Raw genomic sequence first — 140,690 nt, 5'->3', positions numbered from 1 at the left:
AATTGCCGGAAATATCGATAACAATGCCCTGGCATTTATTCGTGAATCGTGCATGAGAGCGTTATTTGCATGAATCGACTGATAGACTTGGTATTTTATTTTCGCGTGATTTATCGCGGTCAATCGACGAAACCAAATCGTCCTACAGAGACGGAAAAGTAAATGGAAAACTAAAAGAAAAATGGACGGGGCGGGATATATATACTCGATGAGAGAAGGGGGTCGCCATTCGGCGGGAGCCTCGATTACTTCGCGATGGTGCAATCAACGCCGAGTGATCTTTATTTTCGGTAGCGCCCTGACGAAAGCCGACCGACCCGAACCGGGATAAATTCAACCGGTCAGGTACTACAATTTCCTCGCAAACGAGACAATGCCGGCCGCGATGCTTCGTTACAACAGGGTGCGATTGTCATGCCATCAAAGTGGACAGTTTACAGATGGATTGGAAGGCTCCCACTGTGTGGAGGTTCCCTCGCGCCCGTCAACGGTATGTGCATATGCAGGGACGCACTTCTCTCTCTCTCTCTCTCTCTCTCTCTCTCTCTCTCTCTCTCTCTCTGTTTCTGTCTATCTATCTCTTTCTGTATCTCTTTCTCTGTCTCTCTCGTCATCGTTGTCGATATCTGCATAGCGCGGACGGTGGACTCTTAAAGGTGATATACTGTAAACTATATGCGTTAAAATGTCTCATATTATACAATTTAGTATTAATCTTAATTATAATATGTAAACGTAATGATATATAATTATATTTCTAATCGTTTTTATATATGTATTTCGTTAATATGATATAATAAAAAAAGAGCGGCTTTATAATAAATTATATTAATACTAATCAGAGATGAAAACATGATAATAAGTGATGTGTATGTAATCTTGACACAATAACATATATGACATATTAATAATGTATTCTAAAAATTGATAAAATATTTTAAATGTATTAGAAAAATATTTTTTTTTTTATATCTAAAGCTTGTAACACAATCCCGCAAAATATATAATTATATTTTAAAAATAATTTTTCTCTTTATCGATTTAAAATTTCTAAGTCCTTGTCATAATTATGTACGGCAATTTGAGTTTATAATTTTTAGAAATTTGCAGCAAACGTTGTGAAAAGGGTCACATCGCGCTACTGTATCCGGCAAACCGTATACTTCAATTCCTGATTTCCTGCGCGCATACATATGGAAAAATCTAAAGCAATCTCGCGCGCGTTTAATATCTAGCAACATTTTTACACAACTCATTCTACAGCAGCGCGTAACGCGTGTAAATCCGCGCGTGTTATAAAGTGCGATCCTGCACGTATAACGCGAGTTACGCGCAAATCGGGAGCAGGGCACGGTCCGGCTGTTGTAACCGCACGAGCTCTCCTCGTACACTCGTATTCTCTTCCTATCTCTCTCGCTTGTATGCGCTATTACTCAGGTGTAATTGCGTTTTGGGCCCCCGTGCGCGTTTACACACGCGCGTAAAAAAAAAAAAAAAAAAAAAAAAAACGAAAAGGGACGCTAGAATGAGTGACGCGCGATTCGGTCCCGCGCAGCACGATGCAATACTGCAACCGGCAGGCATTTGCCAGTCCCTTCTTCCCCCTCTCGCTGTCCACCCTCGATTCAATTCAATGCCACTCAATCAGTCAATGTAACGCGCATGCCGCCGCATACCGGCGCGTTTCGTCAGTGAAACGCCCGCCATTCCCGGCCGGTTAAGTGTCCCACGTGTAACCGGAGCGTCCATCAAGGATTCGCGCGCGCGAATATGGCACGTCGGTGAGCCGCTTTTATACACGGATTTCATTTTTCAGTTACACTTTGTCGCTTATTCATGGACGAGTCCGCGTGGCGCCGATCTCGTTTTGAAAACCGTTGTCCATCGACGTGATTCAACGCCGCATTCGACTATCACATCTACAACCGTTACCATTGATCTCGGAGATGGCTTTATCGACTCTGTAATTTTTCAGTTTGAACATTTTTCAAAAATTACAAGCCGTCACTATCTGAATAGCGCGACTGCGAGTACTAGGTGTAAAAGAATATATTTCATTTCGCTAAAAAAATCACAAACATTTTTAAAACCATAAAAAGAAATATATATATATATATATATATAAAAGATTCGTTTACGTGCGTATAAATTATAATATTGTTCTAAAAATACGTTTATTCCGTCGCGCCCTTATATGATATATTGATCGATAAAAATTTGCAATTTACACGCTTATGTTGTTAAATTACGCACAACGATGTTGTTAAATATTACAACTACACGCGCTCAAATGTACGTACATGTTAAAACGCATTTTTTAAAACTGCGAAACTGAGGAGCCGCGTGTTTATTTAGCATACTTTGTAATGTAATTCTTTCGCCCGTAATATTCTTGGGCAACACTTTATGTAATATTTTCGTTTCCCCTTAATTCTTCGTGACGTGTAACCAACACCACGTTGGTTCCATATTGCAAAAAACTGCGAGAGTACTTGCAGCTCTTGTAAACGATGAAATTTTAATTTTTAATTTTGCAGGGTGTCAGAGCGGGAGATGTATTCGTTGCGTTTGCGCTCGACTTAAATTACGTGACGAGCGGCATCGTTGAAAAAGTCGGGAATACATTCGCGAAAATAATACGCGGTCATAAAAGCAAATATCGCGAGGGAGAAGTTTATTGTCTACAGCACACCTGTGACGTTAATTACACTGCATTTCTTACACGTGGTGATAAAATGCGTAAATTATGCGACATGCCAAATAATGTACAGAATAATTATTATGAAATATTATCACTTATTATCATAATCAGTTTCAATAATCTATTATATTTCAACTTTTAAAAACTATATAATATTTTAATTTTAAATTTAATTTTATATTAGTTTTTGTATTTAATTAAGTAATTTGCCAACTTAATCAAAACTTAATCAAAATAATTTCTATGCCCTCAAAATCCAAAAGCTAAAGATAACAGTATGTATGTAAATATAATATCTTTTATATTCGCTCCATTTAAGTTTTAAGACTGTAAAAATCGAGAAAAAAAGTCACACAGTTGATCGCGTCACGCGCAATTGCACCGGATAAATTTCCAAGACATTGCATCGATCCTTTCGAAATCTTCAATGAGTATAAGATTGTTTCGAGAGTTTTAATTATTCGCGGGACCAGTAAGTACCCTCAAGACGAATTTTATAATGAGATGCCATTTAAATCGCTCATCAACTCTAGCGATTATCTTCCATCCCGGCGCGTCTCATCGCGCGACGATCACGATGCACCGACGCCCTTTGTTTTCGTCGCGGCAAAAAGACGCCGCGTCGTTACATTGGCAAGGACGAACGTCGGGATCACGACCCGTGGCGGATTCATAATCCCCGCGAATGACTTAACTAAACGCACCCGTAGACCAGGAATGGACCGTGTCGAATCACGGTTCCCCGTTCTCTCTTCCTCGCGGCCGATCATTGTCTCTCTCTCTCTCTCTCTCTCTCTCTCTCTCTCTCTCTCTCTCTTTTGCCGTCGCTTTTCCCAGGGAGAGAAGTTATTCTCCCATCTATATTCTCCGCAGTGCAATCTATGTTGGCCCCGTCGTGCGGTCCGCGCATCTATATACCTCATAAACCACTCGAAATGTCCCTCGACGGACGCCATCGAGGACACCGCGATCTACCACGCCAGTGGTATACAACTTGCTTTCGAAAAATAAAATAAAGCAATGCAATGAGAAATAGTTTTAATTTAATTTATTTTAACTAAAACAAGAAGTGTAAAAAATTAAATATCAAATAAATTTAATATCGTAAACGACTATACACATTCCAATATGTCAGATACGATAATTAAAAATATATCAATTATTTTATACGTATTTTATACGATAGCATTATAATCAAGGACCAAATTTCAATCCCGTAAAATTTAATCATCATTATTAAAATTTAATTTCATCAAATTGACTTGTATAAAAAAATATGTATAAGACTCTTTTTACTTATATTATTTTCGAATTTGCAGCAATACCCTTCTATTTGGAGAAGCGAGTGGAAACTAAAAGTTCCTTAGCCAGAATACATGCCATCTCCATTAGCTAATCACTATTATATGAATTCGGCGTATCTGTGGTCCGCGAGTTGGTCAGCACTGTTGAACGTGCACGGGACTATCGACGGAATAGAAAGAGGGAACGTCGAGGCGGAACGTCGAAAGTTTACATACGAATGCCTGATTTCGTGCATACGCCCCCGCGACAAGAGAGACGGAGGCACTGAATGCGCGCACGACTGAATGTGACGTGCTATCGCGCCACTTGCCATGCTAATTATCCCTGCCAATTACGCGAATAGCAAAAGGGGATGAGGGAGAACCCGTCTAATGGCGCCGACATCCCCAAATCCTTCTGACAAGCGTCGATCTTGTTTCTGATTGCGGCAGCACAAAGACATCGCGCCCCGAAGAGATAGCAATTTACCACAGAATTTCAAGTGTCAACAATCTGGCGTAGAATATATCGTGCTACGACGCTCTTCGACACCAGCAGTCGCATATTATAGTCAAATGTAAAACGACATTAGTACGACAAAGAAAAAAATACATATATATATATATATATATAACAGCAAACATATATTCTAATAGAGTGTAATATTAAATATAATATAATTAGAAGACTCTTCAAAAGACTAAATAAAATATTTGACAAAAAAGTCTGCACATACAAAAATAATCTGTTATTTGCATTCTCGAAGTGACGATCGCGTGACTAAGTTTTTTTCGGCTCTTCAACTGCCGAGGCCTTTCTTCGCACAGTCGTGTTCTCTCAGACAAAATGATAATTTGACGCAATATGTGACGCGCGGTGATCGAAAGATCTTTTTAAATCGCTCTACCAGGTGTTGTGGATTTTTTACGGCTCGTACATTAACGATGACAGTATAGACGTACTCAACGTTACGTGTGTGAAATATATGTGTGGCCAATACGACCGCGTTATCTTTTTTTTTTTTTCTTTTTCTTTCTTTGCACGTAACGTATCGCTCGGTGCTTACCATTACTCACGAGGCGACAAAGAGAAAGAGATAACGGTGGCAAGAGGTGAAAGGGGCCTTTCCGCCGCACAAGACCTAATTGTGGTCGGTGTCACGACAAATATCGCTACTCTCACCCCTGCTCATCGTGCGTCACGATGGCGTCGCGCTAGTTTACCGATACTTCCTATGCTAATTGCGTCCAATTAGCATAGCGATGACATAACGCCGCAGAGCGCACTGTGAATTTCGGGGTTCGTCCGTTTCCTCGTAAATTCGTCGATAGCTCCCTTTCTCCTTCCCCCGGCAGAAGCTGCGATACGCATGCGACGCACGACGACTCGACACACACGTTTGCACGACATTGTTACATTCTCCTTGTTCTGGCGTGTGCACGTCCGAATGTAAATCGCACGCTCGCGCCACGTCAACCAGAACCGTTCGGACATGAGATTAACATAAAAGGTAGAGTCAATATCGTAAACAATCTTTGTTACAATAGACTGAGCAGTGCCAGCGATAAATTCATCGATATAGGACCAGGGAGGGATGAGAAGTAGGAAGGGAGAGAAAGAGAGATCAAAGAGAAACAACCGCAACAGAGAGACTGATTGGCCGTGTGGCGGAAAGAAAAATTACATCACAGAGAAAAGTGACAGAAAGAAAGAGAGAAAGAGAGAAAGAGATGCGACTTTTCGTCGATATCATAAACTACCGTTCGGGGGTTGCAACTTCCCTCCGAGCGACAGTGACACGACGCGACGGGTTTGGCCAGCTCGTAAATTCGTCGATATGCAAAGCAGCTTCTCTCTCTCTCTCTCTCTCTTCCATCGCTTTCTCTCCACCGCCTCTTTCTCGGTTCGTCTCTTTTTTCCTCTCTTTTTTAGGCCATGTTCGATAGCAAATAAATTCGCGGGCGAGTTTTTGGGAGGGTTGATTCTTTTTCCCCGGGTCAAAGATCACGCGACTGCGATCGTGGATCGTCCGCGTAGTTTCTCTAACGTTTTCTCTCGCAGGTAGAAACACATATCGTAGCGGCACGATCGTTCATTTGCATGGGAATGGTGAGAATGGCACACAAAGGTATAACTATAGAAAGAAATCTTGTCTGGAAAATATGGAACACCTTTTGTACGCCTTTTTGTTGGACACATTGCATCTCTCAAATTTATTGCTCGTAGTATTTATTTGTTCTTTCAACAATGATACAACAATGTACAAATATATTTTTTCCTAGTTGATGTTTTCTTTTTTTACGTTCAAGTTATTAAAATATTCATTGTCGCCTTTCATTTGCTATGTTTGTGTATATAAAATCTTTATTTAATATATCACGACAAAAATTTGTTGACTGAATTTTAAACTTGACACTTTGATATATAAAATAAGAAAGAGTAAAATTAAAACTACTTTTTCAAGAAATATATACTAAAAATTGACATGTGATAAATTACACAATGATATTAAACAAGCGAAATTATGCATTTTACTCTTAACACTATAGGATTCTCCCCTCAATAACATGCTAAAATATATGCTGTATTGATAATGAGCTAAGCTAGCCTCAGCGATGAAGAGATAGAATCTTAAATAAACTCGATTATACCTAAAGAGAAATCTTGAAATACATAGCGCATAAATACCTTGACGATCTCATCCATTTTATATCACGCGGTTTGCAACGCCTGTATTTATCATGCACTTCAATATTGTTGTACCACGAGATTGCGCGTGCATTAACTCGAGAGGATAAATAAATAACGCGGAAGCGGGAATGAAACGTTGGCGCGCGCATAGACAACTTGTCTCGCCTTTCTAAAAAACAATTCTATCTCACGTATCGTCAGACAGTGAAACTACTTTATCGTATATTCATCGTGTATCATCTCCGCGTTTCAAGGTTCTTAAGCGCAATTGCCGCAAGTTTATTAATTTAGCCGCAGAAATCGCAAACAATAAGAATGTCCTCATACAGTTGTGTTTAAAAAATAATTTCTGCATGCAATTTACGCGATTGAAGTAAATAATAATACATATAAACATATGTATAAAAATGTTAAGCATATGTAGAAAATGTGGAAAATGCAATGAATAGTATTCTAGGATTAAATTTTGCACAAAAGAAGTTAAATGTGTACGAATAAAGAAAAAAGAAAGATTTTTAAGAATCAAATGAAAAATTGTAAGAATCGAATAAATAATATTTCTACCAGAAAATTTGTGTTTATTGATAAGCAATCGCGTAATGTTGATTATTGAACGAAAACAGTTTTAAAAGATCCGGAACAACCAAACAAAATTCCAAGTAAACATGTGACTTGCAGCTGTGGAAAAGATTGTGCTAACGGGTGTCCAAATTAAATTAGCTTTTAATAGAATATATATTTAAAAATGTTTATAAATATAAAAATTAAGTAAAAAAAATATTTGTCTAATGTATAATTTTACCTCTGTGAATTAATTCAAAACTTCCTCGCGATTATATTAAAGCTTTAGAAAGAATTCTTGTTTTATTTATTTAGTGCTAATATAACTCCAGATATTATTTGTTTAAAATAAAAGATCGCCAATAATTTAATGCCCGATGAGAATGATCATGATTAGCGTTCGTTCTTCCAGATTACGGAGTATAGCTCGAGGTTCTTTAGTACGTATACAAAGGTTGACTTTAAATATCCCTCTCGTTAACGATTCGCGAGAAGCCCATTCTATAAAGCATACGCTCTCTTCTTTCAGCCCCTAAAGGCGGCATATCGGTTTTCCGGCGCGACGAATAATCGCCTCGAGGAGCGCATTTGTATTTCGCCTTTACGCCGTGATTATGGTCGAGTTAAAGTTTAAACTGGGATATCGTTTAGAATAATGCAGGATAAAATCGCACTGAACGATCACCCGGTAGCGCGGTAGACGTTGAACGGAAAACAAGAAGGGACAAAGAGACGGGGATGCAAAGACCTCGCGATATTACGCCAACTTTACGATGCAGAACTTAGTTTGCATATCAATGGGATACACATTCGCCTTCCACAATCCGGGAAGCATTTTTCGAAAAAGCAGTACGACGACCGCGACGTCGCCGCCGCGGAAATTGGGACGCTCTCTCGTCTCCCGGGAGTCCAACTTTCACGTATGTGTACTTTATTGATAACGCTTATCGCGTCTCACTCTTCGCCCCGCGAATCGACGGAATAAAGTTTCGTACGAGTGCTGCGGGAAGGTGGCCGCCGTTTTCTTCGTGTACCGGCAGATTTTATCGCACATAGTGCTCCGAAATGGCATACTTGAAATTTCCGTCGAGAAAAGAATCGATATCGCGTATGCGGACAAAAAATATTACACATTAAGAAATATATACAATGTATTATGAAATTAATTAGATTTATTAGATATGACATATTAATGAATAATATAATATAATTACAAGGAAAAATCATTTTTTTTTAAACAATTGTAATGTAATTGATGCACAAATCTATTTACTTTCTGCTCTAATAATTTAAGCCGTTTTACAACAATATCTTTTATCATTTACTGTATGCATGTTCTAAAAAGTTTTTTGTCACCACGGAATAATACATTTCTCGCGAATATAAGAGACTTTATAAAATATTCTTTAAAGAAAAAACATGTCACAGCAAAAAATGTAGATACGACATAAATCTATAAGTTTAGAAAATACGACAGGTTCGATAATGAAAAGTTTGCCCATTTTCCCCGTACCAAGATAAACTTTACCGAAAGAGAGCGACATCGAGTGGCACTCTCATATACAGAATTCCCCTTTTCGCGACGATAGAATATTTTATTTAATGAAGATCTAATATAAATATCGAAGATTAATCGAGGCGTAATGCGCTCGTTCCTGGATGATAAACTACCCGGTCGGACCGATAACAGCGGAGTCACTGTCCATCAATATTACGCGCATATTTCCCTCTCGAAGTCGAACTCACTTTATCCCGACGAGAAAAGTGAGTTATCCACTTTTCCTCGTCTTCGGGCATCTCGTTCCCCACTTGAAGAAGAAAATCCCTTCTAAATATAATTATGTCGAGTGACCTCGTTATCGTGCCGCCTCCCATCTTTCAAAAGTCGTTATAAACCCTCATAAATTATAACTAAGTTCCCACACCGTCGGAGATCTCTGTCAAATCGTGCTTCTGTTGTACATTTTCCGATGTGGTTGAAAATTTCGTATTTGAAATTATGATAATGAGATTCGAGATGACTCACGTTGCGCTCCATGCCTTTAAGTAAATATGCAATGTTTATTACATATGACAAAGTTAGCATATTGTTTTTCTTAATATAACTTTTAATTGCTAAAACTAAATATCCTTGATTGACAATTTAATATTAAATTTTTATTATAAAATAAAATCAACTTTGAAATTAAATCCTTTTCATGTCTATATATTGTTCATTTTTTACATTTATTTTACAACTTAATCGAAATCTTTTTAATTTCCTTTTATAATTAAATCTTTTACAATCGCGATTTTAAGTTTGCAACCATAAATTGAATTATGAAATTCTATATAAATAATGCCATTGACACTTATCGTAAATAGACATAATGTCCATGCTCTTGGAAAATCTTTCATTTAATGTGAAATTTCCTCTCCTCCCAGTTAAGTCGTCCGTCATGCATCAACGGAATTCCGGAAAAGCGACGAATATGGAGCGGTCGAAAGCATCAGGGAGGAGAGGGTGGAAGAGAATAAAGCTCCATGGTTCATAAACAATTCCATATGGTCTTGAGCGTTCGCCGAGCGGCACTTACGACCACCGCGATCGCGCTTCTTCCCAGTTTCCTCGATATCGTCTCTACTTTACTTTCACCATTTCCGGGCCTCGCCTCGTAGCGTTTATGCCTCCGTACCTACCATCGGGTTATGCCTTCGGGATTGTTATATACGCCCGCCAACGATTACGCCACCCTCCACTCGGCTTGGACTCGAAAAGCGAGGGGTAAAGACGTATACAAAGAAAACGAGAGAAAGAGAGAAAAAAATAGAGAGCTCCATAACCGTAACGCGGCCCAGAAGGTCGAGCTTCAGTTTGGACGAGTACAAATCTTCCGTAATGACAGATAGATGCCAAAGCGACCCTTCGTCCAACCATCATGCTAGCTACCGCGAGAAAATGTCAAGGGGTTGGAGAGAAGCGTTGCGAAAGAATTCCATCCCTTGCACCCAAGTTCTCGTGTAGATAGATAGGCGCATCGAAAGCTTTTCACCGTTGCCAACGACAGTGCTTTATAATCGGGGTGTATCAGTAGTTTTTTTTTTCTCTCGAGAATATGTATTTTTTAAATAATAGACATAAAAGCGTGAAGTACATATTTGTTCAAAAAGAATTAATTTTCGATTTTTATAACACATTAAGATTAATTTTAAAACTAAAATATGGATCTTTTGTAATTTTTTAGTAATTTTTTGTAACTTTATATTTACAAATTGCTCTGGACATTGCAGTTTAATAACTGTCTATAAAAGATTTCAATCTGCACAGCGATAGAATAAAATAACAGCGGATAAATATCGACCATGAAAAAGGATTGTACTGACTAATGCAAACAACATCCCAGCGGTGCAACTAATAGCGGGTCACTATATGGAATATTGACACAAATTCTCGGCTTTTTATAAATCATTAAAAACGTGAAGGGCTTGAAATAATAAAACAACCCGAAGTGTTACGAAACTCACGCGTACGTTGCTATGTGCCATCAAGTACAAATCGCGTCGGGACGCAGAGGTGATTTTACAGCTGAGTTTTTTTTTCCCTCCGGGCAGATTGACCATTTGACCATTAATTCCAATCACACAGGCCGGTGACTTTTAATTACCAATGAAATTTCCAGAGTATTGCCTGATGAGGAAAAAATTACCGCTCCACGCTGGCGCGGACCCTCCCTTCGGGGATCAATTTTTTTTCCTTTCTCTCTCTCTCTCTCTCTCTCTCTCTCTCTCTCTCTCTCTCTCTCTCTCTTTCTCTCTTTCTTGTCCATTACTCTGCTTTTTTCGAACGTTTTCGTCCCCGAGGGTGATCGAGAACTAAATAGCCCGTTGTCGTCGTCATGTAGACGAGACATCGCGCTCTTACCGATCCGGAACCGCGCAGGATGCTGGGCATTCGGCCCGGAAATGAGCAAAAGCGAAAAAACATGTTTGATCGCCAAGCCAAAAAGTGTTGTTAGGACCTTGTGTCGGATGAGCAATTGAATAAAGTGGAGGCGTCAATATGTGACGACACTCGGATACGACGAGGGCGAGAAAGACGAGTCGGCGACAGTCCCTTCGTGTCGTCCAATAGATAATCGATCGAATTGATTGCCGGTACTCCGTTTGTATTCCTCGCAAAAGCTTTTCAAAATGTTACAAAGAAATTTGTATCATTGGTACTGTTAATAATGATTACAATGTAAATGCCTGTTCAAAAATGTTATCATAAGTTTAACATATAGACGAGATACTAAATTCCTCTACTATATGATAAACAAATATGATTATTTATAATATATCGTCTAACTTTATTTTTGTAAATTATTTCAGAGAGAGAAAGAGAGAGTTTTATGTTTATAATATTTTAATTATATTATAGTATATTAAGTGCATATTTATTATAACACAAAGGTCAGTTTAGATCATAACCATAATAATTTTGCAAAAAAAAAAAAACGATGCCAGTTTCCGGTATCATTACTTTTGAAAATACGATGGCACGTACATATATGAGAAAGGCTGTATTCCCTACAATACGAAAGAGCACGAGAACCGTTGAATTCAAGGTTCATTATAATTACGTCGGACTTAATCGGAATGTAGCAAAACCCGTCCTCGTCATCGTTCTGCTAAGAATATGCTAAGCAGAAACTAACATATGGTAATAGTTGCGCGGTCTGTTTTATAGTCAGCATAAGTTTCATCTAACCAACACGTGTCATTTGTTTCTTCCGCAAATGTCTAGGAAAATATCGTTCTTTATCTCATGAATTATTTTAAGCGAATAATATAGAATATACTTGAATATTTCACGATCAAGTTAAATATACCTAAAGAGATTGCTGTAAGCAATTGAACGTTTATGATAATGTCTTTATTAAATCTTAATTAAATTTATTTTATAATTATGCTGCACAAATTATATATAAAATATATATATATATATATATATATATTTGAAAGTTATATATTCTAAACGTGTAATATCAGAGTAATATATACATATAAAATACTCTAGACTTGGATACTCGTCAAAAGTAAATCTTCAAACACAATCGCGATAAAATTCGGCCTTCGCGTTATAGTCGCCCCATTGGGACGTGCCGACGGAAGCGGTTGGGTCCTCGACGTTATTTCAATAAAGCAAATGGAATAGACTACACGAAGGTGGTATATTTCCCCATAGAAAATGGAAAAGAGCAGACGGGAGGAAAAGAGAAAAAGAAAGAGAGACAGAGAGAGAGAAAGAAAGAGAAAGGGGGAGAGGTACGCAGAGACTGCGGCGCGAGCTATGATGGAGCCGTCAGTACATCGTGATCCACGCATCATCAACATTGACGACCTCCGTCCGCTTTTTGGCCCCGATGGAGCCCCTCTTCTCCAGAGCCATTGCGCCAGTTTACGAGCCTTCAGGGTGATCTCCTACCTTTCTCTCTCTCTCTCTCCCTCTTTCTTTCTCTCTTTCTCCGTTTTCCGCTTTCCATGCATCGTTGTTGATAGCTGCCGATCGCGCGACGATGTTCGTCGACAAAACGCGTTTTCGGTAACCCGTGACGTCATCGTCTAATTCACCCTTCACGCCTTGTTACGCCGTGGTAACGTACCGTTTTACGATTTCGTCGCGCGCCGCCTACAAATTGACAATTGTTAATTAGCATTCTCGTGGAAGAAAGGAATAAGGGCGCTCGTTCTATTCCCTGGGGTAGGGGGGGGGTGGAAAGGGTAGTCTCGTTTTCTCTGAAGATTTACGCGACACAACTGATACGTTCTCGCTTCCGTACATCCGCTTTATTCGACCTGCATTCATCGACGTACATGCATTCATGTGACACACACATGTGACACACAAATGTGTACCGACGTCTAGTATTATTTGTATTATTGTTACTTGTTTGTTTATTGTTATTGAATCTGTATTTGAATTATACCTACGCGCGAACTAGTATTAATAATATCTCTGCATGTCTAATATATTTTATATATATATATATATGAATGCATTGAGAGATTGTTAATTATTACATATAAAATGTTTTGTGTAGTTAGATATTAAAAAAATTAGATCAACAAAGAAATTTTGATTATATCAAACATATAATTATGAAAATAATGTACATACAGAAATTATAGTCTCAATTCTATGTATAAATAAAATTTAGACTTAAGTAAATTTTACTGTAGATTTTTTATGTTTTAAGCTCATTTTAAACGAATTCGGAACAGAATTATATCCATAATTTTGTATCGTCAAACATAATATAAAAAATAATATAACACTTAAATATATAAAATACATATCAGAATATACGTTAAAACGGAACGTAAAATAATAAATTTCTATTTTGAATTGTTTGTAAGTTATAGATCATCCAAAATAAGTTTTAATATAGCTATAAAACTCTAACAGGTTAAAGCATGAAACAATAACATGTTTGGTTCCGCTCAAAATTAATTATTGATATATAAGTAACAACAAATATGCACAAATTAATGCAAATATTACATAAAAGTTCGATTGCGTTTGAGAGACACGCTGACATCATTAAAGCATAAATACACCATGCGGGTCGTTCGTAAATTAATAATTCATCGACAATTAGCCCTTCGCAGGTGGTCAGAAGTAAATGCAAGACAGCATATGTTTGTCCTGATGAATCATAAAGAAATTAACATAACTAACCCGCCACAAGATCATTAGCATATTCGTGTTGATAGGCTAGTACACTAGGATCTTGCATGTTTTTTTACCGCTCGTCCTATAATCTTAACAGTAGGTACTCCATATATGTACTTATCACAAAACAAAATATCTTTTTCTTATCATACATCTCGCGCCTTCTGGCATACAATTTTTAAATGTATATATGTATATTTTAAACATATATTTTATCTATGTTATAAAATAAAGATTATTTTATTAATTTAATCTGATGTGCCGAATATGAAAAGATACATTAAAAAAGAATATAAAGCAAAATTATTTTTATTTTACTATCAAACCTGAAGAAGAATATCTCAATGAATGAACAAAAATTAAATTAAACTAATATAAGTATACGTAGCAAGAAAAACACATTATCGAATCAAACTTTTTCGTTATACTTGTTAAAAAATATTTTACACACTTGAATGAAATATAAAAAACAGAAATGTAAAAAAACGTTACGTTATCTTTTTAAATACAACCATTGCCGATTTTGTTTTTTCTTTTTAATGCCTATTTTATAGCCAGTCATTCTGAGCTTTTTCAAACAAACCTTGGTTGTCGTGATTGCGAATCAAACACTTTTCGGCCAATCGCGAGCAGCCGCGTCGCGTCGATATTTCGTCAAAGTAGTAAATCGACGATATCCCGTCGAATCGAGCCGGAAAATATTTAATTACTAAATCTGGACTAGCGGCACGTCGCGTCGGGTTCCTCCCACGCTCGTACATCCCGCAGGGCATATTCACTCTCCAACAAGCTTCAATCACCCTCCGCACATCGTACCCCCATTTCAGTTTAATATTTATAGAACGTATGCAGATATCATAATAAGGTAAATCGTTTGCGATTGTGCGTGAGGGTGCATATGAGTGTACGAATTACTTCATTATGATATACCGCGAATGAAGTTTAGCGAAATAATATAGAAACGTTCCCTTTTATGATTGAAGCTTTTAATGTTTGTAACACAGTTATATTCGGCTAATAAAAAATATATATTTTTTACAAAAATATTAACTAAAATTATTACGTGCATTTCAAACTTATTGTTCGCAATCTTAGCAGCTTCTTGTCGAAAACTATTAGACGGTTCATTAAGAAATAAATCACAAATTTAATCAATGGACAATCTTATAAATCAGACCTTTTCTTATTAGATGATCCGTATTATATCAAATACCAAATCGTCATATAGCTGCATAAAATAGTTGCGCGCGATAGAAACAATAATGACGACTGCAGTCTGTATCGATCGAACGTGCGTTTTAGAGCTGCGTCGTCGTAGAGAGTGGTTCATGCGTAATTAATGAAACCAATAAAGCCGTTCGCACCCGCGGAAATTCGTTAAATTTAATTGGACGCGAGTAATCCTACGGTCGAACGAGGAGCCACATGAAGAAGAGGGAGAGGGTGAGCAGTTTGTGGGTGGTGATGTGGAGAGAAAGACCAGGTGGGTTCTAAACACAAGAGAGAAACATCCGAGATGCGATATCGACTCTATTGATGGAGCATTGGAATTCGAGAATCGTTAAAAGCGGCAGGAATCAATGCGACGGTCTAGAAAATAAAATGTCGAAAGAAACGGGAACGTTTCCACGAAAGTCACAAAAGGATTTTCATCGACCAGCAAGCAATTTTACCACGCAAAAAATCTCTTCCTATTTTTTTTATTTTTTTTTTTTAATATTTTCAAACAATTTTATTTTAAATTTATAACGACGGCTATAATTTTATGAATTCTAATATCAATATTTGCGTTAATGTCTTTATGTTATATTCTTCTCGCATATAGTTTTAAATAAATTTTAATTTTAATAATAATTATAATAAAATAGTAATCTAAATATTTTAAAGGGGATATGATTTCATTTTCATTTTGTTTTGTGGTCAAATGCATCATCTTACAGCCATCTGTTAGAACGACGAGGAACTCGTTTACGAGGAATTCTGCCAAACTCGGAAATTCGCGACGATATTAGGAATATCAATAATAATCATGTATTTCAGAATCACGATAATAACTACTCTTTAACTCGACGCATGAATATTGATAAATGTCAATACGTGACATCCAGAAGAAACCAAGCAGTCGCATGATTTTAATGGCGATTTTAATCCGCGCACAGTTTTTGATTCAGCGTTCACGGAATTCACGGAACGAAGCAAGCGAATTTAAGAGCAACACCGCGTGCTATCGCGATCGAGGATGCAATATATCGCCATTAATCCGGCTGACAAGTAACAACGTTTCACGCCACGTCGCATTACAAGAGCCGCTCCGCGTTACGCTACTGTGTTACGCTTTCCGGCAGCCTCGTTACGTTGTTGAGAGAATTCGGTCGACACTGAAATATCGCATTTCCAACTAAATCTGGCCGAATCTAATTTTACGGGACCCATGTGCATTAGCGGATTAATGCACTCCATTCCTGGTGGACCAAGTGATGAGCTGTATTTGCATGACATTATACTTGCGCGTACCCTTGCCTCATTCTCCCTCCCCCTCCGCTTCTCCCCGCCCCCTCACTCTCCGGTCCCATCGTCGTTTCTCGTTCCGCCCCTTCAATCCTGTCTCTAATTATACGTGTAGCACCACTATCGGTCCTTGCACAGGTGATAATCATATTACTATCCTATCAACGTTATTGCCATTCCTGAACGCATACCACGATCGCACTATTTGAAGTGCTTGGACTAGAGCGGATCGATCGGCCGTCAAGAGGGTCCTGGAAGGTGTCCTCTCGCAGTTCATTCGAGGGAGGACAAGACCAAGGAGGAGATTAGACAATGGCTTTGTATTTGTCAATTGATAATTAGTGGAGAATCAAATGAAATTGTGTACATAAATATTTAAAAAATTATGTCTAATATATATTCTATTCTCTCTGCACGGTGAAGAAAATCTCACGTTATATAAAACACATTGTTGAATTTATTTTTAATATACATTTAACTTGAAAAACTTTTTACCATAGATAAGAATTATATTTATTTTTATTATCGAGATAATTTTTATTATCATAAACTGTTACTTTTCTTGGTTTTTTTTATATTCCTTTCTATATTCCTACTATTGCGAATCTCCATCGTTACTACCACAGGATACAAATACGTCTCAGACAGAGCGCAAACAAAACTTGAATAAATAACGATCGGAACGGGCAACGAACTTTCAACGAAGTTGCCGAAAGTAGAACGGGGAGCTATCAGGCAATCCAGTAAGCAACGCAGAAATGCAGCAAACGTACTACAAGTTCGAATAATCTTGTTCGTTTTCAAACAGAAAATAAATTTACGTGAGAAAATATAAAAAAGACGCATTATATAAGTTCCGGAGATCTGTAAGAAAAGCATTAATGCTTCGCAAGAATCAAATTTATATATATAAAAAAGTGTTAAATTAATATATTATATTATAATAAAAATATTTCTTTTTAATTTTATTCGATATATTTAAAAAATAATTCTTTTTGGTCTTTAAGTCTTTAATTTATTTATAAAAAATTACCAAATATTAAAAGATATAATCAGTTAAAATAAAATTAATTTTATCAAATATATTTTTTTTCCCTGTTTGTAAATTCTCCTAAATAATGTCCTTTACAATCTAATTAGTAAGCTCTACGAATTATTATTCCAAAAAAGAATTTTTTAATTTTCATAAAAGAAATTATCATAAATTTATCAGAAAATTTGTCATTTCAAAAAAGAGATGAGCTCAAAGGGACACTCTTTGTTATAAAATATTATATACACTTCCGTTATCAAATGTGTTACACACCGCCTCACTGTATCAAGTCACATTGCTGTCGCCGGCGGCAATTTTAAGAACGCGTGCAGAAAGAATAATTTTCAGCATCAGCAATTAGAGAGCGCGAGTACAAAAGAAATCATCGTACTCTGTAATTTTTTATACAAACATCCAGCACCTCGACGACGCCTGTATTCACGCGTTCCTTCCTACGCACGAGCATATACGCACGCGATATGCAAATCCGCAGATAATGCACATCGGAGCTGATCGCAGTCGTTCGTAATTTGCGCAACCCGTGCATTTTTCTAATGAGATTTTTTTTATAATTAAAGGATAAGGTCGCGAGCGGGTGTACGTATCTTAATACGCTTCTTTATCAGGGCAATTCTTATCAATTTAATTCAATGAAGCCTACGCGTGCATTACGAGAACCTCTCTAAATGAGCTTTTATTCCCTGTCATTACTTCATTATTAAAGGTGATAGTATCATGATATCTATTAATCCTTGAGTCAGCATATTATTATATAATTGTTTCATCAACAAACTTTCCCTATAGTCTTCTTTTCAATGTTTCGATCTCTTTCAAAGATAAATCAGATGATTTTTGCAGAGTGAGCGTAATGACCGCATTTATCGATATTAGAATTTATACTGGCCATCAAAATTATCGCATATGTAAATTTATACAAAATTTTGCATGATTTCAAATAAGCATAACTCCGTCAAAAATGGTCATATTTGAAAATTTTTTTTTTATTTTAAAGCTTAAAGTCTCTACTTTGAAAAGTATTTGTCAGATTTTAAATTTCTCCTTTCCCCTTTCCGCCGTCCTTTCAAAAGTGAGGACGTGTTTTGTTTCCAAAAAATTACATAGTTTGACGCACTCCACGGGGTGGAATAAATTTTTTTCGCCAATATCATGACAACCATCGTAAGATTTTCCTTTGCAAATTAAAAAAAAATTGAGGTTGATACGATTTTTTTTCGCGGAGTTATGGCGTTTCAAAGTTACCCATGCATTTTTTATCAATACCAATGATTTTTTGAAATTTGGTCAATTCCAAATGAGAAACAATTTCATTTTAATCCAGCTTAACATTTGTCGAAGTTAATGGGATAATTACGAAATTTAAAGAGACCACCAGCCAATCTCCAAGAATTGAAAGCAACGCTATAACAAATATGGCATGAAATTCCTCAAGCCACAATTAGAGGTTGCATTAATATGCGTGTACAAGAAGTAATTCGAAAACGAGGCAGGAATACGCATTTTTAAGCGCGAACATTTCCACACCTCTCTTGCTCAAATACACACACACACATACACACACACGCGCGCGCGTGCGCGCGCAAACACACACACATGATGCGCAAAGTCCGACCAGCAACCTCCTCGTGCGCATCGGGTAATGCTAATGCTGGCGGTAATTGACCAAAAATACATGGGTAACTTTGAAACGCCATAACTCCGCGAAAAAAATCGTATCAACCTCAATTTTTTTTTAATTTGCAAAGGAAAGTCTAAATTTTACGATAGTTGTCATGATATTGGCGAAAAAAATTTATTCCACCCCGTGGAGTGCGTCAAACTATGTAATTTTTTGGAAACGAAACACGTCCTCACTTTTGAAAGAGCGGCGGAAAGGGGAAAGGAGAAATTTAAAATCTGACAAATGCTTTTCAAAGTAGAGACTTTAAGCTTTAAAATAAAAAAACATTTTTCAAATACGACCATTTTTGATGGAGTTATGCTTATTTGAAATCATGCAAAATTTTGCATAGATTTACATATGCGATAATTTTGATCGCCAGTGTATTTAACCGAGTATGATTTACGTTTTTTCAAGTTGTTGAAAAACATTGCGATTGAATATTTATATTACGATGAATCATAATGAATTGAAAACTGATGGTCTAACAAAACTACAATTTAATCTATGTATTTATACGATTAAAATTATAGATAATGCATAATAAATAAAACTGAGAAGTAAAATATCGGAATCTTGAATATTATTAAATCATATGTAAAAAATGCAGTGTTACTTAAAAAAATATTAATATAATTTAAAGAGAATATCTATTTTTTATTATTCATTTGAATAATAAAAAATATCTGATAATTTTTTATTAATAGTTCATTAACAATAAATTTTTTATAATCTTTAATTTTAAGAAAAAATAATTTGGAACATATTACTCTTCTGTGAAAGTATCATAAAAATTACTTAAAATGTATCTTTAACTTATTTTGAAACAAAAGCATTATTAATAAAATATCCAGATATTATATAAGTAACCCAATAAACACTAGATATTCCTGAAATATTTATAAAATATTCCTAAAATCCAAAATTAACATCCCAAGAATATTTCAAAACATTCCGAAATATTTAAAGAATGTACAGAGAATATTCAAATAAGCACTAAAGTCTGATTTTTTATTATTTTGTATACTGTTTTATTGTATTTTTTATTTTATTTTTTATGTTCCATACATATATCAAAATTTACACTCATTATTCCTTATTACACATACAGGTAATGTTTATAGAATATTCTCAATATTTCCCAATTATTTGAACGTTCTATGAACATTTCTTTACTATTCCAGGATATACAGAACTTTTTGGAATACAAATGGATTTTTTCAAGAATATCTAATATTTATTGAGAATGTATACCGGGTGTCCCGGAACACCCTTAACAACGCTCGTGAGCAGGTAGGGCACAGTAAACTGAGCAAAAAAGTCTTATACCATTTTGCGATTTTCACAATAATTATTAAAATATTAATTAAAAACGCTTAGCGAACAATATTATACATATCTACAAGATGTCCGGTAATAATCGCTCCAACTCTCTAGGGCAGATAGAGCAGGTCAAACTGAACATAAAAGTCTTGTATCATTTTGCGATTTTCGCAATAATTATTAAAATATTAATTATAAACGCTCAGCGTATAAGCGCGCGCCGCATATAGCGCTCAGCATACTCTGAGCGTTTTTAATTAATAGTTCAATAATTATTGCGCTAATTGCAAAATGATACAGGACTTTTATATTCAGTTTGACCTGCTCTATCTGCCCTAGAGAGTTGGGGCGATTATTACCGGACATCTTGTAGATATGTATAATATTGTTCTCTAAGCGTTTATAATTAATATTTTAATAATTATTGCGAAAATCGCAAAATGGTATAAGACTTTTTTGCTCAGTTTACTGTGCCCTACCTGCTCACGAGCGTTGTTAAGAGTGTTCCGGGACACCCTGTATAATCTGTAGCATCCCTATTGCGCACATGTTCGATCGGACACATCACACCATAACCGATGCCTAGGGTAACCAAGACAATTGACCAATCAAAAAACCTCATTTTCAACCAGCTAATTGTGTCCGATCGGTACTCACCCGTATAATCTTTTTGCTTTACATCTCGATTAAAAAAACAATGTTGCACAAGTTGCAGGAAATTTCATTTAATCTAATTTTTTATTGCAAATTGCGTAGAGTTGTTTATATAACGTAGATATTTTTGATATAACTCACCATATTTTCCAAGACTGTGACTAGAAAATTGTAGCCGCCTGCTTTCCATCTGAGAGAGAGAGAGAGAGAGAGAGAGAGAAAGAGAGAGAGAGAGAGAGAGAGAGAGAGAGAGAGAGAGAGAAAGAGAGAGAGAGAGAGAGAGAGACAATCCATAAATTTAGTATTTCAGATATTTCAATAAATGAGATATTTCACCTAAAATAAAAATTAAATTAAATGAAATTTCCTGCTATTTGTGGAATATTGTTCTTTTAATCGACAAGTAAATCAAAAAAATTATACACCTACATTTTTCACATATGCAATTTTACATTGAACCTCGTCTACAATGAATCGTTGGTCGTTGGGCATAAGAAATTAATCAATCTAATTCGATTAGTCTTCTCTCAATTTAACTGTGATTGTTTGATTTCTTGCGGCTAAGGCTGAAATCACATGGTGCGGAACAGAAGTACGGAACAGAGAGTGCGCCATAAAAATATAGAAGTCTGTGGATTGATCCTCAAACATATACATATATATATATATATATATATATATATTTTTTTTTACTATGGATATTTATAGCGTGGATATTGATATGGATTTTGTACAAGATACTGATGATAGTCTAATAAGTGTAAATGAAGATCCAATTACAGATCCTTTATTTATTAGCGATTGTGAGGAACGAGACACTGACACGATACATATGGAATCAAAATCACAATCTTCAATAGAACCAGAAAAATCAACTTTTATTGACAATGAACAAATTAGTAATATGAATAAATCATCTGAGAAACATAAGTTGAATACAAAAGAGAAACATCTTTTAGAAGAATTGAAAAATATAAAAGCTAAGGAAGAATTGCCAGTATCTCTCAAAAAGGTTAATTAATATATTTTGAGTATTATGAATGATTTATTTATCTTATCATATAATTGTTTTGTATATACAGAAATTGAAGGCATTACATATAAAACTAATACATAAAGTACCTCCGCAACATAAAGTAGAACGTACCGGATCTCATGCACCAACGAGACAAGAAAAAAAATTATTTGAGAAATATGGACCGCTTCGAAAAGGATTATATTCACCTAAAGAGGATAAAATTATTAAAAAAAACTGGGAAACATTTTGTCAGGTATATAGTTATCTGCTATACTTTGAATATATCATATGTATAGTGTATAATATGATTTAATGTATTACCTAATATGTTATAACATATGTATTTAGCTTCATGAATGGGACACAAGCATGACTGAACCATTTTTTAATTGGAGACACAATGGAAAATATTATATAGCTGATGTGAAAGAAAGACAAAAATTTGTACAATTTTTATCAAATGGAGTACCTTGGCGAACTTTATACAGCGTTTATTCTAGATTTAAAGTATTATATTGTAAAAAAATCACTCAGGCTCGGTACGATACAAATTTTAACAAATTTTGGACTTGAATTTTTATACATATTCTATAATCATTTTTCTGTTTCAGATATACTTCAAAAGAAGATAAAAAAATTTTAATGTATATACAGAATGAACATTTTGCTAAACGTGACACTAAATATATTGAATTAGCAAAGTTATTAAATCGAACAAGTCGATCAATTTTTAAACGATATCAATATCTCAAAAATATTGAAGATAATTCAGAAATAAGATGTAGGTATTTTGTGATATATCACTGAATATTATATTTAGAATTCTGTCTCTCTTTCTCTCTAGGTGTTCACACATTGTCAAATTTGTTTAATTTAATTACAGCATTATCAAATATTAAATGGACATTGCCACTAATCGAAAAGTTTATAAAAACTTTACTTAATGTAACATTAAGTGAAGATATAAGAGAATTAAAAGGTGCTATAATTCCAAAGTGTGTGTGGCAGAAAATGAAAAAAAAACTAAATATACATGAAAACATTTTGAGAACATTTTGGCAAAATCAATTGCATCTACAATTATTTAGTCCAGGTCCTATCTATTTAAATGATATTAAGATACAACTAATTGAATAGTAAGTACCTCATTAAATTGTATATCCATTATAGCATACAAATTGATTTCAACATATAAACACTATTGAATTGCTATAAGTATGTACAATTCACTATTGCAGTATGTATCAAAAAGGAATAGCGAATTCTCGTGAAATTATATGGTCCAATGTCGCACACTCTTTTGATGGAGCACCTGCAGTATTTCTTTGTAGACTCTTTTTTTACCTAATTCAAGAATGTAATTTGGACAATATGAAAAATTTTGCTGGTAACAAAATAATATTTGAAGCATATTTCTAAAAATATTTCTAATAATTATGAATGAATCATATTATATAAAAATATTGCATTTGCAGATATTGTAGGATACCTATATCATACTAAGATCTCCGAAATTAAAAAGGCCCCTACAGATAAGTTCCTACCTAGACTTATATATAAAAATAAAAAAATGTATTTACTAAACGAAGAAGATAATAATGTAACTAAAAGTAATAATATTTAAAAAATGACTATAATAATAATCCCAATATTTTACTTAATTTATGTTAATTACCTTAACTTACCTTACTTCTCAAATATAGTTCATAAAAAATGTAAAACTATTACTTTAAATGTATTTTAAATATTTCACAAGGAAAAAAATGAAAAGATAAGCATTTTGCACAAAGAACTATTTATTAAAAAAGAAAAAGAATTAATACAGTGTGAATATTTTCTTCTGCAGTAACCATTTTAAAGTTTAATTTTTTTTCTTTAGACAAGTTCACACTTTATTTTTCTTTGACTCCTTTTCAAGTGCTTTCTCCTTTGCCTTTTGATATAAAGGCACAAGTTTGCCTTCTTTAGCAAGAATTTTTAACAGTTCCATAATAAGTGGTAAATAATTATGTTTCCTTCTAATATTCTCTATTTGGTATCTTTTCGACTTTCTTATTTCTTCCTCAATTAGTGTTTGCAAACGTTCTAGTTCTGCAGGATCACAGACATTGGCTTTCTGTCTTTCATATAAAGTTTTTCTATCTGTTACTATAGCCATCAAATTGAAATGGATTTCGCCTTCATTATATCTGTATTAATAACATTTGTATTTTTATTTATACTATACAGCTGATAAGCAATTTACATGACAATTTGTATAGATAAAATTATTGAAGTAGTTATACATTTTATAACTTACTTGTTTATCCGTTTTTGAATTATAGGCTTTGCAGCTTGTACCCATTGTTCTCCTACTGGACATGGGCCTAAATCGATTGGACCTTCTTTTAATCCATCTAATTCGTACAAACGACCATCAATCGGAACGTAACTCACAAAATGAAATACATCGTCGTCTTTAGATGCTTGTTTTGAGTCGTATTCAAATAAGGTTTGTCTAAAATTTGAGTTTACATATAGAACCATTCATGATATTAATAACTGTTGAACAACTAGCTACGTACCTAGAAAAGGAATTATGTATTTCTCTTATAGCATCGGAATTACTGAGAGCAAGTCCACGTATATTTGCATCAAAACTTTGACAGAAATCTTTAAATTCCTGTAAATTTGGTCCTAAAGATATGTCTGGGTGTTTACAATTTAATAAAACACTCAGTATTGCTTGTGTTGCACAGGCATTGTTTATTACCTATAAAAAATAATTATTTTAAAAGATATATTTTTAAAATCTAATTCCTTTGGGAGCAAATAATCCATATAAACTAATAAAATTTCCTTATAATATAAATTCAATCAAATAATCATGATCACATACATACCTGTTTTGCAAAATATATTTTGTCCAATCTATTATCAGTTACAATATTTCCTGATAATTCATCATCTTGTACCCATTTGAATAAAAATATTAAACCATGAATAGGCCTAAAAATTATTAACATTTAATATAGTATATATAAAAAATAAAGTATAAATTAATTAAAGTAAGAATATATATATAAAGAAAAACTATGCTATATAAAAGTAATCTATACAAAAGAAAAGAAGATAAAAAATATAATTTTTTTAAAATTATTAATATATATGTAATTATCAACATATTAATTTTATCTATTATGTACATTTTATATTTTGTACATTTGAAATAAATATACAATCTTGCTAATAAAGAAAAACAGGAGAATAAAAAAGAAAGAAAGAGAGCAAATATGGAAAGTATAATTACACAAATATAATTATACTATTCATTAATATAGTTATTTTAAAAATATCTAATCTTTTACACATGTGGCTATCTTTTAAGATAATGTAATAAAAATTATAATACTTATATTATGCAAAATAAACTTACTTCAAATCATCAAATTGCTCATCATCCAAACTCCATAATTCTTCCACTTGTGCTCCTTTAACACCTGAAAAGTTATATATCATTTACAGTTATGCTAATGTGAGTTGATTTTAGAACCTCCAAAATAAAAAGAGATTTCAAGATTTATTGAAAAAAAAGTATTACAAATATTTGTTATTCATGAGTGTAACCTCGATAAGCGCAGTTTTCAATTATGCTATCATAAAAACGATGCATAGAGATTCTATTATGAGATTAGATCAATTTTATTACAATATATTCTAAAATAATTGGAAATGTTCTTGCCAAAGTCTTTAATCAATTCCGTAAAAACACCAGGATCACTCTCAATGAGACACCAAGTTCCTGCAGAGTCCGCCATATTTTATGAACTGTCACACATTCAGACAAAATAAATATAAGTGTATAAGAAATTTTAATCGATTACTGCGCCACTCGGTGGCAAATCTTGTATAACTTCATAAATTATAGCAGAGATAAGCTAAAAGAACCTTAAATAATTCTGTAAAAAATAATAACATATATGTATAATATATACATATATATATATATATTTTATATATATATATATATATATATATATATATACATATACATAAAATAATTTTAATAATTTCTGTAATAGTAAATATATCTATCATTATTCATAATATAATATGTATTAAAATGGAAAAAGATTACATGCAGCTAAATTAATATGTTAGGAAATATAATAATAAACTCAGTATTTTTCGTACTTTTCAGATCCATGATTAAGTCGTAAGAAATGAACCAATCATATTCATTATTCTTCTCTAAAGTCAATTGTAATTGGTTAATTTCTTAAGTTAAGGTTTAAGGCTTACTACATCTATTGTAGACCCGGCCTTATGGATCTAGCCAGTAATTCCGCTTACTCTAAAATGGATGTAGATGGCGCTAGCGTATTACAAAAAATCGTTGTATGAAAACCGACAAAGTAACCAGACTTTTCTTTGATTATACATATGTATTCCATCTGATATTGTGGAATTATTTGATTGACCATTTATAAAACTAAAAAAACAAAATATCTTATCCTGATTGATCAATCAAACACTTCAAAACTTTCCTAACGTCAAACAGAACGCACCTCTAATGGATCTGATGAAAAATCTCATTGGCTGCGTTCAGCAGAGAAAGCAAATCACTAAGCGCTTACTGATTTGCCTTCTCTGCTGAACGCAGCCATTAATAAAAATTCAAATTTAAAGAAATACAATCAAGAAAAGTTATTAGAAAAGAATAAAACTAAAAAATATTTACAATCAATACTAGAAGAAATAGAATGAGATAAGAGACCAAGAAAAGAACAAGATTTTTTTAAAATTTATTTTTGATATTTCTATAGTTTTTAAATTATATATATGTATTAGTACGGATATTCAACCAAAGGCATCAAAGACAAATTTTCTATTCTAAAATATGATGATTCTAATAACACATAAAATGACAATTTTCACATTTAAAAAATTAAGTAACTGTATTCTTTAGATTTCAAAATCTTCCTCAGCAGCTGGCAGTATTACAGTCGTTACACCTAAAGGTTTTGGATTTAATTTCTTGCACAGTAATATCTTAATTTTTCCCGATATTTGACCTTTTAAATTTGCGCTAACGGTTAAAGGTATAGGTAGAGCACTCGGTAGCAAAGGCAAATCTATCACACGAGGATTCACATCAGTATCTTCGGGTCTGCAGAGAATATATAATTCTGTATAGGATAAACTTTCAGAGATATTTGTCACTAGAATGCGAACCATGTAATTGGGACCTAAACCGAGAACATTTGCCTCCAATGTGATAGGATTCGGTCCTGCTACTTGATTTTCGCTTAAATTTTCAGATGCTCGTTTAGCAGTTGTTAAACGTAAACGAAGAAAGCCTTGCTGAAATGTATTATGAATTTTCTTCGCCTCGGCTCTCTCCCTTATCGTCTGATCGACGAATAATCGTGTTTTTTTCGGTATTGAGAACTTTGATGTATTGCATGATGACGAACTCGACATTGAATTGTTCACGTTGAAATCAGCAGTGCGCTTTAGGATCTTCATACATAAGCCACCGCCGACAGTGATCATAGCTATTGTTCGTTCTTCTTGTCCCATTCGTCCATACTACATTTGTAAAGGAAATTTACTTATATTTATACATATCAAAGCATACACTTATGTAAATTTATCATCAATTTTGTTTTAATAAAATATATTTTTATATAAAAAGTACCTTAAGAGCAGATACAGGCTCCATAATCTTCACCGTATCCACATGATGTTTTCCGTCATAAATGCGCACTCCATAGCCTGCTGTACTTACAGCTAATAAAGATAGTCCACTTTGTGGTACTGGTAAGCTTACTAAATCTAATATTATGCCAGGAATACTGATGTACCATAATTTAATCCCCTGTATGAAAAATTTGTATATATTTAATTTATATATAATAATTTATTATATATTTAAAACAGTTTAGCACACATTGGATGTTGTAATATCCTTTAAATAGTAATATGTTATTGTTAATCAAGTAGACAAACTTCTATTTGAGAAAGCAGGTATTCAAATATACCCTTTTTGAAAATCCTATTAAAGTGCCATCCATAACAGCTACTGCCGCACCTTCAGAAGCAAGAATGGAAATAGCTACTGCTGGCGCTGGCAATGTTTCCCAAAGTTTCACAGGGCTTCCTCTCCTAATCGCTCCTATTTTTCCATCTCTTCCAATGATCACTATGCGTCCATCGCCAGTCCATAAACCACAACTGGCAAATGCTACTGGTGGCCACTCCAATTGATGTTTATCCATAACTGAAAAAGCTCTGTGTGACAATTAAATAATATCCATAATAAAGATAAACGATATTCATAAAGTATAATAATATTTCACGCACGCACATTTAGTTTTAATTATGTAAGAAAAATACCTGGGATCCAAAATGAGAACTTCGCCAATTTCGGTTCCTAATATTAGACAACTACTAGCAAGATCGTTCCACGAATCTCTCCGGATGATTGCAATCGCTGTTAGGGTATTGGCTTTGACAAGTGGAACTCTTCTATACTGCTCCGCGAAGCTTAATCGTAAATTACTGTCCATAGACAGAAATTTTAATGTGCGAGATGAAAGAAAAGACGCTCCGAGTTCTTTTAACAATAACTCCAAATCGTCCGCGAGCGTAAGCACATTTAATTCCTCGTCCAATCCGCATTTATGCCAAATCTACATCAAATTATTGAGATATTATTCATGACAAAAAATACATAAAATTTATCTATAAACTAAGAAATAACTTTATATAATTATCTATTGCCTAGACCTCTCGTTCCTTTGGATGAGCATCAATATGTGGCAGACAATATTTGAAAAAGGGTCTCATATTTTTGAAAATATAAACACTGGCCCCAGCTCCTACAGCTACTACAGATGAGCGAAGTTCTCCATTTTCTGTATAAAAACCAACCACACCACAAGGTGGATCTATCATATTATATTCAGTTACTTGATCACCTCCTTTATACACTCGTATCTAGAAAAAAATAATACATTAGAAGTTATAAAAAGATATATTATAGAAGAAAACTCAAGAAAGAGATATAATTTAAATGTTTACTATTTTAACATTATTTAATTACATTTTATTTTCAAAATTTGTGAGATCATGTTAAATATAAAATAATCTACTGTAATTTGCAAGAAAATATGGCTACTTTCTCACTCATTCATTTTGTCTTTAGTAGTATTTAAATATATAAATTAATATATATATATATATATATATATATAATAAATTTTCCATATAAACTTTATTATATAAATGCATATATACTTTTGTCAAGTCATTTCCTACTGGTCCTAGATCAGCACAAATGAGCCTAGCGTCTCCATCACCGCTTACATCCAACATATCAAGTCCACCTGGCAAAGCAAATAAATCAGCACTTGGTTCCCAAAGTGCTTCCAGCCATCGACTTGTACCAAGTCCTCCGAGAGATTTGTGGTCTGCCCTAAAAAAATATATATATATTTAAAAAATAAAAATAAAATACAATAAGCAAAAATAATATAAAATTATATTAGATTTTTTAAAATTTAATATGCAATCAAATAAATTGAATTTTAATGTTAAATTTAATATTTTATAATTAAATTTTTTAAATAATAAATTTTAATATATTGTTCTGGTGTGTAGCCCTTTTTTTAAGACATAAAAATTGACTGAAATATATTCAAAATAAAAAAAGTATTTTCTTTACCTTAAACCATGCATGAGGGACAACAAATGTTGTAACTCTTCTAATTCTTAAATTATAAATCCAGTATAAAAAATCGTGAACTTATTTAAAGTTTATTTATCAAACTACATATTTCAGCTTTCTCATTTATGTGTGACATAAATGAGAATATCTAATATTATATCAATATACATAAACACATCTAGAATTGATTAATATAAGATCTTTTATCTTTACATGTTTCATGTGCTTTGCCAATTTTATAAAATTGGCAATTTTACAATTTTTTAAATTAGCATTTTATCACATTCTCTGGTCAAAAGCAGATGTACATGTAGGTGAGTATGATACAAATATTGGAAACCATAATCACATAATACAAAATGCCACATGTTTTGTATATCTGTTGCCATAGCAATATATATACTCGACACCCAGCACAATTTCGTATTATTTATAACTTATATCACAGATATTTGTGATTTATATATAGTTCCTCTAAAATTGCGTTCGAAAAGCTACTCATCAAAGTATCTAAAACAAGAAATTTTTGCTCTTTTTTTATTTTTCTCTTTTAGTCAAACATAATTCTGAATAGATTTTCGAACGCGAGAACATATGAGAGAAAAAGGCGGGAAAATTAAACATATATAATAGATAAATATATGAAAATTATTTCAGCATGCATACTATTATGTGATATTATAGTTATAATGATCATAATTGTTGATCAACACATACATACATAAATATATATATAATTTAATTACTTAATCATTTGATAAGCACATATATATATATATACAGAGAATCAAATTTTATTATATCTGATTTTAAATTCCATCACACATACAACATATGTATTTACACTTCTTTTAATGCGTTATCTGTTAAAATATATACAGAGTATTAATATAACATCATATACAATTTTATGTTCTTGTATTACTTTATACATTTTAGAAATATATTCGCAATACATAATTGTGCGTAACTTATATTCAAGAAAATTCCTAAGATAAAAATAATTTCTCTGTATCAAAAAAGTTATATCGAATTCTTTATAATATAATAAAACAGTATTACAAAAAAAGTATAAAATATATGTATACATATGTATACAAATGTACTTATCTTACTACTATTCTAATATAAATTATGTGACAAATAATTGGTAAATACCTAAAATAAATCATTTACATTTACATTTGTTGCATTGTTAATTATCATATAATACTGATAATGTTCATAAGTATATTCGATAAAAGAGACGTTGACTATCATCGAGATTCAAAATTCATACAATATTATTTGACACACATTAGACTTATGTCCATATACATTATATAATACGACATTCTTACAAATTATAGCTAAAACTTATATAGTATAAAAGAGATGTTAATATACTTATTAATTTAAGTTAACATTTAATTTCATAGTAAATAAATAATATACGTACATATATTTTTATTATTAATATATATAGGAAGCTTTATATATATTATAAAAATGTATATATACGTATATATGTACGTGTGTTGCATACATGCATCTATGTGCATTGTACATATATGTAGATGAATGATAAACCATATGTGCTGAATGACCTTAAAGCTATTTGAACACAGCCAACAGTCACATTAATTATATATCACACCTACATACAAGATAACATAGATGGATAGTTGTTTTACACACAATCTGAAAAAGTACACGATTTGTTAAGATGAAAAATTGATATTCCTAGAGAGAATGGCATAATTTAGATTTAAATAACGATAATAATTATATTTCAACGAAGTAATGTCGATAACGGAGACGGTGGTGATGGAGGTCTTCCCGCAAGAGTTTCCAATTCACTGCAATGGAATTGACATACAGAACTGGAGGTACTTAAGGTCGATTCTGACAGCATACCACGTCCTTTATAAGCTTTTCTCGCTCGATTGGCATCCTTGTCGGCTTCAACTACGCTATCATCCTCGTATTTATGAAAACAGATCAAATACCCTTTTAATCTGTAATTTAAGAGATTACTATTAATTATTATAATTTATATACTGTGGCACGTGCTCTTTCCCATTATTAGAATCTTGAAATGCATTTATCTACAGATACAAAATTAAATATATACAAATTTATCACCTTGAATATTCAAACTGAGCGAAGTGTGAAGACGGTCCTATAACCGCTAACATCGAACACAGGAATAGTGTGGCGTATATCCAACTTATACCCATTATGAGTAATAAAAACCCACCAATTTGTCTATAGGCCAACACATAAGAAGGTAACATTAAAGCGCCCGCAGCTCCGCTTGTAATCGCCGCCATAAGAGTTGGACCACCCATCTGTTGTAACGCCGCTTTTACTTTGTCTATTTTTCTCTCAGAAATACATGCTCTATAACTCACAGCATAATGTAAACTGAAGTCTACGGCGAGACCTATAATAAAGCGTGTCCATATGTATTCAATCAATTTTAGGAATATTTTACATTACAACTTAATTAAGCTTCTTTTATCGTTCTTTACCTATTGCTGTAGATATTGCAACGCTCTCCAAAACATTGAGTTTCCAACCAACAAGAATAAGTATAGCGACCGTTACTATTATCGCAGCACCAATAGTTACAATGGCATACAGGCTGATGAGAGGGTTTAAAGTAACCAACGCTAATACTATGAGAGCTAAAGTTAATGACATTCCGATTGCCCATATAGTACCTTCGTACAAAGTGCGTTGCAGTTCATAAAATTCTAAACTACTAATAAACCATCCTCCTCGCATTCCTCTAGGCGCACTTCGTAATTGATCTTGCATCCAACTCTCAACCTAATTCAAATTTAAAGATTAAAATTTACTATCTGTATTATGGTTCATATATAAATGATAATGGTCGATAAATAGTATAACTTACCTCATGAAAAAATTTATCCATGTTCGCAAACGAAAGACTATATACATAAGTACTGTCATATTCGACAACAAGCGCTTTAATTTTAGGCGTTACTTTAAGCAATAGTGTATTGTTCAATCCTTCCGCGGACAATAATGGATCTTTCTCAAATTTTAGACCTGCAGAAACCGCACCATTCTGAATCCATAAATGAGACGTGCGATGTATTTCAGTACTAGCTTCAGCCGCACACTGTCTGAGTACATTGGGTTTATAAGGGAATTTACTGCTTTCGCAGCACGGCATGTATTCGATATGTGGGTCAATTGGATCTATACAACGCCTCTGCATCCACGGACGTAACGATTCAATAAAACAGTTTGATAACAAAGGTCCCATAGTACTATGATAGAACGGTTGACTCCGTAAATTTCTGCAAAATCGTGCAAGCCATAATTGCGACTTTGGATTAGAAATATCAAAGTTTGTATCATACTCTAGTGTTCCTTTTTTGCTGGGGTTAAGATAATCGCCATTGTCGACCGGTTTTATGCCCCATACAAATCTTAATGGTAAAACTTCAGCGTCACTACCAATCTGTATCAATCAAATATATATGTCATATATATACATTTCACATATAGAAATCTAAACTTTAAATAAATGTAAATATATAGGTACCATTTCGTATCGTTCAAACCAAAATCTTTGCGAATATATTAAATCATATCGCTCAAATGGATGTGTATTATGAAACAACTGAAGGTCAATATAATCCGGCAGTTGCAAACCAGGATGATGGAAGACGATAATGCAACATGCTATTGCCATAGTCCCCAAACTTAGTAACCACAACCATCGTAAACGAATCACAATTCCAGTAAGAAAGGAAGTAAACCTTATTGTTACTTTGTCTCCCAAGGATCGTAGGGGACGAATGATCTTCCTGGTAATAAAATTGACAGGTGATAAAGTAGCTAATTTACAATGCTCTGCCACAACCACACATGCTGGTAACCATGTGATCATTAAGAAGAAGTTAGCAATAACCGTCACGCCTGCAAATAAACTAAATAATACACAAAATTATTAATATATACACAAAAGATATATATAAAGTTTAAGAACGTATTAAAGATATACGAAAAAAATTCTATTTATGTATAATAAAGTTAGTACCTGAAGCAATTGATTGCAGTCACATTACTAACAATTGATGCAAAAAAAGCTACTGCTGTAGTGAGAGATGTTACAAACATCGATGGAAAAGCATGTTTCATTGTTGCTTGTACTAAATGTACTAATCCATCATTGGAAAGCTTTTGTTGCTTTCCAGATTCCCATATTTTACAATATATAAATGCATCATCAGCTCCAATACCTGTAACAATTTTATTATATTTAAAATATCTATAGATAAATGTCATAATTACATAAAATTTACTAAAAAAATAATGTATACATATATTTTAATATAAAAGTACTAACCTACAGCAACAACAATGGCCAATAGATTCATAAAGGGAAAGAATTGAATACGTAAAACTAGAGTGTACACTGCATACGAGATGCCAAGACTAAATAGCACTGCGAAAATTGTTGTTATGGTCAACAATATAGAGCCAGTGTATGCCCAAATACAAAAAGTAACAAAGATAAAACCAACGAGTACCAAACTTGAATCAGATACTAATAGTCGGTCAAACAACGTATCTTTTAGGCCAAGTTGCATGCCTTGAACACGAAAGTTTCCATACATTAAATCATCGTTCTCTATCGCTTTATAAAAATCTAGAGTTGCAGAGCTTGCTGCAATTGGGAGAAATAACATGGCAGATTGCAATGTCAAATTTTGTTTACTTTTCGGATCCATATTCTGTAACAATTTAATAGCAAATATTAAGTATATAATATAAAGAAGTATAATCATTCATATTATAAAACTTACTATAAAGTAAGACATATTCTTACCGGACTCGGAATAAAATTAACGTCCAAAAGATAGTGCAGCAAATGATAAGCTGCATTTCTCACATAACATTCAGTTGGCACATGTTTTTGGCAATTGAAATCTTCTGCGCAATTAGGCAATAACTTATGATTATGGTAATAATAAACGCACTGTTGCAAAAGTGTTTTCACTCTACTCAGATCATTTTCTGTAACTCCCAAGCAAGAACTGCGATTAGATAAAAGTGCTACATAGTTAGCTGGCGACCAGCTTCTGCAACATTTATGACTATACTCTTCTTGTATTTGACAGAGAGATGAAAAATGAGCATTTGCACGAAGTACACCGTCAATATGACATTGAGCTAATACGCCTTCCATTGACCATAAATTCTTCTCTTCAGAATCAACAGCAATTACAACACGAGCATATGAAGAAGTTGGTAAATTACAGAAAAAATTATCATTATCAAGATGATTCTGATTTTTTAAATCCACAACATCTTCATCATGCTTCTCTTTCATTTCTAATAATTCCTCCCATTTATCTTTATCCTCACTGCTTGTTTCTTTCAAGCTTGTGTCGTTTAGTAGGTTTTGACAGAGATGTTTCTTTCCTTTCCGTTTATTTTTACCTTTTGGCTTTTTTCGGAGAATACCTTGAGTAGGTAAACTATAATTTTGGGTATGCGTGTTAGACTGAAAAATCAAATTAAGGATTTAATACATGTATATTTTGCTCATTATTTCATCTTTATAGTAATATATATTTATAAATAAAGCTACTTCTGATTGGATAAATATACAATTAGAAACAAGTGAGAAAATAAGCATATAGAATACTGTACTATACATACTTGATTGAGTTGGCGTATGTATTGACGATATTCGAAAGGGTTGTCAGTTAGTTCACCTCTTGGTTTTGTAGCTTCCGTTAAATGATGCCAAGCTGTGAGTCTTTGTGCTAAAATTGTACCTCTTCCTTCAAAACCCTTGAAATATAAATGTTTCATTATCAATTATGGGTCTTTCTCAGATTTAAACCAACAGATTTATATTTATACATACCATTTGAGGATCTGAGAAATCTGGAAGTTTTTCAGTTGTAAGAGGAATAATTAGACACATCGATGAAAATGCAAAAACCAATATCAAAATGATATATGGGTGATGAGCAATTAGACGAGGGTACCAGAATGTTTCCATTTCTATATATTCTTACTTCTTTGTGTTTTATATGTTCATTTTAAGTACATATGTATGAAATGAATGAAGAAAATCACAGATATAATTAATATAACAGTTATAAGTAGTTAACTAGTCATTTATATATTTGCAACAACATTGTATGTGAAACACTTTTTTATAATGAACAAATTTCTTGTATCACATAATCATTCTGGTCATTCATTTCATTTTATTCAACACTTTAGCGAATATTTTCAACGTTCTTGGTAGAATGCTCTTATTATTTCCAGAATGCTCAACTTCTGTTATTTCCAGAATTCTCACTTATTTATCACAGCCTACGCTTTGTATATAGTTTCGAAGATATCTAAATGAGAGATATCAGTATTTAACGAGTCGGAGATACATGGGGAAACGATCGTATATGAACGCAACAAATTTCAGCTAACTTGTTTGAATCCCTCAATATATTTCTTATAAATAATATTTCTCTTTTTATTTTCATATTTTTTGATTCACTCACATTAAACACATCGTACTTTTAATCTCTTATTAATTTCTCGCGATAAGTAATTACGTTATGCGTCTACTTCAAATAATAGCACGTGTTTACATTACAATGATAAATGGTACGATCCGAGTGAATCGTGAATGTGTAGATATATGACGTGAAGCCCGCATCAGACTACGCATTGAAGATTCAGATTGAAATTTGACCAATCAGGACAAAGCAATTTTAGTTCCTTTTATTCTGATTTGTCAAATTCTAATCTTTCAGTGCGTAGTCCGATACGAGCTTAAGGAAATAACTGAAAGAATATAAGATGTTATTCCAGACAAGGAGGAATCTGATTGGCTACACCATTTGTTGTCCATCTTTTCGAGCAAAACGCCACACACACACACACACACGGTATATATATATATATATATATATATATATATATGTATGGACTATTATGAGAAAGTGCGAGAAAGTGGAATATTAAATAGATATGTACATAAAGTGCGATATAGTGCATATCTTTCATTGAGCATTGAGCATTGAGTGTAACAACGTAGCGTTCGTCTTGTCTTATCTGTCAAAAGTGACAAGTCGGCAACCGGATCGGAATCGCGACACCGATCAGACGTAGTTTCTACGTAAAATCTGTGCGACGCGATGGCTCACTGGTTTCATCGTAACGTGTTAAAAGCAACAACAAACCAAAAATTCGAGTTGAAAGTCTCGAATCCTACAGACGCCACCAGAAAGCTCTGCAGGTTAGAGATTTTAGAAACGAAATCATGTATTGCGTAGACTGCTGATAATGAATATAATCCGATAATTATATTACTTCTCAAGACAATACATAATTATTAGAGCATACTTTGACACCTGTGTTGTAATATGAGATATTAGAGTTTTACATTTTTTTTCTAATATTACTAAAAATTTTTCTTTTTTATTTAAAAATTATATATATATATATATATTTTTTTTTTTTTTATTAAAAAGTATTTACGCATATTTTCAGTGACTTGAAGCTGTCAAGAGCTAGACTTTTAGATTTGATCAGAAATGCAAACAATACCAGCGATACAATAGAACCTGCATTTCTTAGTTATCTGAGTTTCTTATATGGCTTTTTGTGGGAAGTTAAACCATCCGAGGAAGAAGCACAACATGTTGGCAGACCTAATCCTAGCAAACTCAGAAATGTTCTTGTATTTAAGTGGACTCAAACATTACTTGGTGGAGGCACATTGTAATTAATTATAAAAATTATATTAATTATAAGAATACTGAAATAAGATGATTTCTAAATGATTTCAAGATTATTTCTAATTAAAAATTATAATTTTTTGCTTTATTAAAGCTCCAGTGCTGATTCTGTTTATGAAGCAGCCAATATGAGCATTAATATAGGTCTCTGGTTCATGAAGCATGCAGCTATGATTGCAGCAAAAGATGAGTAAGTTTGAATTAAATGAGATCTTAAAATAATTAATATTATGTAATATTTATATAATAATATATATATAGTATAAAAATAAGGAAAAAATAATTATCTATTAATTATAATATTTAGCATTACAATGAATGAAGCTAAAGAAGTACATAGCATGTTAAGACGAGCTGCTGGAATATTTACCTTTGTACAGACGGAGTTTTTGCCACAATTGGCTAATCCACCTCCATTGGGAAGTGATTTAGATCCACGTGTGTTAAATGCATATGTTAATCAGTGTACAGCAGAAGCACAAGAAGGTTGTACTACATAACTATGTGACTTTAACAAATTTACTTAATTGTGCTTATATCATTTTTTTTCATTATATAGTGACAGTGGCTAGAGCAATAGAACTCAAACACAATTCTAGTTTGATAACAGCTTTAGCCAATGAGACCAGTAAATTATTTCTGGATGCTGCTAACACTCTTCGTCCATTCAAGCCAGAAATATCTGCCCAATGGATAAAATATTTGGAGCTAAAAGCAGCATTTTATCAGTCTTATGTAAGCTTAAAAATTTGTAAAAAAATTGATTATTTAAACATTATAAATGTAAATAAAAAGATTTATTATTTATTATTATTATTCATAAACAAATATCCATAAATCTATGTTTCTAGGCTTATAACTATTGTGGTGAAAATTTATTAGCAATGGATAAATGCGGCGAAGCGATACGAGCGATGCAAGAAAGCGATTCATGTTTGAAGAAAGCGAAAGCGCTATGTCAAGAATACGGGAAAACGCACGGACCTGCGCCTCGCGTTAAACCGGATCAACATGCTGTATTTAAACGTCTTGCACCTATAGTGAAACTCACTCTCGATAAATGTAACCGAGAAAACGGTTTAATGTAATTATCTCATTTAATCATAACGCGTATTATTATTATTATTATTTCATCGAGATATTACGTATCATATTTTAATGTATTAATTAAACAAAATTTATTAATCGAGAAATTTAAATAATACCAGATATCATCATACAGTACCAGGAGAAGTTCCAACTTTAGATACAAAAGCTACTTACGGCTTAGTCAGCCCAATCGACTTCCAGATGCCGTCACCGAACTCCATTTGGAATTTAGGTACATACAACGTATTAGTCGGAGTAAAAGCAGCAAAAGTAGAAAAAGAGCAGACTTTGCCACCAGTTAAAGAAGAGGCAATTCATCAAAGCAGTAAGGAGCCGAAAAATGAAAGCGGTTGTATTCTACAATAAGAATCTTCCTGCAATGATATGATTTGTAAATGCTTTTTTCTTGTCACAGTGATATTAATTTTAATTGCGATAGACATGTGTGGACGCAATGTACAAGTTAAATGACATAAATATGTGTGTCACACACAAGTACAAATTTTGTTGTGAAACAAAAAAGCATTAATTGTTAGATAAAGGTAAAAGTACAAGAGATATTTATTTATTATGCAAAAATGTTTAATTTAATATATAGCTTGTAGTAAGTAGGTGAGCTACTACAAAAACTGTATCAGTATACATATACATATATCTACATCATTCTGCACATGTCTAAAACTTTCAAAGCAATTTTTATATTCATATAACATGAAATAACATGTGTGATGCAATCCATATGTAATTTGCTTTTAACGTTGCAATATAATTAAGTATATAATTGTATGTACAAGTGACTTCTTGCTAAAAACAAAGAATTGTCATGAACATTATTTTAATCGTTATGTGAACTAGTCAATGCTTTAGCGAAGGAGATATTTTTAATAAGTGCAATAATGAGAAAAAATGTTTGCAATTAATATGCATGTAATGCGTATTATCAATCTAATATAACATAAATATCCTTTCTACATATTTTTTTATATAAGCTATAGGTTTAAAGATATAACAAAATGTTCAATTTAGATTAAAGAAAGAGATATATGTATACAAAAATGTATTTCAAAAACATGTTAAACTAATGCAAAGCATTAGTTATTACTAAATTATAGCGATCTTTGTTAGTATTTATTATTTATGATATATTCAGCAGTTATATAAGTATGACCAGTATTGTCTATCAAAAGTAAAAATTTGCAAGTTAATGTATTTTATATTGGCTTTTAAAAAGTATATTTACATGATATATAATAAAGAAATTTTAATTGTTATATAATTTAAGTAAAAAATTTTTGTATGCAATATATATTATTAAGATCTCTACGTGTATTCTTTATAATACTCTAAAAATAAAGGACACATTAAATTACAGCCTAAAAAAATCATATTTAAAGATATTTTTCCACATATACACATATCTATATATATATAAGGAAAACTATAATTTACTTGTATGTATCTACATAACTTATACATTAAAAATGTACGAAATAAAAACACTATGTTATTAAATAAAAAAATATTTGGGTGTGTTTAGGGTATCATAATATCTAACTTATTAATTTTTAAATGTCATTTTGAAGAATTATCAGAAATTTTAATTATGATTATATCAGGTAACGAATTTATTCAGCTGCTCCAAAATTGTCTCGCAACTTGACAAGTTTTCTGTCCGATAATTAATTATATATTTCGATATAAAAGCTCAGATACACTTGTACTCAAATAGTGTGTTTTCAATAGTTCCACGTTCCACCACTCCTACTGTGCACTCTAACCTACCCTAATCTGTACCCCGACCATGGCATTCGATCGGATCGCGATACGGATGGGACGCGCGAGGTTGTTCTTGTTATAAAGTCAACGATGACGTGCGGTTACGTTGTAATAACAACAATGAAATAGCAAATGTCGTCGAAAATAAGGTAGAAGTGAATACATCTCGAGAATGATGTTGATATCATTGATTGACAGCTACGCGATTAAATTCGTTAAGATGGTGCAGACATTACGTATGTAACGAAATATACCTGTGACGAAAACAGCGTTTTGAAAACATTCATCACGGTGTTTGATCTCCTCTTCATTTAGAGATCGAAGGTAAGAAACAAAAAACTTACACCTCTTATTGTTATTGTTTATCGCGACTCATCGAATAATATGAATGTCACCTGCAATAACATTGAGTCGTACGTACATACGTGTTATTTTCTTTGCTTTGTATTGTCTGATGACAATGAACTTGATCTGATGACACATTGTCAATAAAGCAAATCTACTGCTCACATTGCTCTTTTATTAATCAATAGGAAGATATTATATGCAAAAAACATTTCAGAAAACACAAATATATCTCTTGCAAAATATATTTCAATTATAATTTAATTTATATACATAAATAATCTGATTTTTTTCCTTCATTTTCATTCATTGCATTTATATAAGTATGGAAGTATTACTTAATGTAATGTTATATTTCCTTCCATTTTATATATTAGATGATAAATACACTTAAAAATCTTAAATTTTATAAATTTTTAAGTTTATATATACTAATTCAAAATTCTTATTTATTTTTAAATCTAGCAGGAAAAAAATGGAAGAAAAATGCAGTAATACAGGTTTGATAGAGGAGGGGGAGCTTGAAGATTCTGAAAATATAATAATTAATGAAGTGGATGGTTTACCAAATTTACATCCAAATTACGAACAATTAGAACTAGAATTTGAAAGAGAAAGCCACGATACAGACATCAGATCAATCGATGAATTAGTTCATGATGAAGACTTACCAACTTCTGTAATTGTTACTAACGTTGATCCTCGAGTTTTTAAAAATGACGATCTAAAGGTAATAAAATAGTCTTGCATGAAACATAATTAATGACAAACCTATTCTGTTATATTGTGATATTATTCTATTCTTATAGCCAGCCATAGAAAATCTCTTCAAACAATTTGGAGATGATGCTACATTTCAATACTTTAGATCCTTCAGAAGAATGAGGGTAAATTATAATTCTCCCAATGCTGCAGCAAATGCAAGATTACATTTGCATCAGACACATTTTGGAGAAACTGATATTAATTGTTATTTTGCACAACCAGTGACGCCTATAGGTTTGTAATTAGTGTGAAATTTTCTATTGTATACTTAAGCGTTTTTTACAATGATAAATAAAAAAGTACTTTTTATTAAAAATCTTAATTTCTAGATATGGAGGATCAACATCTTCAACCACCTGCTCTTACTAAACAGTTCCTCATATCTCCTCCTGCTTCTCCACCAGTTGGTTGGCAACCACGTGAAGAAGGAGAGCCACTCGTTAATCACGATTTATTAGCTGCTATAGCCAATTTATCTGCAGGTTACTATTATCGCTTATTATCTCGAGTTTATCTTTTATGTAGAAATAAAAAAGATAATGTGATATTATATTATCTAAATCTCTCTGAGAAATTTCTAGTATACAAGAATAATGAATATTACAGGTGGAACTCATGAGATACATCCAGGAGGATCAGGACAGCCGGGCATAGTCGTACATGTTTGTGAGAGTGCGAATTCGGGAAAGAATGCGCCTCGCATTCAACACACACGATGTCCGGAACACTAATTTTCCCTTCTCCCGGTTTTTGATTTATCATACATTGATAAGGTCTTATAACCCACAGAGTAACTAGGCTCGAGCTGAAAGAAGAGCACATCTAGTGAGCGATTTTAAATTAAAAAGTATTATTATCTCAAGGTTATAATTCACACATCCGATTGTGTGGCTAGTATCCAAATGATGAAAAAAAGTGATGCATTGTAAAAAGATTGATAGTTTGCAGACAACGATGAAGTCTGGTACATAATATTTACCAAGCTTCCTATGGGTAGCAGTGATCTATAAATATCAATTCTCTATAAATATCCATTGTTATATAATCAAGAAATAGAGTTTAAAATTGTGTTTGTACATTTGTGAATTGCTTACATTTCTTATTTCTTATAATATATGTGCGACGAGTTGAAAAAATTCCAACAATTTGGCCTATATTGTTTCTACATTATTTCCTTAACCAATAATTGTGTCAATAATTGATATTATATCGTACATATCGTGAAAAATTACGTCCGATGTGATAAAATTAAAAGTCGATGAATCAAAGACGGAAATTGTTGAAGATATATTCAAAAATTTTGCAATTCTACCTCTCATTGTCGGTGTGTTATTTCTATTCTTAAATAGCACATAATGTAAAACACAGTATTGTTGTAAATCCATAAAAGATACTATAGTCTTAGAATAATCAATTGACACAGAGAATCAAAAAGGAGTGTTTAATGGCTCTATTTTATTATTTATTCTAATATTTTTCTTTTTTTTTTTTTTTTTTTTTTTTTTGAAAATACTTTTAAGATTATTTTTTTTGGTGATTTTTTAATTGAGTCTTGCGTGCATGCGAGAAAAAATCTATGGAAGTATATGACATTAATATGTATGTGATATTTGTGTGTATACGAATGTATTGTTCTAAAAATATCGTGTGGTTCTTCGTTCTGTGTGTTTTCTGTAGAAAAAGCTAGCTCACATTAGCTTGAACATCTTAAATCTATATCTATGATCTCTTGTCAATGAAGTTTATAAAATCACCTATTGTTATCACTTTGCTCTTTAAGGATTAAGTTAGTAAAACAAAAAAAAAATAGGATAGGCATCGATACCGTGTGTGATCATATCAGCGTTATACTGATTTACACAACGGCAGTGGTGATTGTGTATATGTACATATACTGTTCTGCATGTGTGTGAAACAATTATAATTCCTGTTATTGCAAGATTTGTGACCTAAAAATAATTGTTGAATATTTATAAATACTTTATAGTAACACTTACTTTTATATAGTGTGTAGTATCATTCGTATCCTCCTGGCGATGAAAAATATTGTAAAACCGTTTTACTGCATCATTTAATTTTAATCTTTCTTTATCGAATAATTGAAAATCTATATAAATAACTAATACATAAATAATTATTATATACCGGAGGAAATAATGTACAAATGATTTGTATTAAAAAAGAAAATATAAATATGAATTATTTTATGTTAAAATTCTGACATATATATATATATATATATATATAGTCTGATGTAAGTGCTACTTGTTACCACGTGGAATTTATTGCATAGTAATGATAATAGGTAAAAATAGAAATTCAATGAGATTCGATAAGAACGTATTGTATACAGTTATGAAATGTTCTGTCGTTTAATTCATTGAGATTTTATACCATTACACTCGTCTTTCACTCTTATTGAAGTTATATAAAAGCTTTATACATATAACCGTCGTTATTATTTGCTTAAGTAACTATTCTGACGATTATTTCGACAATTTGAACCATCGTAACTACGGTCCAGATGTAGAAATCATATAAATACATATATTTCTATCATCGCTAAAATCAAATTTGGTGTTGCGAGGTACGTGCTTATGCATTAAAGTATTAAAGTATTGTTATAGGCCATTGGATAACATTCGTCGGGCTTTTAATGTGTATCCTGAAAATGAGAATTATGAATATCTTTGAACGCCGTCCGCAAATTATAAATTCTAGTAATAAATCAAAAATATGTTGTGCCATGTAGAGAATATTCCAGACCAATTCTTTCGCAATAATCCATATCTCAGTGGTGAGTAAATCCATATATAAAACATTATAGTATGCATATATTTAATTAAATATATATATGCGGATTTTTATTTATGATTGAATTTTATTTTTATTTATAATTGAGTTTTATGCAATGTGTATATGTACACACACATACACACACAATATGTGTGCACTGTCGTCCAAATATGTGCATGGATCTAATTGATGTTTTAGTGCCAAATTGTTTCTTATATTAATATTGTAACAAAAATTCTTTTTTTTTTTAATAAGTTTAACACAACAAAATTTTTTAAAACGTTATAACGATATTTTGAGAATGCTTTTTTAGTAAAATATAAATATAAATAGTGGGAATAGTGGTAGCACGCGATCCTGACAATTTTTTCTTTAAATTTAATCCAATTCTAATTAGATTAATACAGATCCACTATATTAATCTAATACAATGTCCAAAAAAATAAACGATAAATGTTAGTTTTATCATGATACGATATTTTACATCTTTCTTATTATTATTGCGACATTTTTCAGTTTTATTACATATTTCACTTATTCATGTATAATAATCGGCAAATGCTGGCAATATAAATTGCCTCGTCGGCATCTTATTTGAAAATCTAATCAAATATCGCCTTTTCCTCCTTTTCAAACTGTATTACAAGAAAACAGATGAAACATAATCGCGCGGACTCGAACGTATATCCCTCGCATATATTGAAAAAACTAAATTTTTTTTATAAAAATATAATATTAACCATAGTTCGCGAACAATCTTGTATGTATATATAATTCCGTGTTATGCCATGTACACAAATGTATTAATGTCATCATCGTGCCTACGAATATACTTGTGTTCAATGAGCCATTCAATTTGTTCCTTTATCATCTTTTTACTCGGTAAAAACATATTTTTCAATATATCCACTAGTTCGGTCTGTAGTTGCGCGTTAGTAATCTTCTTGCGCATTTTTAAGATCTTGATAATAGCTTCCTGTGAAGTCAAATATAAGAAGATAAAAATTATTCATATAATCTTTGAATAAACTTCGAATAAATGTCATTCAATATTTTTCTAGGTATTATGTTGTGCTATTTCATTTAAAAATGATATATCATGTACCTGTACTCGTAATATTCTGAGTTGTACAATAGATTGGTTGTCCTCTTCTCTGCTACGCTCTGTTGATAATTGAAGACGTCCTATCAAGTTTATTTTTCCCCGCTTTTGCATCTTGCCATTTTTTCTAATGTCAAAAATAATTATACATAATAATATTTGTAAACATAATTTGTATCATTTTGAAAATAAATCTACATTATTGCCCATACAGACATACACAAATACTAAATTCCAAAATATAATCAATGAAATGTAATATATATTTTATAAAAACGAATTAAAGTAAAATACAATTAATATAGCATTGTGCAATATTTTTTGTTAATATAAAAAATAGATACGAACACAATAGCGAATTCTTGATTGACCCAAAATCTTGTATCATTCGCAAAATCTTTTGGAGTGGCGGCATGCGGTTCCACCAAAAGAAGTTGTCGTTTTAACTTTGGGAAGGCACACAAAGACCATAGAGTTCGTCTAAGTTCGGGATCTGGAAGCTCAGTAGCTAATCGGAGATTCTCGTACGTGACCTTTTCGTTGGGTCGTTGATTCCAGGCGAACAACACTGCCATTTGAAAGGTCGTTACGTCTATATCGAAACGTCCAACTTTATTTGCAAAGGTTATCTGGAACATTAACATGTCATGATATACGCATTAAGAAATGAAAATGTCTTGAAATATTGCTCGAATAAAAGTAGAATTTTATTAATATTTGCAGGATACCGTTCCGTTCGACATGTGGTGATGCCATTGCAACTTCCTTCCACTATGCTTCTTTTTATAAAATTCTTCAACCTCCGGAATATAATCTTCCAACTGAAGCGGTAAACTCACAGTAACACGTTCACTGCCTCTAGCCCATGCACCCGCATTAAGAATCTATAAGAATAAAATATATATACATATGTATATATTTGTGTGTGTTTGTGTATGTATGTGTGTATGAAAAAAGCATATAGTTACCTTAATATTTATGCTATCTGCAATGGCGGCTCGACATTGTTCCTTAAATTGCTGATTCAGATCCTGAGATACTTTAATATCTTGAAACATACGAGCTAACTTATTAACGAAGTCTGCAGGCATACCGACTTCACGAAGCATATCTACCATATTCTCTTCTTTTTCCGAGTCTGTGGTCGTATCTAATATTAATCGTCTAGTTAAATGCGCTTTATGATAACGCATAAACACATCCTTGTTTTGAACGTATTTTAACACTAACAGCTAAAATAAAATACAATATAACATAAATTTCAGCAAAAATATTTGATTTTTAATTTATGATATTAATGAATACAATTGTGTCTCATTGTATATATATTTACTGACCACATCCTTCAATTTACTTTCAATTTCGTCGGTGGTCAGTTTCTTACTGAGAGGTGTTTTTCTAAGAAGCATATCACAGAAATTCGCGAGGAGTTCTGGACACTTCGATTCAGCTAATCCATTGTTGTTAGTAATAGGTCTACTATTTAAAACAGATGCGCCACCGATTCCAGAACCCTGTCGAGTAGGTAATTCTAATTTAAATACTGAGGCGTCATTGACAACGAGCTTATAAGCTTTATCTCGTGCTGTAAGAAACCGTGGATCATCATCGAATGCCTGTTTAACCAGCGTGGAAAATCTATGGAAAAGATCTAACAGTCTTTCCACGTATTTTTCAGAATCTTGAGTAATAACGTCTACAGCTGCCATCATGTCGGTAAGACCTGCACTCGCGATATGTTCTTCTAAATTTCTCAACATAGGACTTACGCCATCTGACACTCTATCCATTAATTTTAACATAAGGCGAAGCTCTGCAATTATTATATCTTGTTAACTAATCGTTGGTAAAAAAAAATGGCATGTATTACTATAAAATTAATCGCAAACCAACAAAATTGCAAATTGCAAACAGTGATACTCACTGTCAGTTTGATTATGTTGTATCATTCGCGGACACTCTGCGAGTATGGCTGGTTTAAAAGTAGCAACTAATACTTTTACGCAACAATCCGTTAACCGTTGCATACTCGCGGTATTCGGTTCCAAGTATTTTTGAGCACGCAATTCCTCTTCTCTCAATTTTGATTCGGCGTAACGCATATAAGTCTCTACACCATGCATAGACAAATGTTCCGGTGCTTTTACCCAATAAAACGCTTCAGTGGCTTGTATGTATGCAGCTTCAAAATTTTCCCTATATATTTGAAGCTTATCGGTAGGATTTGAACACAAGTTTACTGAAATATTAAAATGTTATATATTATTAGAGAAAATTTTTTTTTACTATATAACCATATAAATTTATAATGCATATTATTTCATAACAATTACCATAAGATTCTCTGACACCGATAACAAGTTGAGAATCAAACGCTTCGCCATTTCTTTCGGCTCGTACTAATCTCATGGCTGCTTCTTGAAGTTTTTGTTTTATGTCATTGAATATACTTTGGTTCCAACTATCCAACATTAGCTACAAGAAAAAAGCACAAAAGATGAACAAAAAAATAATATGTAAAATATAAAAAATATGTAATATATAATATTTTATACATATTTCATAAAACCTTTACCTTTCTAACTATATCATCAGGTTGGTTCCTTTTTTGTGTGCTGGAACTAGTTTTTCCCGCGAGATACGGTTCTAATTGTCTAAATGGTGTTGGTAAATAGTTACATTGTGTAAAAAACTTTCTCCACTCAACTATATATGCTTTCAACAATGCTTGTTCTTCTTGATGTGCTAAAACTCTCTGTGCAAAGTTATAATATATATTTTGTTTTAGTCTGACAAATGAAACAAGTGTGCTAAAACTATAACCTTAACATAAAATAGTTTTAGCATAAACTAATTAGTTGTTTTCTGTTTTTCTGACCTGTTGAGCTTGTTGTATAAAATCCATTATATCATCTTTTAGGGCATCACGTAATTTGGGAGGTCCTTTGTCGTCCCATAAGCATACTTGAACAGCATAAAATAAATCCTGCCATTCTCCTTGTGTTACTGGTTCTTGCTTAAGTAATTTCAATATAATCGGTCGCATTTGTGGCCATTTTTCTTCAAATTGTGCTTTATCCTAAATATTAAATATATCATTTCTTGTTAAATACATTGAAAAAAAAAAGGGACTAACAAACAAAAAGTAAATAACTCAGATATTTTAATATCTTGATAAAATTAGTCGAAATGTAAGGGAAAAAAAAAAGTTAAAATATAAATGTGTAAAATAAAAATAATGTTCGAGTTAATATTCAATAAAAATTCGATTAAGCATTTAATTACGATAACATAAAATGAACGCGATAAGACAACATAAATGTATATTTTTTGAACGTTAATGTCAAATAAATTTTAACATTGGTGCTGCATTTTGCGACATAATTGTCTGTTATTGCGTAGTATGTGAGATAAAATAACATCAATTTTTGCGGTCGAAATCCTATTTCGACGAGATAAAAGGATTTACCATGCTTTTCTAGTAGTAATTTGTTTATTCACTGTTCACTAACCTTCAACATCGCCGCCATCGTAAATTTTTGACGCACACGTCCAGTAGAATTTTCGGAGCACTACGCCAATGAGCAGGTAAAGCGATCGCGTGCCCGCACAGGTCGATTCAGATCACTTGAAAATGGACCACATCATGCGAGATATTCGCAAAATGTTGTAATTATTTCTTCTTAGTAAAGAGTAGTGATAAAGATTCTTGAGTATCTCTAGCTGAAAATAAATTCGCATCTGTATATGACGATTGCGCAAAGTCCCTTTTATGCGAAAAGCACGTGCTACACAATTCCCTATGAGACGTCTTGAACATCTCAATTGGACAATTTTACAAGAGTAAACATGGCGAAAGGTTTTTAAACGTATATTTTGAAGCTGTTTAATCTTTTTCGAAATGTACGATTGAAATATATATTAAATTTACATCTTTGTAGGATTATATTTAAATATAAATTTTCTTTGTGCAGATAAAATAAATATATAAATATATATTCGTCTTATAGAGGAGAAAAACATATAAGTCTTATCCTATATTTCATTTTTATTAATATATAATGCTAAAGATAAAAATAATCAAAAGCCTTCAACAATGAAACTGTAGATATCTAATTTGTGTATTTGCAAGATTTCACAATATTGTAATTTTTTTTTTTTTACAAACACATTTACAGACCAAGTATCTAACAGAATAGTTTATAAAGCATAGAAATTGTTTATCAAAATGATATAATAAATAAACACAGAGGGTAATTTAAAAATGTATACAACTGAAGAGATATGAGTTATTGACTTTGATTCTTCATTTATGAAATGCCTTAATATATAAATATCGAAAAATAATTATTTATTACATTTAAACCTCAATTGGATTCACAACAATTGCCTTTCTTTTAGTTTCCTTGTTGTTATTATCTTCTCCTTGTTGCTGCAAATCATCTTGACCTCTGATTCTGATATTATGCTTCTCCTTAAATTCATTTATCTCAATTCCTTTCTTTGTTACCTGATCGTTTAAAGCATCTATCACTTTTATCAACTGAAAATACATTTAAATTTATTATCATATGTATATAAAAATTATATCCTCTTTCAAGAAGAATCCAAAGAACACTAATATCAATATGTGATAATAAGTTATACTTGTTCTTTATTTGTCACCAGAGCAGGCATAACATCTTCCACCGTACGTTCGCACAAAACTCCGCCAATCATCCGGTAGCACTTTCTCTTGGGATCTATGTTCTTTAATGTATCGATAACAATTCTGAAATATCAGTTTTATATATACATATATATATATTAGTTGGATGGATGACGATTTATCAGCACAAAAAATTATCGATTGTCCCAAGATTGTTCGATTGAGTTTCACGAAATTGAAAATTTGCGACAAATTCTTTCTTAAATTTTTTTCGCGTTAAATAATATAATTATTAAAGGGGCAAACTGCAAGTGTACAGGTTAGCTCGACTCATACTTGTGCTCGTTCAATTCCATTTCCATTTCGGACAGTTTATTTGCCAACATTCTCTGCTCATTTCGGAGCGTTTGAAACTCTACAAGTATCTCCTCGGTGGATTTCTCTTTTTTCGACGATGTTTTCGCCGATTTTTTCTCACTGGCCATATTAGGAATTATAATCACAATTCTACGATGACGATATCGAAGTATCGGGCAACGGCGAGAACAGTCAACACGAGTCAACAATTGGAAACGGCCATGAACGCAGCCAAAGTGCAGAAAGTCATGTTAGAAAATATTGAAATAGAAGAGAAATGCTCTCGTCGCGTTCGATAATTTACTCTAGTAGACTCTGATTTGTCAGGACAAAGGAACATTTTCTTTTGATTGGTCAATTAAACGCCATTCTATTGCGACGAGTATATTTTCGAACGCAACCTAGAAGAGGTTAGGTTAGGTTTTTGCAATTCGTAGTTATTCGCAACCGCCTCTCTAGTACTTGCATAATTTTGGTCCGCGGAGAGGCTCGCGCAGACCTTGCGAGCCATCATAAGCCATTTTGATGCATCATTGTTGCAGCAGCTGTGGAGGGTATTGCTCATCGTATATTGCCACGAAATGTCAATCTTCGTGGTTGTGTAATTTGCGTAGTGTACGGTGTCGCGCGAGCGCGAATTGCGCGTCGAGCGACGCGGGGAAAGTGGTGGTCACGGATCGTGACCGTAATCGCGATCGGATTCGGGTCGACGGTATTTCGCAAGGGGACAAAGAGCCCGTGTGAGAGCCTCGCGGAGAGCCTTTTATTAACCTTGACCTGCTCTCGTTGACAGTAGTGAGTATCGTTCGCGGGATAAAAATAATCCTGTCGTGCCGAAAAATCCCCAACCCTCGCCGGACATTATCGTACAAAACCCCCTCGTCGCTTTCACAAACTAGGTATATCTCGCATACATATACGTATGAGCGAGATACTTAGCAGCGCAATACGGAGTGACATGGGTGTATTTGTTGTTACTGTACCTTTAATTTTGGATTTCAGAGTCACGCACTTTGTACATATATATATATATATATATATATATATATATATATATAACTATACATATATATATATATATATATATATATATATATATATATATATATATATATATATAGGTACACATATATATATATGCATATATATAGATGTTAAATTCTGGCGAATATTCTTATGTGTAACGAAATATTTAAAAATTTATACACCATATTTAAATTTATTCTGAGATACATGTGAATTTACACTGAATGACTGCTTTCAGGTTGTGAATTATTAAAAATGATGATGCTACATGATACTGCAATAAATATTTTTTGGGAATGATTATGATTAATGGTGTCTGTAAAATCTCAGATGCAGAAAAAATTCTAATGATGCTTTATAGTGATAAGACACTGGATGAGTTAATTGGATATAAAGACACTTATTAAAATGTACATTTGTCTGGATTATATCTGCAGTTATATTTAATGTGTATATCCTTCCTTTGGTTAGTATATTTATACACATATATATATATATACTATTTTTTATATGTAAAAACAAAATAAACTTATTTTTTTTTTGTAAATAATAATTTCTTTTACACTTTCAGTACACATTGCGCTTGCAGTTTAAATGAGACAAGATGAATTATGAAAATATAGAAGGTCAGCCATCGGTGGGCATTGAAGACATGGATCTTACTTTGATGCAACCTTTATTCCCAGATACAAATGCATCATGCGTAGATGTATGGACAGAGAAAATGAACAAAGGGGTACTGACAAGTATCAATTTTAGAGAATATTGGCGAGTCTGGGTGCCAAAAATATATAGTCCTGAACGTAATGCAAATTGTTTGGAATGGACTATCGACGACGAGACGGCGCGGAGACTGCTTCTCAAGCCTCTGGAAGAATTTATGTGTGGCGGTGATCCACAAACAATTTTAAAAGAGCTCAGTAAGATGGACAATCCACCGTCTATATGTGGCAGAATGTTTAAAATAGGTGAACCGACCTATAGTTGCAGACAATGTGGTATGGACTCGACTTGCGTCCTATGTGTAGACTGTTTTAAACAATCTGCTCATCGAAATCACAAATACAAGATGGGTACATCCGGTGGTGGCGGATGCTGTGACTGCGGCGATACGGAAGCTTGGAAAAACGAGCCGTTTTGCAATATACATTTAGCTGGAACACAATCGAAGGATTCGCGTGGCAACAAATTGCCTGGTGACATAGCAGAGAGAGCGGTGACGGTGTTTGAAGCAGTGTTGGAATATTGTTATGAACTGTTGACACTAAGATATACTGTTGCGCTACCGTCGAATCTCTGCATCAGAGACACGGCACTTTACTCGCTCACGCTCGATCAATTGGACGTTTTTGACACTTATTGCACTGTACTCTTCAACGATGAGCATCACACCTTTGATCAAGTGATAAATATGCTCCAACGTGTTATTAAATGCTCACAGAAGGAGGCTGTAGAGTTTGTGACTAACGTTGACAGAGAAGGTAGGGCTGTAGTGAAGTGCTCGGTATTTCGGCACTGCAACGAACTACGCGCCGACATTGAAAAATTCACGTACAGACATAGTAATCGACCGCTCAAGGTGCTGGTCCTTCATACTCACATAGTGGCTCATCAGACGTTCGCCATGAGATTGCTCAATTGGCTGCAACAGTTTATAAGTCATTGCGAAGGTTTTCGCGTGTTGTTCAGCAACATAGCGCTCAATACGAAATTACCCGACACGTCGATCGTTGAAGGCATACTTACAAGGGATTCGCAGCTATGGAAATCTGCCAGAACGGCGTGGCATAGGTTATTTATATCTGGAATGCTCATGGAATATGAGAGCAAGAAGGCACTTGCCATCGTGTTCACCTATAATTATGGTTCCGTCATGAAGGATTTTATCAAAGACGATCACGATCATGCATTCTCGATTGTCTCGCTTTCCGTTCAGTTATTTACCGTGCCAACTTTGGCGCATCTGCTTATCGCACATCATGACGCGCTGTTTATCTTATTGAATACATTCGTTTCCGAGAGCTCTCGACGATGTAACGCTGCTGGGAAATTGGAATTCGAGAGAAACATGCCGCACCATTCTTTTAAGCGAGCTCAATATATACTCTACGATTTGCGATATTTATTGAGTGCGAAGCCGGACGAATGGACGGACGATTTGAGACGCGGTTTCTTACAAGGAATCTCATTGTTATTCACCCTTTTCTGCAGTATGCAATGCATGGACGCCGTACTCCGACAAGTCGGTCAGCATATGGAATATGAACCGGAATGGGAATCTGCATTTAATCTGCATATCAAGTTGTCACCGGTTATCACTCTGGCTATGGAGTGGTGCGGCTCTGACAGAGTAGTATTGATCAAGTCCTTCATATTGCTCTTGAGGAAGCTGTATGAGCAACTAGGAAACGATCCAGCACCAAGTCAGGTACGAGAATTGGCAGATCATAGCGCGACCTGTCTACAGTATGACGTATCATCCGAACCAGTCTCCATCCATTTGCCGCTCTCGAGATTTCTGGCTGGCCTGTTCTTGCATCTGGAAAAGTATAATTTACATTTTCAATCGTCCGAATTTATCAATCAAACGAAACCAACGCTCGAACAAATTATCGAACCCGTATTGACAGCACAAGCTATGATCTCACAGGTACACTCGGGAATGTGGCGACGAAATGGTTATTCCTTACTAAATCAGTTATATTTTTATCACAATGTCAAGTGCCGTAGCGAGATGCTGGATCGAGACATCATTTTGCTGCAAGTCGGTGCATCTCTGATAGAAAGTAATGAATTTTTGATTCACATCTTAAATAAGTTCAATCTCCTCAATTGGGCGCAACCAGATTTCGAGGTAAACGCTCTGAAAAATCCAGAGGAGGACAGTATGCGACAGACGATCAATCTAGTAGAGGAGTTTCTGGGCTTGCTCATCACGATTATTGGCGAGAGACACGTTCCTGGTGTCGGTCAAGTGACTGCGGACGATCGTCTTAAGAAAGAAATCATACAGCAGTTGTGTATAAGATCGCTCTCTCATTCAGAATTGAATAAAACGTTACCGGAAGATGTTGTTCACCATGTTCAGACCGATGTAGAGAGGGTGATAAACGAGGTAGCAGATTTTAAAAAACCGGCGCAGGTGTCAGCAGGGAAAGGTGTATATGAATTGAAGCCGCACTTATACACGGAATACAACGTATTCTTCTATCACTACACGAAGGAAGAACACAGCCGATCTGAAGAAGTTCAACGAAAGCGCAGGAAAGCTCAGGGAGAGCTGGAATGTTGTCCACCACCGAAGCTGCCTAGACTAACGGAGTCATTCAGTATGGTGACAGATCTATTGCAGTGCGATGTTATGCTTTACATTATGCAAACTGTACTAGAACGCGCGCTCAATTTCATAGCTAGGAGTTTCTCTGAGCCGCAGGTACACAAGATACTTCATCTGATTGGTTACGCGCTGCAAGAACAAGAATCTGGCTATTATCCCTTCCTCGCGTTTTCCGAACGGGCAGCTAAATGGAAGATTTATAAGTTGCTAGAGGATTTATCCACCAGTCCGCGCATGGAGGCTCACAAAGATTTGCTCACATGGGTTTTGTCCAAGTATCGCGAAGTTGCTAGTTTAATCGTTACGGAAACTAGTCTAGCATCTTCGAACACCGAGCAACAGCCACTGCAGCAAACGAGCGATGCTGACAGCACTAAAGAGACAGACAAAGAGTGGCGAACAAAAATGGCAGCTCAAAAACGCGCCAAGATCATGGCGCAGATGGCAGCTATGCAGAAGCATTTCATGAAGAAGAATGCTACCTTGTTCGAGGAGGCGAACCTGGACGCCAATAGCAAAACTAGCGATCGTGGCTCTAGTATGGACTTGACAGAATCTTCCTCCCAAGAAGAAAGTACACCGGTTGCTGTTGGCATCGGCCAGACTAATAGGCTATGCGAACAAAAGACGTATACATGCATCTTGTGTCAAGAGGATCAGATTGTGACAGAAGGTGATCCAGCAATGGTATTGGCTGCGTTTGTTCAGCAATCCACTGTATTGTGTCAACGTCGAGCAGATCTTGAGGAACCCGATCCGTTATATTTGTCGGCCAAACTGGGAGTGTCACCGTATACTAGCACATGTGGCCACGTGATGCACGCTCACTGCTGGCAAGATTATTTCGATAACGTACTTGTTAAAGAGAACCGACGGCCCTACAGAACGCGGGCACCAGCGAGCTTTGACGCCGAAAACCACGAGTATCTCTGTCCGCTGTGCGAATGTCTCAGCAATACTGTTCTTCTACTTGTACCGCCCTTGAAGATGTTGCAACCAACTCCAGAACCACAGCCGGATATTAGTTTCGAGACGTGGTTGAAAGTCATGGCGCTAGCGATGGAATGTAAACGGAATAGAAAGTTCGGCAAAATCATGGAACCGGTAAAGGATGAATTAGACATCATGGACGTCGTCAACCCTATGACCGTCCTCCGACAAGAGATCGAAGAAGCTTGGGAGCCGTTCGAATCTCAGTATTCGCAATCCGGGCCGCATCTCGCACGAAAAATGGAGGGGATGATCCACAAATACGCTTCGATCTTCGGACAAATCACGCGCTTGAAATTCAAAGATTTTATCGATGGTGATCTGCCTTTATTAGCTTGGAAGTCGACAGCATACACGATCCATGCGATAGAGTTCCTGTTACGCGACATGGACAAGCCACTGTTGGGCTCAATGACTTCTCGACAGGGCGACAGTCTGGAGAGCCTTGTGCGATTGTCGGCCCTCCTGGGTGCGAGTATGTCGAATCGCGTGAATATCTGGTCGGATCGCGAACAGATTATGATTTACGCAGTATCGCTGCTTACGATACTAATGGAGAGTCCGTCCAGCGGGCCTAGCATTTTTGACATCGATCCACTTGGCGTGCTAGTGCCGCTCATCAACTCATTACCGAGTCTCTTTCACACCAAGGTGCACGAAGGAGGTCCGAATCCACCACCTATCATCACTGGCTGCGTGTTCGAGTCGCACGCACTCAAGCTCGTATTTCTGTGCCACATTGCAAAGATCCTCTTCACGATCGATGTTTCCAACATTATGGAAGTGGATAGTCAAGAAGCAGAAGCTGAATCGGATATTGCCCTGTTCCATATTCTAGGTGTGCACTTTGACAAACAGAGAGCTAGCAATGTGTGGCGACAAGTAGAGTCTGCTTGTCGGCCCTTCCTCCGATGTTGCGCCATTTACTTTCATTACGTGACTGACGTACCACCGCCGAACGAACTGACCCAGGTGCACGGCGACACGTACGAGAAACTTTGTCTGTATCTGGGACTGCCCGCTACTTGTGACGGTCTCATCTATTCTCATCTAGATGTTACTTTGAAGCTGATAGACGTGTGGCGGAATCATCCCACTGTTTGGAATCATCGTTCGGGCGCCAAGAAGTCTGAGATCGTCAAGGATCCGTTGATGGTGAACAAGCTGGTAGACCTGCCCGACGATTACAGCGAGCTCATCAATTCAATATCTCAGTTTACTTGTCCGAACAGTGATCGGGAAGATTCACGTAATCCAACCATGTGCTTGGTATGCGGCGAGATGCTATGCTCGCAAAGCTATTGCTGCCAAACGGAGCTCAATAAGACAGCGGTAGGCGCGTGCACGTATCACGCCAGCAAGTGCGGCTACGGCATCGGTATATTCCTACGTGTACGCGAATGCGAGATTTTGTTCCTGCGCGCGCCGAATCGCGGCTCTTTCGTGTGCCCACCGTATCTTGACGAGTATGGCGAGACGGATCAGGGTTTGCGACGCGGAAATCCGTTGCATCTGTGCCACGAGAAGTATCGACGGTTGAATCACATATGGCTCGGTCATGGACTTCACGAATCCGTAGCCAGGGCGATTGAACAGTCCTCGAACACTCTTATGCCGACCCAATGGCAACATCTATAACTCTACTTTGTGGGATCTCCCACGTTTAATCTGATTCGGACTTTCAATTTGAAAAAAAAGATGAATATTAATTCTTACACTTAGTAATGTAAGATTTATGAAATTTTTTTCGGAGAGATGTGCGCAGACTTACATATTTAAAAACAGTATATTACATGTTATTTCTCACATCCTTTCTCTCCGCCTCTCTCGCCTTGTGAATAATATTTTAGATTTTTTCAAAGAGAGTTTACTTACAAAATTTATTTATATTCTTAGATTGTTTCTCGGAATTAACGAAATATCTATCATATGTTATATAAATTAAAATATTTCCTCATATTTATTAACGTTGTTATATCTTCGACTTTTGTTGCTTGTAGAACAAACGATGCGAATCTGTAATTAACATATGTATTTGACCAATCATCACACACAAATCATTTGTGTATTTCGTAAGAGATCGGAGAATTTTCTCTACATGTATACAAACGATGGATCCTGCATTCTAGATCTTAAAGATTAACTTTAATGATCTAGAACAACGAACGAGCGGAATAGACGACGATATTCATCGCCGTATAAACGTACTTCGGGCTAACTTATATATTACTTTTCATGTAGTATAATTCGGTATAAACACCATGACAATGTCACTCCAATATGATTAGTGATCATGTCATAATGTAAGTGAAATGAACGCAAGTCCACCGTGAATACACCTTTCATCAGGTGAACTATTCCGAGAGTTTTTTTTTCTCCCGCTCTCATCTCTATTTAAAATTAACTGGAGAATTATTTAAAGAATTATTTCCTGTCGTTGTTTGATGTTTAGAAATACGAAGAACTCGATTTGACGTGTCGGCTGTAATTTCGTCGGAAACCATCTCGCTCCCGCTTCGATTCGCGACTTTTCTCAGGCTCCAAACATGTATAGCTATGAAAATGTTAAATTGTGTTTAGATATGATACAAAGAGGAAGAAAAATTGGGTGATTAACGAAAGAAATAATTTCTTCTGAAAAGTCTCAACGATGAAATAAAATAATACATAAACGTTTGTTTTCTCTCGTTGTGCTAGTCTCTTCTAGATAGATGCTACTGGAAGCAATGTTAATAAGACGCTCCGCGCGTGAGACAGCTTCGACATCGTACTTGAATCCTCCGTTTGTCACGCATGCGATTCAACTGATTTATGTACATCTGTAATACACAGACACCAATAGAAGAATTAGAATTATTATTTTATATTAGAAGATTATTGTAAATACTCTATAATTGTACGATTGATAAATTTACCGAGAACCTGTCTTTCATTTTTGTGTATATCGCAATAAGAAGACGACTTTGCGACTTGGCGACGTATTCGACTGACGATCTTTACATTTTTATTACATCGTCGAGAACGTCTTCGTATAGTTTATGAAATGATACGTTGAATTGATAAAAAAATTATTTGAGGATTTGAAAGACTATTGCATGTAACGAAAAACGTATATATGCGTTTATCGAACACTTGGATTGTTAAATAAAATTACAACGCGTATGCCTTGTCCAATTTTTAGCAATACGCACGAAAGGTTGTGCCGCTGTACATTAGATCGCTTGTAAAACGATAATGCAATGAATAATTAGCACGTTTCAGGTACTTGTGAAATATAAAAAGATATTATACGAGTGTTGCATATCGTATTTGTTATACGAAAAATAGCATTATCATCATATATATACATACATATACATGATTAATTTCTTGTACATTGATCGTATTAACCCATGCATTGAGAAATGATAATTTCTGAATGCAGCATATATATAATCGCAATGAATTTTGAAAAATATTAATGGATAGATGCAACATAATTCTCTATAAAAAGCATCCCTCTTTCGAGTTCATTGAAAAATCGTTTGCACTTTGACTGAAAGTTTTGATATCGCTATATAGTTCTTAAGAAATAAAAATGATTTATCTCGAGCGCGCACGACTTTATCTTCTTCTTTCTTAAGAGAAAGAGAGGATATAAAAAATCTAGATAATATATTATCGCTTTTTGTAGTATATACATAGTAATATTTTTGTTTCCTTTTTTTGTTTTCAAATGTTAATTGCGAAATGAAAACGTAGAATTATATGGCGAAAGATTAATTTATACAAATCCATAATACACGTTATTTATATTCTTTAGACAATAAATTAATCTTTTGAAGAGGAAAAAAATTATTGACAAAGATCAATTATTTCCGAATGCAAAGATTTAATGAAAAAAAAATGCGTTGATATTTAAAAGCGCATATATATATTGGAAGTAAAAAAGAAGCTGTATAATATATTTTATTAGATTTCTTCTCTATTTTGATAAATTTAGAATTATTTCCTTAACAAAAAATTTATTTTAAAAAAGTTAAATATTTAACTTTTATATAAAATGATATTCAAACAAAAATCTCATATTACGATACATATATTGAAATTCAATATATATTTAAAAAACTAAAATTTTTTATTACTTAAATTTTAACTATAAAACCTCAAAATATATACATAATAATTATACAAATTTTAATACTTAAAAAATAATTTAAAATTATTTAAAAACATTAATTTCTTCATACTAATTGAAACTTTCTATACATAGAAAGTTTTTTCCTGTTAGTCAAAAATATCATCGAGAATAGTTGTTGTTCTTTCGTAAATAAATAAGGTTCGTCTATTATACATAAATTTGTACAAAGAAATCAAATTTTTAATATAGAGAATGCATCCTTTATCCTTGTGTGATAGGCTACTTTTTTTTTAGATACTTTTTATGCAAATCTTTCTGAATAAGCCTTGACACACGATAGTCGTGTCATCTCATGGTAAGTATGCATGTGTGATGTGCGTAAGCACATGCACAATGCACAGCATTTAACTGACATAACCTTACCACTTATCATCTTCGCGGATGTACGTTGCCATAAGTGTACATTGGAAAAGTGTATCTAGAAATAATTAACGTCTTGACACTAGATGACCGATTAATTGGATGCGTCGTTCCAAAGTGGTGGTATATCACAGAAAATCGAGAAAATGTTTAAAAAGTACGTATATTCTTTTGTAAGTACGTTCTTTTGTGTCAGTCGTCCTCAGTACATTAATTTCTCTGTAATACGTGATATAGAGGCAAAAATATATTTGTATGAATACATACATTAAACAATTTAAATATTTGTCGTTATAAAAAGTTATAAAAGTAATCAGTATTTCATCGAATGTCAGTCTTGATAAGGAAATGCTGAATAGGAAATATTTATGTATAGTACACATACAGATACATCATAGATATTTAATTATACAAATATTATTACCTCGTTACCTTTTGTTAGATTTGATGAGAAGGACAGCGTTTCTGGTGTTCAGCAATTAAAATCATCCGTACAAAAGGGGATTCGTTCAAAACTCCTTGAGCTTTATCCTCATCTGGATAGTCATATAGACGTTATAATACCAAAAAAGGACGCTTTCCGTATTGTAAAATGGTGAGTTACCACCTGCACGAAGATTTATCTAGAATTTACACATTTAATACACTTTACTTTTTATATCATCAGTCACGACCACATAGAGATCATAGTGAATGCAGCAGGAGACCTGTTATTTTTTCGCCAACGTGAGGGCCCCTGGATGCCTACTTTAAAGTTACTACACAAGTGTAAGTTTGTTTATTAAATAATTGAATAATAAATAGATTTTTATCATAAACTTTCTTTTATATTATTATAAATCATATATTTTCAGATCCATTCTTCTTGCCAATGCAGCAAGTTGACAAAGGTGCCATTAGATTTGTTCTTAGCGGAGCCAATATAATGTGTCCTGGTTTGACATCAAAAGGTGCAAAGATGATGACTGTAGAGAAAGGAACTGTTGTTGTATCCTTCAAATTTAAAATTAATCATACAAATATTTTATACATTTTAATTAGTTTATTACACACATTGAGATATAACTCCTTAATTTGAGATAAATAGGCAGTTATGGCAGAGGGCAAACAACATGCATTAGCTGTTGGAATTACAACATTATCAACGGAAGACATGTAAGTTAAAATAATTTTTTTTTAAATATTTATTTTTTTTGAATATTTATTTATTTATTTATTTATAATATATATTAATCGGATATTATATCATGATTTGCAGTGCCAAAGTAAATAAGGGAATAGGCATCGAAAATTGTCATTATTTAAATGATGGACTTTGGCAAATGAAACCAGTGAAATAAGACTGATTATACTATAAATCGAAGATATAATAATTAAAAAGTTTGTATACAATGTTCTTCTATCCATTTTACCTCGCCATACAATCGTTTCGTGGAACAATACAACTTCATGTGGTATGTGTTGCAGGTAGAAATGTAATAGAAAAAAACAAAAAAATCTTTTTCATAAATTTTTTTGCGAAAAAGAAGCCTTGTTTTTTTTTCAAAATTACATCTCTAATTGCATGCTATAATCAAGCTAAGAATTATCACTACATTTTTATTATATACTGGAAGGATTATGTTGAAAGTTTGTTAACATAAGAATATAGAAATAGTCAAATACATGTTTATGAAAATTCGGAATAATTGTAAAATAAACAATATTTAATTGGATCCTGATTTAGCATCTACCTGACCTTCCTGATTCTCCGGCGCACCAGAACGTTCGTTCTCACAGTGTCCTGCGGGCGAATATGAAGTAGGATTATTCGTGTCAGGAGCAGGTGCGGAAGTAGCAGCGGCTGCAGAACCGCCAGTGACATTGGTACTGGTGTTGCTTTCAGTAACAACCGTGTGAGGTGATTGAGGATGATAATGTGGACTGTGCGGACTATGAGGACCGTGGCCATGAGGACGTCCCATTGGATGGGGCGAATACTGCGAATATGGTTGATGATAATATGGATGAGCGTATTGCGGATAAGGTTGATGATATGGCTGTTGCTGGGAATAGCTGTAAGAGGGATGTGGCGGTCTCGGAGGTAGTGGAACATTCTGCGGTTGTTGAGGACCGGGTCCTGATTGATATGGTTGCTGGCCGTAAGCTTGATTGGGTGGCATCATTTGCGGAGTGTGTGGATTCGGTCCCTGCGGCGGCAGAACCTGCGTGCCCTGAGAACCTTGTGGCGCCTGATGTGGTGGCATCGAATGATTCGCCAGCATTCCCTGCTGATGGGGATTATGCTGGATGGGTACCGCCGATGCAGACACCGGCGGCATATTTGGCGGAGTGGAATTTGCAGTCGCGTTTGCGCTCGCGACTACAGCCGCAACTGCGGCTGCCGCTGCCGTGGCTGTCGTAGTTGGTTGTTGAGGTGTCAACACCGGCGGCGCTGAGGGTTGTTGCTGCTGTGATTGTGGTGGTTGCTGCTGTTGCGGTGGCTGCGGTTGCAGCGATGGCGGTTGCAGCGATGGCGGTTGCAGCGACGGCGGTTGCAGCGACGGCGGCGCCTGATGTTGTGAAACAGGTAGTGGTTGATGCTGCTGGGGCGGCGGTGGCTGTGGTTGATGCTGTTGCGTCAGCGGAGGAGGCTGATGCGGTTGTTGAGGAGGCGATGGTTGATGTTGCAACGGCGGATGCTGCGACGTTTGCGTCTGTTGTTGATGCGGATGCTGTTGAATCGGATTGACCACGTTATTGCAGTAGATTGCAGAGTTAGGTCCAATGTGTTGTTGATTAACGTTGGTTTGCACAGCTGGCGGTGCCTCGGTCTTATTTTCGATGTATGGAGGCGACATTTTCTTATTCATTTCAATATTAGGTTTATCAACGCTACTGGATTTCTTCTCCATTGAATCATTATCAGAAACCTGTAAATATGTGAAAAAATTAAGTATTTATTATATTGACATTTTAAAACTTATATATGAACATGATTTAATATTATTTTACATCAGGTTGGGTCTCGTCGTTAAGTGATGCAGGAGTCGGAGTTGGAGTAGAGTTTGGAGTGGATTCGCTAGACGCCGGTCCATCCGAGCGGTTCTCTTCTGCTCCTTTTAGTCTCTCCCGTCTAAGAACCTCATATTGCCGTTCTACCATTTTATTGAACGTTTCTTCATCCACTGCTGGTTTACAGTGCTGAAAAAGAAACCGAAAATATTTTGTAAAATTATTAATTAAACTATTAATTAAAAAAAGTTTCCTATACCTTTTTTAATTCTTCTTGAAATATTTCACTGGTTTCTATAAATTTACGTTTCTTTGCTTCAAATTTCTCTTCAATTTGTTGCAATTCGGCTTCAAGTTTTTTCTGGAATATCCAAGATATTTTAGTTTAAGATATTATAAAACACATTATTTATATACATGTGTGTGTAAGCATATTAATTACCTGATGCATTGTTAAAGATTGTACTTGACGTCGTAAAACTTGCATTCTTTGAGTAGTGACTACAGAACGAACATCTGGGACAACAGTATCACTAAAGATCTCATTAATAAGTCGATGATTTCTCGTGTAACGTGAATATGCTACATGTTTCACAGAGTATCCGTCATCTTGATCTATAAATCAAATAGAAGTTATATATAAAATAAATATATGCATATATTAATTTACAATAATAATAATCACTATATTTTTTTTAATACCATCATCATCTTCTGCTGGTAAAATATCAATCCTCCTATCCTGAGCCGCTTGACTTTTACTGCTACCTGACGAACGTTCATGACTTTCTCGATCATCATTATTTTGTTGTGCTGCACACAACGCTGTGTTAGATATAAAAATATTTTATTATTATAAAATTTTATTATTACAAATACCTAGTTTTTATCATAAGCCTCGGAATTATATTCATTGTATGTTCACCTACCAGACTTTCCACGATTTTTAGCTGCAATATAAGCTAAGTATGCAGGCGAATTGTGATAAGTCTTCAAGCTTTTTTCATATTCCACCTATAATTAAATAATAGAACAATATGTATGTGAATAAAATCAAATTATGGAATAATCAAAATAGGAAGCATTATTTGTGCACCTTCTCGGCTTCGTACTCTTCAATAAATTCTGTCTTATCTTCTTCTGGCAAATCTCTCCACATCTGTCCAATAATTTTACCTATTTCCCATAGTTTTAATTCAGGATTCTGAGCTTTTACTTGATCCCACACTTTCCTGCTATATCTCATATACGGCATAAGAGGTTTCTCTGGTGGTTTAGGTGGTTTTGGCATACGAGAATCAGCCTAATAATAAAAATTATTAATATTACTATAAAATTAAATTTTTCATTAATTTTACACACTATTGATGCAATATTATTCTTAAATTGATACAAAATTGTTTATATCTCTTACATAACACATGCACAACAATGTTTTAATTTATATAAAATCAGATATATATACATTTGTATTCTTCCCAACTTTCTGTGGTATAAATCCTGGATGGCTATGAGGAGTCTGTACAAATGGACTCTGAGTATCTTTCTAAAAATAAACAAGTTATGGTAATTTTAAAATTCAATTTTTACATTTAAATATCCAATAAATATATTTTATTGTAGTAATAATTACTTACACTGTTCGTTGAACTACTTGAACTCCCACCAGATGCTCTTATACGTTCTACAAAAAGATGTAGAAACATTACAATTTAGGTGTCTCGATTTCAAAGCTAAATAATCTTTAAAATTTTAGAAGAATAAATTAATTATTACTCACGATTGGAAGCTACGATATTCGATGTAGCCATTGCAACTTGTTTGTAATTCGGTGGCAATGCCATCTTGTATTACGGAGTTTGCTCGAACAACTAATTTTATTGCGATTTCGACTTCAGTGAGCTTTTGAAAGGTGATTACGAGACAGATAATTATATTAGCTGGTAATTCACTTGACAATACTGACACTTGCTCCGTAAATTACAAAAATAATTGGATCGTAAACACATGCGATACGCTTGCTGAACTAGCGGCATTTGATGCGTCCATTTCGTTCGTACGTCATACGTCATTACGTTGTATAGTTCCGTGCGCTTGCGCACAGATTCACTTGCTATTGGTCGATATTAGTGGAACCAAAAAACACCAGCATGACGAGGGCAAATCAACCAATGACAGGAGAGATTCAATCGCACGACTCTCTTTCTTATCTCAAATGTCATTGGTCAATATTACTATGAATGTACGTCGATATTTCAGGAGTTTGATGTCAGTGTATGTTGTGTCTGTAGTTATTGCTGGTTAGTTTTTCATATTCATATTATATCTGTCTTTATTTTTAATCTCTCTATTTTTTATTTTCTATTTTTAGCTTTATTAAGAGCATAATTATATATATATATTTTTTTTTCCTTTTTTTAAAAAAAAAAATCAACAAATGATATTAAAGTGCTATTCTCTCTCTCTTCAAAATTACTGTATTATGATTATAAACTTTTAATTATTTGATGTTGCATATGTTGTTTCTCATTAAAACTTTTCTAAAATACAATTACAAAGAGAATTATCTCTATTATGTTATATTAATCTGATTTCTGTACAAAATGTATATTGTAAATATATTTGCAAATTAATTATAAGTTGTGTATATATTAAAGTATATAATTACTTGTGCGTATCTGGTAGTTTTTATATGTTAATTCTAAAAATTGAAACTTTATATTTGTGTAAATTTTATAATTTATTAACTTTATTAAATTTGCACAATGTTGCATTGCGGCTGTTTTACATAGGCAGTGTTTTGGACAATTATGTAATTTGTTTAAAAAAATTATTGCCTTTTTCTGTTTTAAATAAGACTTATTGTTATAGTATCATCTATTCTCAAAAAATATTTCCTTCCAAACGTATTCTGCGCCGTGTTTTGTCAATATATATTGTGCAGAAAATATATTTACTTTGCATACAATATGTCATAAATTGGTTTTGGCAGATAATGATTACACAATGCTTGCATTCTTTCACTGCGCATTACAGGTGTATATCGCCGCATTGGGAAAGTCTTTACCACAGAGTCTGTTAGAGTTCTCGTAACAGCTGTTAAATCTGCTTCTGGTCCCTGAGTGTACTTTTCTAGAGCCAGCATTTCCGCCTGAAACAATTCTTGACCATATTCCTTACGAGTTTGAGGATCCAATTGAGTCCACATATCTCTAGCTTGCTCTAATAATGCAGTATTGTCCTTTAACCATGCATTACCAGACACATATTCTCCAGTTTCGACAATTACAACATCCACACCCCATCTCCGCATCTCTAATCTTAAGCAAGAACCCCAAGCTTCCACAGCAGCCTAAGATATATTTATAATCTTCTATAGAGTTGCTCAAGCTCTTTATTACTTCCAGTTTTATGATTATATAAATAGATAAGGTACAATATAAACGACAAAGAAAATTTACCTTAAGCGCACAATAAATGCCTCGAACAGGGCTCGGTATCCGTGCCAAAAGGCTGCTAACAAGAACAATTCGACCTTTCGACCTTCTGACCAATGGTAGAAATACCTATTAGGGAGAAAATAAGAAAGTATTGTTTCATTATGTCATAGGTTTCCCTACTTTTTTTTTTATATTAGTGACGCTTAAAGTACCTGAGTTAAACGTGCTAGGCCAACAAAGTTGATGTCTATGCTTCGCTTGAGAACAGATGGGGGCACCCACTCGCATTCTCCAAGAGTCACCCAGGCAGCAGCATGCACGAGTGCCCATAATCCTGAAATAACATACAGCAATGTAATGACGTAGGCTGTAATCCGTTACGCATCAAAGGTTTATAATCTTGTGAGGTATTAAGAGATATGGTGATATACCAGGAGCTTCATCGGGTAAGTTTTCATTGACGTAAAGAAAAGTTGAATGTATATCACGTTCGCTGGTGACATCCAATTGTAACACGTGCAATCTTCCAGAAGTATCATCTTTCAATTTTTGCATGATCTCTTCATTGTCAGCTTTATTAGTGAACCCAGCAAATACCGTAAAGCCCTTAAAAGAAGAAAAACTAGATGTAGATATATAGTGGCTTTAAATTATATTTAATTTTCAAAATATTTCACATATATACTACCAAGTCATCCAACTGTTTAGCTAAAGCATATCCCACTCGTGAATCGCAACCTGTGATTAGCACTGCCTTTCCTGCTGCAGTAACCTGTTGCATCAAGTAAACTGTATATTATGTATATGTATATTTAAAAACATATCTAACTTATTAAATGATAATCTGATAAAACTTTATATAATACTTTAAAACCATTGAATGCAGACAATGATGTCTCAAAGTCCTTTGTGAAAAAGTAAAACAGGAAGTATGCAATATTGTTAAGTGTATTGATACAGTGTTAAAAAAAAAGGTCAAAAGTTTCAATCAAGCATGATGCGAAAATCCGTAAAAATTCCGATATAGAAAAGGCCTTTGAACTTTTGAATACTTACAAGTGTAGCTGACATTATGAAAGGTTGAGACATATAATTTTCTACAGAAGTGTGATACATGTATTTTACTTTATCAAAGGTCAGAATAAGTTTTAATTTATTTTTTCACATATCAATATTATAAAAAATTGAAATTTTTTATAATATTATTACAAAGAGAGGGAGAGAGAAAGAAAGATAGAAAGAAGTAAATATTGTAATCTAAAAAAGCAGATATTACACCAATATTATTTGCTTGTATCAGGAAACTACATCACAAATATCTTACCTTCAAATTGTGGTAGAATAACGTGGATCCTATAGATATGACTAATAGCAACAAGAAGAGCACAAAGCTAGATGTTTGCGAGATTCCAAAAGTATTCAATATAGTTGCAAGGATGACTGCAATTGCATGTGAAAATGCAATGGGTAGTAAACACCGTTCTGCTAACTCCCATGTCTGACTGTCGTCGGGCTCTTTATTTCCACTCGATGATGGCATTTTTTTTTATACAGATTTTTAATCAAAATCTTAGCCAAATGTGATTGACTCCATTCGAATGAATTCTGTGGCTCACCTAGGAACCCTAACTGGGCTATGTCTGAGCTAACTTTAAACTTAAAACAGTGTCTAGTCTCATTGATCTAAATTTAACTACAGTGCTGTGTCTTAAGTTTGAAGATCCTAGGAAACTAAAATATTTATATCGAATAATCATAGTAATTAATACTCAATATACTCGATATCGAATAATCAAACTAATTAATACTCAATATATTCGATATCGAATAATCAAAGTAATTAATACTCAATATATTTCATATACTTAATAATTAATATTCTATGAAATTAATATTAATATTCTATTAAATTATTAATATTAAGTTTATTTTAAATATAAGTTTTTTTTCTATATCATGTAGATAAAATTTATAAATTTAGTGTTATAAAAAAATAAGAGTTTGTAAAATAAGTTTAATATAATAGTAATGATTTTCTTCATGTAATAGACTACACATATCATTTCTATGATAAAAAATAATATATCATAAATATATATTACATATACATATAGATAATACACATATATATAATACACGAATACATTTATTATAATTGCATTAGTTATTTACCATTGAAATAATGAATAAAAAATTTCAAGACCTTTTTTTATGTATTTAAATTGTTATAAAAAATCACAAATATATTTAAATATATTCCTTGTGTTAAAATACTTCTACAATGCAAAATAATAAAAAAGATTTTAAAAAATGTTTTCATTTTTTTTCTTGAGATAAAATATTTCAATTTTTCCATAAAATATTTCCAGTAAATTGCATATCATCTGAACTGCATGTATAAATTTTAAAGGAACGTTTTTATTTTTAATCGCCCTTTTCGAGTTCAAAGAAATGGGATCGATTGGCACGTGTCGTGAATTATCTCATCAATCTCATCAATGTTTTTGCATCCGGAGATCGTTCTCTTTATCGGCGATGTATAAATATTTTTATAAATTTCTCGTCTCGACACTATATGATAAAAAAATGAGCGCGGTCGCGCAGAGTAGGGGTAGATTATTGATTTCTGCATGGGGGATGCCACAGGGGACAGAGGGTTGGATGGGTAGATAGGTGGGTGGGATAGATGCTGTGTCGGGGTGTCTCGCTCACGCGTATATACCTGCGGGAGAGTCTACAAGGGGTATAAATAGAAAGGGTAGTTGCACCGTTGACCCAGTGTTGGGTTGACACACGGTCAGTTCAGTCACTCGAGGCATCACATACACTCTTTCTCTTTCTCTTTTTCTCTTTCTATCGCGCTGCACAGTTGTTGCCGCCGTCTTCTGCCGATTTTTTTATCTGTGAATTGTTTAACAAATATACAACAACCACAGTCTCGAGTCTCGCTCAAATCTTTGTTAATCTGCCAGGTCGATCCAACGCAATCCTGAGCACTGCCCTTTCATACTTGTTTCTTCCAAGTGTGGTACAATTTTTTAATCAGAAGAATCATCGGTCAGACAGCTAACGTCGCCTAGTGCACCTTTGTCGAGGGGATATTTATCTCATTGACGTTAAACAAAAAAAACAGCGTGTTTGTACACCGTGTTCAACGCACAAGACTGCTTGTTACATCTCGCATAAGGGCGTATTCCCCTTCATCTTTGTCATCATTGGGCGCGCGACGAAATCATTTAAATTTACTGTCGAAGCACCATCGACTGATTGATGTGCAACGAGAACCAGGCCTTAGCAGAAGTCAATTTTTTCTGAAAAAGTAAATCTTCTCCGACTTAGACGATTGTGTTTATCACAGGGCGTAAAGATCCCAGTATCGTGCGATACGAAACGAGAATTACTACCGATCAGCGAAGTTAATATTTATTCTCGTCCGTCGCCCGTGAGGAAAGATGTCAGATACAACGGCAATCACGCAAGGAATGGGCAATCCTTATAAGATAGTCGATCACACTAGGGAACGAAGAAAGGGCATCACCGCTTCATCGCTGAAAGAGCTGACCAACATTGCACGCAATCGTCTGGCATTACCCGTGGACGCAGATCTTACAATTGTACTCGAGCAGGATGGTGAGAGAATATTTATGCTGTAACATGCACAATCGTCATTTTTAACATACTAGATATTTATACATACTAGATTTATACGTACTTAATTTGTTATATTTTTTAAATTATTAATTTAAAAAATAAAGTTAATTTTATATAATTATTATTATTAATAATTATGTTACATTTTATCTATTATTGATTATTTATAATTTTGTGTCATAAATGTGTACATCATAGAAGAATTTTGTTTAATCGATAAAACTATTTTTATAACAAATAGAACTGTTCTCTTACATTGAAGATTTCTTTTGATTTTCCTTCCAGGGACAGAAGTAGACGACGAGGAATATTTTGCCACATTAGAAAGGAATACAAGCTTGATGGTGCTACATGGTGATCAAAAATGGATCGCCGCGGGGAGTAGTAAAACGACGTCCCGTTATATCGTTGTAGATGACGTGGATGCGGATGGTTCAAGGAGTGATAAAATTCGACGGCGACGAACACCTATAGAGCCTTTGGTATCATCATTGCATGGCGACCCATCGCATATCTCACTCCTTGGAGGAAACGATTTGGAATTACTTAGCGATATGGATCCTGACAGTTTAGCTGATATAGTGCCTGATAGGTAATAAAAATAATTATAAAATTCTCCAAATGTAATTATCTTTAAAAAAAAACGAAGAAAAAATAATAGTATTGTTAATTTGCTTTTCCCAATTTCATTGTAGACTTTTCCTCGAGCAGCTGAAGGAAGCTTCAGGTAGATTCCTGGCGGAAAAACGACAAGCACAAGAATCTATGGCTCTTCTTCAGATGTATGCAAGTGGTGGTGAGATGGAGCGAGCGTAGGCCATGTGGGGGGTGGGCGCCCTCACATTGGCTAACATGTATAGAGTGCGACGTCGCATATTCTATAAAGGTCGCCAACTGCAACAAACTTTAATTCTATTCTGGAATTGAGCCCATTTAAATTTTTATTTACAATAGTAGAGTGTAAACTGACAATGAGAAAACACACAAGTATTAATTGTTAACAAAGCTGACACGTACATTGATGATGAAGATCTCATATTCTCTCTCGTTTGCATGAAGAACATGAAGAAGAATCGTAGAGACAAAACACTGTACAGAAATTAAACACAAATAACTTGTATTATTCGATCTCGGGAATTTAGTACTATAGTAACCATAGAAGTTTTGTCTCATGTATAGAGGAAATAATATAGCTCTAAGTTTTTTGTAGAATTTTTTTAATCTATATACACAATTCAGTGGTACAACTATGCTTTGGCAATCCTTTAGTGAGCATATGGAATTGCTTTAATACAGCGTAAGATACCTTGCTATACCGACAGAATTATATATACGCGCAATTTAGCTGCTAACTTATCTGAATGTAAGAAAGGAAACAAGGACAGTTGTGCATAAACATTTTTTTAGAATGGATATTCTGTCGTCGCGTTGCCATATCAAGTCTTAGCAGAACGTGTTTTGTTTATGAGATTTTTGTACTTAGATACCGTTATACTGAGATTTAGTTCAACGAAGATTGATGGAATATTTAAGACTGAATTTATAGAGAAAACGAAAACCATTCCCATATTGAAATCACTAATTCATTGTACACTAACATTAGCAACGTAATAACGACAACAACAAAAAAGTCGATATCAGCCCTTTGATACCAAACAAAATTGTGCTATTTGATAAAAAAAGAAAAACGAGAAACCTGTAGAAGAGACAAGTATTTCTAGCAAGATTAGACATACACGTAACTATAGGTACTAAATATTATTCCAATTAAAGGATTGTATAATCTAACAAAAACAATCAAATTTATATTCATGTGATTCTCGAAAATTACAAAATATAAAGTAAAATGCTCACAATACTTACATTTAATAGATTTTAAAACCATAATAACAGTATTAAGTAAAGTGTATGTCTATTCTTCGTAGAAATATCTTTCCAATATATCGTAACGTGTTCCTTGATATTTATATTGTAATATAATTATCATATCTCTTATGCACATGTAACATGTACACACTAAACGCATTATACACATATATATACATTGGAATGCACATATACCACTGCATTTAAATTCACGGAAATGAAAAGCGCAATAACCAATATTAAACTATTTACTGTTGTCGATCGGATATATTATGTTAAATCAGGTGCAATACATTCGGTTCTACAAATCGATCTTAGGGTATTAGTTTATAATGAATTAAAGTGATTGATACGAAGCTTTCTCAAAATGATGAAGATATGTTAGAAAGTATATAAAATGGATAAAATAGTACTGCCAGAGTTAAAGGAAAAATCGATTAATGCTCAAACAATGTCTCCGATCAAAAAGAGGATCTTGCGCATCTCTTTCATACCCGCATCTAATGCGCGGTATCACAAAAATAGCATGTTCTATATTAACACATGCCATATTACTCATCGTTATCAAGTAAATTTTAAGAATAAGAATACGCACTAATAATTTTAGAGAAATTAAGTTTTAATGGAATTCAAGAAGTTGTCGTCTATAAGTTGGTGTAGAGCGTCAGAGGCATCTTTTATCCGACTGGATGCGTTACGCAATTGACAAACAGCTTCTTGCAATACCAGTTCACTTTTCAGCAATTGTCGATTAACAGTCGACAACTCTTGTACGCTGGTTGCGATCGTGCCCTCGGTCATTTGCAGAATGTCTTTATCCAAGGTTTCATTACATTCATCTGTTCAAATTTAACATATGTCAATTTAAACAAATGTTCAAAATTAATAAGCAGTACATATATGTATATGTATATTTATATTGATTTTGTTTTGAGTATAATTTAATGTCTTTCATAAATACTATTTTATAAGAACTTGTAAGAAAATTGTTTGTACAGTGTAAATTAGATAAATACTATAATTATGCGCGGTCGAATTTTAGATGCAGTAAATTGAAATTGAGTTATGGTAGATCACCAAAGAATTAAGTTATCAATATTCCACACACAAACATGTAATACTGTTTAGCTATAGTTATGCACATATTATACTACTGTAATTAATAAAAGAATGTTAACAAAAGTAAAATACTTTTAATTTTATAAATGTTCTGTTAAACATAATAATAGTGCCTTGCTTAGTATTACAAATATTTTATATAACATTCCCATATAAATAGGGAAAAAATATAAAATAGATTTTAAAGAATATTATAATCTTTAAGTCACACTTACGTAATTTTTTGTGAAGTAAACTATTATATTTAATAGAACTCTTTTTCGCTTTTGCTATCTTAAGATCTGTATAAGGAGGACATGCCATAGCATCCATTGCTCCACTAATGCTACTTAAGCTTGTTAAATCTAAAGAAGAGATTAAATAATTAAATATTATTTAGATATTAATTAAGATTATTTAAATATTATTTAAATTTTGTCAACAAAAATACTTAATAAACTTACCGTCATCAGATTCTGGTGCTTCACCAGAAATGATGGTACCACAGTAAGTTGATGGTGTTCGCATAGGAAATCCTAAACCCTATGCATGTAACACAATATATAAATAATAAATTTCACTATTAGTTAGGTTCAAAAAATGTAATACAATAATAAAAATATAATACAGTTAGGAAATGTAACACAGTGGTATATGACGTACAGTAGCAATGTTTGATGCATCATCATCAGACTCTGGAGCTTCTCCAGAAATAACTGTAGCTTTCAAATCCATCGTTTAAGAAATGAGGATAAGAGTATGTAATGTTTATTATATTACAAGATTTTCATAACACTATAATGTTTATTACAAGTTCTCCATAACACTGTAATAAAAAAAATATACATAAGTATGATTAGAAAATTTCATGACATTACAAGTAGTAATTAGTTTCTAATGTGTTTTTTTTTTCGTTTAATATGCTTTTATGAAATATTTTATATTGCTATTGTTATATTAATAATGCGTATATGTCGATAATTTCAGGTTAGTTTTGTTATCGAAAAAACTACGCATATTTATAGAATATTACCGATTATTTTAATAAGAAAACGATAGACTTGATTTAAAACAAGACAAACTTTTTAGTTTATTTTGCAAAAATATGCCTACATAGTTTTTTACTGTATCATTAATCTAACCACTGATTTTCAGATCTGAACATCACTTATAGTGCCAAGTCTTACACTGTCAGAATTATACAAGAATTTTTCTATGTAGGCATACGTGTATGAATAAGAAAACTATAAAAACAATGACGATGATGGCGATTTTTAATAGAAAAATTCTCACATTGAGATTTTAGTTGAATATATCTCTGTTCATATAGTTTACATGGAGCAATAACATTATGCTAGACACTACTGTGTCTCTTGATATATGTGTTGCACAAATATTTTAACATCTATAACATTCTAGATATGTACACAATATTTTTGTTTTATGTAAAGTAGAATCAAATTACACTTTATATTTTATTGTAATTCTTATTTTACATATTGTAAAATATAAGATTTATTTACATTTCCTATTCTTAAATATTTTTAAATTATGTGCTGATTACAAATCTAAAATTACATTGCTTTTATAAATAATGAACTGATTGCAATAGGAAATTTATATGAAAAAATAAGCTTTATACATTTTTATATATACCTTCTTTTCTAGTTATTAAAGTAATTAAATTATCCGCGCAGAATATCCAATTCTTCAGGTGTGACATGCAATCTTAATTCTTTCTCGCGTATCAGATCCTGGATCTGTGTAAGAAGTTGAGGTGCTACTTCAGCTGCATCTATGTAAATGCTTCTTGCCCATGGACACTGTGTGACACTTTCGTGATAAATTTCTTCCCCCTTTTTCTCACACAAATTATGCTCCCGAAGCAATAACATATACAGTCTCCATAATAATGGGCAACATCTAATTGACGGTATCCTGAAAACAATTTTGTTAGAATACCATGTAACAAATATATATATAAGATATATATACATAATATAAATATAATTTTACTCACAATACATTTAATAATTTTAATTGTTATAAAATTCTATTTCTACCTTACCTAGAAAGTGTGAAATGAAATGACAATAATTTGTTCAATGCAGCATTTACTGCATCGGGATAATCAAGTTTCATTAAGAGACTAATACGTCTGCGAGCGGCTAGACACATCGCAACGGCTCGCCACAATTTAATTTCAGAACTTCTACTATTAAATCTCCAGGTTGGTAATTCACTCTATAACAATAAAATTTGTAATTTATCAATTTAGTTAACCTAATAATTAAATTATTATTTAATTATCAATTTAATAAAATCTACTGACAAAAATTCTAAAATAAGTATTATTATATATTGTTAATGAAATATAATGTAATGTTTTTACCTCTATGCTAGCAAATACAGAAAGAGCATAAAAGTTATTTGGATACATATTTAAAACTCTACTTAGAGTCTCTTTCAACACAGCCTCCAATGTCTGAGTTCGTTGATAATGTAATTGTAAAATTGCAATTTGACTTTCGTATAACATTTCCTGTAACAATTTAAAAATTATTATTTTAATTTATGTTTACATCTTTAGTAGCAAAAATTGATATTGTGATAAAATATTAAATTGATACCTGTAAATAAGGATAATCTTTGGAATGATCGATACAGTTTCTTAATATCTTGATAGCACTTTGTATATCATCATTTTTTATATAGAGAAAGTAAGTATAACATACAATCGCGTCGCATTGTAAGTTTGACAGAAAAAAAGTATTCTTTTCATTTTCATCAGGAGTAGCTTGCAAAAATTCTTGTACACATGAATGTAAATACGCTTCAATCAACGAATCTTGATTTTCGTTTTTGTTGGGTATCATTTGACCAAAAACTTTTAATATCCATTGCCTATGCGATTCGTTGTATGTTCTAATGTCAAGTAATGTCTCGATAAATGTTCTGTACACATTAAAAAGCGCTGCTCTCTCACACTTGTTGGAAATTGCAGAAGGACACGTGCCTTGAGATTGAATGGCAGTCTCAAGGATATTCATGCAGTTACTGAATCTGCCCATTTCCAATTCTATTAAGGCATATTCTTTATAGAAATACAAATTATTTCTGTTTTCTTCCTTTTTCAAAAATTCTTTCAATGTTGTTCTTAATTTTTTTCCTCTGTAATAAGAAATACATATTTGTCTTGTGTGCTTAATTAAATCTATTAAATATGTCTACAAATATATCTATTAAATCTATCTATTAAAATATTAAGTTTAGTAAATATTAGATATATCTATTAAATATTAAATACAAAAATAAACAAAAGTCTTACTTATTATCATGTTTTAAAGGTTCATCTTTGCTGAGAGAAACTAGTAGCCTTTCCAGTCGCAACCACCAAACATATATACTCGTTCGTTGGAGTGAAGGTAAACTTTCCGCAATTGTATGGAATATTTTACGTACAAAATCCAGATATGGTTCTTGTGCTGGATGAAATTTGAGATATTGGGGCCCTGATGTTAAACGTCCTTCAAGAATATCCTTTAACAATTCTTTTCTTTGGTTGTGACCAGCCATTTCACCTACCATAGGATACATGAATGGAAGCAATACTTCCAAAGACTCTACACCCCAATTAAAGTCTTTCAATAATAAATCCTGTAAAAATAGTACAAAATATTATTTTTTATAAATTTCTTACTTTTTTAAACATATCCCTAAATCTAACTTTTTTAAAAATAATTTTTATAATTCTAGATTTTTTCTAGTTTTTACTTGTAAAGCTGTATATTTAAATTTTTTAAACAAGATAACTTACATTTATATAATAATCCCGACAAGGTAAAAGTGGTACTTTCAGGCATAGAAGAGAATAAATAGCCATTTGGAAATTCGAATTACGAGAGAGAATTGGATGTACAAAATCTGCAACATCTTCAGGTAAAATAAATCTCCGAGAATCTCCAACCAATTCTAACTCGTCTCTACTGACACTAATCCAATGGCAATTCTCTCGTAATGATTCTGTTCTTTGCCATAGTTGATTAAGTGGTAGCTGTGACATCAATATCATTTCTTCCATGCCAACTAAAATTTAAACATTATTATTAGAAACAATAACTAACACACAGCATATTACTTACAAGTAAATATCATAAAAAAACTTCTATAAAGTTTTCTCTAAAAAATAATTTGGTATATACATTTTATAATTATTAGTATTAATATATGCAGCATTTTTTACATTTCTTTACTGGATATAAGATCAATCATTGAATTTATATAAAAAAATATATTTAATTTCTCTTATTGAGCTTTGTAATTTTCATATATCAGCAATGCTTCTCTATTATAATATGTGATATTCAATAATCTGACATAATTAAATAATTTGAGATGCTTATTTCTCCTGTAATTTGAATCTCTACTTAATAAAAGAGAGACTTTTTTCTATTCTATAAATATTATATACTTACTTAATTTCTTTTCATCTATGGAGCCTCGAAAGGATAAACTAGTTTTATTTAAGTTCAGATTTAAATTCAGATTTAGACGTATTGTTTCCCACATTTGTTCCCATAATCCTGTATGTCTTAGGAAAGTTAGACATTGATATAGCATATCTAGATAAAACATAAACACAAGAAATTAGTATATGAGAGAAATGTGATTAAATTATTGGTGAAATGCCTACTTACATAACAGTTGTGCGTCGTAAACAGAAGGATTTGTTCTCGCACGCTGTCTCAAAACACAAAAGCATTTTGAATATAGATCCAATACTCGCGGTACAGTACACATTGCTACTGAAGCTTGTGTAACCATAATGTAGTGTTGCCATAATACAATGTTTCCTGAATCTTTATTGACTAGTAATTCCAATTGATTAGATAGTTCATCAGAAGGTGTTAACTCTGTCATAAAACGTAATTTTAATTTTAATAATTCCTTGGAGTCTGTATTCTTCTCAAGTGCTTTCTCAACAATAGATAGCTTTTTCAACACTGTAGATCGATGTATGTCTTTGGCTAATTGGTGTCTCTGATAGCAAACAAGAATATCCTGCAAATTGATATTAAAATATTATTAAATATTATTGAACTTTGCATAACACATCAAATATTAAATTATAATTTTACAATATTATAATATTATTATATTATTATAATATTATACAATATTATTATGAACCCAAATTTATAAAAAATTATTTATTTCATACCTGAAAGTTGATATATTGTAACCAAAGTTCAACATTATGTGGATCTTCTGCCAGTTGTTCATTATATTCTCGAGTTTTGCATGTTTGCTCTTCTTCCAAATTCTTGCACCAAGATACATTTTCATTTGCTTCTTCAGCTTGTGTTGAAGTTTCTTTTTCAATTGTTCTTTTAATAATTTTATCCTTTTTCTTTAATGATTCTATAGAATCAATATTTTTGACATAATATCTGTGAAATATATCCTTTTTTTGTTGGTTATTCTTAATAAAACCAATAAACTTTTTACTAATTTTATAAGATGGCCTTACTGTAGGACAGAATGTATTTATGTTATTATTTCCTTTATCTCTATGTTTGTCTTCAAAACATACATTTTCAACATCTTGCTCATATTTTGGCTTATATCTTTTGCCATCATATGTGCGTCTTTTCCTGTTTGTCTTTTGTGCTTTGTCAGTTTTCGATTCTTTCTGTTTTGTATATATCTTTGTACCCGAAAGAGTTGTTTCAGATTTTACTTGTTTTTCTGTACTAGGTACGTCATGTAAAGACTCGTCAGATGAAGAATACAAAGACAAGTTAGAAGTCTCTCTTTTAACTGGTATTTGCGTTTGAAAACTAGAATTTGACAACCAATTGACGGAAATATTATCTGAAATTAAAAAAAACATATAATATCAATCATACAAATATTGAAGGATAAATTCATTTAAAAATGAAGAATTCTAGATTAATATATGTTAAAATATTTTTATCTTCAATTCATAATTATTTTCAAAGGTAAATATTGATCAAAGTTAGAAATATGTAATTACCTGCATTGTCGCAACTTGTCGATTCAGGCTTATCACTTGAATAAGCTGGAAACAGAGACATAATTTCTTTTTCTTCTTTTATTTATCTCTCGTTTAGGAATATAAATAATATCACGCTTTTTAATCCTCCTTTTTTTCTAACCTAACCTAACTTTCACAAATTTACAAATCTATTGAAATTTCAAAGATTTCGATACTATATCATCGTCGATAACATTTCTGTGTTACCATCGGTTACTTTGATCACTATTTCTAATTTTGAACACAACTTCCGAGGGCGTTACACGCGGGCACTACACGTGACAGACGACAGACTGATAGGTGACAGCTGACAGGTGATGGTGATAGTGAGAGATAATCAGGACTTGTGGTTGATATCAGCTGATATTTAATAAAGCAAAAATTGAAACTATGATATAGAGAAAAAGGAAAAAAAATGATTGATTATTTCAAGTCGTTAAGAGTACGTGATTCAATTGTACTTGATATTAGACGGTGACATATTGGACAGACATGACAATGCATTTAGATAAGAAAAACATTGAAATATCATAATATAGATTATGTAATTGGATTTTGCTCAAAGGATACGTAATATATGAACAAATGACATAACGTTTTTATAAATTCCTTTTCTTTTCCTCTTCTACTATATATTTTCAATATACATTGTTTAAATGTTTCGAAAGTGCAATTTCGTCAAGCGGCTTTGTGGTATTGCAAATGCATCGACGGAGGTTGCTGCAGTTACAAAGACCTCAACTCAAGTAAGTATTGTTGCCAGAGTTTCTATTTTTTTCTTTAGCACTTAATTAAGTTTTTATACTCGAATCATAAAGTATTATCATAATTCAAGGTACATTATCTTACTTATTACAGTTGGAGTTGCTTAGAACGAGATTGCAAGAAGATGAACAGCGTGGAATACTCACAGATACATTTGGACGTAAACATACATATCTCAGGATATCTGTCACAGAACGTTGCAATCTTCGCTGTGAGTCTTTTTGTTAAAATTGTACATCTTTTAAAAAGTTGTATGATTTTCTTTACGCCGTCAATGAAATTGCAGGTACATATTGCATGCCTGCGGAAGGCGTCAAGTTGACCAAGAAGGAAAATATTTTGAGAACAGATGAGATAATACAGATAGCTGATCTTTTTGTCAAGGAAGGAGTGCGAAAAATACGTTTGACTGGTGGTGAGCCCACAGTTCGTAAAGATATCGTTGACATTGTTGGTAAAGTATTTCTCAATATTAACTTTACATTAGTACATTAGATGCTAGCTCAATGTCTTCAAGATTTACTTATTTATAATTTTATGCATTAGGGCAACTTAAGCAACTGCCAGATTTAAAACAGATTGCAATTACAACTAATGCGTTGACTCTGACTCGTCAGCTGCCAGCTCTCCAAAGAGCAGGATTGGATGCATTGAATATCTCATTGGACACTCTCAGAGAAGAGCGCTTCGAGATGTTTACTCGCAGGAAAGGTTGGTCGAGAGTTATGGCTTCTATAGATCTCGCTGTTCAGCTTGGTTATAATCCTGTAAAAGTAAGTTATACAATAATAAATTATATAAATTTTTAATTATTGTATAGTTATATAATATATTGTGATCTATATATTTGTAATGTTTGATAATTAGGTCAATTGTGTGATAATGCGAGGACGGAACGATGATGAAATAATTGATTTTATCGATTTCACAAAAGATCGTCCTATTGATGTACGTTTCATAGAATATATGCCATTTCAAGGAAATGAATGGAAAGAAAATAAGATGGTTTCTTTCGACGAGATGAAAGAAATAATTAGAAAAAAATATTCAAATTTTCAAACTTTGCCGAATCAGGCCAACGATACGTCCAAGGTTTGTTTCTGATACCGAAATTGAATTACTCAAGATCATATTGTATAATACAATGTTCCTTTAATAGGCCTACCACGTGCCAGGATTTGTAGGGCAGGTTGGATTTATTACATCTATGAGCCAACACTTTTGTGATTCATGTAATCGCTTAAGAATAACAGCAGACGGAAATTTGAAAGTATGTTTATTTGAAGGAAAAGGAGAAGTCTCACTTAGAGACGCTTTGCGAAATGGAGCCTCGGAAGACGCACTTAAGGACTTGATAAGAGAAGCAGTGTCGCGAAAAAAGAAGCAACATGCAGGTATGCAAAGAGCTTATACTACTGAAGTCTCTTCCATAACAGTAATATTAATCGATAATATTGATTAAGACAAAAAAAACGCGATATCTGATGAAGAAATTAATTTAAAGTCATTTAAGGGAAATCTTAATGAAAATAATTTTAACTGATGATTCTTTTTTCCTCATTTTCTATTATTTTTTTCTTTATTTCACGTAACCTGTAGCAGTGTCGACAAACCGATCATGTTTATATCTTTGTTGCGATGTTTCAGGAATGTTCAATCTTACTCAGATGGAAAATAGGCCAATGATCCTGATCGGGGGTTAATTGATTATAATAATTAACCAATTATATTAAAATACATCGGCTTTGTCGAGACGCGCACAGATGTTATTGTAAATAATTTTTAAATCTACGTTAATTCGGCAATTAACGAAATTTAAAATTAACTTTGTTATATATTTACATTACAGTTAATCATAGGGAGAAATTTTATGACAAAATGCACAAGTACAAAATGTATAACGTCACATCGATGCGATATAAATATTTACCATACATACCTATGTACCTTCAAAATAATACTAGTATTAGAATGTATTCATCATTATCGCACATAGATGAAACTGGTAAAGCGAATATGGTAGATGTCGGATGGAAGACCGACAGTAAACGCGTGGCAGTAGCGAAGGGATTCGTCAAGATAGGCCCTATTATCAGTAGTCTGATTGCGGAGAACAATGTGAAGAAAGGCGACGTGTTATCGGTGGCCCAATTGGCCGGTATCATGGCAGCGAAACGTACCTCCGACCTTATCCCCTTATGTCATCCGCTCGCTTTGTCTTACGTAAACGTACGTCTAAAATTGAATGAGGAGTTGCATAGTGTAGAAATTATATCAGAGGTCAGATGTACCGGTAAAACGGGTGTCGAAATGGAAGCTTTAACTGCCGTGAGTATAGCGGCTCTTACAATCTACGATATGTGCAAATATGCAGCTACTCCTGGTACAATGCAAATACATGGTATAGAATTGATATCGAAAACGGGCGGTACAAAGGGTGACTTTGCAATAGGTAAAACGTGAACGTTTTATCTTTATTCCGTCGATAAATTATGATTAATCGACAGCATAAAGAAAATTAATTTTGTCATGTTTCTTAAGTTTTAAATAATATAGAATAGTATGTATACAAAAAAGTAATATGTACCAAAGGGCTCAAAGACGCAAGTATAAAGAAAAGAAGTTATTATGAATGTTTAAATTGTTTCAAGTACTAATTATTTTATTTTTTAAATGTTATATTTGGATGGTTATTTTGATGCATAATAGTTTATTATACTATATAATGTATACAATTATTTACATATGTCTTTTACATAGATAGCTATAATGGGATAATTATAATATTCTATTTATATATATATTATAGATACATATTATAGAACAGAATTCTTTTAAATTTTGAGTATGTGTATCAAAAGAATGATTAATCTTGCATAATTAGTAATTTTTTTTTTTAACGAATATGCATATTTTATTGAAATATTTTAATATATAAAAGATAGTTTATCGTTTAATTACGAACACACATAGTAAAGCACATAACAATGAAAATTGATCATTTTAATATTTCAATGAAATATTTAATAATTTACTGTTTACAATTTAAACAGATTCGCATGTAATGATAGTCATTCCTAATGTATGATGTAGGCGGGAAAAGCCTTAGATTTATACAAAAAGATAGATAAAAATTATGAGTGAGACAAGTGCTTCCACATGTATTAATCAACGAAGAAATGTTTCTGTATAAATAGAAAATGTATCTATATAAGTTTAAACAAATGTATATACATAATTTATATTATATACATATATTTGTTTAGATTAAAAACGGAATTATTTGAAAAAATACTATTATGTACAAATCATAGGAATAAGAGTAAGGAAATTATACATATTGTTACGTAAAAACTTTGAAAACAAATTGAAAACAGAATGTAATAAGAAATAATACGGTGCTTCCGTTTACCGAAGCATAATTAAGTCTTAATATCGTCGTGAGAATGAATAAGAGTCTTTAACAGAGTTTATATATGTCTGTTAAAAAAAGAATGGCATGTAAATGGAGTTTACTTAATAGAGTGATATATATATATATATATATAAATATATATGCATATATTGTAAGTTACGCACAATTGATTTATATATTATATTTTTTAAAGCATGTTTTTTTCAAAAGACTTTTTACCGCAATATATCGTTTAACAAATAAAAAAAAAAAAAAAAAAAATATTTCCTCTTTTATCCCTTATTTCCTTATTTATGCGCGGAAGGAAATTGCCTCGGAAGAGAAGCAGAATAGCAAATACGCTGTAAACCACTTTATCCGCGGACACTTTGCAAAAAGGAATAGACGAGAAGGGTAAAGGAAGCTCCGGGAAGGTGTATACACACCGATTGCTTCGGTAAATCGCGATAATGTACGGCTATTGCGATAGTCGTGCGCGGGATAAACACGTCTCCTCTCCGGTTAAGGGAAATCATATCCGATGCCGGAGGACCTTTCGGCGCAATCGCACGTATCCTCGGTGGAATGGGCACGGCGCCACCGTGCCAGGATTTCAGAGAGCTTTTTCGTGTCCTCCGCGAGGAGAAAATTTCAGTGCTTGGCCCGCAACCGTATCGCGTCGCCCTGAACTTTGACTCCTCCGCGCGATCGCGGTCAAGTCGCGTGGATTAAAAAGAGAATAATAGACGATATATATATACGACAGTGACAGCCGGTGGATTAAACTCTCAAGAGATCACTATATTATCTGACGTGATAATACTTTTAATAAATTGATAATTTTCGCAATAAAACGATCGAGGAATTGATCGTATGAGAAAAGTGCTAGGAACCGATTGATTGATTATGTTTGTGATATTTTTCCGTAAAAGAAACGTCAACGATCTCGATTCGCGGTAACGTTTCCGTATGTGAGGAGCACGAAGGAAGGGCCGGTGAAGGTGAGGTGACACGGCATTATGCCAACTATCGGCGTGATCCAGTGGGTGCTTTTCGAAGGACCGCGAATGGAATGTGATCGTTTGTATCGGACGGTGGTGGGAAGGTCGTTGTCAAAACGCAGACAGGCGCGCGTGAATTAGATTAGAGAAATGAGTGCGAAGTGAAAAATGGTCCCGTACCACGGCATGGCCCTCCTGCTCCTGGGAATCGGATACCTGTTACACGCGGAACCACTTTACGGCGAACGCGGCATCGGTAAATGTCCCGTGTTTCCGTGAGACCCTGAGAAAAACGGCCCCGAGACGCTTTTTCATAACACACCGACTCTTGTATGTTGCCGCGGCACGTAATTTTTCGTTATAACTGAAGTAATTTCACTCGCGCGAAGCACACTGGTACACGAGAAAATGGTGTAAATCATTTTTATTATCGAATTTGTGCGCTGTTCAAAAAGATAAAAATTCGAAAAATACGCTCAAATTACCTGTCTAAAGAATACGTGGTTTAGCTTACATCGTCTGCAAAATTCACCATAATTCATTATTAAGAGTTTAAAAAATTTGACTTGACCAAAAAAAAAATAATTTAATTATTTGTGTAATAAACTTGTATTAACTTTTTCAATCAAATGTAATTTAAAAAAGCAAGGATATCTTTTATAAATACGAGATATTGGCTGATATCACCTAATTAAAATTTAATTAATATTCTCTGTCTTATTTTACTCGGGCTGTAGTGTAGATAGAAATGAGATTAATAACTAATTATAGTTGATATAAATCAACGTAAAATCGATTATTCTCTTCTCATTCTCAACAAATCGTATATGTAATTTTCGTAATTATATATAGAAAAGTGAAATTAAATAATAAAATAATTAAAAAATACATTCTTTACAAGCGGACAATGCTTTCAAAAAGTGTAAAGAATAATTAATAATTCTATTATGAGATGAATTCTAAATATTATAATTTAAAAAGGAGCGCAAACCACCGGTCTAATTAAACGTGTGAGCTATTATTACAGTTACATTATCAATTTAGAAGTGCATTCTCAATTCCTCGACAAATATATCAAAATATTTCACTTTTCGAAAATATTCTTAGCATTCTCGTTATTATATGTATATGTGTTACTCTCGACAAAATTTAAAAACTTTATTAAAATATACGTACTTATATTATTTTCATCAAGAAGACTCAATATTTAAATATGCTAAAAGCAATGTAATGAACAAAATATGCGCAAACCAGATTGATAAATACGCGTACACCAAATTTAAAATATTAATTTAATTAAGTATATAATTTCTGAAATAATTATCTAATTACTATAATTGTATACACGTATAAAAACTTGCGGATATTTATTAAATTAATTACATAATACTTGAGTGTACTGAAAAAGTGGAGAGAAATTTTAACTTTCTCATCAGATTTCGAGCCGCGTAAAAGTCCGTAATTCTTTTCCGATAAGAGAATATTATCCCGAGAATAATAATTTAGCGATTTCAACACAGTTTATCTTTATATATTACAGCATTTTTGCATCTCAACAACGACACATTTGGAAAGGGGGAAAAGTCGCAGCGTGGCACAAAGAAGACATATTTTTTCAAAGACACCCCGCAAAAGATAACGGTGGCCATAGGTCAGGCCGCTGTGCTGTTATGTCGCGTTAAGAATTTAGGAAACAGAACTGTGAGTCTCATACGAATACGTATATCTCTTCGAGCTTTGTTAATTTCATCGATCTCGAAAGCAGTTGCGTGCTGCAATAAGTTAGATGCTCGCGCAACGCGCATTAACCCTTTCGCTGCTGGTAAGTCAAACGTAGCGTGTTCATTAGACGTTTATTAGATTCCATAGAGTTTTAGAAATAGGAATTTCTCTATGATATAATATCACGATCTGTCGTAACTTTTAATAAGAAAAGGATAAAGAAATTATATATCAAAGAAGAATGCATCAGCATTTTTTTCATCATCATTTATTACTTGCAGCCGAAAAGTCAGAATCGATATTCTTATCTGCTCAGGCATTCTTCTCTAAGAATGAGTCACCGTTATGATAATTCCGCGTAATAAGACGAGATGTTCGTTTCTTTTAATCTTCGATTTCTTGCAGATAGAGAGAAAGAAAGAAAAGCATTCAAAATATTTTCCATCTTTTTTTTTCACATTATTACAACATTTGTGGAAATGAATACGCGTGCATAAATTCTCTTCCTCGAAATTGTCAATATCTGTGTCTGTGAATTCTCGTACCATTATCGGGATCGATTCATTATATAATGCGTAATGAGAAACGCGCGGACGGATTGAAGCAACAGCAGCAAAGGGGTTGACGACAAACTTTGCAACTATTTATACCTCATTCGGGATCTCGTGTGTAATAATGCCAGGTGTCTTGGATTCGAAAAAGAGACCTACACATCTTGACGTCCTTGTCCGTGACTTACACGAGCGACGCGAGATTTACGGTAGTCAGCAATCCGGAAACCGACGACTGGAATCTGCGAATAGATTACGTGCAACCGCGGGACGCCGGCATTTACGAGTGTCAGGTTAATACGGAACCGAAGATATATAGAGCCGTGGCTCTGAAGGTTTTGGGTAAGTTTCTGCGAGGCGAGGTGGCTCCGTCCGCGCGCTTTCCCTCCCCATAAATCGCGCTTAAAGATCTCCCCGAGCGTCTATCGCGCGACTGTTAGAACCAATTGTGTTTTAACTCTATTCACTGTCTATCGACGGTTTGTCGCGATTCAGTAGCGATACGATTCGCTGAGAGAGAGGGTTTTATCTGAAATAAAATAGACTCTACCTCTCGGATAGAATCTGAAACGTACAATAGTTCGATCTCTTTCTTGCGCGTTTCTCAAGTATAATAAAGCCAATCGCGACAGTCGCGTCGCGTTGTTTCACAATTTTCTCCTCCTCTCGTCTTGTTATTATTATTTCTATCAGATATACAGGCGAGGATCACGGGTCCTCAGGAACTATATATCAAGAAAGGTAGCACAATCAGCTTAACCTGCATCATAGAACTGCAGGATTTGCCCCCGAGCAATGTGACTTGGTATCATGCCGGTGCGGTGATCGATTTCGATGGTCCAAGGTACGCACAGACGTCTATTAAACTCCGTAATGTACAATTGGCTGATGGAATCATTGTTCACATTGTGTCTATTACATGCATTCGTACGCAAACACGCGTAGCAGAACAAACAGTCAAATCGGGAATCTAATTAGAGTAATCTACTCTGGCCTCGAAATTATCTCTGTCATGTCACGCAGCTGCAATATCACGAATCGTCTATTTCTATGCTATTTCGCGATAATTCGTACAAACAATTCCATTACCCTGCGAAAACTCGTTGCTTCACCGCGACGTAGATGCAAATGTAATAGAGTTTAATGCAATCGGCGAAGAAAATCGATTGTAACGGATTGTGATGTAGGGGATGAGTATTTCGAGAGGCAGAGCAAGATAAAAGGGAGGCAGGCGGATTTTTTAATCGACGCGGATTTTGGTTTATGAAACTCTCGCAAATTAGCTTGAGTAAAGCTTTCACTTATGTATACGTGCTCAACAGAGGTGGCGTATCGCTGGAGACCGAGAAGGGTAAACGGGGCACCACCAGCAAGCTCCTAATAACGCGCGCTCAATTTAACGATAGCGGTAATTATACATGCGCTTCGAGCAAAGTCACCCCGGCGAGCGTCATGGTGCACGTACTAAACGGTGAGCAAAATATCGTCCTACTAGCAATATCGGTAGCAGGCGGGAAGAAGATTTGCTACAGTTAATTTCGAAATTCTCTTTTTGGCGAACGAGCAAAGCGTAACGTCACGAATTATTCCCAGAGCACTTTGCAATAAGGAGAATATTTGTTTTACTCCGATTTCTCTCCCGTCTCCTCACGCTCTTAATTGCATTAATACTCTTGTAAATAATGCCGCCCGCGCAAACTGCTCAAATATTAATTAACGTTTTGTAACAACTATTTAATATTGTGATAAAGCGTCCAACGCACGATTTATCGATTTATTAATAACGAATATGTGACGTTGCGTCAAGCATTCATTCGCTGCAACATATATAATGGATATAATTCTCGTTATCATATATATTATTTAACAACGATAACTGTGTGTAAACAAATTATTTAATGATAATTTCCAATGTAGCATTCTATTCGTTTCTCTAATGAATACCGTTGTTACATGTTCCAATTTTATGACGAAAGAAATAATTTATATGTTTACTTACCTATGTATTTGCATCGATGATGTCATCTATTCTTCTCGATCAGGGATGATCTGATAAATTTTTGAAGATCCTCGACTGTAGTTTCTTTTCATATTTAATCGTTCCGTCACCACTTTCGTGGAGCGTTCATAAATTTAATATTTGTTAACGAGTACTCGAGAAGGATTGACGAGATTGGACTTGTAAAAATCCGAAAGAGAAACACAAAAGCGACACGTTAGCCGTCCGGTTTAATTCTCTTTTCCAGGGGAGCATCCCGCTGCGATGCAACACGGCGGCACCGGCGATGTAAATAGACGACTCGTTCTGCTCGTCCTGATTTTCCTCGTCGATACGATGTTTCGGTGAATCGATCTTGGCGTCATCGATCTGCCGAAAACGAAACACTCCCAAATTAGCATCTTCTAAGATGCGTATCTGGAAATGAGATGCGAGATTAATCAACGAGATAGCGTATAATTTACAGTAAGAGTACATTTTTTTTTATTGACGCAAAGTTATCAAAGTATGTGTTAATGCTAATTTAGGATCACCTACGGACGTTCGTTTAAAGTCCAAAGAATTTTCACCTTTAATGTATTGCGAGAGATTTAATGGATTGCGAGATTCAACCAACGATCCTGACATAGGTTCTTTGGATTCGTCGCTCAAATATCTTTATCCGAAATGTCAGTACGAATGTAATTACATGTATGTAATATAATAAACTTTTTGGAGTTACACAAACCGTCTCTATCTCTCTATAAATCTTGATCCATTATCTTCCTTCCATTTTGCGCGATAAAGAATAATATATCTAGTTAGCGACAAACTAATATTAATTATAATATTTTCTGATATATTTTTAACTAGGCTTATCAAGAGAAAGTATTTCGTCGTTGTCACATAATGTAATAAAATTGCGAGAAAATTACACGTACAAATACACACTCTCCCGCAGATTTGAAAACGTTAACAAGAAATATTTTTCTTTTAGAATTTTTTCAGAACAATAAATCATGATAAATCGTAGTATCTCGCGATACCAGTTTATCCACTAACACGAATATAAAAATGCCCCATCCAGCGTTCTTAGCGTTAAGTGCAGGAATCGGAAAAGCATAATCCGTGAAAGCACGTGCGCGACGTGCATTCGCCATAAGGTAGTGTCGAGGTCAAAGAGTTAACGCGCGTTGCCCTTCTTTATCCAACGGCATATTAGAGTTTCGAGTTTCGTCCCGCAACCTGGTCCGATAATGGAACGGCATTTCTCGGAAACGTCCCGGAGGAACTGCGGATCGTGTCCGGTCTCATTTTATGCAAATCGCGCGCGGGAGCATCAGTTAGGCTCCGCTTCACCGCGAAACGGAGTCGTCTCGTCGCCCGATGAAAATTCATGGCGGACGTAACGGCGATCTCTTCCACTCGCGCTGTCGTCGCGCAGAAACTTGCTTCCTGCACGTTCGTGATATCTTTCCGGAGTTACGCGCAAAACGAATGAGAAAAAACCATAAATCCTACGTCTCTCTCTTTCTTTTCCAAGATCGCTAGTATATATTTTAACAAGTAAAAAGATAAAAATGATAAAAAACCCTTTTAATCTTATAAATAATTTTAAAAGAATACTGAGATAAAGAATATCGAGATGTTTAATAACTGAAAAGAAAAAGCTACTCTTCCGTCGACAGAATTTCCACAGTATTTTCAATATCCTGAAGTTACCAAGTTATTTTACAAGCTGTTAGATGTAAGTATATAAAAAATTGTTAACGTAACAGATTTATAAAAAGATTTATAATTTATAATTTTTTTTTAATAATAACCGCTTCTAAATAACATGTCTAAATAGCAATATTTTGAAAAAAAAAAAAAAAAATCTAAAAAACTTTCTATATAAATTGATGTATTTAAATTGGTGAAAAGCTCTTCTGCAAGTTTGGAAAGTTCTGCAAACTTTGTTTGCAGATTTTCGTCCTTCGGTACGACAACCGAAGGAATGTTGGCGAATCTAGTCTAAGAGCAGCGATTCTATTTCGGCAAAAGTTACGCGAGACCGCGAGACATACGTCGGATGATCGAATTTTTGAACGCGCTCGTCTAGTTTCGCTCACGCGAATATCGCTCTAATGAACGAGTTTATGCCATAATCGCGTGAAGCTTTTGAAACGCAAAGCAATTTCCTCGGATATTTCGTGAAAATCCCGGCATGTGATAGTTCCGCAAAAGCCGTGGAAAACTCATTCTCGCGAGCCACCCATGAATTGGTATCGTAACCCTTCTCTCTCTCCCCCCCTCTCTCTCTCTCTCTCTCTCTCTCTCTCTCTCTCTCTCTCTCTCTCTCTCTCTATCGTGTTTCGTTCTGGATCACTGATTTTTATTATGAGTCATCTTGTCACATGTATTTTGAAAATGCATGAGGAACGTTTACGAAACAAAATAAATGTGCAACGCAAATGTATAGTATAGAAATGCACCAAATTTCGAAATTTTGAATGATGCAAAGTTATACTTCTTTTTTGTTCTCACCGGGGAACAAGCAAGAATCCTTTGTGACGCAGCTGGTGGGAGTTTAATCAATAACAATAATGTTGTTTGACATTGATCGTGTTCAGAATCCATCGCGATATCGAATCGCATAAGCCACGCGGAGCAAGTTGAATTATTCGCGGAATGCACTATACACGCAAATGCGGCCTTTATTGAGGAGTTTCGCCTGTGCTCGAAGCCTTATAAGCGAAAGAACGAATAGCGTATCTAGCAGGGCTGTACGATACAAAGGGATGGGATAAGAAGGGTAAGATACGTTTATAAGAAGCAGGAAGGAAAATCCACATGGGAAGGGGCGGTTTTCTTCCCGCGTCTGGCTCAACGATGTATAGGCTCCACATTTCTTCACATAATAGTTTCCGAACCGTTTCCAATAGCACAATGGATTATTTCAGAAACTGCATCGAAAGAGATTGGTATTATGACAATACGTGAAAAACTTATAAAGTTATAAAAGTTATCTAATGTTCCGAATTAAAGAAGTTGTATTCAATTCTATTTCCACTGAATATAAAAATATATCAATTTTAAATCGAGCGAAACGAATGCTCGGCTAAAAACGCCATCGATAATCATTCGAATTTGTTAAACAATCTATTTCCTAAAACATTTTTTGATCCTTTGTGCGCTTAACGAGAAATTTAATATCGCAAGAAAAGTAAATGTTTTCGCTTGCATCGGCAAATAACTTTTTATTGGAATCGGTTTTTCGGAAATAGTGATACTACTTTTGAAAGTCAAATAGAGGAAGAAGGGAAGAGAGAGAGAGAGAGAGAGAGAGAGAGAGAGAGAGAGAAAAAAGAGAGAGGAAAAGAGAGAAGAAAAAGAGAGAGGAAAGTTTCGAAGCCGTGCATTCAAGAATTTCGCTAAGAAACTAAACTGGGCGGCTGCTGCCGCATTAGATGCTTGTACGGCACGAGAGTAGAGTTTTATTGAGTTAGCCAACGAATTTCTGCGACACGTTCGTGAAAGTTAGCCGCGTAACTGCTGATCGTCCAGGAAATTCTGCCAATTGTTTATCTAATCCTTCGCTTTTATTGAGTTCGTTGAAAAAATCTCGAATATTTTTTTTTCAAAAGAACTCGTTGAATGGAACGCATTTATAAAGTGCGCTTTCTATATACACAGAGTAATACAGAGCTGCAAAAAAGATTTTCAGACAGAATTACGGTTAATTGAAATCATTGCGGTGATAAAATAAAGCGCTGTGAAATATTAATGGCGAAGTTACTTTGATGTCGATGCAGCCGTTATGGTTGTAATAGCTTCAGTTTATGATATAATCTATAATCATAATAATTATGTCATTATAATGCAAATCATAAACACGACAACATTAATTATTTCATTACTATATCGGTATTTCACGACAGAATGAAACTGTCAACAAAATATATCTCATTTTATGTTTACGTTAAAATATTAAATATGTTGCGGGTTGCATCGATCGTTAGAGAAAATTTCATAGAAATATTTTTTTTACGTATTAACGTGTTCTTCACATATGTGTTATTGTGTTATTGTATGAGTTAAGTTTAAGTATAAATATTATAGCGATTACTAAATCCCTAGCGAATCCCTTGTTTTCAGCATAGTTGAGCTGAGAGTATATAGGTAAATTTCCTTGAGTTTGTCAAAGGAAGTAACTTAACGTTCTACCGTTCAAAGCTCAACAAGCTCGAGGGCGTAACTCCTCTTATATCGATCGCGGTGTTTGCAACAGCACAAGCGTGGGATAAACGCGGTTCGTTTGTGGTGCAGGATCATCTGCGATTGACAAACCGTGTCGATACCCAGGTATCGCCAAAGTCGCTTGATATCGATCTCGATCCTTAACGGTTCCGTTGAGCCAGAGACACTTTGAGATGGGTAGATGATAAAACTTATACGATATCTACAACAACAAATACTACCGTTCAGAATCTTGTTATCGTCATGTAAAGTGATGAAATAATCTTTTATTCAAAATAAAAATATAAACGTAATATTTTCTTTCCGTTATCAAATATTTTTCTTTTATATTGTATAAATCAGAGCAGTTTTGCAATTTAATTCACGATCAATCATTATTTCATCAGATTTCAATATTCTTTTTTCTCTCACGAGATTGATATCAAATATTAAAAAAATATTAAAAAAACAGGATTTAAAAAATTAAACTATTCGTCTACACGTTCAAAAATGAATGTTCGAAGTTTATCGTAATTTATACCTAGAATGTTTTCTATCACAGAACAGTTTAGCGCGGGGCATAATATTTGCCGAAAATTATTCGCGAACTTCTAATGGAGATTGCAATAATTTCCTCTTTTCAGTGACATAAAATTCTTTTAATAAAAGCTCTTTATTTTGCGCTGCTATTTACGGCAACTTCTCACCGCTGCACCGTTGAGAAAAATTCATTTATATCACTTGTCACTCAAGACTATTTGATATAAAGCATGAATAAACATTAGAATAAACAAAACCTTTTGAAATCGATATCAAAGGAGATTGTAACGTTCCTTGACGCAAAGATTTAGCATGAAAATGCGAATGAATTTAATGAATACTAGAGATAAACGCTTAATTACATGCCTGGAGACACATCTCGTTGAGTTAGTTATTAGCATAATAATTTGGCAAAAAGGACACATTTGTTGCAGAGTGAATACACCAAGAAATCATTTCTCAAAAATTTAAACTTTAATCGATAGCCGAAAATAAAGTATATTTTCGCGAGAATAATTGTTCACATCGGTGCATCCAATCTATTCTCGCACATTCTGCTTCCTTCTTTCTTGATATAATATTTCTCATTGGTTTAATATTCTAGAACGCATTAAAGTGGCACTATAAATATTCAAATGAATCGAAGGAGCTGAGAAATTTATGCGAAGAAACCGCTTTTACATGTTTCTTTTTTTTTTTTTTTTTTTTTTTTTGCAGAGTGTTATACCGAGCATTACGAGTATCGTCAAAGAATCTAAAATGCTTCTTATTTTCCGGACCAAGAGAAAAACGCTGTCGAAGCTTTCCATGATTGGTTTCAATGAGGGCTGGTATACTCTTTCACAGACGTGGGATCTCGACTTAAGATACGTTCTGCATCCAGCGCGGCGGAATAAATTGGATGGACGCAAATAAATTGAGTGAGCGCGGAAAATGAACAAGTTTTAATACAGGTGAATCTCTCTCGATGCGCCTGGAGAATCGTCTCGCTCACTCTTGAAATGAGATCTCCGGAAAAAAAATTAGAGAGAATAGATAAAAATTTCTCGCGTCATAATTTCGGAGACGCGCCATCCTCTGAAATTTTGATTGGCAAAGATGAAATTTTACGCTGCGTAGAATTTTATACCATTTCCTTTTTGAAAGTTTAAATAAAACTTATTTATACCTTTCTTTTATATAATGACTGTATTATATATTTCACAACTACATGAATACAATTTAATATAATTTATATTTGGCGCGTTCTCATTTATTCGTGATTAGACTTTGTTGATTTATTATACCTCGTTTCTACTTACATTAAGTTTCACCCTCGTCAACAGTATTAGTATAGTATGTCTTCTCATCCGATTAAATTCGATGAAATATCAGAATACTTATACGGCTGAAATCGTTTAGACCTTTTCATATAACAGCAGGCGATAAGATCATTTTTAACGTAATAGAGATCAAATTATCAATCACGTCGTATCAGTCCATAAGCAGACGTTAAAATTATGTTTGGAAACGCTGTTGATATACTGCAGATAACCAGCATAAAAGATTAAGACAGATATTCAAATTATGGAAATTTATATTTCAGATTAAATTCTGCTTCTTTTATCGTTTCTCTTTTGTCTCATTATGATTTTATAAAACTAAAGATGCCTTTGCATATGCTCCTTTAATTCTCTATATTTTAAAAAGAAAGATGTAGATCGTATTTATCTCGAAATACCCTCCCGTGTCTTTACCTAATTTACGCATACTTTTAAATTAGATAAAACGATTATGTTTGATAATTAGATACAAGATAATAATGCAAATGTACATAATCCAAGGCTTTTAGCAAAGTATTCACGCGGTCTTCCAAATGGACGCAAAGTGCGATAATGACTTGTATCATATCCGTTCAAAAATAATTCCATATATACGTATGGTATATATATTCGATATTAAGATTAAACGATATAATAATTGCAAACTAATATATCGCACATTCCACGCACATTAAACTGGAACACTCATTAGTTTGTAATATGGAATTACAAATTGTAATGCTTATACATATTTATCAAGTCATTGTGCAACTCCACATAGACAGTATTAATGTAATAGTTTCGTAATGGCATATATCATAAACAATAATGCTGTAACACGTGCGAGTTTATTTTAATGGCACAACACTCGCATAAAATGTACGAATGCATGAAAATATAAAATACCATGCGTAATGAGAAATGAGATATTAAATGAGCCGTTGAACGAAAACCAATGATACACGTTAATAGAAATAAAATATATTATATTCTGATATACGTATATTCGTAATTTCAGTATAATTCCTGTACATATAACTAATTGTTCCAATGATGTATAAAGTTTCCAGATAACACTTCGTCCTTTACAGAATCGTCGAAAATGATGAAACAATGTAGCAGTTAAAATTATTCTTTGCTAAACGCAATTTAGAGAGAGAGAAAGGGGGAAAGCCAGTTAAATCTCTATTTCAATCCGCTGATAACGAACGATAATAATTATCGCTAATGCGGCATTTGAGCAAACTAATCGCTTGTAGTAAAATACACCGGGCGACGCTAATGCGAGAACAATTACTTTACCGCGAACGCATGGCTGCAGCCATACAAAGCCATTGTTTTACTCGTGACAAAACGAAAAGCTTCTTGCACGGTTTCCCTGATAATTACGTTTCTTCAAGTACGAGCGATGACCCGGGCGGGATCGTGTCAGGCTGGAGTGTTTAAAAAGTCCGGTAATTGTTTCTTCCCTCGGCGGTATGAACAAAGGGCAACTTAAAAAGGTTTCCAGATATAACTCACTTCTTGCACGAAGCTCGACATATAGGGTGTCCCGAGTCTATTTTGTATTTCTTTTTTTTTTTTTACAAATTATTCTATGTGTTCAAAATTGACATTTGACCTTATAATTAGTAAAATTTCCATCACATTTTAATTTCTTCCGCAATTTATTGTAAAATTGTATTTTAAGTATATTAAATATTCGACTGAACTTTATTCTTTATTAAAGTGAAATGCTTTAGTAATAGAATTTTAAATCAAAAGAAAGTATAAAATTTGATTTCGATTTGTGAAATTCTTCGAATTTCTCAGTTCTTCACAAATTTAAATATTATCAATGGACATTTTTTGCTAAAAAAAAAAAAAAATTGATATAAATCTAAATATTCAAAGAATCCGCGGGTAATCTGAGACATCCAGTATATCTGGATGTATTCAGCAAAGTTGTTTCAACTAACGGAATGACTGGAAAAAGTTCTGATCGATTATGCAGTAACCATTCCCTATTAATATTTATTGCTCTCGCGACTCTTCGTGCTTTTTATTCTCCCCGGTTCTACGATGATTTATCGAGAAACTTTCGGTCGGCTCGTCTATCCCTCGTCGGAATAATAGACGGCGGTTTAAAGTTTCGGAGACACCGCGAACATTTTTATGAACATTGGCACGCTCGTTGGAACGTGTCTTCGATCGCGAAGCAGCACGGTTACTTTTGCGAGCGCGATTGCACTGTGGCGGAATGTAAGTAATTTTAACAAATGTCTTTAAGGGCGCGAAGAAAAATGACGTAACGACAGATTCGAGGAATGAAAATGCATTTTTATCTCTGCTTTCGCAGCAAATCGTTAAATTCTCTCTTGAATTTTAAAATACAAGCGCGGTAAAACTTAATCACGCGCGAAAGCGAGTTAATATATAATTGAATTAATTAAAGTGATAATAATACTCAAGCCTGTTGATCGCCTCGATTGGATGCGGACGCAATTGATCGCGCGTGTTATATGCAGTTCATGACGTTGTCAAACGCAGACGACGGTGGTTCAGTCGATCGAACACTTTCAGCATCATTACGCGAGGGTTTAGAAGAAAAATGGATCAATGTAACCGACATACACCGATGATAAGCAAAAGATGGAACAGATTTCGGATTATCGGCAAAATGTTTTCGCGATTTACGCGCGCCCGCAAATCCCGTTTATCGCAAAATCGATCATGATGCGGCTTATTATTAAACAGGCGTCAGCTCAAACGAATAAAATTTTAATGACTTTTAATAACAGATTATTCGTTATAATTATTATAATTATTATAATTATTATTAAAATTGTAACGTCAATACCATTCGCTCTCTCTCTCTCTCTCTCTCTCTCTCTCTCTCGCATGCATAAATATTATCAAAATATAAAATACATATAGTTTCCAAAATTGCAGAGCAAATTTGCGTCAATATTACACCAATAAAAAAAGAATATTGATAAAACAAAGTTTTCACAGAGTTTTACGCAATTACTTACGATACATAACGTTTCCCATCAAAAGAGCAAAATAATAAAATTATTCGATTGTGACCGAATATCGTCTCGTGAGTTTCGAAGCAGTTATCCCGCGTCTCTCATTGCTCGACTGGAAATTATCGAGAAAATGTGTAATGGTTTGCTCTCTCTCTTTCTTGTTAAATTAATTGCTCAATTTCGGTGTCCTGCCACGTGACATGAACGCTGTGTTGCACGCGAGGGGTGTTGGCTACCAGCGAATCGAAGACCGAAACGAGAATCGAGAATACATTTGGAGACCCTCGTAAAACAAATCACGGTTAAAGTTTTGTAATGCCATACTTGCATTTCCGCGACTGCTTGTCGCCGTTACGCCATTTACTCCACTGACTTTCACGGTAGTACTACACGATAGTTTAACGAAAACTGTTCGATCTCCCCTATCCTGGACATACCACTATGATACATGTGATTTCTTTCCGTAGAAAAACAAGTTGAGTAGAATTCAATCAAAATGAAATAAAGATATAATTATAACAGATGATTCTGAGGAAGAGTATGTTCCATCAAATTGCTCTGCTAAAAAGATATTTATTGTTAGCACCATAGTTTAAGAGCTTTTGTACATCTGTTACCGTAGCCCATCAAACTTATCGATTTCATGATTTCTTTTCAGCATAAAAAATATATCAAACTTTATTAAGAAATATATATTTAACTTTCTTTAACGTAAAACCGACATACAAACTATTTTCTAAACGAGAAATTGCTTTAACATTGTAAGTAATAATTTTTATATGCATTTTTTAAATATATTTCGTAATAAGATTTTTCGCAGCTGTTTTACGTTGGAAAGAAATCATGAAGTCGATAAGCTTAATGGGCGAGAGTAAAGGGTGTACAGGTGCTCTTACCGCAATGCTAGTAATAAATACCTTTTTAGCAGCGAATGGACGAGACGTGTTTTTCTCCAGATTCATCTGTTACAGGCACAGCAGTGTTGGTATAACTTGCGTTGTTTAAAGAGATTACGTCTGTTCTCTCTGGGATTTGTAAAATTACATTTTATAGAATGACCATGTGTGTATGGCTGTATATACAGTGTGTGCTGGACATACAATAGCTGGTACTTTGTTCATTTTAAGCCGTGCTGAGATCTCGCCTTCGAAGTTATAATTAAATTTTCCTCGTTAAACACAATTCGCGGATAGGAAGGAGAGAGCGTGGGTCGAATATTGTTTTCGACAATTCGTTTATTTTATACAACTTTTAACGAATTGAATTTCAAATGTTGCCGTTTAACATAATAAAACACATGTATATATCGTATGTATGTACAGCAAAATTTTCGTTGAAAATAATATCGCGCAGAGCCCCACTTTAAATAACGGATTAAAACTAAGGTTTCCGAACGAGAAAGGTTTTATACGAAAAATATTTCGTATAAAAGTTTTGTGACTTCGAGAAGAATATAACAGCTCAGACAAAAGATAGTTTGTGCTTACATCAGATCCAAAGGTTAGGTTAAAATTTGAAAAAGTTTCATACTTTTCGGTCCTAAATAATTTCCTCAGGAAATTTGATCTTGGCGATCCGCTGTTCGCGCTGTTACAATTGAAAAAATTAACAATTGACAAAAAAAAAAAAAACGGTTTTTCAAAATAATGCTTTACACCGGGGTATTGACACACTTTTTTTTTAAACATATAGCAACAATTCAATTTTCTTTAAAATATGTCTTATAAAGTCACATACTGTGTTTCATTTCGATTTAGATATAAGTTTTTTTATGAGTCGTTGTCACATAAAATTTCTTGGCAAACCCATTTAATGCACATCTAAATATTTGCAGGGAAAAAAATTCATAAAAAAATTAATACAAATGTACGCGCAATTTTTTTGCAAGAAAATTTTATTGGATGACAACTACTCGTAAAAAAATTTATATAAAAATTGGTGAAGCAGAGTACGCGTGATTTTCTCTTGTCAGACCGATATCGTCTTCAACGTTTTAAAAATTTTATTCTTATATAATTTATATTTATGTAATTTTCAAAGCGTCTTTAATTTTTATTTTATATAATTTCTAATATTTTGTGCACGTTCATATATTATATTAACTTTCTTCTCTCATCTTGGCTTCATTGTTTCTTAATCAAGTAATATTACAAGTTCAACGATATGAGTTTTTTTTTAATGACGTGAAAGAGAACTGTAGAGAGCAACTTTCAAATATTCGTAATATATAGTAATACATATAGTAATATAGTAATTTATTACTTTGTAGAGCACGAAAATTCCTGGAATTTGTAATAGTTAATCCTTGAGCTACACGTAGAAGGACACATTTTATGCAAAGGTTCATACTTACACAGAGTGCTGTCACAGAGAATTCTATAGAATCATAAACGATGCATGACTGCACACGAGCAACTTTCTCTACGATTTTACTACGGTTTCGGAGAATTGTAAATGGCTATTGACTCCTCTCTGCGGGGAGACAACTCTATCATCTTTCTTTGTCTTTTCTCGTCGCTACTACTTCTTACCGTCCTTCCCTTTCTTCATATCTGTCATTAATCATTGTGACAGAGCCGATTAACATTCCAAGAAATTTCCTTTTATTATTGAACATTTTTATTCTTATTATTAGTTATTTTCATTCTTCTTTTGAAAAATGTTACGACAAATTCGAAAGATCATTGAATTTAGACCTATTTTTATCAAATATATGCATCTTTATTATATGATTACATATATAAATTAATTATGTTTATTTTAACATATTTACTAAAAACTTTATTTATATAAAATTATATAGAGACTTTTTTATTATATATTGATTATATACACACATTTATCATTTATTTATTTATTTATTTATTTATTGAATTGTAAGTGAAAATTTCAAATTATATTTTAGAAATTATAAAAGAAAATTAATTAATATCACACACACACACAACACACAATATACAAACATAAGGCGTGTAAAATAATTTAAAATGTTACTTGAGCTTGCTGCAATTCTTTCTTTTTCTGTCTCTTTTTCTCTATTTTTAGTCTTTTCTATTTAATACTATCTATAATATTGTAAAATGTATGATGGTAAAAAATATATAAGATAAAAAGTGCCACCGTTGACAGGAAACCATATCCGTATATTTGGACGTTAAACTTTAAACAGTTTCTTCAGTTTATCCTGGGATCGTATTTTTGGCGTGTGTACCAGACATATCGAGATATATCGCTAGTATGTAACTCGTGTACTATCGAAAGTTATACAGCGATAGAATAAATGAAAGATAAGATAGTTGCTTTCCGACACATTTAAAATTTTATTTAATATAATTAATCATTTTCTTATTGAATATGAGATACTTTCGTCACGCATCTGTCCTTGAAAAGTAAAGTTTTAAAAGATAATAAGTTTCTTCTCTTTTTCTTTTTTTCCCTCTCTTTAAAAAATGTTTTTATAGAATGTTCTTAGAAAATATTGTTCTTAATTTATCCTAGTAAAGTAATAAACGCTTTAGTTAGTCAGATTTTCTCTACTAAATTATAACAAATTTATTAATAAATATGAACATTAACTGATAATTTTTCTATAACGTCAAAAATGAATAAATTATTTCAACAATTATTTTTATATAAATTGTTATTCAAATAAAATTTTATTCCTATAATTCGTCACACATTTATACAATTGTTATTCTTTATTCATATTATATATTTATTTGAAAAGTATTTTTAAAATAATATTTCATTGTTCCGTCAACAGTTTCTATATAAAAAGAACTTGCTTTTGTTTGTAATAATAATAAATAAATTTACTAAATTGTCTGCAATGTTTGAACAAAGAATTATTCATTCGCTGAAATTGTAAATAAATGATGTTATAATAATTTAACACAATAAAATTTCGTAGAAAAAATTTATTATTAAAAGATGATAATCACATATCTACCGTACAATTTCGTATAAAATCTAGCGACTAATTTATATTAACAACTTATTATTAATTAATAATAATAATATTTATAACAATAAGTTGTAAATTCAATTTGTATTACATATTGAATTTTTATTGTTTTTACAAGATTCATTCTTCACTTACTAATATATTTGCTTAATAAATTTAAATATTAATTAAGTAATAAATTTTCAATGTTCTCTCCACTCCCCGCGATTTGTTTTGCACTTGTGCAGTCTGCTTGGTCCGTTTCATTCATATTTTAATATCCATATATAATTTACATATTTATCAACAGAATATAATTTTTTCATTAATTTTTTTTAGTTTATTTAAATAATATCTTCAGGGAAGATAGTTAATTTTTAATAGTAATGCATAATAATGATAATTAGAAAACTGTGATTATTCTTAATTTCTCTCTTACAATGTAATGTTACTATAATGTTCACGATTGAAAATTATTTCACGTAAAATATATAATTTTTGTTATAGACATTAATCTAAATCCGACATTATTATTTACGATATAATTAATATTTGACCACGGAGAGTTTTATGGAGCTTATCGTTCAATTTATATTAGCGATCCAACTTTCTTTTTATTTCAGCATATTAACTTCTATATATTACAGAAATTTTTTATTATAATTTTACAGCAAAATTTCCACAAAACGGATGAAATTATTCTCTTAAATGTAAATGTATAGAAGTGGTACTGTAACAAAAACTCAAGTTTTTTTTTGGATAGCGATTAACAAAATGCAATTAAAATGTAATTAAAATGAAATGTATGAAAGATTTAAGAGAGGAGACAAAGAGACAAGTCTTTATTAAAAAGTTATTAACAGAAAAAGTTTATTGAGTAGAACGTAGTTTTTTGACACCATGTACACACGTATATTTAATAAAGTGTACTCTTAGCAAATTCATTTATCTATGTGTAGTTAATCGAATGCGGGAAAGAGACTCTCCTGCATCCTATCCCGTAAAAACTCTAACTTAACTCAACCCATATTTAAAAGGTGAATTATTAGTTAAAATAAAGATTATTCAAATTATTATTTAAAATAAAAATATACTCTTTAGACATAGATTGAATTAAATTAGAATTTTTACGAGATAAAGAGTGCAGGAAAAGGAGCGGACCCCTTTTACGCCTGCATTCGATTTACTACACAACTATACATAAATGAATTTGCTAAGAGTACACTCTATTAAATGTTTATGCGTGTGCGTGTACATAATGTCAAAAAATTACGTTCTATTTGGTAAAAATATTTTAACTTTTTCTTGTTAATAACTTTTTAATAAAGCCTTGCCTTTTCTCTAAAACTTTTCACCCCCTCGGACATGGGTTGGGTTGGTTATGTTAAAGTTTCTACAAGGTACGAGTGCACAGAAGTGGTGCTTCTCCTCGCCCATGTATTACATTCTATTCAGTTCCATTTATTACAATTTTTTTGTTAATATTTTTTAAATAAAAATTTACTCTTCCTTAAAACTTTCATATATTTTACTTTAATAATAATTTTGTTGATTACTGAAAAAAAACTCCGGTTTCTATTGGAGCACCTTTTGTAAACATTCACCGTAAAATTTCTATTTATATAATGTGTCGTCTCGCCTTCCCCTTTCCAAGTTTCTAATCAAGTTTTTCTTTTCATGTATCGAAAAAATTAATATAAACAAATAAGCAATTTAAAAAAAAAAATCTCTGTGTATTAGAGAGAAAGAGAGATGTAACAATATCAAAATATATTAATTTACGTAATGTCATAATTATAACATATCCGTTTCATTACGTTCGATTTTCCACAACACGTTTCCCGATGCACCGGTTCTGTGCGAAGGATAACTTCGCCATAACATAACATGGAAGTATTCGTTATGAGCATCTGGTACCTGGTACAACGCTCGACGAATATCAAGAACACGTCGCTTCCACGTCATCACGAGCTGACGTGGTTCTACGTTACATTATCATGTCAAGTACGCGATGGAAAACGAGTTGCAACTTTTGAACATTGACTCTGCTGTGATATAATTACGATAACTCGGCGCTTCTTCGAGTAGAACAGCGTTTTCTGTAGACATGCTAATGTTCTATCCGACGATATTTTTGCAGATACTTCAAGGTGTTACAGGACATTACACATTACATATATAAAAGAGAAATAAATAAAAGAGAGAGAGAGAGAGAGAGAGAGAGAGAGAGAGAGAGAGTAGAAACTATGTAAGATAAAAATTACACAATTATACAAAAACATCTCCGTTGATATTTTCTTTGTAATTTTATAGATTCAAATGATTTCTGTATAATTTTATATATAGTGTTCTATATTATTCTCATATATAAATAAATAAAATTTATCTTCATTGGAGATATAGTGCATATTTAAATGTAATGTTTTTAATAGACTGAAGAGTCGCCCATCCATTATTCGATTTCATGGATATTACTCGGATATTCCGGATTCTAATGTTATACTTAATAAAATCTAGATAACTGTAACTACATCGTTAAGTCATTTATCTTCCTGTATTATCCTATAAATAAAGTCACAATATTCACATAAAATCAGCGTATGGCATCTCGCTAGATGTTCAATCATAAAATTGCTATCCGTCACTCTAATTGTAAGATAAGAATACATACACAAATCCGAAAGAATTCTCTTTCGTTATTTTAATCAATTGATCATCTTTTCATTCTAATGCATATAGAGATTTGTTTTAACTAAAAACACGAAACATATATAGACAAAAGTAGAAAACAATATATATTGTAATATTGCGAGAAATAAAGAAGAATTGGAAATTATACTATAAATAGTCGGTATAAAAGCTTTAAGTACATTAATTATAAACGCAAAATTTATGCAAGTTTTATTAGCCCATTAAATAGGTTAATTAAAAGCTATTAATCTATTAAATATCGATTGTGTGTAAAAATTAAAATATATTAAAATTAATTGTACAGCGTTAGAAAAATAGCAATATAAAAAATTATAAAGAAGAAATATGTTTGGATAAAAGAAAGAAAAGGAAAAGAAATATTATTTCAAAGAAAATTGTTTAAAAGTTGCATATATAATGTGAAAAAAAAACAAAAAAAAGATAAAAAATACCGAACAAACACGTACGTAGTCATCAAATACACAAATATCTTTAAAAAGAGGCGATATAATCACACATCTAATAAGAATTCTAAATATATGAAAAAATTTTTTATCACAATTTCCGAGATAAAACAATTGTAGATCTTTTTTTTTAATCGCTCGCGATAATACGGATTCACCACATACATCGTGCAAAATTAGATCGCAAATATCAGAATAATTATCAATTTTATATCCTCGAAATCCGATTGCGATTCGCGACTTTTCTGTACTTTTTTACTCGACTCAGATTTAAATCAGCTCGGGGGTGCATTCGCACTTTATCGGTTTCGCGTTACTGTTTATGCCTCCACGTGTAACCTGATTTATGACACGACGAAAGGCCCATATATACAAGACCAGGTTGTTAAATGTAGCGCATACATACGCTACTTACGCAGATCATAAACTCAGTTTCTGTAAGTTACCAGGGGAGCTGGCAATGGCGGGATAAAGGATAGTATATTATCGTCACATCACGTATGCGCGCACGTATGCTGACACATTACTTCACGTAACGGGTAACGGGGGTCGTGCCCCAACTGCGATCTTATAGGCAGTGTTACTCCATATGGGCGCTAGAAGCAGTACATTATTGTCGCGTCGCGACTGTTGAGTCACGTCCCGGGCACACGCATCTTCTACCCGCTTTCGCGATGTCTCATTCTCAAAATCCACCTACGTAAGCGGCGCGTTGTCGAGAGAAATCGAGGAGATTCTCTCCACGGGAACTTACATCTTGAATCATGCGTCGTCCTGCGCATATATCTATGTAGAATGGTATTTAAGCTATGTGCGTAGAATCGCGTTTCATCAAATTATTTATTCTTGCGGATTTAAATTTATATCGCGCTTATCAAGAATGCGTATAGATATATAAAGAATTGTATCGTGATATTATAACAAAAAAAAAAAGAAATAAATAAATAAATAAATAAATAAAAGTAAAAATTTCTAAAGGAAATAATATTTCGGCATTTTCATATGGGATACAATTTAATATCGGATCGCGAGAATTTATCACGATTTTCCACTCGTAAATTCACGACTAACATGGCAATTTTCCGTTACAAATATTTTCCGTTCGCTGGTATGCTACAATCATTCGAGAACGAAATATTCCGAATTTTCATGTCAGATACACTTTGACATGTCATAGGCGGAAAATCTACCGCGCGACGACTCATAAATTCGCGTTGGATTTACAAATGAGTGTTCCTCACAGGACGCTTTTATGGTTTTTTGCGCGAATGCAAAACGTGCGAAGTGCAACGTGCAACGATGACGCGACAAATTGTTTTCGTAGCCGCGGGATAAAAATTATCGGTCGCGATAGACGAGCGCGCGGAGCGTTGAAACGCGACGAAGAATGGATTCGCGAGAAAGTTTCAGAAACGATACGTTAGCCGACAATCATTCATGTTTATGTGGCATGGCAACCGTACACGTACTGTGGATGCGAACGGTGGAGGCTATTTGTCCTTGTCAGAGATTTCGGACTTGAATCGTCGCGTTCCTTTTATAACGTTTGTGCGATGACGATACAATTTCGGCATTACAGCTAGACGGTTGATTCGATATGAGCGCAAATATCGTCGAAGCAAAAGTAAATAAACAGACAATACGAATCCGCATATAGAGCAAACATATATGGAATTTGTGTTTGTGGTACTGCACTGCATGGCTCGTTATAAATGTTACGCAGATATTATTCATCCCTTTGTCAGCGAGTAGGAAATTATGCAACAACGAACATGTGTAGTTAATGAATGATTAGTCGAGAAAATTTAATTTCTTTGCTGTATGTAAATTTTTGTTGATCAGAATTTATATTTCCGAATGCTACGAAAAAAGATATATGTGTATTATATACGATAATAATATTTACGAGGAAAAAGCAAAATTTTACTACATCTAATTTATAATTAGAATTATAATAAAATATAAATTTATAATTAAAATTTATTCATTTATTTAACTGTTTATATATTTAATTATCGCTAGATCTAATTTATATCAATTAAAACCTCATGTCCTCATATTTTCGCGTTCGTATATTTAATTACATTATTTTACACGTGATACACTAAAGTGATAAGCGAGAATAAATTTAGGTGATCGTTTATACTCTCCTGCGCATGCAATTTGTAATACAAAATTATCTTCATGGCTAAAAAAATATTCACATGTAGGGGGGGGGGGGAAAGTGATGCGTTACATAACCATAGTCGGTGGACTATCGTTTTTTGCTCTAAATAGAAGTTAATAAATCCTCTTTGGAATACAAAACACCATTGGTGTATTTTTACGCGCGATGCTGTTCGCGCACGAAAGATTAAAAGGAAATCCTTCGAATGGTGATGTCGACGCGGTGTTTAATCCACAACCGATCTCAACCGGTTAAAAAAAAAAAAAAAAAGGCAGAAGAACGCAAAGAAAGAGATCGAGAAAGAAAAAAAAAGCTCAGGGTAATTAACATCCCATTTTATCGTGAATCCGTTACTGAAAATAAATGGCGCTTCCGCTTACGAACGCGAAGCGCGAAATACTGCTGGGATAAAAATCCCGAATTGAGAAGAAGAGAGCATTTCAGCGCCCGGCAAACATTCCAGGGTTTCGAGCACTAGCCCGGCGAGCGAATGCTCGAAAACTCCGATGGCAACACGATTGCACGCGCGAAAGAGCATTGGAGCACCGTGCTATATTAGATTATTATCCATTATCCCCTATTACCTGCATCTCGCAATTGCAATTTCCTCTTTTCCTCGTTTGTACGATACACCCTCGGCGCGCGAGCCACTTATTCCCCCCTTTTTTTTTCTCTTCTTCTTTTTTTTTTTTTTTTTTTTTTTTTGCACGATCACGTTAGTTTCGCACGCTCATGACCGACGCCGATTAATTTCACAAAATTCCACTGAATATGAATAGCGTCCGCGGATAGGGCGATAAATTACGAACGGGGAATTATATTGCGAAGCGCACACGTTCCTCTTTTTTGCGCGCAGTTTTCGCTCGATTCGCACGAACGATCGAATCGATCGGTTGAAACAAACAAACAACGCATGATACATCCAACTCGTTAATTTCGATATTATTCGTTCGGCTAGTGCATTGTTTATTTGTAAAGTTACATTGCTCTCGACCTCATGTAGCGCGCACGCTGATTGAAGGAAATCATCGGGGAAATTTTTGAGGAAATAATAACTATAATAAAAACAATTATAAAACGCGCTGTTATTATTATTGTTACTATTGTTAACATTTATTATTCTGTAATTTCTCTCTCTCTCTCTCTCTCTCTCTCTCTCTCTCTTTTATTCTCTAATCCGTGATATAACAGTTTCCGACAGAAAAAACAAATCAGCTTGGAAATGCAAATTTCTCATAATGAGCAAAAAACATATTCATCGTTTCATATTGTACTATAAAACAATAAAAAGATATAAATCCGGGATATAATATATATACACGAAATAATTATCTCATTGTCAGTACGATTTTTGGATTTCTCTCTTTATAGAAATGTATAAAGGAAATACTGCGATAAAGTAGGGATATCGCATTACGTTAGATTTTACTTTGGTATAATGAGTTTCGCAAACCATTTTGTGTCTCAAAATAAGGAAAATGCAACTCACCAACCACGCTGGCTTTCCATCCGTATAGGTCATATGTCCTGGTTATGTAAACTGCTAAATCCAAGGTATACATGTATTCAAAACGCGTCGTCCATTATCAACCACGAGACCTCCCATTGTGGCCATTCTCGAGTAAAGTCTGAAACACAATAGAAAGTAGAAATGAGAGATATAAACAATAAATCATAATATTGTTACCAATGCTATGAAAATTTAATCCCAAATAATGTTAAACAATCGTTTAAGAATCTCGACTGTTAAAAAACTACCTGCAAAAAATCTAAAATTTTATGTGTGCATAAAAAAATCAAAATAGTTTCCTTAATTACTAAAAAGTCATATGGACCATGTTTGATTATCGTCGTGTTTAGTAAAGATTTATGTATTTTGTTTGCAATTTTATTTCCTTCTTTTTTAAAACGACACCTCAAAGACACACTTTCTTCACATATTTTAACTCTCCATCTGCAACGTGTAATTTACATCCTTTGTCTACAAGCTAACTTGTCTACAAGTCTTTTAAGTCCAGAACAGGTTTTATACTATTCTTCTGTAATATATAAAAAACTGAAAAAATTATCATACGTTGTGAAAGTTTTAATACTAAGTTTTTATCATCGTAGAAGTTGGATTGTATTCATTTCTTTTATAAATTTAAGTCAAAGTAAAAAAATTAAAAAAAAAAAAAACAATTCTGATTAAAAATTCGTAATTTTTATAATTTTTAAAGTAAAAAAAATTATGATAATTTCAGGACATGTATTTCGAAAAAAATAATAAAATAATGTTGGCTTCAAAAAATTGAATTATTTAAACATGAAGAGTTTTGTAAGAAAAAAATCAAGTTTTATAAGAGGGAACAATAATAAAATTGATTTTATATTACTTTTTATACAGATTTAATCACTAGTTTATTTTTATTGAAATGAGTATATACCAAAAAGTAGACGAATAACTCTTATATAGTTGATCAAAGATGTCTCTTTTTAAAATTAATATAAAAGAATGTGAAAAACACGAAAAAAATCCAAATTTTTAAGAATACTTATACAATCTGTAACCTTGTTAAAAACTTAAACATGATTTTGATTTGTTGTTACTACGGAATAAACAATTGCACATTAACGTCCTTATGCGTACGTAATCTCACAATCAATACAAACAAATTTTTTGAAAGAAGATACCATGTATTAATTATTCTAAAATTTACAATCAAAAAATCGACTGGGTCTTAAAAGACCTACTATGACGAAGGTTAAAGATAATTTAATATTTCCAAAATTTTATTTCCCATTAAAGAGAAAGCTCTATAATGAAATTTCGTTAGAAATAATAAAACTATTACGCTGTCCTGTAACACTGTTAATGAGATAATAATTACGAGAAATGATTTAAATAATATAATGAGAAAATAAATAAGAAATATTAAAAAATAAATCAATCTTATACCTAATATACAAAATATCAAGATATGTGTATTATATATAGATTGTGAAACATTACATATATCTTATACATTACTATATTATATATACATATACATATATATTATATAGAAAAAAATATATAAAATTCAAAATTTTATTCTAAAATCTTGTGTTTGACAATTCTAAAAGTTTCAAAGAAGCTAATGTGTTGAATCCTAGGGAAACCGGAAGCAACTCTTCAACGGTGGAGGCGAACTGTCACGGCTTGACAACCGTGAAACGCCAAAAGTGTGTTTCCCGTCGTTCGGAAATGATCAGGAATGATAGCGCGGCGGGTAGGGAGTTTTGCGGGGGGTCAGATTGTTCCGTGAGATTGAATCCGTGCGGAACGACGGGCGGGCTTCTGAGGAAACCTTCCTTGCGTGCCACGACCGATAACGATAAGTCCGTGGCTTAGCTTAAGGAAAATAAAGATAAATGGCGGTATTTCGTGAGGGACAAATTGAAAACGGAGCGAACGAGTCGGCATTGGCGCCGGCGATCGTGCCATATATATCGGTATTAGTGCTTTTCGTATTGCCAATAACCGATCGTCTCTCTTCCACCTTTTCTCAACCAGCCTTCGAGGATTTATCCTGTTTAATTGCAACAAGCATGACTCTCAATCAGTGGGGAAACGCAGACTGCCAATATCTCGGCAGATAGGATTAGCGTGGCAGATGGAGTCGTGGATGACGAGTAGACAATATTAATGGCTACGATGACATTGTCATATTGTCCTAAATTGGAAATGCTTATTAATAGTATGCGAGATACGTATTATTGAAAAGATTTATCCACGTTGCATGCAAACGTGTTATTAATTTAAATTGTTCGATGTAAAATATAGATCCTTGTAATATACATATAAAACAAAAGAGAGTTTATGCGGATTATTCTTTGTGCATTTTTAATGCACTTTTTACGGCAACAAAAGTCGCTTACCCACGTGTGTGTGTGTCTGTGTGCGCACACTGCGCATTCTATATATCCTATTCTATTATGTATATTCTTTCTATTCTACCGTCTGATTATTCGATATACATATATACATATATACATGTGCGATATCTGTGAACTGTTGTTATCAGGAGGAGAATGTAGAACTCGTCCCCCTTTTGGGAAACAGAGTGAAATATGATTGAATGGATAATTGGTGCGTGATGATTAGCGTTTTAGCTGAATCTCCGATATCGCCCTAATGCATTACGTCCGATATCGGATAACTGCTATTGCATACCGTCACCTGTCCTACGGGCGCACCGATGGAAATCTCAAATTAAAAATCGGGCGTGATAATAACAACGTGATAATAGGACGAAAATCGAATGAGATCGTAATGAGATCGTGCAATATGAAACGACGAAATACCCTTTCGACTTGACAAGCTTTAATCAATAACACGCAGTTATTTAATCTGCGCGTTTATATCCGCGAGCATACGACCAATTTTTCCGCTACACCGCCGCACGTAATCGGATTTCCTTTGGCTGCGACTTTAATTAAAACTTTTACTGTGTAATATATGAAATGTCGTATTAAAGTCATTAGAGTTGATCAGGCAATTACGCGAAACTTCCACCCGCGCAGCGGCATTCCCAGCGACAGATACGTGTAATATTTTCGGCGTGAAATGGCGCGCCTGTTAATCCCTTCGTCGCGTTTCTCGCGCAATGAGTTGGAGAGGTATCGCGCAATGGCCGTACGATCTCATTAGAGACGATTAAAGCGTAACAAGCGCATATGATTTTATCGAGCGCTCTTAATGAAGTGCGGAAACGATTAATGACGCATTATCACTCCTATTATATTAATTGCGATCATACGACGTGTCGGCGCAGAAGCCATCTCTTTCTCCGAATCAATACCGATCACACCGATTTCGTAGATAACCTACATACATCTCTGCTTGCAAAAATTATAGAATGCCTTTTCTTATAATATGAATTTATTTAAAAAAAAAAAAAAAAAAAAAAAAGAAAAAATTTCGAACTTACATAAATCGATTTAAAGATTTAAAAGTTTCAGTTTTTTCCAAAATGCGCACATTTGAAACTATTACTTATATAAGTCATTTTGTGAGATTTAATTATCTTTAGACGCGCGGTGAACTCCTTTACTTAAAAATCTGATTTTTTTCTGTTGCGGTGAGACGTTAGTTGAAACGCTGCTGAACCGCGCAAAGAAAGAGAAAAAATGCAATCGAATAAATTTCCTCAACTTAAATAGTAAAACCAGATTTGTTTCTTTTTTGTTTTGTTCTTTTTTTTTTTTTTTTTTAAAGAAAGTTACAAATTTTTTTAATTCAATTTCAAGAGATTTTAAATAGTTTTAAATTCTTCTCAAAGTGATATTCTTTCTATCCTTTCTACCCTTTCTACTCTTTCAGAATCTAATTATCCTCATTGCGGTGTCTCAAATTAGAAATCTTTTTCATTTCAGTCGCGCTGCGGCTCGATACTCGAAATGTCATTTAATCGCACAAAAATAAGAATGCAAAGTAAATATCTTCCCTCCAGCTTTTCAAGAAAACATCAGACTTTTTTTAAATTAAAACTTTGAACCCTTTTAAATAAATTAAAAATTTTATGAATCTTTATACAAATTTTTCTCGGCGTAATATTACGTACATGTAGAGGTTTTTTTTTGTAAATTTCTAATTATTCTAATTGTATGCTTAATTCATAAAATTATCTCCTGTATTTCAATCGAATCGCAATGATGATACTCGGTTTACTTGATCGCGCAAAAAAGAGGACGCAATCGAGTAAATATCCTCCAGCTTAACTGGAAAACTAGCGGGTGTCACGAGCAGCGCCCTTATGTTCGCCACCTCAGAGGTAACTTATGTAATTACCCGCTCGCTCTCGTTCTCTCCCTCTCTTTCCCTCTCGGGCTGCACCTTCTCACCTAATTTTCGCGCGGGGCATTAACAGCTCCGAAATCGAAATTTGTACGGGTCTCAACCGCAATTCACGCGATCGTACATTTCCTGGCGTGAAATTTACCGCGAAAGCGCGTCAACGCGTTTTAGCAAGCGTCGCTCAAGTAGCGATCAAGAGCAAATGACACGAACTCGTGCGAACGAGGTCGACTGATTGGCGTTGCGATTAATTATATATTGGGCTTTTAACTTTGAAACGTGTTAATTTCAGCCAGGATTAGTTTCTTATATTTAATCGCGTTATGGCATATGTATACGTATCTTTATTAGATTGCTAAAACGCTTTTAATTAAACAAAATTAATTATTTTAAACAATATAACGAATCCATAAAACAAATTTGGACAATTAAATTTAAAAATTATTTTATTGTGACGTTTACGCGAGCAACAATTATTTCTTTAATGAAGCTTGAATTTATATATATTTACTTATATCATGTCCTTAATTCTTTCGCCAATTCAATTTGGCCACTTTTAGAACAAGAGCCAGAATCACCGGATCGAGCGATTCAAATAAATAATATAACTAGAAAATCGTATACATGTACAGAATGTTTCAAAAGCACGTGCTAGAATTTTAAGAGGCGGTTAGAGGTAGAGGAGAACACAATGAACATTTTTTTGTCAAGCAACAACAGGATCGATACGGCTTCATTATTCCGACGCGAAAGTCTGGAGAGCTGTGTCGCATACAACACATTTTCTTGCTATCCTACCCAGTTAAAGGAATTGCTCCAAGTAACTACTATTGATCTGTAAACAAAGCTCAGACCCATTGATTGTCGGACCTCTCTAAAGATCCCAGGAATAAGTACTAATCATATTCACCGCCAAAATCTGCTCTGAGCTTTGTTTACAGGTCAATGGTAATCACCTCGAACAATTTCTGTAACTGCGTAGGTAACCACTGTACTAGCAAGGAAATGTATTGTGTGCGACGCAGCCCTCCAGACTTTTGCATAGCCTATCGTCGGAATAACGATCGGCTACGCCGAGCCTATGTTGCTTGAGAACAAATATTTCTTGTCCCCCTCCATCAGTTTTTAAAATTTTTGCACGGACTTTTAAAATATTCTGTATCAATGGTTAATAATAATAATGTATTTCGCGAAATTATAATCTATTCGAAGTGTATATTATACATAATTATATTAACAAATTATATAATAAATAATATAATATTAAATTTCAATTATATATTTTCGAATTTTTACATTATTAAAATAAAATATAATACAGAACTTGAAACGAGCAGTGTTTAATATTTTCATACAAAATTTTATTTTTAATTTTAATTTTAATTCTGATGGTACTCGATTATTAATATTTAATATATTAATATTTATCAATTTTTTTAATTTATGATAATACATAATTCGATATGTAGACATGCGTGTAATTTTTTAAAATACATATATCTGGCGATATTTATATCAAATCTATTAGCAGATAAAACGACATTTTTTATTATTATTTCTAATATTATATTCTATAGGGATATTTACATTTAATTTTTTTACATTTAATTTTTTAATATTTATTTATTTGTATATTATAGTAAAAGATATGTATACAAACAACTATTTTGAAAACTGATCGACTAACAATAAGAGCCAAACGCGGATGGTTGTGCGTCAAAAAGCGATTATTATATATACTTATACATATATAATAATCGCTCTCTATATTTGTTATTATTTAAAATATGAAAAATGTACGAAAGTGAAGCAACAGGTTTAGCATCGCGGTGAAGAGTGACGCGTGAAAATTGCCCGCACAATTTTTAAATTTCCCCCATTGTTTGTGATTTGTGCATTACACTTATTTGCGAGATGTGGCGAGCGAATCATAACTTTGTGCGATCGTAATTTCTTCGTGTAATTTTTCTTCTATGTAATAAAGCGCGCGTCGCGAGCAATTAATGTCGTGCAAGTGATTGTTATGTGAATGCCGTAGAAATGTAGCAATAAAGAAACTACACAAAAAGAAAAAGAGGCATCAGTCGACGATAAAATAAAACCGAGTAATCTGAGATTTATTTGATTTATTATTTATTACTTATGAAATTAATTACTCGTTTATCTCTACGCACGACGTTATTATTATGGTGCATTTCATGTAATGGAAATAAGATATCTTCGATTATTTTTGAAATATCTTCTTAATGTAAGAAAGAATGTTCCCTCTTCTTTTATTCTTTCTACGTGTCTAAAAAGATTAGAAAAGAAAATATTCCAAGAATACAGCAGTTTAAGGATGATTAATACTGAGAAAATTAATTCCTTTGACAGAGAAGAATTTCTACTTTAATTTTTAACAAATATATTTTTCCACTTTTTCTTCAATAAAATTTCTCTTTTTCTCTTCAACGAAAATCGACAATTTTATATATGTCTTGAAAAAATTTCGCGTTTATAAAAATGTCAAGCTATTGAAAATTTCACGCTTATAAAAATGTCAAGCTATTGAAATCGATATATTTTTTTGTTTTTACCATTTTAGTTTACATTTCAGAAACTTGAATTTATAGTTTAGATGCATCCTCTCAAAATCCCAATCATAATTTCAAAGTTAAGTTCGTACATACATAAAAGTTTCTTTCAGTTGAGTAAATTTATCGAGAGTCGTTTTCAGAGAGGAAAACTCTCAACTCTCAGCTACCACTTACACATTTATCATACACTACATCGTAATGATTCACTGGATGGTATAAGAGATTTGGAAAACCGGATATATGAAACAAGCAAAACATATAATCTCCGTTATAAAAATATTCAGAGAGTGCATAAATGTCGACCTCAACGTGCATTGTATTTGCATTCCAATTTATCTCAGTGTTTCTCATATTTTACCCATATGATCTTTTCTTTGGTTGATTAAACAAAATTAATGAAACTGCTATTTAGTTAAATTTATCTTCAAATATGATAAGAAGTAATTTTAATAAATAAAATTTAAAAAAGCAACAATTAAAATTACCGTCAGATAATAACAATGTGTAATAAGCAGTAAATTTTCTCGATTTTATCTCTTATTTATTTCACAAAATTTTCCCAAGCATATACGCACTGAGATAAATTGACTTAAATAAAATTAATCAACATACTCTGGAAGCTCTTAACCTAATTTGAGAGGCACTGATTTAGGTGACCGCGAGTAGCTGCTGCGCATAGTTTCGGCTTGCCGAACGCCCTCTCACTCCGATAAGGGGGTTGCACATCTGTGGATCAGGGGAATGGAGGAGAAGGAATGGAGATGAGGTGGAACGCGAGGGGTCAAACGTGGACCGCGCAATTCTGGTCGACGGTGACAGGCCGGGGCGTAGGAGTGTCAGAACGTGAATGGAATTGCGCGAGGGGATCGCGGCATATTCCTACCTATCCTTTACATTTATATTCCGTTCGAACCGCGGTATCCGCGCGGTCGATCCGTCCCGAGTCGACCGCGCGGAGTGTATTTGCGAAGGTCCCATCTCTTTCGTTCCCTCCGAAACGCCACCAAAGTTCCTATATCTTGTCACAATTCGACACTACGCATCTCTGACGTTTGTTGAATCGTTTTAACCCCTTCGGATCCATTTTTCATGCTCCCGTTTCGCTGTCCGACGCTATTGATGCGAGCCCAATCCCGCTAGATCAAAGTTGCGGATCAAGGTTGCGGTGGCGAAGAGGGTAAAGGATAAGTGAGGAAGGAAGGGGGATATATATCGAGGTAACCCTTTGAAACAAAATTTGCTTTCGGACAAAGCTAGAATTTTTAGCATGAGTCTACATCTGCATTAAAGCTAGCCTTTCGATCCTTTGATTCTCTTTACCTTCGATAGGATTTGTTATCAATCGCTTTTCGCGTGATGAAAGGGACTGTCAAGAAGGCTATGGGTGAATGTATGTGTATCTTTCGGCATATAATAAAAATGTACCGTTTTTGTATAGGTCAATTTATATTATAATTTATTGTATACAGAGGACGTTCTTCTTCTATAGCAATAAATTTCAGTGATGCATTCTTTGATAAATTTAAAATGTCAATTTTTCAATTCAGCAAGAATTTCGAGAAAAATCGATATATAAAAAACTGTTTTTTTTTTTTATGTTAATGCTAAATGTATTTATACCTAAACGGATAAGAAATTTCTAAACTGATTAAAAAACATCATTACAATTTCATGCTTTAATAGTGCGAATACACAAGCAAAGCTTATATATTAATAACTAGATAAATGTTTATGACGTTCAATTAATCATATCTCGCTGAAGATAGTTATATGATCGCACACTATTAAATAGCGGATTGTGTTCACACACGGAATGCATTGTATGGAATTTGATGCAAATAGGAATATAAATGCTTCAGATGGGAAACAACGCGTGCAATAACGATATGCAAAACGAGACGTTTCAGCATAGTTATCACAAACGAGTGTGATATTCGTATCGACGATCAACTGGCAGTCGCTAATCTTTGCGAAGCTGCGCTTAAATAAATATATCGGAGAATTTAGTAAAATATATCGGAGAAGAGATATCGACTACTTGTCAAAGATCAAGTGCGCCTTTTGCAGAGCTTATGTACTTTGATCGTTCGTTTCTTACACTGCTATTAGTAACATTAGCCAGAGAACGAGATGTTAATTAAGAAAAGGTCGAGTATAACGGAGAAGAAAAATGTTCGCGACTACAAATTCAAAGACCATCCCCTTAATTTCTCGACAAAAGTAAAGACGTACAGCGTACCTTTAATTAAATAATTTCACAATGTCGAGAATGTTAATGTGGCTGTATCATTTAGAAAGGCAAAAAGCAAAATATCATACTGAATTTACGAAAGAGAATACGAATAAAATAAAAAAAAAACACGGAAGATAATTAAATATTATATCCGACTAACACAATGTCATAATTTATATGAATAAATACAATAATATATTTTATTAAAAATAAATCACAAATTTTAAAGATAATTAATTTACAGATTATTACAGTTATTTAATTTGTTTCTTTATTTTTGTTATTTATGCAAATGGAATTAACTGCTCGCCTTCGAGAGAAAATATCCTACGAAGGGAACACGCTTCTCTCCGCGCTTTGCCATATAAACGTCCTTTTAATATCGTCGAGCGTTTAAGGGCGTGTGTCGTATTTCTCGCGCATTCCTTCCGCAAATAAGAAAATACCAAACGCGTTAAAGTCCGGCGCGCTTGCTCTCGCGACCCTGTCTTTCCACTCGAGATATCACGCGAACGGGGAATGTCTTTACGAAGTTGTGCGACAGCTAGAATGTTCGTTATAACATTACGTAACAGTAATCCGTTTCGAGCGCTAGCAGATTGCCGGCTGGCCTAATTTACGATGTCGACGTCGGTTATATCTCTCACGATTTTGCCGCAACGCGCTCATAATGCAACACGACAGATCTGTACGCTTTTTGATATATTGCACGTACTGTCTCGCGAGGCGAATCATAGTGCGTTTGCAAAATATAATATATATATATACATGCTTGGCAAATACATCAAAGTGTAGCGTTAATACCAGATGCGTCCCGATTATCTCACATGTGCGGTGAATTATTATTCTTGCACTGCGCCAATATTCGATGCAATCTCTAATGGCCATTCTAAATCACAATTTATTAATAAAGATAAATATATATATATATATATATATATATATATATATATATATATATATATATATATATATATATATATAGAGAGAGAGAGAGAGAGAAATTATATATAATATATATATTCGTATATTCAGATAATATATATACATGTACATGTCAAGGTATTCAGATTATTACATAAATGTTTTTCCAACATATTATATTCATCCGATCATAATGTAATAAAGAACATTTTTGTTTGGGAAAGCTTAAAATTGTACATAAATAATTTCTCACTTGTGAGATTATATTCATGCGGAAATTACAACATAAATGTAAAATTTTTAACGCGCGTCTGCACTTGAATAGGACAAAAACCGCAATTAAACGGTGGGGGTTATACAAATTTACTTCATTTCCGTGCCGTTTTCATAAGCGCGGTTCGCAATCTCTTGAAGACGGGTTTAGGGTACTTCTTTGGTTTGGCGAGTCTCTTGAGACGTTTGGAACACCTCGCCTTTAACGCTGCCGGCGAGACAACGAAGGCATCCTCACGTAAGTCTATCTGCCTGCCCGCAGGACGCTGAGCAGGTTTCGCCAAAGCGATTATTCTCTCGGAAGCTGTGGCATTAAACGGGTTATACTGTCTGAATAGTCAGTCCTATCCATTAACATTGTTAACCTTGCTACCGTTTTACTTTTATCAACGAATTCACCACGAGTGTGCACGAGACAAAGACTAACCATGCCATTGTAATATGGAACAAATTTCGCGCGGTTACTGTATATGTAATCTCATCCGAATTTCATTTTGCACGAACTACAGCCGTGCGATGTTTGTTTGATTAGTTGGTTGGCAGTTACGTTACATGACTATGTAATGGCAATATGGATTAATGCTCTAAACATGTAATGTATTTGCGCTAATATCCGTTAATTTTAGTTGTGCGCGGCGACAAAATATTTATATATAAATAAATAAATTTCTAACAAACTATATATATATAATGATTAAGAGATGTTGCGTAACGTTTTACATTTTTTTTACTTAAAAAAAAAAAAAAAAAAAAGAAAAAGAGCTAAAATTACATTTCTCGAAATTGATAATTCAACAGCGCGTAGATAATTCTTCTTAAAAGGTTAACAGCATTAACAGTGTTAAAAGGGAGAGTTATTTGATTAATATTTAATATTTTAATCTTCTTTCGTTTCTCTTAAAAAGTACAATATTTTGATTTATGTCTCTTGCTTTATAGCCAGAGCGCGCGTGAAAGATATATTACAAAAGTTGAGCGCGATTGGGCGCGTTTTTCACTATACTCTCTATCCCGTATCTCGTATTTTATTACGGACGAATTTCAATGGAAAAACGGTGCGCGCCTACTCGCTCTTGTCGCGTACGATTATACGAGAAAATTAACCCTTAAAAGTCACATATGGATTATTTCGATCATATCGATATTTTAACAATAAATATCCCAAGGGCCTTGATTAATGAAAAAAAAAAAATGTTTAAAATTCATTTTTTTTTTCATTTTTGTTGTATATGATCATTTTCTACATATGTCAAAAATACATAAAAATTTTTGTAGATTTTCTTCAAGCACTTTGAGACAGTTATAACTGTGATGAGACGTTGTGATTAAGAATAGAACAAAAAAATGTGATCTAAAAAGATTAAAAGAGGCCGACTCTCGTTTTATGTATCACACCCGTTCCTATTATCGCCGAGAGGCTCGATGGACTTGTACGTTTTGTATCAGGCTAGGTCTCGCGCGCGAAATTAAATTCCACGTCAGCAACGAGACGTCGGTTTACGCTCGACGATAGCTTGGAGAGAAACTCGAGGAGGCATCCCCTTAGAAATATGTTGCAGAGAAAGTTACGTACAACAGGCGGCACAAGACGATACTCAAGTTGACTTAGACAGAGAGAGAGAAGGTGGAAAAGATAGAGGGAAGAAGAAAGAGAGGAACGGGAGAGGAGAAAGAGGAGAGAAAGAGAGAGAGAGAGAGAGAGAGAGAGAGAGAGAGAGAGAGAGAGAGAGAGAGAGAGAGAGAGAGAGAGAGAGAGAGAGAGAGAGACAAAGAGCTTGGTTACCCTACACAGGTTAAATCCGAATCAATCGACTCTCGACTGTTTAGACCCGTTTATTTACGTTCCTACCGTGACGGTTCAAAGGAAAATTAATCTACTGTCGCACGGCCGCCTTGTCGATCGATAGTGGAAGAAGATGTCGTGTAATCAGACGCGGCCGACTAACGCGTCGCAGGACACTGTATACATAGATGAGGTAAAAACTGAAATGCCCGACATGTGCAAAAAGTAATTGACTAAAGCTCTAAATAAACAAAAAATATAAAAAAAATAAACAATATAATGAGAAGATATTCGTTATTAAAATATTAAAAACAAAACTCGATATAAAATACAATAAAAACACAGTTAACGAAATAAAATATACTAATGAAAATAATAATAAATATAAAAAAAATGGTATAATAATAGAGGAATGCATAATTCGATTTATATATACGTTTATAAATATGTTTATATAATAATATTAAGCACTATTAAACAAAATTGTACGCTTGCAATAGATATAAACTTTCTAGAGAATGAATGATGCGTTGCTCGTAACATTTTCATTAAATAATTATAATACCGACAAGTGTCGCTAAAACATCATGCTACGAAATAGCGCTGCGGGCAAGGCGGTCTGTAGCGAGCAACACACCAAATATAGTAGCATTTGCAGGCAGATCGGTAACAAAACACGTTTCGTGTACTGCCAGCTTAATGTGTAGACCGTGTCTCGTTTATCTCCCCTGTGTCTATATCAAATGCTACAAAATCGTTACCACGCAGTTATGGTTGAACGGAAAGATAACGCAAATTCCGCATTATATCACGCGAGTTTAGTGATATTTGAAATTAATAGCGGAATATTTTAGATATTGATCAAAATATATGTAATACGTGAAATATATATATATATATATATATATATATATATATATATATATATGTATAATATAAAACGTTCTATTATTTTTATAAAAATTTTTGTCGAATTTGCGCTCAATTAATAATTCCATATAAAAATATTTTCAATGTTGTTAAAATTGTAATCTAACTGATATTTTTCATCAATGTTTGATGAATATTGAAAGGTGTATGCTCGTTAAAAAAAAATATTCACATATGAAATTTATTTTTATCCCGTAATATATATGGAATATGGAATATGCTCACGAAACCTCGATGTTACCGCATAAGCTATTGAACAGTCGCGCAACCACTGAGAAGCAAATCCGTCGTCTTTCGCGACGTATAGAAATGGGGCCGGCAAAATCACGGATTTACTATGCAGGGTGTCCTAAATTCATCGAATATATACGGGTAGTCAAAATAGTCCATAGAGATAATAAAGGACTTGTCAAAAAAATTCAACAAATATTTTAATAAAAGAGAGCTTTGTATTTCCTTTTGAATTTATTTAATATTAAAAAATAAAACATTTTTCCCAAATTATATAAAATATGTGATCGCAAAAATTTTGTTTTTTAGTTACTTCAACAAAAAAAATTAACAGTATTTTTTATTTCGCAGAATATTTAATTTTTAAATATTTATATTAAAATTAATATAAAAAATTTCTAATAAATAATGAAAGAGAGATTTCTATAAAACGCTTGTCAGGGAAAAATACAGCAAGTTTGTCATGAAATCTTTAGATGGAAAGGTATCCGCGCGCTGGGACACCCCATATAAGTTCAGTTACGGAAATCCAATAGCATGTAATAGTATCGGTACAACGAACCGATATAACCGACAGCGAAGCCGTTGCTTCCCTCGGATCGATCGCGATGAATATCGAGTGAGAAATCGGCTATGGATTGCGCACGGTAAAACGGACTAATAAGGAATTGAATAAAAATGCGTGTGATACTACCGGTGGCTTTCAACGCGGCTGGCGAAACCGCACCGGGTATTCGCAATTGAATCTTTGGCGGTTTTTTGCGGACCGCAAGGCTCTCCATTCGTTTGGTGATTCGATAAGCGAGCGCGTGCGCTGACACCTTCCACGGATCCTTGATTCTCGGTGCTGCTCGGATCGTCGGTAGGGCCAGAAAGTATATATGTTTTATGTTAACTGGTTTCCATTTTTTCTTTTTAACCTGAAATGCCAATGTCCACGATCGATTTACCACGTCGTCAGAATGCGCGATATGGCGAACATGTTCTTTTATCTAGATCGATAATGTTGATTTATGAGCGAGAATGACATTTTTCTTACGGGCTTCCTCTTTTTGGGCCTTATGACTTTAGGCGCAGCCAGTCTTTCCAGAACCCGCATGTGTCTTTGCCAGTCTTCTGGTTTTGTGAGAGCCTTGCGCAGTTTGGCCATTCGTTTTCTCCTAGATTCAGAGAGAGGTATTTTATCGCGGGAATTTAAAAAATATTTTGTTAAAGCAAAATCAACTCGGAATATTGATTAATATTCCATCCGTTTTGGTTTAAAAAGCTACTACCACTAGTCTCTGCAGATTTATTTTAATATTGTATGTTTTAGTTATATAATAATATTAGATAATTCTCTAGGAAGAATAAAAAACAATAAAAATGGTTTTAATTATTATTATAAAATAATATGCTACTAAAGTTAAAGAATCTGTAAATGATAAATGTGGCTGTAATTATTACAGGTTGTGGTGAAATATCCTCCACGGTAGATAGATTGCGGAGAACTATTAAATTGATGCTTTTGAATCAATGGTTATAATCGTTGCAATTAATGTTAAACATAAGTGCAATTTCGAATTTCACTGAGAACTACTAATAACTAATTTTAGAATAGTATTTGGTGACCATTAATTAAATGAAAAATTTGATACATCTTCTATAGTAAAATTGATACAAAAGTTGTTTAAGTGTTTACGTTTCATTATTTACCCGCTAATATATATTACTACAATTTGATAAAATCGAATTATTTAACCGGAAAATTAATATTGTTTTCCGCGTGTAAACGTGTATGCAATTTGATTCCAAAACAGTTTACACTTAAGTTTTATTTCATTGATGTTTACGTAATATGTTACGAAACAACAGCTGCTGTATGTGTGTGTATGTGTATGAATGTATTAGAATATATGTTGAATTCTACAATTTCCGTAACGAGATTAAAACACACAATTTTTCACGTCCACTACTGAAATCGGTTACTTGTGCAAATCCGAGGGAAGATTATTTGTAGGATGCGCGTGTCGCTCTCAGAGAAAAACGTGACATGTGATGGTGGGAAATGTATCGACTTTACTTTTTCCTTGCTTCTCGTTCTTGACGTGCATTGCAGAATACGCGATACCGCTGGTACCGCGACTTTCGAACCTTCACCAGCAGATCGCTCACGGTTGCCTTCATGTTTTTGGTAGCTGCCAATTTCATCGTATCCAGCAAAAGTCTAACGTTTAAGGTGCTTTTAAGTCAGCGTACATTTATCATCTATTAAGTTTTAGCTATCAATTCTGCTGACACATTCAAACTGAATTAAATAACGTGATTATAATATTTTCATTTTAAATATATAATTTAACGATATTACAAATAATATGAAATAAATCATAAGTTGACTTATTGCTTATAATTTTCTAGGATCTTTTTAAGATCTAATATAAAAATTTGTTTAATTTAAGATGGAGTGTATATTTAACTCGAGGTTCTTCTGTCAAGACCAAGTATTCAGCATCGAGCAAACGGATATATGCACCTTCTTGTGGGTAACGCCAAATCGACGATACGTCTGCTGCTTTTCGCCGCGAGTGTCTTCGGGTGAATACGCGGGTAAGGGGGCGGCGCCGCGCTGCGCGATAATAAATTTTGTAGAGGACTCGCGATAACCTGACGAGGTAGAAGAGCGGACGACTGTGCACTTACGCGAGATCATATTTCTTAGTTATGAATTTCGGTTGCGCCATAACCCGGATGCGCTTGGAAACGCGGCCCCTTAGAGCTGCGCGTCGAACTGTAAAAGGACTCGTCTGAAAAATATATAGGTACATCGATACACAAGTGTATACGTGAAAGGTAGATGACACACAAAGGCCTTTCCAGCGCGCACCGAGACACACTGTTCGAATATCTGCTCCATCGATCGTTTTCAGTTGAACGTTTTTTCATGAAAGAGCATCTTTCATACAACGATCGTTTGATTTTATGAGATATCTCGATAATATTTAATATTATAGAAGGTATTTAAATATCTAGAATAGCTGGAAATATTTCATTCAATTTTGTATGATTTTAATTTCGAGTCTGAATTTATTTAAAATAAATGTGATATATCTAAATAACACGGATAAATAAATTTGATATATGTAAATATAACGGTTTTGTTATCAGAACTGATAAAAATGTGTAAATGTGTGTGCGAGAAATTTTCATCAAAAAAAATTACATCGGCAAGTATTGCGTGAAGTAACCAAATTTTCGCGAGTATAAAAATATAAGATACATTTCTTAATCTAATATGTATGTATAAATAATTCTAATATATATATATATATATATATATATATATATATATAAATAAAGTAATATACATATATATATAGGATTGTGAATATACCAGGACATTTGTATCGATTTTGCGAAGCCTTCTCCAATTTGGACGCGCTAATTGCGCGGTGTGTTCCTCATGCGATAAATGAGCCTGAGCGTATTTAACTCTCTGCGAGGGCATCTTCTTATCGTCGGTGCTCTTTTTCTAACGTTTTTAACGTTTTTAACTTTTCCAACTCTCGGTGCAATGATGAGCAAGCGTTTCTGTTATGCTTAAATTAAATTATACTCGCGTCACTTCAACGATCCCCGAGCGGAAAAACAGCGTATTTAGCGGGAGGGCCTGCGGGAGAGATATAGTGAAAATTAACTCGACGCTCGTGGCTAACTAACACCGTAATTTTTTCGCCACCACTGTATGGCACGGAAATATTCCACAAGAAAAAATTTTTTTTTTTTTGGGGTTTGGGCAGCGCGTGACAGAGGGATGTGGGAACAAAATACGAGCGGGTTGAACGAGCTCGAATTTTGTTACGCCGCAGTTTTCAAGGCTGTCGTCATTTAACGCGGCTCGTATGTACATCCGTATATATATGTATATATATATGCACGTGTGCGCGTGTGTGTATGTGTGTTTTCTGAAAGCGGCGAATGATGCGTTTTCCGACAAATATTCATCAAGCCCCGTTGTGGGGGTGTCGTATCGTGCGGATAACGCGTATAACTATGTGACAATGTTCTCATTCTGCATGACAACGCAGTAAAATTCGTCGCATAGACCTAAAGCATTTGCATTCGCTGAATATCCGACAAACTCCAAATCACCGGAGAAATCTGCCATGATAAAGTTTTCCTGGTATGTGTATGACTAATTGACCGACCGGATTTTCATACGCGAGATTTATATGCATACATACACATATATACAGAGATCTACGAAAACCTACGAGCTTTAATACCGGTAAAATTAAATGTAAACCTCATACCCTTCGGTCCTACTTAAAATGCATACGAGAAGATTTAAAACAAAGATGAAAAGCGACTAATCACGAAAGATGAACTACGTTGAAGCACGTAATTATTATGTATTTTTAATGTGCGACGGAAAGGATTGTTGAAGGCTTTATAATCCACGAGATACTTACTAAAAGAAACGAAAGATGTAATTTTCCGGCTGGTCTCTAGATCGAAGATTCGACGTAATACGGATAAAATTTCGTCCAATAAAGATGTCTTGGGAAACCTATTGATTTTATTTATATCGAATTATATCCACAAAAAATACACCAGCCCACTCAAGAACCATCGTTCCTCTCTCTTTTTCTTTCTCTCTATCCTTTCTCCCTCTCCCTTCCTCCCTCTCTCTTTCTCTTCTGTTTTTTTTTCGCACTTCCGTCTTCAGCATCTTCCCTTACAGCCATCTTCTCTTAACGGTCTCTCAGCTCGTTCTATCATTTCCGTTTCCTTCTGATTTCGAAACTGACCTCTCTGTCTCTTTCTGTCTCTTTCCTGCGTTCTCTCTCTCTCTCTCTCTCTCTCTCTCTCTCTGTCAACCCCGCATGGGAAATCTCAAATACGAGTCTGTTTACCTGGCACTTGAAATCCCGACGGATATCGATGATAAGATTTCGTCCCTACCGCCCACGGCTTGTACCGGTTTGCCACGTCACGTTTGCTACACTTTCCCCTTCTATCCGACAGAGTTCTCCGTTCGGATTATGTAATTTATATCGCTCGCGTTAACTACCTTTGCAAGTCTGACCCATGCCAGCGCAATAATAGCTCGCCGTATCAGAAACTTGTCTGTGAACCAAACTTATCCTGAAAGCGCGCTATGAGAATTTGCGGCATGATTGGTCTCACGATACATTTATCATTATATATGTTACGCTATGCATTAATATCAATTAGAGAGAATTAAGCTTTACGGCCTGTTGAATCATAAAGTTTATTCATTTGTATTTGACATGTAATAGTTAAATTAGATAACATAAGATTCATATATTCCTTATTTTCAAAGAAAGATAAAGTTTTTTGAAAAATTAACGATAGTAGAAATTTTGAAACTAAATCACCCAAAAGTCATTAAAAAAAAGAATTTTTGAATCTTTTATTTACAATTATTCTTCAGTAAACTAACTTATGAAAAATGCAGCCTTTTTTCTAAATAAATCAAAATTGTTAGGGTGTTAAAGCAGAACACATTTCTTTTTAGAAATAAATTATAATGTTTTACGGCTGATATGTTTTAACCATATAGTTTATGCGCAAATTAATTTAATGGAGTGCAAGAGAAATACCCGAGGGGCAGAAACTATACAACTGTTTTTATATATCCTTTGCAATATACGTGATCGATACAAAACACGAAATTCGTATAGTGGGAGATATTCCCTTTAATAGCTTAAGTTCTCATATTTACGTATATATATATATATATATATATATATATATATATATATATATATATATATCTATATATTTCGCTCGTATTTATTTAATGGAACGCCAGATATAATGACGCTTTCTCTCCCTTTCTTTCTTTGAAAATGCAATCTCTGATTAGATGAGTACACGCGATGCGATGATGAATATGTCACTGTCACCTAGAGCGAAAACGTTGTTTTACAGAATCTAGTATTTCGACTCGAGGAATATTCGTACATGGTGCAGATGAAATTGGGATTTACGGATTTGTGAATATTCCAGTATTGCGTTACGACTTTATGAATATCTGGACTTTTCAATATAGCACGTAATCTCAATCACGCGTTTTTTTTATATATCGCTTCACGAGAGTCGTCATATTAATTTGCTCTAGAATATTTGTCATCGTATATTGCATCATATATATATATATATATATATATATATATATATATATATATATATATATATATATAATATTCAAAATTTTATAATATTTTAAAAATGCCAATTAATTTGGATATGCAATTCTTTACATTTAGTCGCTTCAAGATTTTCTCTTTCTACTTTATATTTTCCTTAGACTGGAGATCCATACAACGTCTCGAAAATTTCATAGTTAATTTTAGCGACGATATTCGCTGCTTCTTCTATATTTGCTCGACGGGAACCATATTGAAACCGCCGCAAGAAATCGCTCCGTTCATGCAACATCGACTTGATCACGATGTCTTCTCAAAATTCGCGTAAGAAATTCATGCTGAGGAAATCGACGCGTGTACGAGCGCAAGGTAAAGAAATTATTATTATGAACTATTTACGGAAGTAAATCGGCCGGTATAGGGATTAATTGGCTTATCAATTTGAATTAGTCATTTGCACGGGACAATAATTATCGAAACGGTTTATATAGTCGAAAGACAATAAAGATGTAAAAAAATTATCGGTTGGTTCGAGTTCGCGCAGTGCACCGTGAAATTTCCAGAACTAGTTTCTCTCTCTCTCTTTCTCTCTCTCTCTCTCTCTATCTCTTTCTCTTTCTCTTTCTGAATGTGCAAGCTCGTTGGTCGAACTCGAAAAACTTGGAGGATGACCCCATTCGTCGTCGGGATCAGCGCGAAAGATACGACCAAGTGGAGAAAAGTTATCTCGCATCTACGATCGTGGGAATGGAGCTCGGAACGCGCGTTTTTCTTCCTCTTCTTCGTTCCAGAATGTCGAATGGCATAATTTAGTCGCAATTGCCGTAGAGTTCATAGGGCGGCCGGAATCGTTCAACTTTGTTCGTGTGAAATCATATCGATGTGCACGATGCTTGGAATCAAGTCATTTTTATATGTGCGTATTCAGCAATCGAAGAAACGCACGCTTTTGCCGCGTTAAGCAAAGTCATTTATATGTTTTGTCGGATTTGTTAACGACAAATAATTCTCGTAAATTTAGTCGATTTTAACTTTAAAATTTCCGACAGCAATAATTTATTTCGCAAAATATTAATATCTCATATACATATGTACTCCATCTCTCTGATATAACTTGTATATGAAAATTTAATATTGCATGTTAAGCAAAACCATAGATTGAAATAAACACGTTTGCAAAATGTATGTAATGATAAATTTCTGTGATTTATAAATATAACGTCTATTTATTTTTAATATATTTCTATGTATATTTCTAATATAAATGTATACTTATCCCATTTTCCGCTCAGTAAGATGTAGAAAAAGAAAAAAAGTTATATAGACTTATCGTCCACAAATAGATTAGTCGTTGCATGGTTGATACCAGTAAGACTAGATGTTACATAAATATTTCAGAAAGTTTGCTTCTCATCATTTTAAAATTTCTTTAAAATTTTCTTCCTTCTTTCACGTGTCTTATCAAAAGCTATCAAATTTTTACATTTACTCTGATGCAAATCAAATATTTTAGCTAAGCGCGTATCTCGTGATAAAAATTTGATAAGTTTTCTTTATAGTCGAGAAAATTCTTTAAATTTTTATCGGTTGACTTTTTCTCCATTATTTTCGTTTTCTCTTTCAACTATTTTGTAAAATAATACACACATATATATAATATATACACACTACATACATATTACATTTATCTGTCATATCTTTGTATGTACTCTATACTACGATGCCACAAACTTTCTCGTCGACAAGCATTTCGCAGGTAACTTTAATTAGTATCGATAGGTACAGAAAACATCGACAATACTCTGCAAACTCAGACCCCGATGGCAAATAGCAATTCTCCGGAAAGTCCACGTAGAAGTTTAACGATTAGTGACTCTGTATATTCGTAACCTTCCTACGGTACAACATTGTCTTGAGATCCTTCAGTGGCTCCATCGATTCACTTAATGATCACTGAGTTTCAAGCGACGTAAAAGCTTGTCGCCACATAATACGATTTGATGTTGTGGATTTTCTAATCTCCCTGCATTTGCTCAATGTAAGTCAATAAAATAAAATCAGGAATAATAATACGGTAAACTAGGGATGGCCGTACGGAAAAGATGGCCATAGGCTGTAATTTTTTCAATAATCGCTACACAGTGCGCTTTCTTAGTCATTATCAAAGATAATCGATATTTACAATAGTTTGTAGTATTTTATATAATGTGCATACATTATTCGAAATAACGATATTGTGAATCTTATATATCATATTTTTACTTTAGACTACCCGCAAAGTTTTTCATATGTCCACTAAAAACTGTTATAACGTCAAATAAATCACAGTTAAGCTATCGTAATCGGCGTTAGACATATTATAAAAATATGTAAATTGTTACATGGCTTATAATTTTTATTTTTGTTTTCACTATTTTTGTATAAATACTATGGCCATCTTTCCGTCATTATGGTTATCATTTCCTTAAAAGTTGGGTAAGATGGCCAATGTTTATGTTGTACTATTTTGATAATATTAAATTTCTATCAAATATTTTCCTTTTAATTTCGATAATATTACGTAATTTAAGCTTCAGTGAAGATACTATGCCAAACACTATTAAAAAAATAACAAAAATAAAAGTATGTTTTTTGCATTTTAAAAAACTATGGCCATCTTACCCGAGTTTACCCTACGCGCAAATTTGCACCTTAACCTAGGGATAATAGCAATAATAATTTCAGACACAAGTTTTGTTGAAAAACTGCAAACACGATCGTATCGCGTGATACGAAACGTTGTTTGTACTTAACATTAATCGTACCACGTATGCAAATTTCTCGCCTTAAGGAACATTTGTTTTGTCTAATGTGAGAGATATCAAAAGCCGCAAACAATGCTTTACGTCTTCTTCATATGTTATACACGAGAGAATATTGTACAGTAATTGTTTTGTTGCACATGTTTAAATGTACATTATTTCTAGTTCTATTGTACATTATTCCTAGTTGCAATGCGATACTTTCTCATCACACATAATTTATTAAGCTCGCGTGATGTTAGACGATTATCACTGTCAGACGAGTATGTTATCCAACAAACAAAACTATACGATGCATCTGCAACTGTATTAAAGTCAGAAACATTATAGATCGCAAAAACGAAATAAGGAAGATGATAGAGTGAAAGATATATACATATATGTATACAAACAGAGAGAGAGAGAGAGAGAGAGAGAGAGAGAAACGTTGGTGGTTTCGCAAACCCGGGTTACGGAAACGCGAGGTAACGAGCCGAGATAGCTGCGTTGCCTCTCGCGAAAGTTGTCGCGAAAATTTTCAGGCGTCTCGCTCGCGCGTTGCTGTTCGCGTTGTCGCACGGACCCCGGAAAGATAACGCCACGGGCGTGTGTGGAGGTAAGCGCACCATGCACGGTATGCGGAATCTGGTGATATAGTATGCGGAACATACATATATATATATATATATATATATATATATATATATATATATATATATATATACGTGCATGTATATATACAGAGGATAAACGCGTGGCGCATTGTGTGTGAGACGACAACGTTCCAAGGGAGGAGGGATGGACTTTGTGCCGACGAAGTTTGTTTAAATCCCGTAGTCGCGAGCTTGCCGAGCTTCCCTTCTTCCCATTTCGTCATAACAGACATCTGTCGTTTCTCTTCGATGTTATGCCCCTTGGCGATATTCGCGATGAGAATGGCAGTAACAGAAAGTAATATCCGAAAGATAATAAAAAAAAATTATCGTAACGTCAATATTAATAAAAAGTAAGTAGCACGATAAACAACACGCGCAACCGAGGAATAATCGATGCCGATTTTATGGCAAAAATACATTCATATTGTGTTAGCTGTGGAAAATGAGTTCATGCGATGCGCGAAACCCGATGACCAATAATTCCAATTCATGGGGCATTACGGTATTGCACATGCACGGAAGTTAATCGTCCTGTCGCGCGACGCTTTATGGCACGCGAAAATCCGCGTATGCGCGTTCATTATCGAGACATATGATGCGAGAGTGAGAAAAAGAGAGGAAGAGCGTATGTTCATAATTTTTCTTCTTTTTTCGTTTAGAATTTATAGACGAACACAGTCATTTATCCATCCGCTTATTAAAAGCTTCCGATGCACGGTTTTGCAAGAAAAAAAGAAAAAAAAAAACAAAATAAAAAATCTAGGATTCGTTATAGTAGATCGATATCTGGTGCGCACGATAATTCAACGTTTAACGTGAATTATCGGTGTTACCAATGGCACGTATGCATCATATATTTATAATTGCTTGGTAACGTAATATACGGCGCGTTTTAACCGAACGTTTTATTTGTTTTTCCTGCATATTATATATCGATCGTAAAATTGCGATCGTTATTGTTGCCATTCGGAAATTTGTTGTAAACGTTCCAAAAATCAAATAATTGCATTTAGAAAATGTTATATCTACAATTTTTTTAGAATTATTTATATAGGTTTTCTCTCTGAAAAGTTTTTTTCTGTTTATTAAAAATAATGGAAAAAAATATATATTTAAAAAAATATGCAGAACAAAGTAAATTTAAAAATTTAAGATATTATTTTGTGAAGTGTTACTCATAAAATATCGTCTGGAAATAATTATACATCTATTAATGTAAAAAAAAAGAATTGATTAAAAATCTCGAACTCTTTATTAAATCATATAGTAAGCAGTGATTACATTTGCTCTTTATATAGAAAACTTGGTTGAGAAATTACTGGCTTGTGTTTACATACGGACGGTAAGTATTTCGCCGCATTAAATGGAGAGAGAGTTATAGCCCTGCTGAGCAATAAATAATGCATCGTGGATGCGTTATGCGGTGTATTCAACGTATTGTGCTACGAGGCAACATGCTCTGTGCTAGGCATATTTAACGAGCGAATAAAATTTTGATTTCACAGCATTTTGCTACGATAACATTAGTTAGAACTTAATAATCTTATCGCTCGACCGTGATGCTCAGTTAAGCTGTGTATAACGTGTAACAAAACGTCAGTCGTGTCGGGAAAGTTTGTTCGCCCGATCAACTTTTAATAATGTAAAAGAAAAATATTATTTATAAATGAGTAATCGTATTTTGTGTTTCGATTATAAATTCGTAAAAAGAATACTTCGGAGATCATACGTGTTTGTGATGATTTTTTATGACTTTGATTTTTGACGCAATAATGCATTAATGATACACATGATAGCAATTGAAAATTGCTGATTTATATTACATTTTTATTAAATTTACTTAGTAACATAATTAATGATAACATACATATATATGGTTGATTTTTAATAATGTAACAATAACAATACATATTAAATGCAGATGTATAGTGATAGAAAATTATTTTACTCTCAAATTGCTAATTTTAGAAACTCGTTCGAATCATTAAATATTATCTGTAATGCCATCCTCAGATATAAACGATAACCGAATTGCCTTTGATATTGCTTTCCTCGATAATATAGCTTTCAGATTGTAATACACCTTGACATTATGTAATAACATTTGTACCTATAATAGGTGTATTTTTGCTTCGTTATCAAAATGTGATAAACAAGAATTTACCATCCGTACCAAAGTAACGTTGGAAGGTAATATCTCAATAATGTATTATTTGTATTCCATAAATAATAAAATATTCAAATTTTATAAAATCGACAAAATATGCTCTAAATATGAAATAAATATAATGTTCAATAATTAAATCAGTAATTTAAATTTCAGTATTACTATATTGTTTATACGCATGAAATCACCAGCTGCTGGAAATATCGTTCTCTTTAATGCGGCAAACGTTATACCAGCACATATATTATTATTTCTGTTATCAATTTATTATTTCTGCTTCATTAACATGTAAAAGAATATAGAATAACTAAACCGAAATTTTTTTTATTATCAGAAAAACACATGATAAAATCTAAGAGATTATAAAAACTTTTCAAGGTAGATTATAAAGAGTTTTGATAATTTTTCATATTTTATACAATGCGCAAAAATTATATTTTTTTAATTATTGAATAAAATTATTGAACCAAATTATTTTGTAAAATCTCTTGTGTCAGGAAATATTGCAGCTTCAGTTTTATCAGTTTGCATATCGATTCGTTTTAAAATCTAAACATGCTGGTTACAAATTATATATCTATATCAACTTCATATACTTCAACATTCTTTATCACAAACAAATGACGTAATTATTTAAACTTTTAATTCCAATAATCTCACACGTCTCGAAAACTTGCTATGCAAACTCGAATCGAGTAACACCATTCAAAAGCTGCATTAGCGATCGATGATCGCAATGGGAACCGAGGCAAGCCACTTTACAAATCAAATAGTTCGGAGTCGCGCCATTACAATCGAATGATTTCGAACGCTCTTAAGTTTCATCGTGACGACCGTACCGAAACTTTTACCCGACGGAGATCGAGAGTTTAGAGAAAGATGTAAAAACGGCACGTCAGCCATTTTCATTCATTGGACCCTCTCTTGCGAGCAGTGAAATAAATTATAGCCTACTAGAGAGTCATATGTAGATATAGTAAGGTGCGCGGAGCTATTTCGGCCAGTCGTAACTCATATTTACGACCAATGGGAGTTACGCCAACTTTAAGAGGCTGCATAATGAAATCCAGTGGTAGAGTAACACCCCTTTTCCTCACCCCCCCCCCCCCGCCTCACCAACCTCTGCAGCTTTACCTCATTCGCGCACTTTTCCACCTCCGGTTTCATTTTTACCCTTGTTACGCTCGCGTTTCGCTTCATCTTTGACACCTACAAGCCACCATTCGCCTAATATTCGCACTCTTGCTTCACTAAAGAAAGAGGGGGACGAGGCGATATATCACTCGCGCCCTCACCAATCGCCGACCTGGAGATCTCCCCGGAAAGTACAGGCTGGAAAGATATGGCCAAAGAGATATCCGAGTAACGTTCGTGTCTTCTCGAGAGCACTCTTGACGATCGCAGATTCTTATTCTAAGCGCGTAATACCTATCCTTCATCACTGATTAAACGTGAAGTGGATGAATCGGCGAGTAGATAGATTAACAAGTTATCGTAATAATATATATAACTAAAATGTGTTTGATAAATAAAAATATTATTTCTTGTGCTGTATATTTTTTCCAATATTAAAGTTTGTAGAAAAAGTAGAATTTAAAAAATTAATAAAGCAAAAAATAATGTTACAACTAAATAAAAAGCGAATAAGCATAATTGATACGTCTATTATGATAAGAGAACTTGTAATCTAAGCGTGTAATACATTAATTTTTTTATATTAATTAAATGGCGCAAAAGATTAAACACTAGAATTGTTCATTATCTACGCGTCCATCCATTTCATCCTGTCATGTAGTTTCGTAGCCTTAACAGTACCGTATCAGTTTATCCTGTAATTGTGCTCTTTATTCTTTAAAGCTATGTGCACATCGGCAAGCGATAAACTAACAATAAGACTTACTTATTAAATAAAAAATAAACTCGTGACTTTGTCACAAATTCGCAATTTAACGTTTGATTTATACTCGAGAGTAATTCATCACTTCTGACTCGTAATTTTAATTTTAATATTAATATTGACGGAGAACTTGGTTGCTTATTGGCCCTTTCTTAAGAAAATTATATGCTTAAAAGATTATTCCTTTAAGATTTCAATTAAATTTAATTAAATTTAATATTTTAATAAAATACGATTCGAAATTACATTTACAGCACAGTAACGCTATTTGAGTTTGAGTTTCGTCCAACGAGTTGACTCATCCACTTCACCTTTCGCCGTGTGTACGCGGTTTAACGATCGCAAAGTGCGAGATCCATCTTCCGGGAGAGACATCGGTTCCTTTCTAAACAAATAACGAACGTTCGATTACGGGCAAAGTCACGGGAGTTTCCGTCGTCGTCGCGCTAGCTATATCACCGTCGTCTCTGTGTGTTTGCTCTCGATGACGTGCTGGAGGCCAGCAACAGCATCCTAAGGTCGGTCACGACATCGTCGTTTGTTGCCGCTCCATACGAAGCCCCGGTCACGTTTTCTTCTGCGCTTTATGCCGTCCGAGAAGTTCGAAACTGTGGGCCCGGACGACGACGGGCGGCGAGTTGGGTGAGGAGAGAAGAGGATGGCGGGGGACGGGCGGAAACATAAAACTCCAGACAACATAACTCACCCATTTCCAGACTATCCCTTCGAGAAATTATTTTGCAGGTGGATGGGCGGCCGGTCGTCCCGGAGAAGTATTTCTTCACACGTAAGGGAGGATACGCGGGAGAAAGATTGTTTGCCTTTCCCAGATGCGAGAGCATCCGCGCGAGAGCATCTCTCGGCGAAGGAAGCCGGGAAGTTTCCCCTCTCTCCTTCTTTTTCTTCGATTCGGTACACATTTGGGGAGAGAGAGAGAGAGAAACATTAATCATATCCGTTTTCGCGTCTTTCTGCACCGCGCTGCGCTCAGATAAATCGCTTATGCGTTTGCGGTTAATTAGGCAATTAGGTAACCGCGTTGGGTGGTGGATTTTCGCCTCCCCTCCTCCTCCTTCCCTCCCCTCCCCGCATTTTACATTCGACTGTAACGTTGTAATGGTCGACGTGATCGATCGATCGTTGGCTATGCGTATATATATATATAAATAGGTATACGCGTAAACCCGATCATTATATAGGTAATGGTGCTGCTCTACGAAGGTTTTTCAAGCGAATTACCGTGGAATTAATGCAAGATAGAATTGTGCCTTTGGCCGACATGAATTAATCTGAGACATCAGTATCACGAATTGTTCCGGTAGGGAAAGAATTACACATTTTCCCTTCCTCTTGACTTCCTTTTCCTAAAGTTTCGTTCGCGCGTTTCCGCATTTAATTCACGAAAGGTATAACTTACTTTGCGCTAATTACGAGTACTGAATAAAGTGATTAGTGACCTAATGATAGCGAGGTTACTGAATATTGCACGGCAGTAATCGCGCATTATTTCACCAGTCACGTTTTCGCAAAGAGAGAGAGAGAGAGAGAGAGAGAGAGAGAGAGAGAGAGAGAGAGAGAGAGAGAAAGAGAGAGAGAGAGAGAGAGTTTAAACGTGACGGTTAAACCGGGAATGAACGTGATCATCCCTTAATTGTAACAATTCACGTATCTTAGCTATTGCGCGCGTGATAATTCCCTGGTTTAATTCAATTTTCGCATATGTGTATTGACACAAACCCCCTACGGTGGGGATCTCGCAACGCCACGGGAACGCAATAACGTATTGCACGAAATGTGCTTAATCATTTCGCAGACGTAGCGATAATCCACGGAGACGTTATGCAATCCAAAGTTTTCGCGCCGGCGTAATCGAATGTAACGCAAATCATATAATTCGTTTAAAGTCCCCTCGTAAACTTTGCAAAACTAGTTGGCGGCGTCCCTTGTAAAGTAACAACGTATCGAATCGAGGCGCCGATATCGCAACGCATCGTCCTGATATATATCGTCGTACAAAGAGGCTGAATGAGATTTAACAAGAGCGAGTTACGCGAGTTCGCGCGATAAGATATATATCACGCAAGTTCGGACGAGATTAGTAGCGCGATGCAAAATCGCGCCGACGTTTCGGAGGAGAGATCATTACTACGGAAGTTATTCGCTCTTGTGAGCACTAGATTCTTGCGACGTGTATATGCCCTTAGCTATATCGCAAGGACTTGGCAACCGACATGCTGGGAGAAACACCACCGTGTCTGTATTACGGTCACTATTGCGTCACTCGACTGTGTGCCATTCCATTTCTTGCCATTGCCTTCGATCTACTTCCGAGTAATCTCTTCTATCCTTCCATTTGCGAGAGAACCCATTTTCGCCTGTGACGTTTAAATACAAGATTTTGACGTACGGTATGTATAAAGAGTCTTTTATTTTTATCAATTGCAAGTACGAGTGAAAAAGTATTGTTATTTGTCGAGCTTTATATATGTGTGTATGTGTGAATTATTAATAATTTCCGAGTTATAATTGATTGAAAGTCTGGGGAACTTTTCTGGATTAAACTGTAGATTTTAATACATGCCAGTGTGCAATAAAGCTTTATACTTTTCAATCCGATTTTACATAAGCTAATTCTACTTTAACCGAATGTTAAATTGTAAAAAATGTTAAGAATTAAATGTGGAATATTGTAAAAGAAAGATTTAAATCGAAATAAGAGAAATTTCGTAATAATGTCGGGTAGAAGGTAGATTATTGTTATCCTGGAATTAGATTCACATATAAATAGCAAATAATTTTTAGATACGGTTGCGCGAAATTACGATTCGCTCAAATATCGCGTGACATTCGATACAACATCTGATTTGTTAACATTTATTATTAAACGGTAAATGTGTCACACATCTCCTTCACTCACATATCGTATATTATTCCAAATTGTCATCCACAAACATGACAGACGTATTATACTTGAAATAGACGAAAAATTTATTCGCGAGATATTTAATCTCAAATATATTTATAGATGCAAGATATATTATCGCGACCGTAAATATCGCAATAAAACAATATATATTATTCCCAATATATATTATTACATATCAAATCCTATTTCAAATAAATATATTGTGCGAAATGCTATGCTTCGATAAAAATAAATAGTCACCGTGATGTGTCGTTTATCATGGGAATAATCAATCGCGCAAACTGATAATCGTTACTTGTAACGATCAAAAGGAATACTCGTGTTTAATATCTCTGGATACTTTTCGCGATTATGATAAAACGATACGCAGTGTCTCGCGTAATTACATTCCAGCTCGAGTCTTCGTACGCGTGATAACAAAGACTGCGTGTGAACAACAGCACTTTATATGTCATGAAAAACAAACTAGTTAATATTCTCTTTCTCTCTCTCTCTCTCTCTCTCTTTCTCTCATTACCAAAATATTGAATTTATTACAAAATCCACACAAATTATTTTTGTTCTTTAAATTTTTTAACTTATTAATACAATTTTAAATTATTAATAAATCGATTAATGTATCACGAAATTAGATTATTCGAAACTCTGACGATTCGCGTATTTAGCGATCAAGCGTATTTTATTTCACGAAATGCGAAAGTGATGGGCAAAATATAATTAAATCAACGAAGAATTTAAAGCGTGTGGTGAAAAATATTTTTAAATCCAAACTCTTATTTAAAGAAATAATTATCGACTATAAGAGGCATAAATCGTGCGAAATACGTGATTTAATAAATGGTCGTCATCGCGATAGAACGCGCAAATTAATTATTCGCGTGGCTCGATAATCGTTAATTACAATATTCTCTGATGTACAGAACGATCACCTATTTAATACTTATACTCGCGATCATAATTCGAAAGTATTTTCCCTATCGTTTCCATTTCTTTTGAAAATAAATATATTGTACGAAATATACGCTTGGAAATAAAGAAACGTCGTCGCAATATTATCACAGAAATTATTCGTGCGAACCGATAATTGTTAATTAATAATTATAACAATGAATAACATAACAAATAATTACGTTTAGTCTGGGTATTTCTCGCAATCGTCAAAGAAAAGTAGATACGGAGCGACTCACGTCGCTTTCCTGCTCGAATGTCATTGCACGAATGATAACAAGGTGACTGCGTATATAAACAACAACGCTCTACAGGTATGTCATTAAAAACGAAGATACATGTTATATTCACTCCCTCTCGTTCTCTCTAGCTTCTCGTTATCAAAATAATTTTACTACGAAATCAATGCGAAATATTTTTTGGTCTTAAATTTCAAATGAATTTTGGTTACTCTCAAGCTGGTAATTCGTATTTTATTTCGTGAAATGTGAAAATAACGGATAAAATATATGTAATTACATCGTCAAAGAATTTTAAACGCGTGATGAAAAATATTTAAACTCCATTTCAAGAATCGGTCGTGAAAAATATAAATCGTGGGAAATACGTACTTTAATAGTATAAATAGCTTTCCTGTCACGCGAAAAACTCGCGAGTTGTTAATCGTTAATGTGAGATAATTATTCGCACATCCCGGTAATCAATATTCACAATAATTATAGGAAACGATCGCATTTGATTTCTCCTAATGGTACTCGTGATCGTAATTCGAACGCGTTTTCCATTCCCTATCGTTTCGATTTTTTTTTTCGCAATAAATACATCGTGCAAAAATTAATTAATCGCGCGAGCCGATAATCGTTAATCGTAATAAATGATTGATTTTGGTTCTCGGTTCTCTTATCACAAATACGAAAGAGAAGAAAAGGACAACACACAAACAACGTCTTACGATGTTACCTGCTCGAGTTATGTCGTGCGAATGAGCACCAAGGTGACTGCGTATCACGTATATAATAGTAGTGTGTCGAAAACAAATCGACCTTTCTGGCATATACAAGGTTACTGTTTAAAGTCGCCTTGTCACGAGTATCTTATTCTACGAGTATAATAATTTTCTTTAATTAAATATATT

The 140,690-nt window shown here is 33.7% G+C and overlaps 18 protein-coding genes and 1 long non-coding RNA gene across 30 annotated transcripts; 8 read left to right on the top strand and 11 right to left on the bottom strand.

The window, feature by feature from the left end:
* Positions 1 to 21,515: 21,515 nt before the first annotated feature.
* On the top strand, positions 21,516 to 23,813 carry LOC140669537 (transcription termination factor 1). Of its 2 annotated transcripts, XM_072899484.1 has the most exons (7): positions 21,549 to 22,139; positions 22,210 to 22,398; positions 22,494 to 22,684; positions 22,757 to 22,926; positions 23,029 to 23,281; positions 23,384 to 23,532; positions 23,621 to 23,813. In XM_072899484.1, exons 1-7 carry the CDS (start codon positions 21,822 to 21,824, stop codon positions 23,767 to 23,769), a joined length of 1,419 nt encoding a protein of 472 aa, XP_072755585.1. In that variant the 5' UTR covers positions 21,549 to 21,821; the 3' UTR covers positions 23,770 to 23,813. The 2 variants fall into 2 exon arrangements, with proteins under 2 accessions (XP_072755586.1, XP_072755585.1); XM_072899485.1 differs by lacking the exon at positions 23,621 to 23,813 and having other exon boundaries at positions 21,516 to 22,139; positions 23,362 to 23,492.
* Positions 23,814 to 23,936: 123 nt separating this feature from the next.
* Uch-l5 (ubiquitin carboxy-terminal hydrolase L5) lies at positions 23,937 to 26,012 on the bottom strand. 2 transcript variants are annotated; one of them, XM_072899488.1, is made up of 6 exons: positions 25,752 to 25,833; positions 25,561 to 25,624; positions 25,028 to 25,133; positions 24,710 to 24,897; positions 24,445 to 24,642; positions 23,937 to 24,334 (listed from the first exon to the last, which is right to left on the bottom strand). In XM_072899488.1, exons 1-6 carry the CDS (start codon positions 25,795 to 25,797, stop codon positions 24,031 to 24,033), a joined length of 906 nt encoding a protein of 301 aa, XP_072755589.1. In that variant the 5' UTR covers positions 25,798 to 25,833; the 3' UTR covers positions 23,937 to 24,030. The 2 variants fall into 2 exon arrangements, with proteins under 2 accessions (XP_072755589.1, XP_072755588.1); XM_072899487.1 differs by lacking the exon at positions 25,752 to 25,833 and adding an exon at positions 25,867 to 26,012 and having other exon boundaries at positions 23,938 to 24,334.
* Positions 26,013 to 26,961: 949 nt separating this feature from the next.
* Positions 26,962 to 30,324, bottom strand: LOC140669650 (BBSome complex member BBS1-like). The gene is made up of 7 exons (XM_072899668.1): positions 29,854 to 30,324; positions 29,427 to 29,604; positions 28,917 to 29,126; positions 28,524 to 28,819; positions 28,169 to 28,418; positions 27,826 to 28,005; positions 26,962 to 27,716 (listed from the first exon to the last, which is right to left on the bottom strand). The coding sequence occupies exons 1-7, from the start codon at positions 29,865 to 29,867 to the stop codon at positions 27,090 to 27,092; spliced, it is 1,755 nt and encodes a 584-aa protein (XP_072755769.1). The 5' UTR covers positions 29,868 to 30,324; the 3' UTR covers positions 26,962 to 27,089.
* A 1,228-nt stretch (positions 30,325 to 31,552) lies between these two features.
* On the bottom strand, positions 31,553 to 36,514 carry LOC140669237 (protein dispatched). Of its 2 annotated transcripts, XM_072898885.1 has the most exons (11): positions 35,753 to 36,514; positions 35,542 to 35,676; positions 34,706 to 35,383; positions 34,223 to 34,610; positions 33,914 to 34,115; positions 33,416 to 33,803; positions 33,231 to 33,331; positions 32,756 to 33,167; positions 32,370 to 32,670; positions 31,981 to 32,281; positions 31,553 to 31,853 (listed from the first exon to the last, which is right to left on the bottom strand). In XM_072898885.1, exons 1-11 carry the CDS (start codon positions 35,888 to 35,890, stop codon positions 31,628 to 31,630), a joined length of 3,270 nt encoding a protein of 1,089 aa, XP_072754986.1. In that variant the 5' UTR covers positions 35,891 to 36,514; the 3' UTR covers positions 31,553 to 31,627. The 2 variants fall into 2 exon arrangements, with proteins under 2 accessions (XP_072754986.1, XP_072754985.1); XM_072898884.1 differs by having other exon boundaries at positions 32,756 to 33,331.
* A 347-nt stretch (positions 36,515 to 36,861) lies between these two features.
* LOC140669240 (BRO1 domain-containing protein BROX) lies at positions 36,862 to 39,887 on the top strand. The gene is made up of 7 exons (XM_072898888.1): positions 36,862 to 37,135; positions 37,390 to 37,620; positions 37,732 to 37,827; positions 37,945 to 38,123; positions 38,197 to 38,372; positions 38,489 to 38,721; positions 38,846 to 39,887. The coding sequence occupies exons 1-7, from the start codon at positions 37,035 to 37,037 to the stop codon at positions 39,090 to 39,092; spliced, it is 1,263 nt and encodes a 420-aa protein (XP_072754989.1). The 5' UTR covers positions 36,862 to 37,034; the 3' UTR covers positions 39,093 to 39,887.
* A 631-nt stretch (positions 39,888 to 40,518) lies between these two features.
* On the top strand, positions 40,519 to 45,568 carry Sra (RRM_RCAN_like domain containing protein Sra). 2 transcript variants are annotated; one of them, XM_072898891.1, is made up of 5 exons: positions 40,519 to 40,826; positions 41,316 to 41,577; positions 41,657 to 41,846; positions 41,942 to 42,094; positions 42,219 to 45,568. In XM_072898891.1, the coding sequence occupies exons 2-5, from the start codon at positions 41,323 to 41,325 to the stop codon at positions 42,341 to 42,343; spliced, it is 723 nt and encodes a 240-aa protein (XP_072754992.1). In that variant the 5' UTR covers positions 40,519 to 40,826; positions 41,316 to 41,322; the 3' UTR covers positions 42,344 to 45,568. The 2 variants fall into 2 exon arrangements, with proteins under 2 accessions (XP_072754992.1, XP_072754991.1); XM_072898890.1 differs by having other exon boundaries at positions 40,520 to 40,826; positions 41,313 to 41,577.
* Cul5 (cullin 5) lies at positions 43,956 to 49,268 on the bottom strand. 2 transcript variants are annotated; one of them, XM_072898886.1, is made up of 11 exons: positions 49,023 to 49,268; positions 48,389 to 48,589; positions 48,086 to 48,265; positions 47,844 to 47,985; positions 47,435 to 47,749; positions 46,848 to 47,323; positions 46,479 to 46,742; positions 46,239 to 46,394; positions 45,859 to 46,139; positions 45,514 to 45,637; positions 43,956 to 45,384 (listed from the first exon to the last, which is right to left on the bottom strand). In XM_072898886.1, exons 1-11 carry the CDS (start codon positions 49,038 to 49,040, stop codon positions 45,190 to 45,192), a joined length of 2,352 nt encoding a protein of 783 aa, XP_072754987.1. In that variant the 5' UTR covers positions 49,041 to 49,268; the 3' UTR covers positions 43,956 to 45,189. The 2 variants fall into 2 exon arrangements, with proteins under 2 accessions (XP_072754987.1, XP_072754988.1); XM_072898887.1 differs by having other exon boundaries at positions 48,980 to 49,025.
* Positions 49,269 to 49,798: 530 nt separating this feature from the next.
* On the bottom strand, positions 49,799 to 50,739 carry Pfdn2 (prefoldin 2). The gene is made up of 3 exons (XM_072898909.1): positions 50,495 to 50,739; positions 50,158 to 50,281; positions 49,799 to 50,053 (listed from the first exon to the last, which is right to left on the bottom strand). The coding sequence occupies exons 1-3, from the start codon at positions 50,641 to 50,643 to the stop codon at positions 49,871 to 49,873; spliced, it is 456 nt and encodes a 151-aa protein (XP_072755010.1). The 5' UTR covers positions 50,644 to 50,739; the 3' UTR covers positions 49,799 to 49,870.
* Positions 50,740 to 50,997: 258 nt separating this feature from the next.
* On the top strand, positions 50,998 to 59,543 carry Ubr1 (Ubr1 ubiquitin ligase). Its single transcript, XM_072898908.1, has 3 exons — positions 50,998 to 51,310; positions 51,780 to 52,007; positions 52,113 to 59,543. The coding sequence occupies exon 3, from the start codon at positions 52,146 to 52,148 to the stop codon at positions 57,504 to 57,506; it is 5,361 nt and encodes a 1,786-aa protein (XP_072755009.1). The 5' UTR covers positions 50,998 to 51,310; positions 51,780 to 52,007; positions 52,113 to 52,145; the 3' UTR covers positions 57,507 to 59,543.
* Positions 59,544 to 60,336: 793 nt separating this feature from the next.
* Mcts1 (malignant T-cell-amplified sequence 1 homolog) lies at positions 60,337 to 61,800 on the top strand. Its single transcript, XM_072899578.1, has 6 exons — positions 60,337 to 60,565; positions 60,851 to 61,003; positions 61,076 to 61,176; positions 61,263 to 61,396; positions 61,496 to 61,563; positions 61,667 to 61,800. Exons 1-6 carry the CDS (start codon positions 60,555 to 60,557, stop codon positions 61,746 to 61,748), a joined length of 549 nt encoding a protein of 182 aa, XP_072755679.1. The 5' UTR covers positions 60,337 to 60,554; the 3' UTR covers positions 61,749 to 61,800.
* A 103-nt stretch (positions 61,801 to 61,903) lies between these two features.
* LOC140669577 (uncharacterized) lies at positions 61,904 to 65,464 on the bottom strand. The gene is made up of 10 exons (XM_072899564.1): positions 65,183 to 65,464; positions 65,040 to 65,086; positions 64,868 to 64,948; positions 64,499 to 64,705; positions 64,332 to 64,416; positions 64,105 to 64,227; positions 63,845 to 64,017; positions 63,662 to 63,763; positions 63,403 to 63,591; positions 61,904 to 63,320 (listed from the first exon to the last, which is right to left on the bottom strand). The coding sequence occupies exons 1-10, from the start codon at positions 65,244 to 65,246 to the stop codon at positions 62,115 to 62,117; spliced, it is 2,277 nt and encodes a 758-aa protein (XP_072755665.1). The 5' UTR covers positions 65,247 to 65,464; the 3' UTR covers positions 61,904 to 62,114.
* Positions 65,465 to 66,355: 891 nt separating this feature from the next.
* Positions 66,356 to 68,549, bottom strand: LOC140669579 (D-beta-hydroxybutyrate dehydrogenase, mitochondrial). Its single transcript, XM_072899569.1, has 6 exons — positions 68,167 to 68,549; positions 67,531 to 67,614; positions 67,274 to 67,448; positions 67,055 to 67,176; positions 66,864 to 66,968; positions 66,356 to 66,754 (listed from the first exon to the last, which is right to left on the bottom strand). Exons 1-6 carry the CDS (start codon positions 68,380 to 68,382, stop codon positions 66,356 to 66,358), a joined length of 1,101 nt encoding a protein of 366 aa, XP_072755670.1. The 5' UTR covers positions 68,383 to 68,549.
* Positions 68,550 to 70,294: 1,745 nt separating this feature from the next.
* LOC140669583 (DNA fragmentation factor subunit alpha) lies at positions 70,295 to 73,541 on the top strand. Its single transcript, XM_072899577.1, has 3 exons — positions 70,295 to 70,472; positions 70,779 to 71,085; positions 71,189 to 73,541. Exons 1-3 carry the CDS (start codon positions 70,295 to 70,297, stop codon positions 71,307 to 71,309), a joined length of 606 nt encoding a protein of 201 aa, XP_072755678.1. The 3' UTR covers positions 71,310 to 73,541.
* On the bottom strand, positions 72,972 to 75,254 carry LOC140669585 (uncharacterized). Of its 4 annotated transcripts, none has more exons than XM_072899581.1 (5): positions 75,114 to 75,254; positions 74,121 to 74,283; positions 73,922 to 74,000; positions 73,694 to 73,822; positions 72,972 to 73,198 (listed from the first exon to the last, which is right to left on the bottom strand). In XM_072899581.1, exons 2-5 carry the CDS (start codon positions 74,190 to 74,192, stop codon positions 72,972 to 72,974), a joined length of 507 nt encoding a protein of 168 aa, XP_072755682.1. In that variant the 5' UTR covers positions 74,193 to 74,283; positions 75,114 to 75,254. The 4 variants fall into 4 exon arrangements, with proteins under 4 accessions (XP_072755682.1, XP_072755681.1, XP_072755680.1 ...); XM_072899580.1 differs by lacking the exon at positions 75,114 to 75,254 and adding an exon at positions 74,751 to 74,831; XM_072899579.1 differs by lacking the exon at positions 75,114 to 75,254 and adding an exon at positions 74,571 to 74,645.
* Positions 75,143 to 79,712, bottom strand: LOC140669576 (nuclear exosome regulator NRDE2). Its single transcript, XM_072899563.1, has 10 exons — positions 79,495 to 79,712; positions 78,679 to 79,331; positions 78,155 to 78,518; positions 77,933 to 78,079; positions 77,275 to 77,543; positions 76,786 to 77,114; positions 76,088 to 76,628; positions 75,850 to 75,999; positions 75,526 to 75,701; positions 75,143 to 75,395 (listed from the first exon to the last, which is right to left on the bottom strand). Exons 1-10 carry the CDS (start codon positions 79,553 to 79,555, stop codon positions 75,143 to 75,145), a joined length of 2,943 nt encoding a protein of 980 aa, XP_072755664.1. The 5' UTR covers positions 79,556 to 79,712.
* Positions 79,713 to 79,793: 81 nt separating this feature from the next.
* On the top strand, positions 79,794 to 83,934 carry Mocs1 (Molybdenum cofactor synthesis 1). 4 transcript variants are annotated; one of them, XR_012047361.1, is made up of 9 exons: positions 79,794 to 79,957; positions 80,184 to 80,261; positions 80,374 to 80,491; positions 80,567 to 80,734; positions 80,827 to 81,053; positions 81,148 to 81,372; positions 81,440 to 81,674; positions 81,928 to 82,051; positions 82,130 to 82,282. XR_012047361.1 is itself a non-coding variant. In XM_072899566.1 (8 exons), the coding sequence occupies exons 1-8, from the start codon at positions 79,931 to 79,933 to the stop codon at positions 82,741 to 82,743; spliced, it is 1,692 nt and encodes a 563-aa protein (XP_072755667.1). In that variant the 5' UTR covers positions 79,794 to 79,930; the 3' UTR covers positions 82,744 to 83,934. The 4 variants fall into 4 exon arrangements, 3 of the variants coding, with proteins under 3 accessions (XP_072755667.1, XP_072755668.1, XP_072755669.1); XM_072899566.1 differs by lacking the exon at positions 81,928 to 82,051 and having other exon boundaries at positions 82,130 to 83,934; XM_072899567.1 differs by having other exon boundaries at positions 81,928 to 82,159.
* A 27-nt stretch (positions 83,935 to 83,961) lies between these two features.
* Positions 83,962 to 89,652, top strand: LOC140669581 (neural cell adhesion molecule L1). Its single transcript, XM_072899571.1, has 6 exons — positions 83,962 to 84,931; positions 86,216 to 86,376; positions 87,080 to 87,290; positions 87,642 to 87,792; positions 88,271 to 88,419; positions 89,195 to 89,652. Exons 1-6 carry the CDS (start codon positions 84,844 to 84,846, stop codon positions 89,293 to 89,295), a joined length of 861 nt encoding a protein of 286 aa, XP_072755672.1. The 5' UTR covers positions 83,962 to 84,843; the 3' UTR covers positions 89,296 to 89,652.
* A 29,476-nt stretch (positions 89,653 to 119,128) lies between these two features.
* On the bottom strand, positions 119,129 to 125,513 carry Theg (Testicular haploid expressed gene). The gene is made up of 7 exons (XM_072899570.1): positions 125,400 to 125,513; positions 124,709 to 124,812; positions 124,542 to 124,634; positions 124,092 to 124,235; positions 123,069 to 123,189; positions 122,724 to 122,949; positions 119,129 to 119,389 (listed from the first exon to the last, which is right to left on the bottom strand). Exons 1-7 carry the CDS (start codon positions 125,511 to 125,513, stop codon positions 119,181 to 119,183), a joined length of 1,011 nt encoding a protein of 336 aa, XP_072755671.1. The 3' UTR covers positions 119,129 to 119,180.
* A 9,391-nt stretch (positions 125,514 to 134,904) lies between these two features.
* Positions 134,905 to 140,410, bottom strand: LOC140669587 (uncharacterized). The gene is made up of 3 exons (XR_012047365.1): positions 139,738 to 140,410; positions 136,388 to 136,583; positions 134,905 to 136,066 (listed from the first exon to the last, which is right to left on the bottom strand). It is a non-coding gene; the product is annotated as an uncharacterized lncRNA (long non-coding RNA).
* Between the last annotated feature and the right edge of the window lie 280 nt (positions 140,411 to 140,690).

This window comes from Anoplolepis gracilipes, chromosome 9 (genome assembly GCF_047496725.1).
Source record: "Anoplolepis gracilipes chromosome 9, ASM4749672v1, whole genome shotgun sequence".
NCBI lineage: Eukaryota > Metazoa > Arthropoda > Insecta > Hymenoptera > Formicidae > Anoplolepis > Anoplolepis gracilipes.
This window is presented reverse-complemented; position numbering and strand designations above follow the sequence as displayed.

What these genes read in the sequence shown, in the direction of transcription:
- LOC140669537 (XM_072899484.1), top strand. Translation starts at nt 21,822, where the DNA reads ATGGATATTTATAGCGTGGATATTGATATGGATTTTGTACAAGATACT. An exon ending in AGATAATTCAGAAATAAGAT is followed by an intron (nt 22,927 to 23,028) that starts GTAGGTATTTTG and finishes ATTTAATTACAG; the next exon opens with CATTATCAAATATTAAATGG. An exon ending in AAGATACAACTAATTGAATA is followed by an intron (nt 23,282 to 23,383) that starts GTAAGTACCTCA and finishes TCACTATTGCAG; the next exon opens with TATGTATCAAAAAGGAATAG.
- Uch-l5 (XM_072899487.1), bottom strand. Translation starts at nt 25,942, where the DNA reads ATGGCGGACTCTGCAGGAACTTGGTGTCTCATTGAGAGTGATCCTGGT. An exon ending in GAGCAATTTGATGATTTGAA is followed by an intron (nt 25,134 to 25,560) that starts GTAAGTTTATTT and finishes AATAATTTTTAG; the next exon opens with GCCTATTCATGGTTTAATAT. An exon ending in AAATATATTTTGCAAAACAG is followed by an intron (nt 24,898 to 25,027) that starts GTATGTATGTGA and finishes TATTTTTTATAG; the next exon opens with GTAATAAACAATGCCTGTGC.
- LOC140669650 (XM_072899668.1), bottom strand. An exon ending in CTCATCCAAAGGAACGAGAG is followed by an intron (nt 28,820 to 28,916) that starts GTCTAGGCAATA and finishes AATTTGATGTAG; the next exon opens with ATTTGGCATAAATGCGGATT. An exon ending in TAATAGGATTTTCAAAAAGG is followed by an intron (nt 28,006 to 28,168) that starts GTATATTTGAAT and finishes TTTTTCATACAG; the next exon opens with GGGATTAAATTATGGTACAT.
- LOC140669237 (XM_072898884.1), bottom strand. Translation starts at nt 35,890, where the DNA reads ATGGAAACATTCTGGTACCCTCGTCTAATTGCTCATCACCCATATATC. An exon ending in ACTGCAATCAATTGCTTCAG is followed by an intron (nt 33,804 to 33,913) that starts GTACTAACTTTA and finishes TGTATTATTTAG; the next exon opens with TTTATTTGCAGGCGTGACGG. An exon ending in TGGATAAATTTTTTCATGAG is followed by an intron (nt 32,671 to 32,755) that starts GTAAGTTATACT and finishes AATTTGAATTAG; the next exon opens with GTTGAGAGTTGGATGCAAGA.
- LOC140669240 (XM_072898888.1), top strand. Translation starts at nt 37,035, where the DNA reads ATGGCTCACTGGTTTCATCGTAACGTGTTAAAAGCAACAACAAACCAA. An exon ending in GCCACCAGAAAGCTCTGCAG is followed by an intron (nt 37,136 to 37,389) that starts GTTAGAGATTTT and finishes GCATATTTTCAG; the next exon opens with TGACTTGAAGCTGTCAAGAG. An exon ending in TTACTTGGTGGAGGCACATT is followed by an intron (nt 37,621 to 37,731) that starts GTAATTAATTAT and finishes GCTTTATTAAAG; the next exon opens with CTCCAGTGCTGATTCTGTTT.
- Sra (XM_072898891.1), top strand. Translation starts at nt 41,323, where the DNA reads ATGGAAGAAAAATGCAGTAATACAGGTTTGATAGAGGAGGGGGAGCTT. An exon ending in TTAAAAATGACGATCTAAAG is followed by an intron (nt 41,578 to 41,656) that starts GTAATAAAATAG and finishes CTATTCTTATAG; the next exon opens with CCAGCCATAGAAAATCTCTT. An exon ending in ACAACCAGTGACGCCTATAG is followed by an intron (nt 41,847 to 41,941) that starts GTTTGTAATTAG and finishes CTTAATTTCTAG; the next exon opens with ATATGGAGGATCAACATCTT.
- Cul5 (XM_072898886.1), bottom strand. An exon ending in TTATACAACAAGCTCAACAG is followed by an intron (nt 48,266 to 48,388) that starts GTCAGAAAAACA and finishes AACTTTGCACAG; the next exon opens with AGAGTTTTAGCACATCAAGA. An exon ending in TCAGAATATTACGAGTACAG is followed by an intron (nt 45,385 to 45,513) that starts GTACATGATATA and finishes TTGACTTCACAG; the next exon opens with GAAGCTATTATCAAGATCTT.
- Pfdn2 (XM_072898909.1), bottom strand. Translation starts at nt 50,643, where the DNA reads ATGGCCAGTGAGAAAAAATCGGCGAAAACATCGTCGAAAAAAGAGAAA. An exon ending in ATGGAATTGAACGAGCACAA is followed by an intron (nt 50,282 to 50,494) that starts GTATGAGTCGAG and finishes CTGATATTTCAG; the next exon opens with AATTGTTATCGATACATTAA. An exon ending in TGGTGACAAATAAAGAACAA is followed by an intron (nt 50,054 to 50,157) that starts GTATAACTTATT and finishes ATGTATTTTCAG; the next exon opens with TTGATAAAAGTGATAGATGC.
- Ubr1 (XM_072898908.1), top strand. Translation starts at nt 52,146, where the DNA reads ATGAATTATGAAAATATAGAAGGTCAGCCATCGGTGGGCATTGAAGAC.
- Mcts1 (XM_072899578.1), top strand. An exon ending in GCTTTCCGTATTGTAAAATG is followed by an intron (nt 61,004 to 61,075) that starts GTGAGTTACCAC and finishes TTATATCATCAG; the next exon opens with TCACGACCACATAGAGATCA. An exon ending in TTTAAAGTTACTACACAAGT is followed by an intron (nt 61,177 to 61,262) that starts GTAAGTTTGTTT and finishes ATATATTTTCAG; the next exon opens with ATCCATTCTTCTTGCCAATG.
- LOC140669577 (XM_072899564.1), bottom strand. Translation starts at nt 65,246, where the DNA reads ATGGCATTGCCACCGAATTACAAACAAGTTGCAATGGCTACATCGAAT. An exon ending in AAGAGTACGAAGCCGAGAAG is followed by an intron (nt 64,417 to 64,498) that starts GTGCACAAATAA and finishes ATTTAATTATAG; the next exon opens with GTGGAATATGAAAAAAGCTT. An exon ending in ACCAGCAGAAGATGATGATG is followed by an intron (nt 64,018 to 64,104) that starts GTATTAAAAAAA and finishes TTTGATTTATAG; the next exon opens with ATCAAGATGACGGATACTCT.
- LOC140669579 (XM_072899569.1), bottom strand. Translation starts at nt 68,382, where the DNA reads ATGCCATCATCGAGTGGAAATAAAGAGCCCGACGACAGTCAGACATGG. An exon ending in TATTCTACCACAATTTGAAG is followed by an intron (nt 67,615 to 68,166) that starts GTAAGATATTTG and finishes TTGATGCAACAG; the next exon opens with GTTACTGCAGCAGGAAAGGC. An exon ending in GCCTAGCACGTTTAACTCAG is followed by an intron (nt 66,969 to 67,054) that starts GTACTTTAAGCG and finishes TCTCCCTAATAG; the next exon opens with GTATTTCTACCATTGGTCAG.
- LOC140669583 (XM_072899577.1), top strand. Translation starts at nt 70,295, where the DNA reads ATGTCAGATACAACGGCAATCACGCAAGGAATGGGCAATCCTTATAAG. An exon ending in AATTGTACTCGAGCAGGATG is followed by an intron (nt 70,473 to 70,778) that starts GTGAGAGAATAT and finishes TTTTCCTTCCAG; the next exon opens with GGACAGAAGTAGACGACGAG. An exon ending in GCTGATATAGTGCCTGATAG is followed by an intron (nt 71,086 to 71,188) that starts GTAATAAAAATA and finishes ATTTCATTGTAG; the next exon opens with ACTTTTCCTCGAGCAGCTGA.
- LOC140669585 (XM_072899581.1), bottom strand. Translation starts at nt 74,192, where the DNA reads ATGGATTTGAAAGCTACAGTTATTTCTGGAGAAGCTCCAGAGTCTGAT. An exon ending in ATGCATCAAACATTGCTACT is followed by an intron (nt 74,001 to 74,120) that starts GTACGTCATATA and finishes TTACATGCATAG; the next exon opens with GGTTTAGGATTTCCTATGCG. An exon ending in AGCACCAGAATCTGATGACG is followed by an intron (nt 73,823 to 73,921) that starts GTAAGTTTATTA and finishes TCTCTTCTTTAG; the next exon opens with ATTTAACAAGCTTAAGTAGC.
- LOC140669576 (XM_072899563.1), bottom strand. Translation starts at nt 79,555, where the DNA reads ATGTCTCTGTTTCCAGCTTATTCAAGTGATAAGCCTGAATCGACAAGT. An exon ending in TACAATATATCAACTTTCAG is followed by an intron (nt 78,519 to 78,678) that starts GTATGAAATAAA and finishes ATCAATTTGCAG; the next exon opens with GATATTCTTGTTTGCTATCA. An exon ending in TTTCATTTCACACTTTCTAG is followed by an intron (nt 75,396 to 75,525) that starts GTAAGGTAGAAA and finishes AATTGTTTTCAG; the next exon opens with GATACCGTCAATTAGATGTT.
- Mocs1 (XM_072899566.1), top strand. Translation starts at nt 79,931, where the DNA reads ATGATTGATTATTTCAAGTCGTTAAGA. An exon ending in TTACAAAGACCTCAACTCAA is followed by an intron (nt 80,262 to 80,373) that starts GTAAGTATTGTT and finishes TACTTATTACAG; the next exon opens with TTGGAGTTGCTTAGAACGAG. An exon ending in AGAACGTTGCAATCTTCGCT is followed by an intron (nt 80,492 to 80,566) that starts GTGAGTCTTTTT and finishes ATGAAATTGCAG; the next exon opens with GTACATATTGCATGCCTGCG.
- LOC140669581 (XM_072899571.1), top strand. Translation starts at nt 84,844, where the DNA reads ATGGTCCCGTACCACGGCATGGCCCTCCTGCTCCTGGGAATCGGATAC. An exon ending in TTACGGCGAACGCGGCATCG is followed by an intron (nt 84,932 to 86,215) that starts GTAAATGTCCCG and finishes TATATATTACAG; the next exon opens with CATTTTTGCATCTCAACAAC. An exon ending in CGTGGCTCTGAAGGTTTTGG is followed by an intron (nt 87,291 to 87,641) that starts GTAAGTTTCTGC and finishes TATTTCTATCAG; the next exon opens with ATATACAGGCGAGGATCACG.
- Theg (XM_072899570.1), bottom strand. Translation starts at nt 125,513, where the DNA reads ATGCCCTCGCAGAGAGTTAAATACGCTCAGGCTCATTTATCGCATGAG. An exon ending in GGCCCAAAAAGAGGAAGCCC is followed by an intron (nt 122,950 to 123,068) that starts GTAAGAAAAATG and finishes TTGGCATTTCAG; the next exon opens with GTTAAAAAGAAAAAATGGAA. An exon ending in AGCCGCGTTGAAAGCCACCG is followed by an intron (nt 119,390 to 122,723) that starts GTAGTATCACAC and finishes TTAATGCCACAG; the next exon opens with CTTCCGAGAGAATAATCGCT.